General features: G+C 44.3%; 5 protein-coding genes across 6 annotated transcripts in view; 2 read left to right on the plus strand and 3 right to left on the minus strand.

Moving 5' to 3' along the window:
• Nucleotides 1-7,251: 7,251 nt before the first annotated feature.
• Nucleotides 7,252-8,837, plus strand: LOC126521385 (uncharacterized). Its single transcript, XM_050170074.3, has 3 exons — nt 7,252-7,500; nt 7,809-8,051; nt 8,351-8,837. Exons 2-3 carry the CDS (start codon nt 7,815-7,817, stop codon nt 8,753-8,755), a joined length of 642 nt encoding a protein of 213 aa, XP_050026031.1. The 5' UTR covers nt 7,252-7,500; nt 7,809-7,814; the 3' UTR covers nt 8,756-8,837.
• Nucleotides 8,838-11,753: 2,916 nt separating this feature from the next.
• Nucleotides 11,754-16,943, minus strand: Tcs1 (Threonyl-carbamoyl synthesis 1). Its single transcript, XM_050170073.3, has 5 exons — nt 16,728-16,943; nt 16,259-16,451; nt 15,784-16,018; nt 15,562-15,698; nt 11,754-11,918 (listed from the first exon to the last, which is right to left on the minus strand). Exons 1-5 carry the CDS (start codon nt 16,849-16,851, stop codon nt 11,864-11,866), a joined length of 744 nt encoding a protein of 247 aa, XP_050026030.1. The 5' UTR covers nt 16,852-16,943; the 3' UTR covers nt 11,754-11,863.
• A 167-nt stretch (nt 16,944-17,110) lies between these two features.
• LOC126521379 (probable ATP-dependent RNA helicase DDX10) lies at nt 17,111-32,428 on the plus strand. Its single transcript, XM_050170069.1, has 19 exons — nt 17,111-17,326; nt 17,575-17,635; nt 18,407-18,537; nt 19,132-19,290; nt 19,922-20,042; nt 20,892-21,006; nt 21,148-21,244; nt 21,685-21,789; nt 22,808-22,970; nt 24,178-24,262; nt 25,093-25,191; nt 25,497-25,584; nt 26,355-26,443; nt 27,425-27,695; nt 28,952-29,098; nt 29,825-29,989; nt 30,813-30,875; nt 31,671-31,816; nt 32,212-32,428. Exons 1-19 carry the CDS (start codon nt 17,126-17,128, stop codon nt 32,390-32,392), a joined length of 2,487 nt encoding a protein of 828 aa, XP_050026026.1. The 5' UTR covers nt 17,111-17,125; the 3' UTR covers nt 32,393-32,428.
• A 5,758-nt stretch (nt 32,429-38,186) lies between these two features.
• Nucleotides 38,187-71,450, minus strand: LOC126521382 (uncharacterized). Its single transcript, XM_050170072.3, has 12 exons — nt 70,833-71,450; nt 65,162-65,339; nt 60,288-60,443; nt 57,764-57,900; nt 57,339-57,484; nt 50,601-50,783; nt 49,020-49,109; nt 47,577-47,672; nt 44,477-44,599; nt 43,126-43,260; nt 42,367-42,483; nt 38,187-38,754 (listed from the first exon to the last, which is right to left on the minus strand). The coding sequence occupies exons 1-12, from the start codon at nt 70,840-70,842 to the stop codon at nt 38,641-38,643; spliced, it is 1,485 nt and encodes a 494-aa protein (XP_050026029.1). The 5' UTR covers nt 70,843-71,450; the 3' UTR covers nt 38,187-38,640.
• A 24,721-nt stretch (nt 71,451-96,171) lies between these two features.
• IleRS (Isoleucyl-tRNA synthetase) overlaps nt 96,172-144,179 on the minus strand; it is a 53,746-nt gene continuing 5,738 nt past the window's right edge. The window contains exons 6-31 of one of the 2 annotated variants that reach the window (XM_050170076.3): nt 144,102-144,179; nt 142,903-143,031; nt 141,047-141,134; nt 140,902-140,962; nt 135,383-135,478; nt 134,249-134,371; nt 133,857-134,047; nt 128,900-129,026; nt 126,088-126,161; nt 125,772-125,966; nt 124,589-124,675; nt 123,884-123,967; nt 122,819-122,963; nt 121,334-121,451; nt 118,950-119,041; nt 117,676-117,753; nt 116,898-117,016; nt 116,644-116,746; nt 115,579-115,662; nt 112,509-112,643; nt 110,685-110,843; nt 108,924-109,019; nt 102,878-103,054; nt 102,233-102,381; nt 99,182-99,299; nt 96,172-96,546 (exon numbers count right to left, since the gene is read on the minus strand). The exon at nt 144,102-144,179 is cut by the window's right edge and continues 7 nt beyond it. In XM_050170076.3, coding sequence (XP_050026033.1) covers nt 96,409-96,546; nt 99,182-99,299; nt 102,233-102,381; nt 102,878-103,054; nt 108,924-109,019; nt 110,685-110,843; nt 112,509-112,643; nt 115,579-115,662; nt 116,644-116,746; nt 116,898-117,016; nt 117,676-117,753; nt 118,950-119,041; nt 121,334-121,451; nt 122,819-122,963; nt 123,884-123,967; nt 124,589-124,675; nt 125,772-125,966; nt 126,088-126,161; nt 128,900-129,026; nt 133,857-134,047; nt 134,249-134,371; nt 135,383-135,478; nt 140,902-140,962; nt 141,047-141,134; nt 142,903-143,031; nt 144,102-144,179 — 3,044 coding nt within the window. In that variant the 3' untranslated portion in view covers nt 96,172-96,408. The remainder of the gene's footprint in view (nt 96,547-99,181; nt 99,300-102,232; nt 102,382-102,877; nt 103,055-108,923; nt 109,020-110,684; nt 110,844-112,508; nt 112,644-115,578; nt 115,663-116,643; nt 116,747-116,897; nt 117,017-117,675; nt 117,754-118,949; nt 119,042-121,333; nt 121,452-122,818; nt 122,964-123,883; nt 123,968-124,588; nt 124,676-125,771; nt 125,967-126,087; nt 126,162-128,899; nt 129,027-133,856; nt 134,048-134,248; nt 134,372-135,382; nt 135,479-140,901; nt 140,963-141,046; nt 141,135-142,902; nt 143,032-144,101) is intronic. The other variant, XM_055065942.2, reaches the window with a different exon arrangement.

The raw sequence follows: 144,179 nt of genomic DNA on the forward strand, positions 1-144,179 counted from the left end.
AAACAGTGTTTTATTCTTTTTTTTTACTATTTTCTTTTTTTCCATCGAAATAATCGAAGCAACTAAGGATGCTCTAATAACGCAGATTGCGAATAGAATATCAGTGTTTACTAAGAAAAGGAAATTCGAATATCGAACCGAAAGCCGATTACCTGTCCTCTTATATTCTACCACTATAAAAATAAACGTGCAAGGGGAAAGGTGGCAGAAGTAAAACTTATACTAACTTATACGCGCAAGGGAAATATATTTGGAAATCCGCGAACAGGGCAGCTTGTAAATAATGAGCATTCTCAGTTAAACGGTTGTTTGTTTGATGGGGTTTAACGTCCTTAAGCAACCCACAATCTACGAGAGGCGCCGTATTGAAAAAGACCACGGGTCATCTTTAACAACTCGGGGTTCTTTAGCGCGCATTCAACGCAGGGTACACGAGCGCTTTTGCCTTCCGTCCCCATCGCAATGCGGCCGCCGTGGCCGGGAATTCGAACCTGCGACCTCGTGCTCAGTAGGAGAACGCCGTGGCCGCTGAGCCATCGCGGCATTTCTTTCTTTATTGCATGAAAATGTCAAAAACGTGGGGCGAACACGTTACACACACGCACAAAAAACACACACTACAGCGATAATTAGGAATCCAGTGAAAGTTCAAAATTCGGGTGGGTGATGGTTGTCTATTATACAGCGGTCATCTGATCCCACCGATGGACCATGTGTACAGATCCTTTTCCCTAACATGCAGGACGAGATTATCGCAGTAATCTTGAATCCCTGTGCGTGAAGAAATTCGGAAATAAGGAAGACAGACATCGCAGTAATCCTGGATATATGCGGCCGTAAGCTGCATATTCGAAGAAATGGAGTAATGAACCGCCTAAATCGGTCATACTTCGATTGGAAACAGAAGTGCGCGGTTCGTATTTGAGACATTTTGACTGAACTTACGCTCGCCCACAGAAAGAAGTGAATGTTGACAAAGTAGCCGCGGCATTGCGTTGTTGAGGAGTGCTAATCCTGACCGAATGTTGTGATAAACACCGGTCTCGTGCACGAATGAGTACAGCAAACACGTACCCGCTACGATGTTAGCACATGCCCTTGCCGCTCAAGCGAGCGTGTATCGGGCAGGAGGGCGGCACGCCGAGCTGGAGAGCGTCTGATATCACGTGTCTGACTGATAACGACGCGCGTGTGCTTTTCATGGCCCGTGCGGGCAGCCGCGAGGCGCGTACGCTATTGGAACGCTGCTCTCTGACTGGAATGGATGAACAGATAGACTATTTTCAAAACAGACGGGCAATGGACGTATGTAATGGGCCTCGTATATACTACGTTCGGAGAAGGATTGGTTGGAAAAGCGGTTCCACCGGCATGTGCACAATCGCCTGGCACGCCTGCTTCCATTCGGGCGAACTCCAGGGAACGGAGAGCCCTCAATGTTTGTGGCACAGAGGGTAAGCGGAAGAAAGCAATAACGAACAGGAAAGAAACGTCACCTCTCGACTAATGTATGCGCGCGTTTCTCGGGAAATAAATTTTGTCACCAGTTGACGCTCTTTCTGCCCGTGTCCCTTCCTTATTCTGGTAACCTTTCGCGCCACAGAAATTGAGAGCTATGCACCAACCATGCAGCCCGGGATCGTACTTTTGCTCAACGGAGATCTCCTTATCGGTTGACATCGGCCTGACTCTTTGCGGCGACAGAACTGTTGTGGCGTTGTGGTGCTGTGTAAAAAAGAGGTCGCGGGTTCGGTTCCCGCACCCCAGTGACCACGTTCTCATCAAGGAGCAACGCAAGAACTGCCGTGCACTGATCTTTAGACGCCCGGTGAAGAGGCTGAGCTGCGAGGTCAACACGAATCCGCAGCTTTCCACCTCTCTGTTGCAATACCGCCAGCACGTTGCATCACACATATGTTGCCACCACAACTGGGAGGCGATACCCGATGAAATTAAGAGCTCGCATTGGGAACGCACCAAAAAGCTCGAGACAGTATATATGCGCGGTCCGACCTATAGCTGACTCACTGACGTGCGCAGTAACTGGTAAAACATGCGCGTGATTCGTCACAAGGCATGCAGTGAGACAACCCGTGCGATAACTGTGATGAGGCACAGACACGTAAACAGTTGCGTCACATGCTGAAACAGCGTGATAAATCGAGCGCTTGCCAAACTCGGGTCAGAGTGCGGGCACTCAAGACATTGCAGCAATATAGTTATCGCCTCGACGGTGGCCTTGATAGTGATCAGCGATTGTGTTGGCATACACGCTGTCGGCTAGCTTCCCTGTAATGACGTCGTACGGGGTCATTGTGTGCCGCGAGACCAAGACATTTTTCTAGCGTAAAGGTTGAAATGTTCATGAAGTGGAACCACCATATAGAAAGAAAGAAAAAAAAGACGACGAACTATGATGTCAGCATGCGTCGGTATATCGATAGACTTGACGATCGAGCTAGTTGCCGAACAGCTTGAATATATTGCGCGGCAAGGACTTTTAAGAGGGCAACCCACCGAGTAAAGAAACAGTATACGTGCAAGCGCTTGTGCTGTTTCTTTGCGAGTTTTCTTTGTCCCCGTCGCGCAACAATTTTTCAAGTTGGGTAAGTACGCTCAAACCCGATTTTAATAGCGAAGGCCATGTATTGTCTAGATTTGTTATTATTTTCTTGTTTCAGGTACGTTCTTCTGAGATGGTTAGCTTTTCGGCTTATATATCTTTCCAATGGTAATTATACGCCGGTGAAAACCGTTTTGTTTTAGGTTGGTTCAAATGATTAGCTGCGCGCACAACCAAAGAATTTTTGGTCCATCCTCCATTGGTTATGTGTCGTGTTTTGATCATCATCATCATCATCATTATCATCATCATCATCACATGCATATTGTAATAGCGGACTGGGAGAGGTGGGCCGTGCTCAGAGCCGTTAAGGAGCTGCGTGCCCTTGCCCAAAGCCAAGAATGAGTCGGTGCGATCTTAAAACGGTTTGGAAATTGAACCGTTCGCTTGTACTCGCGTGATTCGTCACAATCTTAGTTTCGACAGCGAACGCGCTGTTATTTACCTCAATGAATATTTACGGGAATCACATAGGGGAGGGGAGGCAACGCATAATCAGACAATACACCAAATAATATTCCCAGGTTACAAGACGTACAAGAAGAGAAAAGTACTTATTATGATAGAAAAGCTGAGAGATTGGCCTGATTCAATGTTCTGACCTGCTACTCGGCGTTGGGGAAAGGGGAAGGGTGTAGACAAAAAGAATAGAGAAGACGTTGATTATGAGGATGAAGATGGTGGTTAAAATTTTGCACGCTCCAAGACTCTTCAAAAGAGTAACAAGAAGGTCAATACAAACTACAGTACTGGCACACAATTATTGGTGAACACTTTAAATAAAAGAAGAAAAAAAAAAGAACAAGAAGGTAACAAGGAAACATTTGGCAACATAAATAGCGCACTTGCAAATATGAGACGGATAAATGGTGGCTATAGCAGCACACGTCAAAAAGAAGGCACGCAAAAACGAAGACGTACAAAAAAAAAAAAAACAATTTAGCGGATAGAACGCTGGAAGGTGTTTAAACACATGATAATGTAAAGAAAAAAAAAAGACAGTCGAAGAAATATAAAGAAATCGAAGAACAACGACTATAAAATTCCCATTTGTGACCGGCTAGAAAAAAGAAATGCGTCGGTGACCAAACACGCGAGGGCAAGCGAACGGTTCGCTTTCCGAACCATCATGAGATCGCACCCCAGAATGGCCCTGTCGAAATCCGCTGATCCAGTCATTGGACGAATGCATGCCTCGTAATACGACACTGGCGACGTCCCCATGTGGCAGTCGCGCTGCTGAGCGCAGCGCTGGTATATACTCCCCAAAACTATGGACCGCGGTCGGCCGCGTGGCCAGACCGCAAGCCCTAGGGCGGCTTGCACTAACACTGAATAACGAAAATAATAGCGAATTTAAGAACGCGTTGTTAAATGTTCCATAGACAACTACTAGCCCGCACTTGAACGAGTTCATAAATTCGGTATTATTTTCGTTATTAAATGTTCGTGCAAGCCGCCCCTGGTCCGCGCATGCTGATGAAGGGCCGGGTTCCTGCGACAGAATTGTCATCGTTGTTGTTACCTTTAATTAACCTAAACATGATACGTCAATCAGCGCTCTGTGTCGTTGTTTTATTTCTTCTTCGTGTAACGTGGAACGGAGGCCCTTGCTGTTCTTGTTATTTTAATGGCATCACACTAAAAAATGTCTTGTTACCTGCATGTACAGTGTTTTCGAATTGCAAACAGTCAGTATATGCGAGTCATGGGAAGAGTTTTTACTCATATAGAAACGGACACAACGTCCGTAGGGACACGCGCAAAATGTTTACGTAGTAATCGGTATCAAATCAGTGTCGTTGTTTATGCATGATAGTTCCCATGGAATAATAAAAACAGAAATAAAAAAGCCGGCATTCTGTGTTTGTTCGCAGTTAGTAACGGCGATATAGCTGTGAGGATATATACGAGTGGGGAACAGCTACGTCCTTGTCTTGTTATGATGTCCAGATATGACAGTTATGTCGCATGTAATATATATATATATATATCAAAAGAATTCTGTTCTTGCGTTGCGGGAATTTGTTCTTTTTTAATACTACGATACCCTCGCGGAGCCTAAAATTTAAGTGCAATGAAACGAGGCTAATTAGCTGCGCTACGGACAGCAGCATTGCTCGTGACTAATAAAGAATTAGTAAGCGTCGATTCGGCCAACGTATGCGGTTGTAATTTACGCGCTGCGAACTTCGCACGATTTTAAGTTATAATCACAAAAGTCATTGCACTGCTGACAGAAGACAGGGCGCAATCTTTCAGTGGCATCGTTGGTGACACGCTTGCCGATGACGCTGCCCGATGTGTCCACTAAGGAGCGCGCCGACACACCTTATACCACTATCGATAGTGGACACTGCAAGAGAGCTTGACCATCCTGCGGATCACTTTGCGTTGAGTCATTGGAATACTCCACAGAATTCGAATTGCCACTTAAACAGACTCGATTCGTCCTTACATTTGACCAACAAATCTCTCACGGTCTACATAGCGCAACACGGTTGTGTCGGCTGCATGTCGGTGTATAGCCTTCATTAGTTCATAGAGATATGACCTTGGAATGATTGACTCACTTGTGTGCGCCCAGCGCAGATGTGAAGAGAGGGAAAGAGAAAGCTCTTTATTGAGAAAGCACAGTGATTAGCCAGCGTATTGGTACTCAGCGTATGGTACTCTGCAGGGAATGGGATTCTTGCGGCTTCGACGAACAACGCCATACTCTTCAGCAGGTTACAGACGATCCGCTTTTTACGGAAGAGAAGGCCCAGGAAGCACACAGCCTCACAGCTCGTCAGCTCAGAAAGCCACACGAGCTCTTCTACAATACCTGAAGGCGACAGACTGTATACGCATACTACACGCGATTGTCCTGAACTACTGTCTTATTCTCTGTCACTTTCTTTCACTCCCCCATCTCTTTTCCCTACGTGTAGGATCGCAAGCCGGACGAAGTCTGTATGACTAACCTCTCTGCCTTCTAAGTATCACGTTATCATATAGCCTATAGAGAGTATAAAAAACTCAGTGCACTTTTACTCTGTGAAGAAGGATGACCAGCGAAGCTGTGTTTGTGAGTCCCTTAATGACGAATTGGCACCTCCGCCACGGGTCAGCCCGGCATATGCGCACTATTTTCGGGATCGGCCCACGTATGGGGAGTGCTTAACGCCTGTGCCACCTCCGCCGCGAGTCGGCCCAGCATTGCACTATCTTCGGGATTCTTTTCTACACGCGGACACGATAGTGGAGACGGTAGCCCTTAACAGCTTCGCTGTAAAAAGAGATGCTTTTGGACGAAAAGTGGTTTTGGCACGTAAATCCCCATAATTTTTGGACGAGCAGTGAAGAGGTTTCCCTAGCGGCTGGCCTAGCACGTTACCTATATATACTCAATATGAAAGCAGTGACGTACGAAATTACGCTTGCACGCAAATCACCCACCGCTCTCGCTCAATTACCATACATATGCACAAACGTACGCTCGATCCCAAAGCCGATTACGATATAACGCCCAGGCCATTGTCCCGCATCAAAGTTTGACTATGATGTTATACGTCATTATAACTAACGCTATAAAATTAAGCGCTTTAGCAGCCGAACGCATGTTGTGTTGACAACCGTTGGTTATTGTTGTAGAGCTTCTTAACCTTAAAGGTGCTAAAAGAGGTGGAACGGCCAAACCTTCTGCTTGGAAAGATATCTTGAAGCGAAAGCTTGAGCACACGTAAAAAAGTGAGGCAACAGAAAACAGCCAGGCCATCGCTTCACTCACAACTAAGCTTTTTATTTGACACACAGACAATAGAAGTCTTGCAACAATCTTGCAAGCACCCCAAGGAAGGGGGCGGCGGCCCTCTCGGACCCGCGGAAGTAGCGAGGAACCAAGACCTCGAGGAGCACAATGCACGAGACTGACGTAGTGGCCGGGTCGCGGTAAAAGCTTGTCCTCCCTGCGTGGAGGGAGCCTAACCGACTCTAAACGCATTCACTAAAGTTGTTCTCTCTCTCACACACACACAAATTTAACCGCATTAACGCATTCCACCGCTCTGTGTAGCCACATCGAATGAATATACGCGTGTGCGCGCATTTGCGAGCACAGGCCCAGGAATTATGCGGTACAGAACGGATATAGTGGATGCGAATGTCACCTATAGGCGTTATTATGGAAGCACACAATTGTCACAACACCATACCTGGAATAAATTAATTGGCAACTGCCAAAGCAGGTATAGATGAAATTAGAAAGAAAGAGAGGAATGCGTTAGTAAATGCATCTCTCCTCGTGATGACCCATGTGAGACCGAAGCGGACTTTCATTCCACATGAAAGTTTTTCGGTGGGCGGCTGAAAGGTGCGAATCTCAGACAGCCAAGCAGATCAAGGTAAACTTCACATATGTCAGTGTTTCAACGCTGCGCATCATTCTTTTTTTTTTTTTTTCAGCGCACACCGAAAATTACCGCGCCACGTAAATTCTTGTTGCGAGTACATCTAATTCTGTCTCTTAGGCATGCAGTCGCGAGCCATGTTGGTTGGCCCAATTACAATGGTCGCTTCGGGTCAAGTTGACTGTGTCATTCCGTGCCGATAGGCGTGCCCGATAGTGCGGCACCGGCGTCCCTCGCCGCCGTCACGATAGCGGCCGGCCGCCGGTCGGGGGCGGTGCTGCAGTAAGCGGACGGACGCATGTGCAAAACAGTGGCGCTCAGCCGGCCGCAGCAGAGCCTATAAAACAACCCCGCCCTCTCCACGGAGCTGTCAGAGCGCTTGTGAACTGCGGCTCGCATCCACGAAAGAACACTTCCGCGACATCCCAGGCCGTACTGCTTCCTGCAGCCGCTGTTTCTTACAAGTGGGATACGCACAGACGAAAGGTGAGCGAAACGTGTTTATTCGCTTCTTGACGAATGTGTTTAGGGGAATTTCGTCGTTCTAAGGATCAAGTGAGAAAATCGGCAAGGCGTGTGACTTGCTGCCAAACAGCCTCCACTATAGCATTATCTCGCTAGGATTCCAAATAACTCGCGCTGAAAAACTTGTGTACACTTTCAGCGCTCGCTTAGCTTATTGTATGCTGAGTAACGTTATCATACGCGCCAGAGAAGGGCGTTTTTGTAGTGTACGTCTGCCATTTCCCGCGGCGCTCCTATCGTACTCTGCGTGACCATTGCTCTTACTCCAGGCAGCAATGGCGACGGAAGCTTCTACCGGGCCCGAGGCAGTCGTGGAGTCTCCTACGGTCACCGAACATCTCGTGGTATCCGAAGACAAGCCAGCGGCTGTGGAGCAGCACGCGTCCTCGGAAGCGAAAACTGAGGAGCCAGCTGCTAGTCCTGCAGAGTCTGTGCAGGACGCACCCGTTTCTGAGCCCACGAAGGACTCGGACTCTTCTGCTACGACTGAATCGCAGGAGGAAGACAAACAGGTTCGTTACCAGATTATCATGTTGTGCAGTGAAGTGTCGAGGCAGTTCCTTCTGGACCACATGGCGCCGCGTCATTTTCTTTTTCGGTCCTTTCCCCTTTGTCAAACCAAATCCGGCTACGTTTATTACCACGACCCTGTGTATGTCCATCGGACACTGCAGCTAGTTGGCGCAGGAAAGCGGCACACGCATTCCTCTTCGCGTGTTCCCAAGAGCCCCTAGATCCGAGAGCGCCATTCATTCTCATTCCACCGTGGTTGCTGCTTTAACGCGATTTCGCGTCGCGTTTGCCTTTCCAGAGCGACAAGCCGGAAAGTCAGCAGACACAACCCGCCGCGCCAGAACCTTCCAAGGCGGACGCTCCCGGCAGCGAACCCTCACCTGCTGTGAATACGGCACCTGCTGCTGAAGTGACGGCTCCCACCACGGGCCCCGCAGACACAAGCAAGTCCGAAGCCAAGGCTGAGGACGCGAAGGCGGACACCACCGTTGACCAGGTCGCCGACCAGCTGACGGGCCTTGCCGTGAAGGACGAGAGCGACCCGAAGAAGGCTGACGAGACCAAGCCAACAGAGTCCGATGACAAGCCCGCGTCTTCGGAGGCCGCCGCGGAAGGCGACGTCTCGTCAAAGGCGCCTGAAGCAGACAAGCCCGCCGCCGAAGGCGAAGAAAAGGGAAAGAAGCGGCGTTGCGTCATAGTTTAGTTTAATATAGGTTAGGTATTCACTATTTATATGAACATCCTTTTTACAAAGTGTTCTTTAATAAACCTTTTTACACTCCGCTTCCTGGCCTGCTCGCTTATCCAGCCACGTATTGCTTTTCACTGTGCGTGATTTTTTTTTTTTTTTTTTGCCGGCACAAGTTTAGTCTACGGTTAAAACACGTTGGCGGGCTAGTTGGTTAGAATCCATGGTAGTTGGTTAGTCCATGGTAGTCTACGGTCATTATAAATGGTTACCGACTTTAAAGATGGTGCCCAAGTGATTTGTCGCACCTGCTGTCCCTTAACCGCTTGTACACTGCTACGTTCCTGCTCCTTTACATTTTCGCTCGCGTGGTCTTTGTCCCTTTTCTATGCCAGCGGAAGCGTATTAACCTATCAATTCATTCCAGCCACCATCACATGCGTAAAGTTATAGGCTCGACATGTCCACACCTATATTTTTCTTTTAGACTACCGCGACGCCGATAGCGTGAAGAACGCCCAGCGACTTTGACCTGCAACACTTGGTTGAAATGTTTAGACACGCCGTCCACGACAGCAACAGGTCCTGCGCAGACGTACAAGTATCAACGTGACCTAATATACACATCCTGTCTCGTTTCCGTCACCGTACGTGATGCGCGTGCGCCAGATGCACTCGAGCTCTCCCTTCTATTTTCAGTGGGAGGCGTGCAAATGCATTTGTTACGTAGACTAATCTTGTTGCTCTCGTCTTGTCCATTGTTCTAGACGCAAGGAGGGGTGTATACCCCCTCTAGTTCGCTATCGTACACTGCCTGGATCGATAACCGATTCGGATGCCTTTAGCGAGGGCGACGTCTGCCGTAGGATGATAGCTAGGTGCCAACTGGCACGTAAGCTTGCAGACATTGGTCGCAACTTCCTCGGTCTCGTGTATATATGCGGAGGACGTCGTGATAAACGGGCTCGAATCGGTCAACTGCTGTCGTGTACGCAGATCACGCAATTTCCCGTATAGCGATGTCGAGAAAATTCTGTTTTTATATATACGTGCATTACTTGAGTGCTAAATGACTTGGAGGCACACATCGCATCGTGCATGGTTTACAGAACATCCCCCCCCCCCCCCCCCTGTTTTTCTTTCTGAGGGCTGGTGAGGGGGGTGTAGAGTGGATGAAAGTGATAACTCCCTAAAGACTGCGCGAAGGTGAGGCTTTCGGTATTCTCTTGAGGCCCATCTTTTCGCTTTCTATCTAAACACGCAGATGCCAGTCCAGCACGCTGAGTTCATTGTGAATAAGTGACCTTTCAAATCAGAAGCCAAACTACGCTGTAGGTTTGTGCCGGACAGCTCAGCGCCGACGAACAGGAATTGACACGCTCCGGAGACCGAGCGGCGGCCTGCACTTTTCTGCGGCAAACTGTACGTACAGCGAATCGACAAGCTTAACAGCTGAATATTAAGCCCGTGTACCCGACACCCGGTGCAGATGCTAAGTCCCGTTGCAAGCCTGTTATCTCTCTAGTTATCCCGTGCGTACATAAAATAGCAAGCAAAGCCACTTAGAGTGGCAAAGGCTCTCGAGGATAAAAACGACGAGGCTGGACATCTCGACGTTGTCTCGTGCACAGGGCTTACTTCGTCCCCTCGCGAATCGTAATACTCGCAGTTGAACAAACTGAGATACGCACGAGGTGTGTCTGCGACGATTGCCTCTAATTATTGCAGTATTTCAGCACATACACGTCGGGATACTGCTTCACCGAAACTTCGCGCGTGCGGTAGACCTTCGGGCATGCGCAGGAACGGCATCACGATGTGTGTGATCTACATATGACTTTTGCCAGCCTAAACCAGCAGTCGCAGCGTCCATGTTTGCGATAATCGCCAATAGGCTCCTTGGTTACTAAAATTTATTAACCTGAGCGCACATACTGAAATGGCGGAAGTCGGCCAGGCCTCAAAGTATTTTAAATATTGTACAGGCTCTCTGATAACAGCGCCAGTTTTGAGATAGTCGTCCAGAAAACCAGTCCAGAACTGCATCTCAAAAACTGGTACTAGTCTCGGGATTATACTTTGTGAATATGGCTCGAGCACCGACGGCGGCTTCTGGGCTTGAGATAGCGGGCACCTAACTGCAAGCTGCAGTTAGGTGCGGATGTTTAACAGTCTCGGAAGGGAACAGCAGTTTACGATAGGTAGCGAGGCACTGGAAGTGGTAAGGAAATACATCTACTTAGGACAGGTAGTGACTACTTATCCGGATCATGAGGGTGAAATAATCAGAAGAATAAGAATGGGCTGCGTTTGCCAGGCATTCGCAGATCATGAACAGCAGGTTGCCATTATCCTTCAAGAGAAAAGTGTATAACAGCTGTGTCTTAGCAGTACTCACGTACGGGGCAGAAACCTGGAGGCTTACGAAAAGGGTTCTACTTAAATTGAGGACGACGCAACGAGCTATGGAAAGAAGAATGATAGGTGTAACGTTAAGGGATAAGAAAAGAGCAGATTGGGTGAGGGAACAAACGCGCTTTAATGACATCTTAATTGAAATCAAGAAAAGGAAATGCGCATGGGCAGGACATGTAATGAGGAGGGAAGATAACCGATGGTCATTAAGGGTTACGGACTGGATTCCGAGGGAAGGGAAGCGTAGCAGGGGGCGACAGAAAGTTAGGTGGGCAGATGAGATTAGGAAGTTTAGAGGATCAACATGGCCACAATTAGTACAAGACCGGGGCAGTTGGAGAAGTATGGGAGAGGCCTTTGCCCTGCAGTGGGCGTAACCAGGCTGATGATGATGAACTGCAAGCGCGGCCCCGCAAAGTGCAAGGCCACGCACGTTGTTTTTCGCGAGTGGTGATGCCCGATTAGTGCCTTTTGGCCACAGCAGAGGGTTCGCGTGCTTTACACAACGGCGAATGGGTCTGTATACCTTTTCACCGGTTCTCATATACTCAAGAACAGTAAACAAGATAACGGCTACTGATAACAATATAAGTTGCTATTGAATTGATGACAAACTATTTTTATTTGGAGATGTCTTATGTACAGGTTATGAGGAACACTTGCGCATTCACTACCAGATGACTCAATAGTTGATGCATACTACAGGTGCTACACTTCTTTCAGGTGAGACTCCTGCAGCAGCCTTCTGCACAGGTGTGGCACACTGCAAAGAAAATAAATGATAGTTCAATTTAAACTGACGGTACGTACCAAAAACCCAGCTAAGCACTTTTGGAATCATTTCGAGCTTTACAATATACTCTCGAGCGTGCGCACATCTGATGTGAGTGCTACTTGAATCAACTGATTTGGATGTTTTTTTAAGAGGCCTGAAATGGGTTTCTATATGCTGAATAGTGAACAGGCGCAACATGCACGCAGCACGCATTCTTAAAATGTCCCGAATATCGCCAGACTGAACATTTCGGGAACCCTGCAATAAAGAAAACGTGCAATGAACCCAACGGAATTATTCTCCACCGCTTGAAGTGGCGCCTGCTGGCAGTTTCGTGACGGCTCAGTCCTCCCAGAGCCGATCGGTCGGGGAGCTTCGTTCAGCAAAACCTCTAAGTGAGGCATACATCTTTCGGCGTCTTCCTTTTAGTACCGGGAGTTAAGCATAAAAACTATAAAAATGCACCTTTTCCCTGGTTGACGGAGTTGCAAACCAAGCCTCGTAAACACCCTCGGCAAGCACACACGCGCAGTGCCTACTATTTTCTTGGAGTGGAAAGACACTTGTACATGCTGAGTACGTTTTGAACAAGTCATATTAAGAGGAGTCTAGTTCAGAGCCAACTACGACTTTCCTATTCAAGTACACGCGAAACGCAGAAATGCTCTAGCTAAACAAAGTGTAGGAAGCAGAATTTTGATTTTTGGCCTCACGGTTTTATTGTGACACCAGGACACTTAGGGCGAATTTTCGCCGTCGCCGTATAGGTTCCGTTGTAAAGTCCAAATGCGACAAGGTCGCGCTCCGCATGCTGTCGGTGCGAGGGAAAGCCAAGAGGGTTGGCGACTTGATGCCCATTATAATATATAAAGACGACAAATAAACGAAAACACACAAGAGATGAGAACGGGACAGGGCGCCACTCGCAACTGAGTGGCGCCCTGTCCCCTTCTTTTCTCTTGTGTGTGTCCGTTTATTTGGTGTCTTTATATTTCATAATGAACAGCTACGAACTAGCCCAACAAGAAGTTCTTTTAAGACTTGATGCCTGTCGTCATGCCACGCGCCCACTGTTCGCGGTCACGTGATCAAGCATGCGCAACGGGGGGGGGGGGGGGGAAATGAGCGGGCGTCTCCTCCTCTGGCCAAACCGTGGCTGCGCATGGCTGTACGCTCGCCCTATCTTGGAGGTAATCCGCGACGGGTGCAAATGAAAGGCGCTGGGCGATCAGACATGGCTGGTCGCTTTATGTGCGCAGTCTTCCCGCGCCTATAGTGTTGGCAGTCGCATAATCTCAAGTTTCGGAGACGCGTTAGAACGTGAAACACCATTAAGCGTTCGTTCCCAGAGGTGTTCGCAGTCATCTAGTGACATTGCTGAAGTTTTTAAGGACATGCGAATTGTGCGACCGCCTTTGAATGTTGTAGCTCGTAGTTTCGCGATACTGTGTGAATTTTCTGGTTTCCATTTTTTTCCTCTTCTTCTTCTTTGTCCTTTTATTCCCTTTACCCCCTTCCCAAGCACAGGGTAGCCAGCCAGTACTTACACTGGCTAACCTCCCTGTCTTTCCTCCCCTTTGTCTCCTCCTCTCCTAGTGACATCTCCTCGTGTTTGCTTGTGCGCACGTGACCCCATGTTTGTTAATTTAATTAGTAAGCGAATGTTTACTGCAATTTACACAACCGATACAAGTACGAACCTCCGTGTAGTCGTTTATGCTATCTAAGCTTCACATATCGCGGGAAACTAACTTTTCTTACAAGTACTGCGGAAAATCTAAGTTTAAAACAATTGAAGCACAAATAATACAAGTCCGCAACTATGCACTAAAACCCTATATCTCAGTGTTACAAAGTGCATTTGTGACAGCATCATAAGCATACAAATGCGATATCTGAATTTACAGCTTATTATTATTATTATATTATTATTATTACAACTCAGATTATTATTTACAGCTTAGTGGACACGGCGGCACGGCCGTGACACTGTTCGATTCTCGATAACGTCCACGTGACTTCCCCGATAATCTCCGCATTTTAAATATTAACGTCAGAAGTTTAGTCAACAAGTTTCCTGATTTCTTGTCATTAACTTTGTCCTACTTCCCCCATATATTTGGAGTCACGAAAACGTGGTTTCATAGTGAAATCTGCAATGCCCAAGTATCGCTACCAGGCTTTAATGTTATAAGAACTGATAGAACAGAGGGTAGAGGCAGCGGCGTTGCCTTATATTTACACTCTGACTTAAAATTTTCTGTGCTTGATGCTCCTTTTCAAGCTGAGTCGGTCTGGTGCAAAGTTTATTTTCCCTTTATTAATTACTTCTCTCCACCTTGCGGGTTTCCGCAGAACTACTACGTCAATCACTTACAGGTATGCTTATAAATAATCCACGCAAATTTCGGAGCTCTGTTCTGCCAAAAGAATCTACCACTGATATTTTTGAAATAAGTAATTCAGTTACAAGTGACACTTATATGATTGCAAATGCATTTAATAGTTACTTTAAATATGTTTTTATACTGGATAACTCTGTTGCTTCTCCTTATATAGAGCAGATGCATAGTTCTATTAACGACATTGTTGTTTCAAACCAGGGTGTGCTGAATTTGATTTTAAAACTGGATCTGAAAAAGAAAGGTAGCCCCGACAATATAAACAATGCATTTCTCTCTAGATACTTCATATGTACTAGTCAATATTTAACTGTTGTTTTTCAGAAATCTCTCTCGACGTCTGTTGTGCCTTTTGCCTGGAAAACGGCTAAAATTCTTCCACTATTCAAATCTGGGAATAGGCAGTTCTTACTAAACTAGAGACCCATCTCTATCACATGTCATTCTATTAAAATACTTCAACACACAATTTACAAACATATCGATTTTCTAAAGTCATAATGTTTTATCTGATGCTCAACAAGGTTTTCAGCGCAGATTTAGCGCCACAACCCAACTTCACGCATGATTTCACGCATGATATCCTCCAGGCCCTCGATGCAAGTGATCAAATTGACGCTATATTTATTGAAGTTTGTTCTCTATTCCTAATTCAGACTTTGCCAGGCTCACACTTTATGAGGCACAAGATGTGTCATGTTACATCACAGCCAACATTACGCTATTACTATGTTTTCTTTGGTGTAAGCTTTTAAAAATGTAATTAAACTTAATTTGTCAAATTCAAGCAAGATGCACGAGTATGTGCTGCCCCAGAAAATTCGATAACATATGCGAGGAAATGCACACCACAGATAAGACATGCGAGCAGGAAGACAGCGGTAAGTGAAGGGCATAAAAAAGTGAAAAAAAAAGAAGGAAAACGGCACTGATCTATGCTTTCTTCATAACCTGTCTTTTGCACTGCTGAAGTCATGAACCAACCAGTCCAGATGGTAGTATGTTATAACAAATGGCTTGCTAAGTATGCATGTGTGCTTGCAAATAATGTACAAGCAAATAAAGAGGGCAGACTCATACCCTTCAGTACAACACAGCATGGCTGATGGTACATATTATGCTACTCGACAACTGTACTACAATGTTCAAGCAGACAGATGCAAAATATTTCTTAGTACGATTTTGGCAGAGGAGCTTAGCGCTTTCTGAAAACGTAGTGTTAAGCTTACCAGCCCTCTCGCAGAATCCTGAAACAGCCTGGCAATGAGAAGTCAATAACTGTGGACCCTTCCCTGTGGAAACCAGACACTGACAAGTCACCTCCATCGAACACAGCATCCAGGAATGGCCATAGGCTCTGGAATTCCTGTGGGCAGGTCAAGATGACGCATATATATGAATGCGTCAAACATTGACAAGCTAAAATGACAAAAAGGCTTGCGGTTCTTCACCTGTATGGTAAGAGTGCTCATCTCTGAGCTCACATTGGCACTTGTGAGTGCCAGTGGTCCACCACAGAGTTTTGTCGTCTGCCTGATAAAATTGCTGTCTGGAACTCGGACGCCGACGAGGTTTGTGAATGGATTCAGAGCTGGATTCAGGCGCGGCGTCCGGCAGAACACCGCTGTTACTGGTCCCGGGAAAAGCTGGTGCAGTAGGTTCTCAGGGATAGAAACTTCAGCCCACCTGGAACAGGCATGACGTAGTAAGTTCGTATATATCTAGACGATTAAGCGAAAACTCCTGAAATTGACAGAAACCTGCCAGTGCGCCAAATCTATCCATTGTTTGACCTGGCTGAAAAGTGCATAAGGCATACCATGTGCAATCTCGCGCGCAATACAATAATCAAGTGTACTCCACGCTAAACATAAAGTGAACCTGTGACATTACGATTGCTTTCACCGGAACAGCACAGCCACTTACTGCGATATGTCAGCAACGTCGTGCACGCAGATTGCGACAGGTTTTCCGGCATCTCTTCTTTTCAACTGGAATAGCCGCGCAACAGATTCTGAATGTTGCGCGAGTGCCGCAACGCCGTAGATCGTGTCTGTGGGCACTGCGATCACTCCACCCGCCTTCAATATAGATGCTGCTTCTTTGGCTGCATCAAGTCCTACAAAACCATAGACAAAAACCAAACAGTGACTAGCCAGGTAGTGTAGCGCACGAATGGTCTAGTCACCCTCTGGCACTGTACCACCGGAACGGGGCCACATAAACTAAGCCGCAAACAAATCCGAAAATGACATAGTTCCTCCAGCATTAATAGGCACATAGGAAATAGGAAGACTCATCACGTACGCAAACGCCGAGCACAGATCTGTCGGTCGCTGAGCGACTGACGTTACACGATTGCATCAGCTGCGAGCGCAGTATGAATGACACGTACCGCGGTTTAGAGGAGAGGCGACTGGTATAACCTTCGGTGTGCTGGACATTGTATCGCGTTCGTGTTTCCTGACTATAGCGGAACACAATCCTTGGAAGCGTGTCTTTGTTACACTGACGCGCATAATGCAGTTACAAGGAAAGCCAAACGACACATGACACGGCCGCAGCGGCGAAAACGTAAAAGCTGGGCAGCGCCATGTTTAAAGATCTGAGTTGCGGTAAAAGGCGAAGCAATATAAATATTTTGATTATATAACTTATAAACAAAAATCCTTATTTTATTTAAGATGTTTTGAATAATAAATTAGAAAATATTGCCTAGTTTAATATTTTATTTAAAACGGTTGGCTTACGTTTCTTGAGTTACTTAAGCTTCTCGTTTTGCCTAATCTCAATATGGCAGCGGCCACATGTGAAAACATGGAAGGCAAGCAGCATTCAGATAAACGCGCGTTTACGAAAAGAAAATGGAACAAGCCGTCAAAGAATTTCAGCCGACGTGGAGAAAGAGAGTCAATGAAAGTTTACAGAAAGAGACAGACCAAAGGTCTGACGGAGACAGAAGAAATCAGTAGGCTACGAGCTCTTTACGAAGACGTAAGTACGCTGCCAGCGCCTGATTTTGACAACATAAATTCGAGTCCGTACTGTAAAACACAGTATTCTAATCTAGAACATTACAGCTAAGGTGAATACGTGTCGCAAATTAGTTCGCCTCACCTTCTTGTTAATTGCGGTGACGGTACACGTATACTTTATTGCGAGACTGGGCGCACTGACAAGCATTTGATCAGCGCGGTGTTACGCGATTACGCTTCTAGGATCTGTCTTTCTTTTTCGTTTAGTTCGACTCCAAGACCGTCGAAACCTTCAAGGACTTTCCGCTGTCGACGAAGACACAGCTTGGTGAGTGTTTATGTTATACTAAGCTTGCCTCTTGTGAAACTCCATGCGTGTAATGGCCCACGTGAAGTGTCCGCTGAATTGTGCCTACAACCAGCTGCCGCAGAAATTTACCTTGCGTAGGCGCGATAATTGATCGCATGCCCGCACACCTTAGACAGCAATCAGTCACTGCCTTCAGCCCGTTGGCGGGCAGCGATGTAGCGATGCTTTAACGACAGAACGAAGCCGGTTGTGTGTATGGGACATTGCGAAATAACAGCGTGCAACTCAGTGCTGTGTCACTGATTACATGTCTCAGCCCTATACGCGTGTACTGCTTTCCACAACAAGCCCGTTCATGCTTGTAACATTTGACATGCATGGTATACGAGCCTCAATGCTGTCGTTTGTCTTTTTGCATCATTTGCGCCCTTTCATGTTTCACTTTGCCATACAGTGCGAAAAATCTAGGTTACTCGCAAAACAGCGTCACACTTTCGTGTTCGTATTATTTAAATGCTACTTCGAAAACAAATGGTTAGATGTAAGCAGCAAATAAATTTAGAGTAGACAGGCTACAGCATGCAGTTATTAAAAAATTAAATTATGTAGTCTTACATGCCAAAACCACGATATAATTATGGGGGACGCCGTAGTGGGAGACTCTGGATTAATTTCGACCACCTGGAGTTGTTTAACGTGCATCTAAATCTAAGTGAACCAATATGCAAGGTTGTGAGATGTAATTGTCGTTTGGTAATTGCACCAATATTAATATGACGTTTTCTACAGGGCTTCAAGAGGCTGGCTATGTAACACCAACTGAAATTCAGCGAGAGGCCATTGGACTTGCATTGAGAGGTCTTGACATCCTTGGAGCTGCCAAGACTGGCTCTGGCAAGACACTTGCATTTCTAATACCGGTAAGAAATGACTTCATCAGATACATTAAATCACTGTTTACTCTGTTCTGCACACGTGTTTATAAGCCATCGACATTCTCTTTCTTAAAAACTGACAGCTGTTTAGAAATATGGATGTTGTAATGGGAACCGTTATATACTTCACTCATGCCCAACATGTGTTAGGAGGATAAGAAAAAAAAGTATTCTATTTTTTTTGTTTACTCTGGAGGAGTGGCTTGACATTTTCAGAGTTGTCTTCTGCACATGCTATATTGTAGAGGCACTATAGTTGTCAAAAACTGTTCGTTTTTGTCAATCAACCAGTAAATTGTATTGTGCCAAATGGATCATGAACAGGCATATAAATGTGGGATAGCAGAACCATAAAATTGTAGGAGGGGTCTTTGTACTAAACATATGCCTGTATTGTTCACATGCATGAACCTAAACAAGTGTATTATTAAGGAAAAAATGCTAAATAATACATAATAATAAATGATGATGATGAACACGTCGTGAACCTAAAGAACATTAATGAAAGTGCAGAATGTGAACATGAAGCACCATATTGAAGGCTTTAGGCATTTCTGATTGCTGTTTTTCTTCTTGAAGGTACTGGAAAAGCTGTACTGTGAAATGTGGGCCCGCAACTATGGCATTGGCGCCCTCATTATAACGCCAACACGGGAGCTGGCTTACCAGATTTTCGAAGTGCTCAAGAAGATTGGCGTGCACCATGACTTCTCAGCTGGTCTTGTAATAGGAGGAAAGGTAAAATGCAAGAAGGCTAGACATAAATTGCCAGTAATTTCGTTGTTCCTATGCATTCGAAGAAAAGTTATTGAACCTGTTGCTGAAAATGTGGTTTCCTCACAATGTGTCCATATTTTGTGTAACTGAAGGGTGTAGTGTTGCACTTCTCTGAATGGGGGACGATCATGCAGCATGCCCGAGTTGCTAGGAAGCGTATTTCTTTTCCTGTCTTGTATCTCCTGAAAGCTTTTTGAATTACTAGATGCCTGCAGCTTTCCTTCCAATAACTGAAAGTTTCATATCTATTCCACTTGCTTATTCTCAAACAGGCAGAGCTTGCATTTATATTGCATTGTCACAACCACTTATCTGCTTGGTTGCTGGCGTTCCTGGCTTAATGGTGTTTGTTATTTATTACTACAAGGCTAACTCACAGTCCTTGGGCCGGAGTGGGCTATAAGTAAATTTCAGTCCAAGCAAGTTTCTGCAGAATGAATTATTGTAAGGGAAGGCAGGATTTTTCTACAGCACGCTGGCACACAGAACAGCAAGAACAGCACAGACACCATTTGATGTCCCAGCTAAATGTTTTGCTGCTGCCTGGTATTGAGTAGTGTGACATAAATATTTTGGATTTCCTCTTCTTTAGGACTTGAAGTTTGAGAGCAAGCGAATGGACTCGTGCAACATTGTCATTTGCACACCAGGTCGCCTGCTGCAACACATGGATGAGAATCCATTGTTTGATGCCACCCAGCTACAGATTCTTGGTGAGTAATCTGCAACATTCAATGCGTGTGTACAGAACTAACCATTTTGAAGTGTCGTTATAGACACCCTGTGCCAAAGCTTTCCACGGTTGATAGCAGTGCCAGAACACACAGCCAAGCGAGGGGAGGAAGCAAAACTGGCAAGACACTATTCAGAGTTGTGATAACACTTTGGAATATCTATTGCGAGGCATGAGCGCTCGAGATAGGCAAATATTAACGTATGTTCAACATGTAATGTTAAGACAAGTGATGAAGCATGGGTGCATCTCTTGGCATTTAAGTAATTTAATTTTCTCCAAAGTCCCAGTGGTTGGTGTCGGGAGCACTGGTGTGATAAATTAGTTGCAGCACCCTCTGGCCAGTGCAGTGTGCCTATAGTAAATCACGTCCTGGATATACTATGCTAAACATTTTGTGTAGTGCAATTACAACAAAATAAAATGAATAAAAAACAGCCTTATTCGCTAGTGTTCTTCAGAACTGTGTAATGGTCTGGATAGCTTGCCAGCAGAATGCAAGTGTTGTGGTGTGTTCACATTCCAATACCACAACTTTGTGTTTTGCTTTGTTTTTAGCATTTTAAAACATCTTGTTTACTGCATAAGATGCTAATTGCAATGCTACTGTGTGTGACTTACCAGTACGTGCAGCAAAAATGCATGTAAAAACTGTTCTGTGTATTTTGGCAGCATCATACTAGCAATTGCTTGTTTTTGAAAGAGTGTGCAATTTGTGTTAAATTTTTGGCACCAAAATGTCAGCTGCACTTTTTCATTTATTTGGTTCTTCCAGACAAAATTCACGCTTGTGTTTTTAACACTAGTAATAACGTGTTCTGACTTTCAGTACTGGATGAAGCAGATCGCATTCTAGACCTGGGTTTTCAGCAGACGGTCAATGCAATTATTGAAAACATTCCACTCGAACGTCAGACATTGCTTTTTTCTGCAACACAAACCAAGTAAGTGAAATACTTGTTGCCATTATATTAGCGGGTGTTACTGGGTAGATTTAAAGCCTGTTTTTCCATTTTCTCATGGCTTACATAAGGCAAAGTACTTTTTTAGCTGTGTGCTATTCAACAATTAATTTTATTCCTTAGGTCAGTCAAAGACTTGGCAAGGCTGAGTTTGAAGGACCCAGCTTATGTGTCAGTTCATGAGCATGCCAAGTTTACAACACCTGAAGGCCTCAGACAGGTATTTTGGTCAATTTGGTCATTACAAGTGCTTTTTCATATCATACTTTCGGCGTTGTTGTTTGGGTGCTTAAGCAAGTTAACCTGTATACTGTACTTTCAAGTAGTACATATTTCTATGGTGTCCTATTTCTTCTTGTTTTGAAGATGTAATGGGTGGCCAGTGTTACAGATCTTATCAACTTCTTTTAAACTTTCCTTGTGTTAGATCACTTTTTCTTGTGTATTTGGCAGGGATACATATTTTGTAAAATAATGCGAGAGGAGATAGTAGGTTACAATGTAGAATGTTAAAGGAGCAAGGCTCATTTGTTTTAGTTTTGGTACTTGTACAAACTTGCATCTTTGTTCTTACTTAGATTAAGTACAATTTAGGGCTTGCCTTCTGTTTAATGTATATGTAAAATCTGTGATGTGAATCCTGTTTTGTCTTTCCTGCAGAGCTATGTTGTATGTGAGCTTCATAACAAGCTGAATCTACTCTGGTCATTTATACGAAACCACCTCAAGCAGAAGATTCTTGTCTTCCTGTCCAGCTGCAAACAGGTATTTAGCAGCTTGCATTTGTTTGTTTCATTTTCACATTCTCTTTTTGCCTGTTGCGTGGCTATAGTAGTTCCATGCATTCATTGCTACACTAGGGTAGTGTAACAGGTAAAAATGCAATTTTACTCTGCACACTGCAGTTACAGCTGACTTGTTCTAAAAATCTCTAGGTTTATCAGATGACGAAGTCATGACAAGCATTATTCTAACCGTGCGAATAGTAATTAAGGCAAGCCTTTTGTGCTGAGCCAGTTCTCACATGTTTCTCTTCAGTAATGTGTGCAATAGTCCTTTAATGCTTGTGAGACAAGTTTAATGAATGATTATTTGATTAGTCTAGCTTCAAAGCTTTAGGCATGCCGTCTTCTTTGGACAGGATTGAAGATTCACCACACGAGAAGTGATACGCAATTGCGTAGCCACTCCAAAATGTTCTTAAGCCACCACATCTTTGACCAGAGCTGCTGCTGAGTTTTGTGGCAGTGCCCCTACAGAATTCTTGCCATTTTAATGCATGGACAATGAGCAAAATAGTTCTCCTCAGTGTCTAGAGTTTTGAACATCTGGGATTTAATGGAGGCTGCATAGCAATTTCCAGTACCGCCTCTTGTCCTGCACTCATTTGTTGTGGAACTTTTGAAGAGGGTTTTGCGTGTGTTTGCCAAGTTTTTCATGCATTTAATACCAGGTGCTCTAGCACAAACAGGGAAGTTTGTATCAATAAAAACACAATGAGTCAGTCCTATATAATGTTCATGTGTGTGTGCCATTTGGGCCTGATGACCTGCTATGTTCTTACGAAGCGATTAGCCCAGGAGGATATCTTGTCAAGCTGCCTGCTATAATTTTCTTGTGTAGTAGCTCATTGTATCACTGTTCTGCACTGTCCTTATCCTTCGTTCTGCTCTGCTAAAGCACTAAGGCAAATTTCTGCTTAAATCTGCCTCTTCCCATTATACAGCGAGCTAGGAATTGACCACTTGCACTATTTTTTTTTTTTGTCTTTGCTGCTACTCAGGTCAAGTATGTGTACCGAGCCTTCTGCCGTATGAGACCCGGCATGACCATCCTGGAACTCCATGGCAATATGTTCCAAATGAAGCGCATGGCCGTGTATGATGAGTTCTGCCGCAAACAGAGTGCTGTTCTGATCGCCACTGACATTGCAGCACGGGGCCTGGGTAAGAGGTTGCAGGTGTTGAGCCCTGCCTGGCTGGGTTGTGCAGTGAAGGGCTCATTGTATAGTATTCCACCTACCAGTTCATCATATTACTTAATTCTTTCCTCATTTCTATCCCTAATAGCTAATGTACCTTGTTAGGCTGAATGTATGCAACCTTCAGCTATAGTCGGATACAACTTATGTCTGTAGTGAAGCCTTGCCCACGCCCTCATAACCGCCAGCCACTGTTTCTCCGTGAGGCTACAAATAGTTTGTACTTCAAACTTTCCCTGTTACCTAAATAAGGTGGTAACCACAAAAATAACATTAAAAGCGCCTAATTTTATACGTTTTCACTTGTCTATTATAGTGGTATAGTGAAAGCCTCATTCTTTATTGAACTGAAGTAAAACGCATACTTTGCTGGAACTATTTATTGTCAAGTTTCACTTCTGTTGGCAGTGAAGTTTCATGAGTAAAACGGGGTCAGCAGCGAAATGAACTGTACCGCGGACTTTTGGAGAGTGAAATGCTCAGACTCCATACACTTCGTCCATGTCTGTTGCACACGTCATCACTTCCACCAATGAAGACTTTTCAAGAATAGCAGATGCTCCAGAGGTGTCAAGTACGGCACCATTTTGAAATCGTCGCATGGCGACATTTTTGTTTACTTCTGTGATTGGCTGGCGGAGTAACAACCCTGCGCTGTCCATGTGCATTGGTTGCCAACTGCTGTTTTATTTAAAAGTTGTATCCTACTATAGACTGAAATGACATAGTACCTGACCCCAGATATAGTCAGGGGTGTGCGGATGTAATAATTGTTCGAAAGGGTGAATTAACTTTATAGCTCAAGGCACTTAGTGAAAGTTTTAACTTGACTGCACTAATCACAGCAGCCTATTGTCTATTTAAAATGTGCTTGATTGGTGGTGCTGACTCACTGATTTTACTAAATGTGGTATACTATTTTGTGCACATTGAATTGTGTTTAGCTAGGCCCATGCGACATTGGGTATACCAGAAAATTTATTGTGTGTTTGTTGTGTACCATTTGCTCTGAGGTGTGCAATAGTGCCTACTCTGTAATTACAGTACTGCACTGTGCAAAATTTCTTGTCATGTTATTTTCTCTCATTCTTATAGCATTTAGGTTGCATGAAAATTGTTTCATCTTTTGCATACCTTTAAGTCAAACTAGTTGTTATGTTTGCCCTCTTCAGATTTTCCAGCCATCAACTGGGTGGTCCAGTTTGACTGTCCTGAAGATGTCAGCACTTACATTCATAGAGCCGGAAGAACAGCCAGGTTTGTGCTAGTTGATTAACTTGATTAACTCATTGAATGAATGGTGGTGAAATTTTAAATTCAAAGGAGATACCTCTCATCGGTTAGTTGAATAAATTAAGGAATTAAAGCTGCAATTTTATATCTCAAAGAAAGACCTGGGACATTAGTGATGCCAAGGGCTATAGAATCATTTTAACTATGTGGAATGATTTAATACACACTGGAACTTCAGCACACATGAATATTTGAATTCCAATTTAAGATCTGATTGCTGCAAGCAGGAATTAAATTTACAAGCTTGTGTTTGGCAGCATGGTTCCACAGCCACTAAACCACGTCTCCATGCCAGCTACGAATTGTCGCTGTATAACAGTGCTACCACATTTGAAGCCTTTTCTATTTATCTTGCTTTCTTTTCTACCATTTTCTTTTCTTGCCCCATCTGCTGTACTGACTCCAATACTTACACATTTTTTAGGTGCAAGTTAACCGCTCTTTTCTGTGAATACCACCTTTACTTGTGGCCATTGCAGCACAGCTGTGAAAAGGATTTTTCACTGCCCCTCGGACATTTTTCGCCTGCTTTTATTTTTGTAGCTTTTTGTAGTTGTATTTCTTTGTATGTGAAATGTCTTTAAGGAAGCCCGAAGGGGGCTACTTGCTGAAACCGATGTAGGAAAAACATGTTACAGCTTTAATTGTCTATATCCTTGCAATCATACTACCCACTCACTTCTTTTTCTTTTTTTTTTTGAGAAAGGAATTGAACTGATTTGCTGATTTTACATAGCACAGTTGATTTTTTGTAGCCTGAACGTATTTAACATGTTTTGTTGGTGTGCCTGTAGGTTCGAGAAAGATGGTGAAGCATTACTGATCTTGCTTCCATCAGAAGAGCCAATGGCGGAGCAACTGACACAGAACAAAATACCAATATCAAAAATACAGTGAGTACGATGAGCTTAAATTTTCTAATGGTAATTGTTTTCGGGACAAAAGGATTACGTTGTGCACTTTGCTGTGATGAAATGTTACTGTAGTCATTGAAAAAAAAAAAGCAATATGTCTCAAAAATTGCTGTCTCCATGACTTTCATCATACTACTTTGTAAAGTAGAAAACTTCTAAAGATTTTTCTTGTGGTTACTGCCAGGTGCTTGCACTGTTTGACCAAAAAAATATTCATAGAGGGATAAAGGTGGTTTACTAGAAGATATCGATAAACTTGTGCACTGCGCTGTTCTTCTGTTCAGAGTCAATCCCAAGATGTTTGTGAACGTACAGAAAAAGCTGGAATCCATGTGTGCCAGAGACGTTGCACTAAAGGAGTGTGCACAGAGGGTGAGTACATCTATATGTACGCATATTTCTTAAGTTTATGATGCCTTTTGAAGAATAACTTGATTTCTGTGAGAGATTTGTTTCATCTGTTTCATTGTTTACAAATTTTCTTTTGCAAATGGTTTTGTGGTGTACTATGAATTATACAGATGTTATTAGATATACATAATAGATTAAATATTCTTTTTTTATTATATTGACGCGTGGACTTGTTTATCTTTTATGGGTGAGCGGTTTTCACCGTCCAACGAATGTTATCGCTCAGTGCAGGACGTGCCCGCATGTATCGGAAGTTTCTCGAATGTTATCGATGGTACTGTTGTCACCGAAGCTTGTGTAATCTGATTGCATGTGTGACACAAATTGTGTATAACTTTCAGGAAGACACGCGGGCACCATCGATTACTCTGGAACCTTCGTTGAATCGCATATAAAAGCCGATGCGCTTGACCGGCTGATCAGATTCTCGGCAGTCGCCAACTGTGTTCACCGTTGTTGCCATTCTTTGAGCGTAGCCTGTTTTTAAGGGCACAAGTTGGCCAATAAAACACTAGTTTCGTGATTCCCAGGTTTGCTGCTTTCTTCACCGTCACTATTATGTGGCAGTATAATAACATATTTTCTAGCATATTCAGGCTAAATATTTGTGTTCACATTGTGACAGGGCATCAAGGGCAATCTGTGTCCCACAAAAATATAATTTTTTGTAACTTCTCTCTGTGAGGTTTGTAACTGCCTTGTCTTCTTTTTTCTCTCTCCCACCATTACAGTGCTTTACAGCTTACTTGAAAAGTGTATTTCTCATGAAAGATAAGACTGTGTTTGACGTCACCAAGCTTGACCTGGATGCATTCGCAAGGTGAGACTGGCAGTTCATGAGGTGGCAAAGTGTTTGCAGTTGAAAAGCTTCAAAGAGGCTGACAGCGGGGAGGGGGGGGGGGATGCTTTACATTTAGTTCTCTGAAATTTGCGAGCTGATAGACTGTCAACATTTACAAATGTTATTAAAACTGTTGTTTCCTCATTTTCTCAATGTAAACTATCTACATACATTTTACATTGCTTGCAGATCATGTATATAACCTGCTGAACCTAGATATGTAGCTCTGAATGCTTGCAACTTGTCTGATGTCTTACATGCTTAATTGAATGTTGCATCTTCCCAAGCCTCTATAATATCCTTTTGTTTCATCAGAATGCACTGTAGCTGGCATCTTGTTTAATCAGTGATGCTGTTACGTATTTGTTTTTGCTTGTGTTCTCAGTTCACTCCTGTTTGCTCAAGTTTTATGTATATTTTTTGTGCTGTACAATCATTTTCAAGCTAGTCTATGATATTGATTAATAAAATTCCATATGGTAATATGTACCATACATTATAGTAATATTTACTTTATATGTAGTAACAAGAAGTCATTGTTGTCTCGTGCTATTTATTTACAAATTCATTACGCTGCTTGAATATTATGACATCATGATTGCTATGCGAGCTTCTTCTAGCATGCCATACTCACTTGCAAAATATGACATGAAAGTTGCATTAGCACAGTGCCTGTGCTCCTTGCTGATAAAGCTCACATTCTTTTATGGCCACACAAACTTTAATCTGAAATGTATAATTTTTACAGCAGCTTACATTTATAGTTGCCATGTATGTGTAACATACATTATTGCAGAACCTTTTTTGAATCGGCAATCTCCTTCTGGTCCCTATCTTTTGCATTTCAGTTTTGTGCATTGCATCAGGAAATACTGTCTGGCCCGGCAGCCCCCACTGTTCAACTATTGATAGCAGTCTGTTTAATTTGCTGACATTAGTATTTCTGTTTTCATGTTTCAGGTCCTTAGGGTTGGCCATGGCACCCAGAGTACGCTTTCTTCAGAAGCACCTGAGAGAACTCGAGGCAAAGGAAGCCAAGCAAAAGAAAATCATGGAAGAAAAGGCAGCAAAGGCAAAGAACACAAACAACATTCAGGCAGGACAAGATGTCTCCACAAAACCTGTCTCACCCATCAAAGGCCCTGACACTGAGCCATTCCAGTTTGACATGACAGATGAAAGTGAAGACGACATTTTCACAGTCAAGAGGAGAGTGACATACGAATCTAATGTAAGCAATGTGAATCTTGTTGTGCTTGGTAACTTTACTTTGGTATTTTTGAAACCAGACTGATGCAATGTTTACTGGCTGCATACTTATAATTAAGATCCACTCCACTAGCTCACAATGTTTATGCCATTCGACTAATAATATTAAAATATTAAGAGTGTTGTGTTCACTGCAGCTGGAAATCTCTGTACAGGAAATATAAGGGCGGAAAAGACCGAGCAGGTGAAAGGGAATGTTCCTTTCTTCTATTTGACCTTTTCTAATGCTTTTTGATAATTACACAAGACCAACTAACCTGGCAGTCAGCCCTCATCTTTACCACTAGAATAGGAGTAATTGTTAAATTATTATGTTAGTGCATTTGAGCTCATTTAATTCTAGTTTTTACTATTCTTTGTAGGAATTGTGAAGAGTGGCAATGAATTTCTAATGTGTGCTTGTGTCAGTACAAATTGTAAAGTCTGGATTTACTTTTTTGTTTCTTTGATTTTTGCAGGCAGCTCTGTAGTATTGCCTGCAGAGAGTGTGTGTGTCCCTTGCCACATGATTAACGGCATCTTTCCTTTATTTAAACATGCAGGAACATCAATTGAAATCTGCTCTGCAAAATTATATTAGCTGTTTCTGCATGGGGCTCTTGTATTGCTCATTCAGCATTCTTGTCCTGTAGTGGGTTGCTGTGGTAGTGAAGGAAAATCAAGCTAGGAGTGCTCATTTCTATATGTACTTGTGTCTACACAGAGGCTTGTGGTTTTTCATTCGATGTTGACTGTTTCACAGATTAAAAAAAAATACATAAAGGTTCTCTTATCAATGAAATTCTCTACATTGGAAGATGTTGACAAGTGTTCTACTATCCCAGTGAGATTGCACTTGTTGCTTGAATCTTTGCCTCGTCATGGTTGTTATGAAGCTGCTATGGCATTGTACTACTGGGAACAATGTAGCTTTGCTTCCCGTTCATACTGCTCCTGTCCTTATGAAGAAAAGAGAGCGAGAAAAGAAAAAAGCTCATATGCCAAGATTTTGGTGCTCTTCAAGGGAACTACAGGTGGTCAAAAACACTCTGGACTTTTCCTCCACAATATTATTCATAGGTCGGCCTTAGCTTTCAATTATTGTTTGATGTGTAAGCATAAAATAACAGCCACGAAGAGCAAAGAGCTGACTGACAGTAAGTAGCATGCGAGCACAACTTCTGATGCAATCACTCACAAGTTTTAAATCCTTGTTTCTTGTTCTTTTTTTTTTTGCAGGATGATGACAAGGATGTGGCTGCTGTGGTGTATGAAAAGGACACAAAGAAGAAGAAGAAAATTATAACCAAGGTTGCTCTGGCCAAAAAAGTGCTCAAGAAGAAAGTGGTGCCAAACACAAAAGTAATCTTTGATGATGAAGGCGAGGTAAGAATCCTGACAGCATTTCTTGCCGCTGTTTCTGTGGGGCCAGTGTTATGATCTCCCAAGAGAAGGCCATCTGCTTGTAGAGAATGTGAACACCTTCACTGATGCTACAAAAGTCTTAAGCGTTGCTGAATCTTCTGGATCAGTAGTTTGATAAAACTTGAATCTCTTTCATTTTCATGTTCATGATAAGCAAAGTTGGGGAAATGTGCCCAGAATGACAAGTGAGCCACTGTATTTTCACGAATGTAGTGTGAGATTTTCTTTCTTTGTTAAATTATTAGCTCAAGAAAGCACTTTTTGTTGTACTGCAAACCAAGCTTAGAGATTGAGCGACAAATCCCCCAGTTATTAAAGTCTAGCTCAATCATCACATGTCTGAGCTATGAAGGAAAGCCAACTTTTCAATTCTGCAAAGCAAACACTGAAGCATATGGTATGTGCCTGCTAGGAAGTGAACTTGGGCCTGCCTTTACAACATCAGGTACCTGCAAATGCAGCTACCCAGTGAGCACATTTCTGGACCCTTTTGGCATTGCATCATGGTCCTTCGGGAAACTTATAGTGCTGTGTTACTTAACTATGCAGCTCTCCTTGTTTTGCATTTTGTTGCATTAGTTCTATCAGCATTAAGTTTGTACCTGTTTTGCAGTGCTGCATTGATATGCTTCATTGATTGTGCAAGGTTTGTAACCTTGGTGACCTAAATAATGTGATCATCCGCAGGCTGTTGAAGGCATCAATGTCCAGAAGGCAGAAGTGGTCAAGAAATTGCTCGAGGAAGAAAAAGCGCCCTGTGGTATTGACCTAGAGATCTCAAAGAAGATTCTTGAGGAAGAGGACAAATTCGACAAGGAGCGCTACCGAGAGCGAATTAAGACAATGCACAGGGTATGGCTTGAGGTGTCACTACAGTTTTGATGCAAGTCCCTTATTTCATGGGCTTTCTTTATTTCGAACTTTGTTAAATTTGAAAATATTTTTGAGTCCCTTTGAGTTCAAATTAATGAGATTCGACTGTACTAGGTGTGATCTCGAGCGAGCTGTGAGTACCACATGATTTTGACCTGCCCAAGATTTGTGCAGCTCTTTACTGGGACTTCCAAGAGAAGGAAAGTGCAGATGAGGATGGCAGAGAACTAGGTAATGTGATGAGATGAGGAAGTTTGCAGGCATAAGATGGGGTCAGCTGGTTCAAGACAAGGTAATTGGTGATTGCTGGGAGTGGGTCTTCATCCTGTAGAGGACATAAATCGACTGCTGCTGCTGATAGTTACTGGGAATGCCACAAGTAAGCATAAGTTGAATGTGAGTCCTGGTGCATGAAACCTTTGGCAACTCCACTGCAGGTCACAGAGTAGCATGGATTTGGTTTCTAGGTGTTAAATTGGATATCTTAGCTGAAAAAGAGGACAAATGAGATGTAGGAGCTCAAACCAAATGTCTGAGTCCTTGGCTCCAGATGAATGCAATTTGTGATTACATGGTTATTTCTGCCTGATAACATCTTTTCTCCTAGTCATTGTTGGCAATTTGTTAGATGCAAAGCATGTCTGTTAAGACCAGTCTTGTTTGCAGTTGACATATCACTTTTGTGAAACTCTCTCTTACAGGACTGATTCATAACCAGCATGAAGGGCAGTTTTGTTGTCGTAATTCTTGGCTCTCTTTGGCTGCTTATTGCCCTTAACACTTTTTTCTTTTTTGGTTTCAGATAAAGCGATTGAAGATGCGACAAGAGCGCAAAGAGCAGAGCGGCGAGGCAGGGGCAGAATTGGTATGTGCCACCTTGTGTCTTCTTAAATACTGCAGTGAATGCTGATTAAAAAATATATAGTAGAACCTCATCGGTAGGTTTTTAACAGGACCAGGGGGGAAAATGTGCCAGCAAGGAAAATGTAACCGTTACGAAGGGCGCAGATTGCTACAGCACAACGTCAGAAACAGCCCGAGTGGCTGCCAGGGCAGTTATTAGTTGTCTCAGTGTTTGTACTGTGACTAGGAACCATGTGTGTGCATAATTAAAGGACACGCACAGTGGCCCGTGACAGTGAACCGCCAATTGTGAAATGCAAATAAGACCCTTGCAGGCCCCAAAGAAAATGTAGCCCTGTAATTGTTCCTGGTAGGTTTTAATAGATGCACACTTTTTAATATACTTTGCGAACTGCTCTGTGCATTATTTGTCCCAATGTCTGTGCATCGCCTGGCTTGTGCAACTTTTATAGTTTATTGCAAACTTTGGTCGCTTGTTGCAACGAATCGGTCGCTTGTTGCAACATGTGAGAGCCAATTTCTTCCTGCACCGTGACATTTACATGACAGCCACTTTCAAATGCAATATAATATGCAGGAACATTACAGAACGATCCTGTATCAAATGGGAACATAATAAATAAGAGTCAGTTGGATTTAGGCTGGAACCACGAAAACCTGATGTAGCAGCCAGGAAAATGCAACAGTGAGAAGTGTATCAATGACGTTCCACGCATTTGTGTGTTTGTGTGCATGTACACCATATTGTATAATGTTGGGAAAACCAAGCTACAAGGGTACTCTTTGTTCCTAACAGGATGCTGGCAGCGGAAGTGAACATGAGGGTGGAGAGCAAAGCGAAGGAGAAGAGGGTGAAGACGAGCAAGAAGCAGCATCTGATGCAACAGATGCAGAGGAAAATGAAGGCACAGAGCCTAGCTCTGAAGATGATTTGCCTCAAAGGTTTGTGCACTGTTTCTTCCTCGCATCTCTGTCCTCCGCGTGCGTGTTGCACAATGCATTGTTTTTACTTTCCTTGCTCTTGTTATTTCACTTTGCACCTGCAACAAAGTTTATCATGACATGTGTTCAAAATGAGGTATGGCCACCTTTTCTATGAATGGGGAAGCACTTGTTGATGTAATCATGCTGTTGGATAGGCATCCTTATTGCTTTGTTGCATGAGCAACAATCATGTGTTAAAAATATAGGTGGTAGGGAGTGGTGATGCTGTCTTTAAGTTCTAAATATCTTTCGTTCTCTGATATTTTCAACAAGTTTACTTCACATCTAATTCATTTGGGTCTAAATCTATACCTTTTTCTTTCATGATATCAACTTTATATTTTCACTTTTAGAGGAAAACGGAAGGCCAGCCAAGATGCCAAGAAGTTAGCACCTCAGAAGAAACTAGCAAGGAGACGGCCACAGTATGCAAGCAGTGGCAGTGAAGAGGATGATGACCTTGGTCCCATGGATACTGGTCTTGACTTGGAAGGGGATGAAGCATTGGCTCTGCATATGCTGTCTAACCGGTAATTTATGGATCTAAATAAATATTATTTCTAAGGTTTACACTGGGTAGTCTATGTATGAAACAAGACTGGCATCGCCGAACACTTTTCCTATTTGCACTGAAAGGCATGTGCCTTGTCTGATACCAACTTGCCCATGACAAGAGACATATTTAGGCTGAAGCAATGCTTTCTTTTCAACAAAGCTGCATGAACTCATATGATTCAAATGCTAATTAAATATTTGTTTCGCTGTGCAATTCCTATTTACAAAAGTAATCTCCTATCTTGATGCTGATAGTGAAAGTAAGTCTACAAGATGGTGCTCAACAGTTACTGAGAGTTTTACACCGAGTGCAACAATAATTTGTTTTTCTTGGCTTGTATCACTGAATTTATCACACCTGACCTCGGTAATTTATTTATCATAGTGTTCAATCTTTAGCCAATTCAGATGCATTGTCAGGATGCCCTCTGGCGTTTCATAATTTAGATACACTATACGATGTTGGCCTGTGATGGTCTGAAAGTAGCCCAAGTGGATGCCAACCGTGTCTAGTCCCTGTGATCAATAAAAACGGAAGTGACGCTGACCAAGTGAGCAAATAGACTTTATTTCGGAGACTAAGCTGTTGATGCCCGAAGGTGGGTGGCTACCCTACTCCAGGTAGCCATGGCCCTGTTCTGATAGCCTGAACCTGTTCATCAGCCGAAATGAAATTATTTTAAGATTAACATTTTGGCCTCCACATGACATTGTTCACAGTCAGTCCCTGTGACCTCGTTCTGTGAACCAATTTTCAAGATTGTTTCCAAGCATTCACTGAGTGGTATTGTATGCACTACAGAGAGAGAGAGAAATAGAAGACAGGAAAGGCAGGGAGGTTAACCAGACACACGTCTGGTTTGCTAGCCTGCACTGGGGGAGTATGCACTACAAGGTGGTAGAAAGAGATGGTGGTGCCCTGGTTCACAGTCACTGCTTTACTGGTCCTATATACCAGCTGCTGGTCATTGGTTCCCTTTATGCTGGCAGGAAGGCAAAAGGCACCTCTTTAGCGAGTAACATGGTGCCTCGCACCTGTCGCTAGCGGAGTCTCGTTAAATGTCCTATGAGATAGTATTTCCTTTGGGAAAAAGGAACAGTTCAAGCATGGGGATGAGTGCCATGAAGGCTGGGGGACGGTTATGTGATCCATTAGCAGATCTGCATTTGACATCAAGTCACTGAGCAAGTTGAGCTCAACACTAGTAGTTGCAAATGTTGTGTTCTCTCAAAGAAACCATTGGCTCCCACAAGCACCCAAAGGCTCTGTGCTTTGTTCTGTTGCGCATGGCTTTAGTTCGAGGTCTCTTATCTAAATACATGGGAAAGGAGAAATAGTTTTTCTCAGCTACCATCACTGCACCGTATTTCATGAGGTTTATTACATTTAAAAGAAAAAGTTAAAAACTAATAATTGTTGGGATGTAAGCTTTAATTTAGGCTGTCAATTTTTAATAAAGATTGCTATAAATTACAACATTTAGAAAAACTAACTATAAAATTTACAATTGTTGCTTAGCAATCGGAAAACGGTAAAAGTATTCTGAAAACTGCATTTATTAATACAGTACAGCTAAAGTGGATAAAATTGCCGTATTATACACCTCTGTGAAATATATTGCTATCTTGTGAAGAGGACTTTTTCAAAGCTCTTGTAAGCATTGTAACAAATCCATGTGGGCTGTAAGTTAATGTACTAAACTTGTCTGCTTTAGATGCGCTAAGAAATGCAGTTTACTGAACTGTGATATCTTTCATTTTTGGTGCAAAGCTAAGAATTGTAAGTTTGACGGTTCTATATTGCTTTCAAAGCTTACCAACTTTTAGATTTTTTTTTTTTGAAATTCAGACTGAATAGAAACATTCCTCTTGCTAAAGTCATTAGGTTCAAGAGGTTAGCTCAGAAAAGCATTTTGGCATTTTACATATATTTGAGTAGGTGGCATCGGATTTGGGACCAATCTAAAGCTCCATTATAAATACATGGGAATGGAAAATCGTTTTTCTAGGCAAGCACTGCACAGAATTTGATTAGGTTTATTTCATTTAAAATAAGTAAAAATCAGATGATTGTAACGAGGGAAACTTGTTATTCAGGCTGTCAATATGTTTATGAAGATTCTTAAAAATTGAAACATTTCAAAAACGAAACTGCAGTTTACAACTGTTATTCACCCACGAAATACGATATCACAATTATGTCGCACGTAATGTGCATCTAAAGCGGGCAAAATTAATGTACAGGGACGTGCATACCTTGCTTAAAATGTTTGAAAAAAAATGTGTGCTTACCGCTGCATTGTTCTTGCTCAAGTTTGCCGAGAGATCACCTTTTTTAATCTGCGTTGTTCAATGTAACACTTGACCAATTTTCGGTACGATTTTCGGTTTTTCAGAAAGATATGGAAAGTAGCCTTTGTTTATGGGAATGCAAGCTGCTTCCGGAGACGGGGCGCTAACATCACAGCCGTAGCTATAGCATAAACTTGTGTCGCCGCCATCTGGCAGCGGCAGAAAGCAGCCATTCAGGGAGGCTTAATGTACGCGGTACTTTTTGTGTTTTGGGGGCTTTCTTTCAGGCTTTGAAAAAACCTTTTATGTAGCATACATTGAAACAGAAAGATGGATCTGGAAATTTTCTGGACGGTCTACAGTTTTTTCATTGACTTCTTGCTGTAAATATAATATTTAATGGAGTTGATAAATTAACGACTAATTATGTAGTTTAGGCGAGCTACAAAAGACAGGATGACGTGCTCCAAGCGACAGCAAACAACATTACCTCGGTTCTGTTCAGCTACGTGCCACTTGCATATTCTTAAATTTTGGCACAAGTTACGTGGGACACATGGTATACGCGGGAGCGGCGCGCAAGACTACTGCAATTTGCGGACACACGTGGTCGCACTGAGCACTTCTAATTCGTGTTTTTGAGTACATATTGTAACATGTGACGAGGAATTAACTCTGAAGCTGTGCAAACTGGAGCCTCTTTCCGATTTAGCGGCGTCCTGCCTGGTCGACTTTTGTTGATGACGGATGTCGACATTGGCATTCATTTGTTGTCCAAGCCCGTCGATGTCGGCACGGTACAGTTTCAATTGTGGGGAGCACCCGCGCCCATTTCCTCCCACGTACTCGTGTTGTCCCGTTCGCTCGTTGCGGTCGTGTCGAGAGCCGGCGTAGACTACGCGCCCTCCCGTTCTCCTTCGCTCTCGCGACGCGCGTACCCTTCCCTTCACCCAAAGTAAAGGTATCCGACGGGCGAAGAGGACATTCCCATCGCAAAAGGTAAAAAAGGTATAAAAGCGCGCCACCGCGGGAGACCATCTGTCTCTGGCGCCCGACCTCTAGCTTGCCTGATTGCGATAATGTGCCTTTGCAACACGTGAGTGACCTCGTTTGCCTGTCTATCCCAAGCAACGAGGCAAGCCTATTTATTAGTACAGAGCGGACTTCCCTCTTCCAGTGTCCCTCATTGCTTGCAGCAATAAACGTTGTTAGAGTTGGCTCCGCTGGTTGCCTTATTCATTCGAACCCGACGTAACTGGCGTCGCAGCCAATGGGAATTTAGGTGCCGTTTCGCTGCTACAGACGCCACGGCTCCCTCGCTCAATGGGCCATTTGACGCCTTCACATCAAAAATGAGCTTTTGTGCCTCTAGTGCTTCGTTTGCGGGAAGACAGTTTATGGCACGCGGTGTTTAGAGCAGTAGTCGTGTGGCGCGAAAACAAAATTCTTTGTCTGTGTACCATCACGAGTTTCTAATGAAGAGCGATGGCTTTCGATATTACAGATTGCACGCTGCACCATAAATGACGGAGGCCACATGCAGACAAGGCGGCGTCAGTGGCGTAGTCAGAAATCATATTGCGGGTGGGAGGGGTGGGGGGGCACGTGCTCCGTTTGGTTACTCCCTCCTCTCTCCCCCACCCTGGGTCCACGGCCCTGGGCGGCGGTGCCGCTTTGGTTAGTGCCTCGCTCACGCACTGATACGTTCGGAGAGGTGGCCCTGACCCCCTTTTTCGAAGACATGCCGGCACTTAAGTGCTGACAGCATTGAGCGTGCAGCGAGACTCCCTCCTTACTTTTCCATTCTTTAATGAGCCCTTATAGTAAGTCTGTGTATAAGCACATCGATGGTAAAAGGGAGGGGAAAGTTTCTGTAAACACTGCTGTTGGACCTCCCCAAGGCCAGAAAGATTGAAAAACCCTGGTCTACAGGCTTACCTACAGGCTTAATATAGTGGCACCTACATACTTCCGCTATCTATGAAAGATGAGTCTAGCTTCACCTAAAGTGTTGAGCACCAGTTTTGTCTGCCTTGTGCGACCGAATTCATGCAGTACGAAAAGAGCAAGACACAGGCACATACCCAGGAAGGGGGGCAGGGGGTCCACGCCCCCCCCCCCCCCCCCCCCCTGCCCACGCCATCATGCACTCCTCACACGCATTCCTAAAGCGCCGCCAAGTCAATTTGGGGGCTTGACAGCAATTCGGCGGTTGCCATTTTGCTGCCTTTTTGAACTCCTTTTGGATGACGGTAGTTATTGGCTTCATCTGAGGTGTGAAGGTCAGTTTTCTGAACGATTCGATGCCCTCGCGATTAATTCGAGATGCGTTCAATGATCACCATCTATTTCAACGGTCACACGAATCCATGTTGCTTCGTTAGTTCAACCTTCTTTGTTTAGACTGATCCAGGGACAAGGAAAGGGAGTCGGTTCGTAGTGAGCTAGTCTATGCGGCCTGAGAAAACGCCACTTGCGTTTAACTTTTACTTTTGCTTCATTATTTCCTCGAATGACAGCTCGCCGCGACGCTGGCAGATCCTCGGGACCATATACCCGTGCTATAGGTTAGATTAGGTTGAAAATAAAATCACGTGAAACAGCGTTCATCAATTCCTGCAATAACCGTTAAGCCCATAAGCAACATGAATGTCACCCGTTACCTCATCTGGTTTCTCCCTAATTGTACAGCACTTTTCGTGCAAAATTTTATTTAAAAAGGGAGTAGAGAAAACGCCGTCGGAAGTGTAGAATGATTCCGTGTGTTGTGAATGACGCTTCTACAGTTATCAGTCGAGCCGCCTGGCGTTGCCACTTCTCTGCTGTGCTTATGTGGGTGTTTTTCTAACCTTCTGCGGTAGGCGCAGTAAGTCTAGAACCGCAGCGTCTTGCGCTCTACGCGATTGTACGGGACTGGCGGCCACGCATCGTTACGCAACTTCCCAAATAACAATGCAAGTCGGTTTTGGCACTTAACTTGGTAGAGCAGTAAACGAAGGATCTAAAAGAACTGTGATTGTTTCCAAAAAGAAGAATATATATATATATATATATATATATATATATATATATATATATATACCAGAGCTAATTAAAAAAAAACGCTATTGGAAACCTTTTACGCTTTCGCTTGTTCTTGGCAGTGCTCTTCCTGCGCGAGTCCATTTGATGTGGTTCCTTGTTTGTCAAGTAAAGGAGAGGTGTATCTCACAGGCGTACCTGAGAGATACACCTTATTTAATTTATATTTTGCGGGTTTACGTGTCTTTATGGCGAACGGTGGGCATTATTCACATTTGTACTAGTAAAGGTACCCCCCCCCCCTTCATTTGCATTGAAAAGTTACCTTGGTTTGCCGCCCCCCGATTAAGAGATTCTGGGTACGTGCCTGGCAAGACAAGTTGTTAAACCTAGCAAACAACGATGTCAAGTGCTTCATTTAACCATGAAGAAATAAAAATGAGCAAGCGATAACAAGATAGCAATAAGCCAAGGTCGTATTTTAATGTCAGATCACCGGAGAACAAAATTTTGGAGACGAAGCAGGAGGAGATACACGAAATGACTCGGAAATATGTTTATTACAATAACGTGCGTAGTTGAGCCGCCATGCGTGCGAAGCAATTAGTTGCGGCTTCACTGTGGCGTCAATCTCGGCTCTAAAACCTGGCATTGACAATGTGCAAGGGCGCCTTGCTGCCACTATACTTCAACAACTGTGGTGACTTGATGGCTGAGCGTGTAGGTGGGTTGGTAAATATTACATGAAGTGGTAGCGGGTGCCTCAAGAAGAATTTTCTTTTGTTTTCTCTTGGCCTGTGAGAGATCGACGTTCCGACAAAGATTCCTCAAATGAAGAAGACTGTTATTCTGGACCAGACTCTCGTCAGAAGCGGGAGGCCACGTGATTCTCTCGCTCTTCATAGAGGCACCTGCTACTTGCTCTTCTCAGCGTAGCAGGCACACCACGCCTGGTCTCCGTCGGCACCACGCTTGATCTTTGCCTCCCAACCCTGCTTCAAGTAGTTGAAGTCGTCGGCCGAGAATTCCTGTGGACATGGCCAAATTGAACCAAAGTTATTTGTCGCGCAGAGGTGCACAAAAGGCTTACATTCTCAGACGAACATCTGTGGTGACTTTTGACGAACGTTTGAGCGATAATTCACGTATTGCTCTTGGAGACAACTCTGGAGCTAAGCCATTCCCCGGATAAGCACTTTGTTGTTCTTGCAGCTCCGTTGCTTGTTTTAATATGTTTAGCGTCTCTGATTCTTGATGGCGACTCATTTTTCATTGTGAACTACAGCATTTTAAACTAGTTCGAAGCGTTTAGTTTATTTGTGCGCTCATTTTCTCCGCAAAAAACTACCGAAAATAAAATAAACCTCCGCGAGCGGAGATGTCGTAATTTCTTAAACTGCACCTGCTAGGGCATCTAAAAGCTGGCACATTTATTTTGATTAGCTTATAGTTTAGTCCACAGTCGCCACTTTTACGTTAGGTTTGCAAAAGCCCCATTTACAAATTAATGTTGAAAAAAAAAAAAAAAAACGTCAGCCACCCGAACGTAGCACGAAGCAGGAAAGGCAACCCATGCGTCTTCCACATAAAGAAAGCTTCGCACGTACTTGAAAAATTCATCCCGGTCCGGTACCCGGCGACATTGTGGATTTTTCTTTCTGGGAACCTTTATGGCTTTCCTTTGTAACTTCGTGGTACTTTCAGTTAGGTCCACAATTTTTTTTTTCATGAAACTTCCTCTGCCTTGTGAATCGCTACGTAGCAATATTTCAAAGCGATGCACCGTACCCCCGCAGAGTGGTGCCCTCCGTGCCACCAGTCATCGCGCCGAAATTTTATATCTGAGTCAAGTAGTGCGGCGCGACCACGGAGGAAGGAAAATTTGTGCTTCCTCCGTGGGCGCGACCCTCCGTCCTTTATCGCCGTATTATCGGTGCAGTAATAGAGAGTTTTAGTTTAGGGGACGCAAGCGGCTTGCGTACGCAAGAACTAGGGACGACCGTACTGCGCATGCGCAGACGCTGACGTAGGGGCCTGCGCATGCGCAGTACCGTCGCCCCTAGTTCTTGCGTACGCAAGCCGCTTGTGCCCCCTAAACTAAAACTCTCTAATATCGTTTTATGCTACCGGATGGCGCCGCCGCCCTTACACAAATTTTAGCTGATAATTAGCTTTTCACCATTACATTTTTCAGTATAATCTTCGAGGCTTGGCGGTCAAAACTGAGCTGCGCAGTGAGCCACTCTCACCACCCCCTACTCCTCGGTTCTGTTTCATTGATTTGTACAAACCACCCGTCATGCTTTTATGCTACTCGTGATCCGGTCATATTGTCGAATTCGCCATCTTGCCAGCTCTGATTGGCCCAGAGGGCTTCTACGGCCTCTCTGATTGGCTCAAAATTTCGCCATTACAGAATTTAATACGGCGGAATTAAACGAAGTCCAGAACAGCGCTCATGGCTGGGAGCACCAGTGGCCTATTGTTGTGACGTCGAAAGAAGTGTCTGCGATTGCGTAAGAGTTAAAAAAAAAGAAGGTTTGAAAAGTTTGGAATAGGGCAGGGTGGCTGGTGTACAGGAATACAGGTAAATAGCAAACTTATTTGAGAAGTCATTTAAACCGCCTTTAAAGGAGTACTGACATGGTATTAATGACCTTTTTTATGTCCTTTTCATCAAGTGAAGGTCCTGGACATCTAAATTCCAGAAAACATAAATACTGGCAAATACATCATGACGCGGAACGCGAGCACGTGGGAGCAGGACAGCGCGAGGTTTTGGCACTCATTCTGGCTTGCTCGGTGGTTTGTTATGCCTCGGGCCTCGCAGTGAAGCAGCATAGCAGACAACCGAGCGACTGGTTCGTAGGAAAGCTATTAGAGTAAGTTATTTATGGCGTTTTGAGCTTTCCAGTCTATTTCCTGGTGTTACGAGGTTGAAAACCGTTTTACCTAACACAAAGAAGAAACGAGAAGTCGGAAATGTCATGAGAGTATACGCCTCTAAGGGAAAGCTTTTGCTCGTTATTCCATTCAAATGTATGTGAATCGCTGAAACGATCTGCGATTTGGTGAATTTTGTTGCATTTTAGGGACAATCTAATTCTGCAGACAGTATAAAGCAGACTTTTTATTTGGGTCTCAGATTTACATTTGTACGAGAAAAATAAACTCGTAACGATAGCAGATAACTTAAGGACCAACTATTTGTTTATTTTAACTCCGCACCAAAACAGTGGTTAGTGTTTGTCGGAAAAAGAAAAGATACATTGGACTGCAGCCAATTTACGTGAAATGGTCGCATGGTTTACGTGAGCTTTCCATAAATGCTATTCACGAATTAGTGGCGTATTTAACTGTGCCTTATAACCAAACGAACTGTTTTTTACCGCACTCTGCATGGACGGTCTTAACGATGTAGTTCGCCATATTGTGTACCCTTTTTAGATACGGAATCGAATCTCGGCACATTTTGATGAAGGCGAACTGCTAGAACGCCCGTGTACAGTGCATTGGGTGCACTTTAAAGAACCCCAGGTAGCCTAAATAAATCCGGAGCCCCCCACAACGGCGTGCCTCATAATCATATCTTGGTTCTGGCTCGTGAAACTCCAGAATTAAGTTTTTCGATGTGGAGTTACAAAACTAAACTTGCACCATGACTTTTCTGAATTAGTAAAAATTTGCATATATATATATATATATATATATATATATATATATATATATATATATATATATATATATATATATATATATATATATAGAGAGAGAGAGAGAGAGAGAGAGAAGAGAGAGAAGAGCAGGCGCACGTAGAAAATTAGAAAAGCAAGAACAAACATTTATTTTCGCCGTTTCACCGGGGGTCCTGCCTTCATCAAGAGTCATCAAGATGAAGGCCGGAGTCCGTCCGAAACTTTTGTCACTCTTCAAATTTATTTCAAGTGAATACGTCTGTAAGCTCACCGGATACATTCGCAAATTACATTATGTGCCATAAAGTAATAATTTAAGAGTTAATTAGTAAATTTTTGTTAATTAGTTGAACATGTATTTAGATTTCTCGTGCTAGTAAATTCCGCCTCTTCGAGTAATTCAGCTCAAGAACAAGAATTATATCTGTGACAGGCGTGTTTTTTTTTTTTTTTTTAATTCAGTAAAACTTGAAAATGATCACCCCGTATATCAGTGTAGGATTCGATCACAGAATACGGTAGCAAAGCAGGCAAAAAAAAAAAAATGAAGCATGTATGAACGAAAATGGACTCAATACGGATGTCATACGGCGCACTTTTTATCGTTGTCGAGCCCGATTCGGATCGAATTTCTCGGTCGCGAATGGCTCCTTTGCGCAAGCTGCGGGAGGGAGCCAATCGCGGTCGAGAATATCGATCTGGATAGGGCTCGATCGCGATAAAAAGTGCGCCGTGTGACGCCGGTATTACTGACGTTCGGCCTCGGCCGCGGACCGACCTTTTCGGAGTTGGACCGGCCTTAGCGCCGAAACTCCGACGAAGGCCAGTCCCGCAGCCAGAACGCCAGTATGGGCCGTGAACCACTTCGAAATCGATTCACGGGATACCGAGCAAAGCGGTTCCTCCATCCCCATGCTTAGGTGGAGTGGATAGCTCGAGTGTTACCTTGAGGAAGTCGTCCTTGCTGCTCTCGAGCTTTTCCAGCTCCCGTCGGAGGTTCCCGACGGTCTCTTGGCTGATGTCCTCGGCCTGAACGTTCACGAAGCCCGCGTTTTCAAGGAGCTGCGCATAACAAGCGGTGCGGTCACGATAGTTCGGGGCCGCAAGCTCATCTAGAATGTGTGTACTCTTTCTGACCTATGACGTACGCACTACGCAGGCTACGCAGAGAAAATAACTTAAGAGCACTCTTGAAGATCTACCATCGTGCAAGTCTTGGGTGAAAGTAGAGCGAGGTCGTTTTGGAGAGACGTACAAAGTTTCAGCGTGCTATAACGAAAGAGAAATGTCTTCTTGATGATCAAGGTAATGCATTTAGTCTAGTAGATGGTATTTACGGTCACCGCGAGGAAAGGTGTGGGCGCGCTGGCCTCCGAGATCGCCTGATCTCAGAGACCATTATCTATCCACTTTGGTTGGACGCAATCGCTGCTGGTCTTTGCTTCTCCTCGGCGTGTTTCGGTATTCCGGCATACATTTACAGCAGCTATGCTAAAACACTTGTCTTGCGAATTTTTTCAAGTGTTAGTGGTCTCACCGGTTTATAGGGTACCTTTGAAACACCGCATTCTGTCCTGTTGGAAGCCTGTTCGATAGTTGCTATGCCTGCGGTTGTAACGTAAGTAGGGCTGGACAGGGATGCTCTAGCATAGCAGCGTGCAGGCTCGTGCAGACAGTTTCTGCAAGCATGCAACGTGCATATACCTTTCCGTATTCGGATACGGTGAGAAGGTTGTATTGCCGCTGGGCGACGTATGTCTTGAATTCTTCAGAGTAGTCTTCCTTGTCCCCACGGCAGTAGTCCGTGAAGAATATCCTACCTCCTGGTGCCAGCCATTTCTGCGTGTAGAGCAACAAAGCTGGAAAATTTCGATTTCGGAAAGTTCCGATCTGATTACACGGAAACGGAGAAATCGTATACTGCTCCTGGCCTGTCGCGGAATCGATTTTAGAGTACTTTAAATCTAGGCTTAAATTGCTGAAAATCGAAAAAGTAAGTAACGCAAGCGTCGTGTTTACAACTATAAATCGGCTGTAAAAACACAACGGGGTGGTTAAGCAAGGGATGTATTGTTGACATCTGACGTTTTCAGTTTGATAACGCACAAGGGTACATTCATCAGTATATTCTTGAATATCCTGCGAAGTGTATAGACCTTAAAGTTCTATGTTTAGACACACGGGACCTTAGAGACTTCCGGGTATGGGGATGTGAGTCCTAGACCACCATGCATATATATATTAAAAAAAGAAGAAAATCTGTAAAAGCTGCGTGTTTATTTCGAATGTGAGGTCCATTTATGTTTATTTCCTTGGTTCTAACTTAATGCAAGCTTCCTTGAATTATTTTCTCCAAAAATTTGCAAAATATCTGTTCCTCAGATTTCGCTAAATATGGTATCAACGACTTCTGTATTATTCAACGAATACCGCAAGACCAACCTTATCGCTCTGCCCACCTTAAAACAAGAGCTGAAAGTTAAGCACCATAACACTAGCTTTTTCGAGTTTCAACCTAAAAATCTCGTCACTCTTGGTCTGGAGTAGGCATGGCAATAATGTCGGTCATAGGCACTGACTACGGGGTGGGGTCTCCGGGGCCCGAGCCCCTTCCGAAGTTGGCCAGGGGGGGAGGGGGGTATGCTGCCGAAGGCTACCCCCTCACCCCTATAGTGTCATTATCAGAGTGCTGTTACCCATATTATTTGAGGTTTCTTTTGAGTTGCCCTTCCATTTCACTTAACATTTCATTATGGCTTTATAAAAAAGGGGTCCATATCTGGTGAAAATGTGCTCATATCTCTTCGCCTATCTAACGTGCCTTGCACTGCCGGATTCGTTTTCCCCACCAGACTATCATGTGCCTCACACTAGAGACTTCGCTCAAGCGCTCTTAGCATTCGTGTGAAAGACTCGTTATTCGAAGTTCAACCAGTTTGACCTGCTGCCTGCTTGAGGGGACAACTCAAGTAATCGCTACTGGTGGTGTCCACCCCCAAATTTACCGCCGAAATGCTCGTGGCACCGCGGAACGGCCGAACAATGCGTCACTCACATGGAAGAGCGCAAAAAGCGTGTCCTTGTCGGCGATGTGGAGAAGGGCGTCTCTGCTGTAGATGAGGTCGAAGCTGGCTTCGGGGAACTCCGCTTTCGTGACGTCGGACATCTTGAACTGGATCTGTTGTGCGATAGCAAGGAATCAGATTAAAAATAAGGCGTGGTCAAATGGGGCAAAATTACAAAATTAATCCCTTGGCAACTGGCAAGAAACGGAAGACGGCGTAGAATTTGCTGATCACACAGGTCAAATTTTTGTTTAGCTGCCGGTTAAAGATGCATGTATACGGTCCAAGACTGGTGTTTGGTACTTGCTTTGTCGAGGTCACTGCGTGTTCTTGAGATGTGCCTCTACGGAGATAAAAAAATAAGAGCTCGCTTAAACAAAGGCAACCATTTCCGCAGTGGCGAGAATATGACCACCGCGTGTGCTAAGAGTAGAGTGAGTTTTGTCACCAAAACGTCTGCTGCTGCTCACAACCGACTTTTTTATGAATATGACTGCTGAGTAGGTAGATAAATAAAGGTAAATTTAAAGACACAGACTAATATTAAAATTTTTCTAGTTCTTGCACGCCTTATTTTTTTTTTTTTTGGGGGGGGGGGGTAGGGGGTAGGAAGGGAGTGTCAACAAGGGAGTGTTGAGCTGCCATTTATAAGGGTCGATTAAATACGAATTCCGAATATCGAATTGAATACACAAAATGTTTCTGCTTCTGTAAACCTAAACAGAAACCTTGCAGATGAAAGGCGGTGCAAAATATTTCCTTCAATATACGCAACGTTATTTGGAAGTCTATTCGACTGAGAAGCTTTCAGCCGAGTGAAAGTGTGTGCGAATATACGGACTATCGAATAGTCTTTTACAGTTCGAAGGGTATTCGATTCGAGAACTCGATCCACATGAGAAACTTAGCATATTTGTCAAGGTCAAGCATAGTATGGGATACAAGTCGCGTCGGTGTAAGGTTGCCGAATACTCAGACTTGCTCACCCTGTTGTAATTCCACTGCAAGAATTGACCCGCAGGGTCCCACCATGTCTTGTCCACGTCTTTTGTTCCGCTCTTTTAATTTATTCCACAGCAGGAAGCATTGCTGCTTTCCCGACCATTACGTATCTTGCGAGCGCACGGAGAAACTATTGTGCACGATTGCTTGCTGCCATATAATTAAGAGTGCTTCGTGTTTGGGCAGCTTGTAGATTTATCAGTTTTCATGAAATTTGGTTTCGCTTTCAATATACATCGTTATGGTTGACCGCAGCGTCACAAGGTCACGCCACCGGCGTTGCTGGTTTCGGATACATCATCCGGTACTCCTATATAGGGTATTCCAGCTAACGTTAGCGAAGCTGTTAAAAGAGACAGAAAAAGAACGGTGCAAGATGTGGCTATAAGAGCTACGGTGTTCGCGGTCATCAGACCTCTGACGACCGCGAACACCGTAGGTCCAAATCTTATTATCGTATGTAGCACCGTGCTTTTTTCTTTAATGGCTTGGCTAACGTTAGCTAGGGTAGCTAATGTAATGCATCACAGGAAACATAAGCTGACCGGTAGTCGGCATGTGCTGATGCGACTATTCGCTTCAAAGGCCGAATCGAATAGGACACTATTCGATTCGGTCTTTGAAGCGAATAGTCGCTATTCGTAAATGAGAATATTTCTTTAATGCTCTTCGGATATTTCAAAACGTCAACTGCGACCAATTAAACATAAAATTGGGGCTAAAGTATGGTAAATGTTCATCCCCTGAGGGTAGTATAGACATAAAACATGAGAACTTGCGTAGTGGCGCGGGTTACGTTGCTTAATGTAGCCATAGTTTACAGGCTATACATAGGAAACTACAGAAACTACATAGGACACTATTCGACTCGTTATTCGAAAGTTTCTAATATTCGCACACCCCTAAGCGCTTGGTGTATTCAACACATAAGCCTCGAGCAAAACCTATAGTAAACAAGTCTATAATGTTGACGTCTACAAGGCGGCTAGCGTTTGATGCTTCCTAGACGTAAGACTAAAGACCTAGCCAAGACGTTTCAAGACTTGTACGCGATTACAGGACTGCCACGGCGTTTGATGTCACTTGGACGTAAGCTAATGAGGACGTATAGTCCAAGTTCAAAACGAACAATTGTCAAGGAGATTGATGTTAAAGTCGACAAGTGCCTGACAAGCCGCGATACCTTTCGGACCTTTGTCAAAGCGTTCGTTGCCATTTCACGCGTGATTTGATCTGCCTTAGTTGCACTGGACCCGTGTGGAACTTTCGCTGTTCGAAAGCCTGTGAATGCTCAAAGCAGCATCCGTTTACCAGAAACGCTAACAGTAGTAGCGGCTTGGAGATGTTCAAATCTGTCACGAGATGCTTTGGTGTTCCGAGTACGGCTGTGTCGTAAGGCATAAAGTAGGCTACCTGATATTTTTTTTCGTGATACACGAATACATCACGTTGCGAGGTTGAATATCTGAAAACTTAGAGAACAGTCTTCTGGCACATTAGTGTGCTGGAGAAATAAATAGTCTTCCTATTTTACCGCTCAGTTCTTCAACGAACACGCGCACACACGCACACACACACGCTGTGTTGGCATGTAAGACATGATTTCAATCTGTCACTATCATAAGGACATAACAGCTTATTAACAAAAATGCATCTGGATCTAGTTGGTGCATATTTGTTAACAGGATTTCGCGAAAGAAACCTAACCACAAGCTGACGGAACATGCGCTCGTCCTGTCAGTGTAACCGTGTTTCCTTTTTCTTTTTTTCATTTGTTTGCGCAGACAATCAAGCTAATGGATAATTCGCATGTAAGCGCGACAGGGTTTAAAAGTGTTGGCTAGCTGACAGACGGATTATAGTAATCTAAGTCTATTGTAAAGTTTGTTCAGAATCGCCAGCAAACCTAATGTTAACCTGAGCAAGCCGAAGACAACACCTCTATTCGATAAATACATGTTCCTCGGTATCTACGGTGTACTACATCTCCGCTTTGTTAAATCTTGTAATACGCACATCCATGATTTGCATAATGATGGAAAGCGAATGTCCTGCTGATTCATGGTAATGCATGCGATGAGCCCTTACCTTGTCTGCGAGGTGTGGCCTCTGGGCGAAGTGCTCGAGCGCTATAGACATCATGTTGACGGAAAGGTCCACTGCCACGACCCGCACGTCGTACTTCTGCATTAGTAAAAACGGCGGCGACAGACGAGGCTTCAGTAAAGTGAACAAACTAATTATTCGACTACAGTACACTCCGCTTAAACGAAACTCGAAGGGAAAGAAAAAAAAATGGTTCAGTTTATCAGAAGTTTCGTTTATGCGAAGGACGCAAAAATCACGAAAAATCGATTAAATTCAAAAGCGTCGAGTGTTTTAATTCCATTGAGGCCAAAAATATGTCATTGTACTATGCTTGGGACTAGCACATCTTCTGTGTCGCAGAAGGCATTTGTTCATGCGTTCTCGCTTTTTGAATGTCGCCATCACGATGCGCCAAGGGACGCGAAAAATAGCCAACGTGAACGCTGCAGATCAGCCGCTATTGCCACTATAGCGCAACTAGCTGATTGATTGGATTTTCTGGACTGTTGACGCGAAAGTGTCAAATGGTTCATGGAGCGAAAAAGCCGGCGTCTGTAGCAGCGAAACGGCAACTAAATTCCCATTGGCTACGACGCCACGTCACGCGCGCGCCTCGATGGAGCCGAGCGGGCGAAATGTAACACCTGCTGCCTCCGTAACTATAAAAGAAAAATGTTCGCTATTCGATATGGACATTTTACTACTCTAACAGCCGCTTTTCTCAGGTAGAACCATGAGTAAATCACAACGCATGCACATTTTAATCGCCTACACAAGCTTCAGCTGCAGCTTGACCAAGCTTTCATCGACAGCCACCCCCTTCTTGAAACGCCACGTTGCAGGCTGCGGCAAGCTTCCTGCGTTGCCATCTTTAAATGTTTTGCCCTTTTCACTCTTTTGCTTGCGCTATATTGTTGAATGCAATCATCAAATTTTATTGATATCGGTTTAGCCGTTGCCCAAGGAGAGAATTTCTTCGTTTCAGAGGTACTTGAATGCAGAAATCAGGGCCCGTATCTACAAAAAGTTCTTACGCTGTATATAGGATTGGTATTAAAATCAGTTGCCAGCCAATCCTGAAGCTGGACATGTCATTAGCGAAGGCGGCGGTCCAAAGGCAAACGTAACTTACAAACGAAAAGCTTTGTGAATTCGGCCCCAGAAGCCATACGAAAGCCAACGTGAAGAAAGGTGCACGAATATGGAAGCAGCCTTTGGGGGGCGTGAGATCTCGCTTTTCAATGCCACGAAGCATTATAATGCTCCGTAGCATTGTAAAATTCCATAGAAATAATAGTGCCATAATGAATGAAACACACCTCTACATAAATAAAGAACAAATCGGGTAGTCGGGCGATACGCAATATTGCATCATCAATTAACGATAACAAAGAAACGGTTGATCTAGGAAAGCGTATGGCGTGACATGTATCGGCCCCTTACCTCGGCCATGTAGAAGTCGTGGCCTCCGACGCCGCAGCCGACGTCCAAGATGCGGTCGCCATCCTTGACACCGGCTTTCTTCACGCCCCACTGAGAGAACATGAGAAAGTTTGATATCATGTATCTGAGAGCACCGGGCTCCGGCTTGTCTTTCTGGTTGCAGCTTACTATGTAAACATGCCGATTTTTCTTTCATGATTCTGCATTTAAGAACTGGAAAGATACAGTTTATCGAAAAACACACCAGAGTATGAGTTCGAAGCATTTGCACTTTCCTGTGAGCTGTTCCAGTGAGAACACCATAACGCACTACTTATTGCGTTACCGCGCAGCAGCCCGGTGTGGTGCCGCGTATATAGCCGTGGTACCACATGTGGGCCTGCATCATGGACCGTGTTGCTTGCGTAAACGAAGTTATAACGACGCTTCATTTTCTAGGACGCTTGTCTTTTGTCCTGCTATAAGCAGCCATGCTTTGTGCTTCGACAACATTTGAAAAGCTCGGTGCAGACGAACTGTAATGATGACAAAAAGAAAGAGGAAAGCTGCCTGACTGTCGTCGGTTTAGTGGCAGACGTTATCGTGGCAAAGAAATCCTAGAACTTCGGCTTCCAGCACACAAATTCCGGAGCAAGTGCCACGTGCACTTCACGAAAAGCACAGACCAGCGCTAATTGGTGGATCTAGGAACCTCGCAATTCCGCGCTCACAAATTTGAGTGAAGTGAACATCTCCCATTTCCCGCTCCTCCTTGGTTCTATTCAATGAAATCAAACCCGTGTCTTCAGCCCCGGGCAACACGTCGAATGATTTCTCGCCTTTCCTCTATAAGCTGTCGCCACCCTACTCTTCATCCGAAATTCCTGTCGCGGCCATAATACTTATCTCACCGTACTGTTAATCAGCATAAAGGTAGAACTTGTGCATGTAAGACGACATGTTCTTACGCTTATATTTGCCACGTACGTTGAAATAATGCAATGAACGTCCCTCTGATATCGTTTCCATTAATAACAATGAAAATTTTCGAGAAGCACTAGCTAATATGCTATATAATAGCAAGCATTCGTACGAACTAATGTTGGTTGCTTTTATGTTACTTATGTTATGCCATGCTGTATTACTGTATTTAACAAACTGTCAGCTAACATTGTACAATTTAAAAACATTGTGCATAAGCTCTTCATATATTTTCTCCCGATTTCTTGTGTAACCCACTCCCCTCTCTAATGCCTAAATGCCCTGAAGGTAAATAAACAAATATTTGTTTTGGTGCGGATCCCTTCACCCCTTTGATGCCACCTTGTGTCCGTCATGGAGAGCCTTCATTAGAGTCTAACCATGTCGAATGTACAAGGTGGTGAACAGGGGGATTGGCCAGGCTCATAACTCGACCGTTCTTATCTGCTGCAGTCTTTGTTGCCCTCAATATTCGCGTGTCCCTCCGCGTCAGAACACCGCCTGTTGTGTCAGTTGTTGGAGTTCCAGATCCCGCCCATAAGCTTCGGCTCCGAAGCCAGGTCATCGTGAAACGTAATGCGCATTTTCCAGCTGTACAAAGCCGAGCCGAGTCCACTTTACCTCAGTGGTGGATAGTCCGCCCGTGCTGACGAAGGTGTTCCCGAAAATCCACTCGTAGAGGCGCACTCCGTTGCGCGAGTACTGCCGCTGGTCCAGGAACTCCTGGAAGCTGTGGAAGTCCTTCACGGCGTCGGTGCGCATCTTCTTGGCCAGGAAGCACACCTGACACGGGTTCTGCTTGTGCTGCATGTACAAGGTACCAGGCGTACAGATAGGCTTCCACCGAGAGGTGGTACAGCGTGCATGATGCCTCAAGCATACCACTGCTACGGAAAAGCATGGCGGTTTCTAGGGGCGGAAGACCAGCGAAGAAGGATTCAGCACGGGGACAACTCTGATATTTTTTAAAATACAAGTATCCATTCAAAACGCACAGATATGCCATCATTGAGTAACCTCTGAAACGATTTGTATGAAATGTGTTGCACTTAGGAGAAAAAAGTTTAATTATGGTGATTGTTGGAAGCAGACTTATTAGTACTTCAATAATATTTTGCGGATATCGCGGAAAAGTACGTAAAAAAAGAAAAGCAGAAAGTAGCAAATTTATTCGCTTTGCGTTCAAAAAATATATATCGAACTTCTGTAAACTATATTCGTCCATAGCGGATGATTCCACAATGCATTAGCTTACAGTTTGCGTGAAATCGTTACTTTGCTTATGCGACTATTACAAAGGGTATAATATGCGCAAATTATTGGCACGTTTCAGAGCGATGAAGAATGTGTTGATCTTGTCCGTTTGTCACGTGCTAGTAAATGCAGTGCACAAAGTTGTGACCAGGAAAGCATAGAGCCTATAGGGCTTGTGTATCAAATGTCTGAAGTTTTTTTAATTATCGGCAAATAATATTTTTTTTACATACATCGATAAAAAATAAAAAGAAAACTGCATTACGCAGTCGGTAGAACCTCACTTTTTGTTTGAAATGCCGCAAATTCGTTCAAATCAGAACTTAGGTGGCCAAAGATAGCATTTCTGTGAGTCACATGTGTTTCATTTCATCTATTAAGTTCATAAAAACGGAGTAATAGTCTTATACCGGGGTCACACGGGGTACTTTCGGTCGCTATCGAGTCAGCGATTCGTAATAAATTTATTGAGCGCGATTGACTCCGAAGTGCAAGCACCGTATGGGAGCCAATCACGATCCAAAAATTCGATCCGGATCGGTCTTGATCGCGATTGAAAATGCTCGGTGTAACTGAAGTTCAGCATCCACTGAACTGATCGTCATGTGGATCGCCTCTTTTCTGAGAGAACACAAAAATCTACCGGCTACTGAGGGCATATTTCGACTTACACCAACGAATTCTGCTAAAGATAGGAAAATTAAAAAGAGAGAATTGAAGTATCATGTTTACAGTTTAGTTGTACATTTCATTAAAAAATGTCCCTGTTAGCGCGACATTTGCAACGCTCACCTGAACAATGTGAGGATCTTGCTTAAGCTGTAAACTAGTATAACACGGTTTCCCAGCTTTAGGCTCCTCGATACAGATACAGTTTACAAAATTTGTTTTTTTGTGCTGTGTTGCAAACTTGGTGTTTGTTACCGATTTTCGACAAGTCTAAAGAATTCGCAATTGCCCCCTAAAGGCGAAGCACCGATTGTGATAGCAAATTAGTAGATAGCTGTACGAACTAAGGATAGTAGTTTTATCGGCCGTATAAACTTGTAAACATTCGCTTACTAACTAAATTAACAATGATAGAATGTGTAAGAATGACTCAAAGAGGACGTAGAAAGAAACACACACAGAGACAGCGCTGCCTTTTTGTGTCTGCTTCTTTCTATGTCCTTATTCAGTCGCGCTTACACATTCTATCATGGATACAAACCAACTAGCCCGCCAACGTTTTTCAACTAAATTAATCAGCACGGTTTCACGCGCGCACAGGTAAACATGAACACATCTCGCTCGATGAGCGCTGAAACTCGCTGTCAGAATTCTGTAGTGAGGAATCGCGGGAGCAGCGAGCGAATTGACATTCATGTATCTTTCGCTTTAACGCGAACGAAACGTCGAAAGCACAGCGCATACGAAGCTACCGGCACTACGCGCGCTCTGCAAACATCGCAGATCGCTTTGAAGATGAGGCCCGCGCGGGCGTGCACTTTGGCCACGTCGCAGATTGCTTTCAAGACACGCGAGCGCCGGCAACGCGTCCCTACGGCGTCCGCGATTCGCGTGGCCAACGCCGTAGAAGACGCCGCGGTTGTCTCCACTCTGTACGGAGCGGCGGGCGAGGACGACATCGAGGCACCCTAGCAGCCGCCGGAGAAGAACGCCCCTCCTCCCTCGCCTGACCCCCCTGCCTCTCGCGCGATAGGAGAGGGCACGCATCCGGGCTGCGTTCCTCGCTCGCGCACGCGAGATTGAACCGCGTTCGCCGGCTCACCCTCACAAGCTTTCACTCATACGGAACGTTACGGCGACGGCGACGCTGACGGCAGAAATGCGCCTGGAGTGTCCATATAATTGCTATCGCATTAAAAGAAAAGAATGTGCACAAACAATCAATCATGATCGTCATTGTCAGAAATACTCTCATAAACGGTTGAGCTGATTTATACACCAAGTTTTTTTGCATTTAAGAGAACTTGGATTTCGATACCGACCGCAGGAAGCAGAATTTTGATTATGGCTTAGAATATTTCAGAACTACGCCGAATGTTAATAAGTTAGCAAAGAAACTGAAGCGCAAACATTACAAATCTGTAGACCTGTACCAAAAACAGACATTGAAGTTTTGAAAGCTGCATCTGTTACAGAATCTAAAACAAACAAATGTGCTTTTTAGGTTTACAGCTTACTCGAAATTGTTGTAATGTTTACAAGCAGTTTGCGAAAGCCTTAATCACAAATTAGCGGTACCTTTTAGAACGGTGTACGATACATTAATTTTGTCCGCTTAATATGTTTCAGTAGGTGGTGTTTACGGAATTGTGATTTCGTGTTTCTATTGCTTTGTTACATGTTTGGAAAGTCATTCTTCAGTTTATTTTCTTTTAATATTACGATTTTCAAATTTTTTTGTAAAATATACATGACCTCAACGATCGGCGCCCTGCAACAGGTAGATGTTGAATTTTCTTTTTATATAGATATGCAGCTAGCTTCATCAGTATCGGTGCAGTGGACGCCTACAAAAAACTGTTTCTTCGTCCGCGCGTATTCAGATAGGAGTGCCTGAAGTAAATTTGAGGTAATTAAGAGCGCTCTTGAGGTAATGGAAGGTACTCCTGTTTACACAGCCGCAAACACATAAGGTAGGTGATACGGCCACGCCGATTATTGCTTTTAAAAATAAGAAACTCTTCGACGTCGTACTGGCAGTAGGCGAAAATCAGCTCATAATCAGCTTACACGTTGTCCTTCAGATAAATTGACAAGAAAAATAAGCGATGTGAAGAGCGGTTGTGGTCGCCGTGGTCAAGAAAGGCGTCTATGCGGCCGCGATTGCGTAGCCTGCTCAAACAGTGGGCTTCACTACACAATTCCAGCAGTCTGCACTCGCGAATGCAAAACAATCATAACAGGAAAGGGCAGCAAACTAGAAATGTGCGCAACTGAGACCCGAGCAAAGCAAGCGTCAAGCGAATGAATCACCTTGACGACGCGCCGACGACGGTGCGACCAATGGCAGAGCGGAGCTTTCCAAAACTGGCTCGCCGTCCAGACGACGAGATAGGAGTGTTAGGTCGGCGGCGCCTGTGCGGTAGGTGAAAAGCGGCAGCGACGAGCAATTTCTCAACCTCCGGCCCGCAGAACAAACTTGGCAAGTTAGATCCGCAAGTACGAGGAGCTGCGATTGGCTGTGGGGAAGCCGCCGCTGTCAGCCCAGATAAACCAAGGCAGACAACTGGAGTATGAGGCAGGGAAGGCACAGCTGGTCCGCCAGGTTTCCAAAGCTTAGTCGCCCCTTTTCGTGCGCACACGACGCTGTGTGCGAGTTCATGGACAACTCCACCGCCCCCCTTGCTCTCGCCACGTCCTTTCTCCAAAGGCCAAAACAGGAAAAAAAAAAAAAAATCCGGACCATTGTTACAACCAACAAAGCACTACTCGGCAAAATGGATAAGCGAAGTGCAGCGTATTGTCGTTATCATATGTGGCCGGCGCAATCTTTTGGTCAAGCGAGGTGGTGACGGGATCCTTCGGAGCTATCTCCGGCGCTGACGATACCTATCTTAATCCACAAGCGTCAATACACATCGTGCAGTGACTCCTCGATCGAGAAGCTGAAGGTCACATACATGCGATCGCGCACTTTCTCAATCAACATGCCGATGTTATCTCGCCTTCCTTTTAAGAGTCTGATGGCGAGACGCCGTACGTGATACTTATCGACCGGCAGTTTCAAATCAGGTGACAGAAACCGGGCGGTCTTCGTCAGCACTACAGAAGTGGCAAAGATGTCACGCGTTCCTCTGCAGTGATAGACGATAACGCGACGGAAGAGCTCACGCGGTTCAGGAACCCCGGTGGTCAGAGTCGCACATTCCGTAAAATGCATTCCAGTAGCCCGAATGCGATATGAGATATGAGGTGCTCTCGCGAAAGCAACAATAATCACTTCTGAAATGCACCTTAGCTTTCGCAGCTGGCGCAGGAAAAAACACGATCGACAACATCTACGTTTGCCTGTCCTCGCTGCAGATTGGCCGAATTGTATCCTGATCCCATATTGCCAGTATATGCCGCCATAATGATCTTTCTAACCGCTGCTAAGCACGAGGTCGCGGGATCGAATCCCGGCCACGGCGGCCGCATTTCGATGGGGGCGAAATGCGAAAACACCCGTGTACTTAGATTTAGGTGCACGTTAAAGAACCCCAGGTGGTCGAAATTTCCGGAGTCCCCCACTACGGCGTGCCTCATAATCAGAAAGTGGTTTTGGCACGTAAAACCCCACAATTTAATTTTTTTTTTCTTTCTAACCGAATTGTTCTGTTCGAATAAAAGTTTAATGCAGACTGCTTCGCTCATTTCTGTGCCACACATGACGGATATCTTTCAAGCCCAAGGGGTTCGGAAGTTTTGACCGTTTTGATTAGGGGTGTCCGAAGATAAGAAATTTCTAATACGAATCATACAATCCCCTCTTTGGTTTGTGTTCACGAGATTTACAATAGTTGTCTGATATAATTTGAGGAATAACAAGAGTTATTGGAGTCTACAGAGAGAAAGACTGACTAAAGTAACGACTGTTTCGAATGATTCTGCTGCTCTATATAGAGCTGCGGTTGCCAAGGGGCGTCATGCCTTGAGCAAACGAGTGGAGGAGATGACTTCTGCTCAATAATTTCCTCTCGTGCAGTAAGAACACCTCACTTTGACGCCTGCTATACAAATTGCGCGTTTAGTTTAGCTTTCAGTACCGTGCTGTTCTTTTGTTTCATTACTATCATTGGTGCATCAGGTAGAATCACCTTTCTGCTGTGAAGGGCATTACACGTATCAAATGACGTAAATAAACTTTTACCCAATGGATTGCACGCGACTTTTATATTTTGCTTTGTTTAGGAATAAAAAAAGAACATCCGATATTCAAAGGGTTTTTTTCTCAAATATTTGTATTCGATTCTATTCGGAAATTTATCTTATCGGAGCATTCGAACACTTTTGACGCAGCGCAGTAGATATGTGCCGGTAGTTGGTAACTGCATTTCTAGCGCCAGACTTAGGTATGGGCACCACCCATGCTACCTTCCAAGTGCTTGGAAACGTACTACAGCTTTAATGCGTCTTTCATTTTCACGTATTTTCTTGTTTGTTTTACTACGCTTTTTTCCTGTTTGAGGGAATATTCGATGCAGACAGCCGTTCGTTAGTATTTTGTAATGTGCATTGTTTTAGCCTAAGGGGTGATGAAGTTCGGCTGCATTTTTAATTTTCATATCGGAAACATCCAGTTTTTTGTTAGAGGTTTGATGCAGGCCGATCCGCTCATTTTAGAAAAAAGTAGACGCGTGCGAACGCTGTCCAGTCAACGTGACACTTATTCGCCGTGAAAACCGACGTGTATATATATATATATATATTGAGTAGCGTATATTTGGGATTTCGTGATATATCCCGACCATAAAGGGGCCTAGTTTCCCATTATTCTACACTGAAAATAAATGAAAGAATATATCACGATTGTCTGGCATCTCTTCTTTATAACAATGCTAGCGTAACAACATTTTGTGTGTGTGTGTGTGTGTGTGTGTGTGTGTGTGTGTGTGTGTGTGTGTGTGTGTGTGTGTGTGTGTGTTCGGCCCATGTTCTTTATCGTACTTGGCATGCGCTTGTTCCGTAATATGGACCCTGAATGCCATAGCTGATAAAGCTACTGCACTGGCTTGCGCAAAAAAAAAAAAAAAAAGGCGCAAAAAAAAAAAAAAACTGCTGACGCAAAAACCGCAGCAGGAGGAGGCGGAGGCGCCGCCGCCGTATGCAAATTCCACTCAACGTACGCCGTGGCGTGTACTCCGGATGCTGCGTGTCTTGAGTGCCGTCAGTATACTTTCTTGTCCTTTCGCAGTTGACTTCCCCGACGATTGTATGTGTTTGATGCGGAAAACATTATTATTATTATTATTATTATTATTATTATTATTATTATTATTATTATTATTATTATTATTATTAGTTAACATTATGCCTTTTGCAGCGAGAGCCAGCGCGCCCTGCTCTGAACCGCTCTTGCACTACGCTCGAAAGGGAAGCGCACTTCGAGAGACGAACCTTGATGTATGCCTTAACATTGGCCACCTTCTCCACGACGAAGCACTCGATCGGATTGCCGACTGCATTGGGGACCTTCTTGATCATGTTGTAGTAGTCGGACAGCCTCCTGTAGAAAGTGGGATTGGTTCTCCGCTTCACGTCACCTTTAGGAAAGGAAACGAAGTCGCGCGAAATGTTTGGAACGCTTAAGAAATAACGCCACGTTATAATGTCACGACTTGGATGTAGTAATTGAAAGTTTACGTGCAATGTCTTCTAACGTTATGGATAAATAAATTATTAGCCGACATCTTATCTGCTTGTAAAGAACCAGTGGCGTAGCCAGAATTTTTTTTAGGGGGAGGGGGAGGGAAGGGGGATGAGAACGGATAGTTAGGTGGTTTTAACCTCTTCAGTTTTCTCTTGTTCTCTCCTAAACTTACCGGATGGCTTAAAGCATGATTCCCTGAGGAAGAGCAGACCGCCATCCCTGAGCCAGGAGATCTCTTTCTCGAGCAGTCGCAAGCATTCCTCGTCGCTCAGGTACATGTAAAGCCAGTTGCTGAACACCACGTCGAAACTGCATAAAAGACGGCGGCGTAGTGCGTTCAGAAAACCTATTTAGAGACCAGCTTCGCCAATCGCTCCAGTATTCGCGTTCTCCTGGTTGAAATACCACTTTGTGAAACAAGACCAGCTGACCGCCATTTTCAAGCGAAAGAGCGAACGAGAGATGAAGGCCAAATTTGTTCACCGAACTGACCAGTTGTCTACTGTGCACTAAGCGAAAGGGAAGCAGTACGCAAGAGTAGGTGAAGTCAAATAACCTGTCTGCGCAAACACGAGAAAGAATCCTGACGACGACTACGGTACTTCATACTGTCCCGATAACTTTAAAACATACACACTAATACTTTTGGAACTCGGGCTCTAGCTCGGGCTGACGTTCGAGTATTCTGCTTTCCGTAAGCCCACGATGGCCAAGCTTGTCGAGCGTGGAGCGGAGAGCTTTCCTTTGCGCGCGGAATTGAGTACAATCGCACGGAACGTGTGAAATCGTTCATTTGCGCCCACAGACGTCATATTCGAGATTTCTGGCCGTTCTTCGTGGGAACGTGAAGAGAGAAAGAAAAGAAAGAGGGAAGGCGGGGATGTTAACCAGAAAGCCGCCTGGTTGGCTACATTGCGCCGAGGAAGGGGAACAGGGAAATAGAGAGAAGAGAGAGGAAGGCGGTCGTTTTCAAAAAAAGTACACAATTACTTTCTTTGCCTTCTGAACCGATGATCTTGTAGTGTCTGTACTCTTAATGGACAATCATCCAATCGCCGCAGTGCACTGGACATTGATTGTCTTTGTACGGCGCCAAATAAATCATAAGGAAAATGAACTGTTTTAATGGGTATCACACATCCACCTCAATGACCATGAGTGGCACTGGCTAACACTTCCACGGCTTGGTTATAAATACATGTACGTGTATGCAGAAGAAAGGGAACAAAGCGAGAGCTGTCGCCGTAGCTTAATTGGTAGCGAATTACACGTGTCACGCAGATGTTGTGGGTTCACCCTCCACCTTAGGCAAAGTTGTCTTTCCTTCCACTTTCGTTACCCCTTTCCTGTATTACTAATATTAAGCTTATCGTAAATCTAACCATCGTGTGTTGTTGATTACGCAGCTAAATAACAGTTATTTCTGTTATGTTTACCTTGGCTTCATGTCACGACGCACATTATATATCACATGCAAAACCTTCCCGGAATCGGGTCCCTGCTGCTCTCACTGGCAAGGCTAGCTCAACACAGAGCGTCATCTGCGGAGTCGCTCCCACATTCAGCATACGCTACAGGACGTGTTTATTGCCTTTATAATCTGACTCCACTGCTGGAGCGAATAAATAGCTCCCCTGAAAGCTTATATGGCGCAGCCTTCTTGTGGACCACATAAGACTCTTGATCTGTACAACTCCACCAGTCTCCCCACTAGTCTCCCCGCCTGGAGAAAACAAACGTGTTTCCCTCTCTATATCTCCTTGGCTTCGCTGCGTGTTTGTTGCCTTCATGTAGTTGTTACTAAAAATCGAGCCCATCAGTTCAATTTATTGTTATCGCAAGACCGAACTGCATAAGTCAACGAACAATCGCGTCATCCTTGTGTAGAAGTTCGGTAGGCACGTAGATTTTACGTTTCACTTCAGTAGACCTTCAACTTATAAGACCGATTTCTTTAACTCTCTAGAAGTTTCTTCAAGCAGAGAGGCGTTTAATTGCACGGAAGTTCCTTTGTGGCTAAACATTTTCATTTGATTTTCCGATTTTCGTTTGGAATTAATGTGAACAGCGATTGTGCTTTCATCAGAAAAAGAAAGATATGCTGCGTTATCAGACGAGAAAGTGCACAAACAAAATGCATTAGTTCACGGTTTACGGGAAATAGTTGACTCGTCGATCTGAGTTCAAAACATTTCATGCTACCAAATTTTTGGTATATTCCCGAGATATGGCGTAATATAGAAATTTTGTACACTTTGGACGTCCTAGTTGATCTGATTCCCTGTACTGTGATATCCGCATTCATGGCAAAGTTAGAGCTCCAAGCTTGGTGCACAGTTCTTCCTTTAAGATTCTTTCTTTCTTTTTTTGATTTTCATTTATATTTCGTAAACGATTAGTGACTGAACTAGAAAACCTGCTGCTAATTCATAGTCGGAAAAGCTTAACTTTGTGTGACAAACTTACTTCATTCAAATCTGTCCAGCAGTTGGCGAGAGAATTACGTATTTTATGTGAAAGGCGCATTTGGCTTATTTGAGTTATTCCTGCATCCTCTGTATACGAAGTACTTCAAAGGCGAACATTGAGCACGCTGTGAGCAGTGTCAACGCACGGACAGTTCAACTGCATCACATGTAGTAAACATTAAGTTGCAACAGGACAATTCAGACGCGCCTTGATGCAGCTGGACTTACCTCTGAGCCGGTAGGTCAAGTTTCATGACGTCAAGCTGGACGAACGAGACATTGCCTAGGTGCCCGTTCCTCTGCCGGTTCGACTCCACATACGCAGGCATGAAGTCTACGGCCGTCACGTGACGTGCCAGGGCGGCCAACTTGCTGGTGAAGCGACTGCATATGTGTTGTGTCTTCATTAGGACTTCGAATGGAAATTAAAAATGAGCAGACTTCCGATTAATGCACCTCTGAACTCATTTACCGCGACAGCTGCAGACTTCTCCAATGGCCCAAACAATGTGCAAAGCTCATAAGTCGAGGTTGAAAAGCAGAACAGTTATTTGGACATACTATTACCAACAGCGTGAAAAGGAGACTAGGATAATATCTATGTTTTCGTCTTAATCAAGGATCAAGGCCGGTCCTCGGCAAAAACGTCAAAATAAATGTATTGTTCAGAGCGCAGCTCTTAGGCGCCCGTCTCTGCGTTGAGCGTCGGCGTCCACCGTAACCGAGCGAACGAGCACAATCAATCAACATTGAAGAAAGTCGCAGTTTCGCCCGAAAGACGAAGCATCGATTACGATAGCAAATTAGTAGACAGCTATACGAAGTAAGGATGGTAGTTTTATTGGCCGTATCAACTTGGAAACATTCGTTTACTAACCGAATTAACATACATATATTGTCGCTTTTGTTGCGTTTTTCTAACAAATTGTTATAAAAGTATGTTCGCGTGCCCCCTTCCCGCCCCATGTAATACCCTCTTCCAGAGGGCATTTAGGGATATTTTGAATAAAATAAATAAATAAACAAAATATGCCGCGTATTCATACAGGTCTTTGCCGGATACGGCTCGGTTTACAAGCGTGAAATATGGGAGTAACTGCGCGACTGTCGGACTTCCATTTGTTTTACAACTTGATCTGCCTTATAGCGCCTGTATTTTTTTTACTAGTATTTAATTATATTACATTGTTCTGTTCGCAGTGAACTCACAATCGACTGAACCATCAATCGACAAATGAATTTTCGTGCCCGCCTTCGGCCTGTTGCATGGATTGATTGATCTTTTATTGATTGGTTGAAGGATTCCATTTTTTCATGATCAACTAACTGTACGCGGGTCAAAACCCGCAAGATTCGTACTTTTAGGTTGCCTGCCAAGGAGTATGTCCAAACCGCCAAGTTGGCATTTTCTTCTTTCCTTTTCTAATCAGAGCTATACAGTTCTTCCTTTCATGTCACTTGTGCAATTACAACGAAGGAGGAGAAGGAGCCAGGTTGAGCTATCAGCACGACAGGGCAGCACGATTCGTCGGAGCTGCCTGTTACAACAACCATACCTGCCGAGGTGGCGTGATGCATGGAACAATGGCAGCCACGCCCTCTCCCTTTTTCTTGTTTCTTGTACAGTCGGACGATTGTAAGGATGGCGAACTTGATCATAAAGGATATCTGCCGTTTCACAATCGCCATTAAGACAACCGTGAAAACATCTGACGTGACACCAAACGAAGCGCGACAGCATGCTCTGCACAAGAAAATAAAGAAAACAGAAGTCGAGAAATGTGAACAAAAAGAGAAGTCGTGCATTGTTTAGTTTAAGTGTATTGACTATAGGCCCGAAAGCTCTCTTGTTGTCCCAAGGCGCCTCAAGCCCGGGGGCCCTGAAGAGGGAAAGGGGAATACGCATGTACCCGGCATAAACTAATCGCCTGAAAATATTCGCAGGCGTGCCTCTCCCCGGAAAAAGAAGAACGACTATAAAACGTATTCGACGTAAGAAAGAACCGCTCGTTATGTCACGTCAGCAAATGGCTCATCGGCTGAGTGAAAAGCAAGGGCATATGTGTTTTCATTAAATTCCTGACTGATATTAGTGCATGACATTGTATGAGAACTAGATCCTTTTTTCTGTCAAACGGGTTTTGCTTGTGGGGGTTCATATACGAATGCTCGCTTTCAAATAAACACTTGCAACTTGCAGAGAACGAGACGTATTATCGTGTTCAGTATTTCTGTCCTTCGTAATATTTATTTATTTATTTATTTATTTATTTATTTATTTATTTATTTATTTATTTATTTATTTATTTAATCAGATGCTCTCAAGGTCGTTAGGTGTTACGGAGAGGAGTGGTAGCGTGAACAAACATAGAATATGTATATGAGCAAACATAGCAAAGTACACATATAAGAGCAGATACACTTAATTATTAATTTTTCCTAATAACGTTTAGTACGGCAATTCGGCACCCGAACTTTGAGATGATGGTCAACACGCGATGATACTTAATGAGGGGCGGTGAGCAGAAGTTCTTCCAAGTTTTGATTGAAGTAAGAAATTTCGTGAAATACGCATAGTCGGGCTTGGCGGCGTCGTGCAGAAAGGTCAGGAAGATCTAAAGTTCACTTTCTTTTTCATCTGTCAAACATTAGAATGGCGCGAATAGTTGGAGAGAATGAAGCGTTCAGAAGGGTTTTGAAGTGATTCCAGGGACGTGATTAGTTATTTAGTTAGGGGTCCCAGACAGATGAGGCATATTCTACCTTGGATCGGACTAAGGTCTTGTATAGTAGCAATTTTAAGGATTCCGGGGCTTTGGAAAATTTCCTGCGAGGGAAACCAAGCATGCGACTGGCGTTATTAATAATGTATTCGACATGCACGTTCCACGAAAGATCATTAGTGATGTGAATGCATACGTACTTGTACGAAGTCACCGTAGTTAGAAGGGAACCATTAATAATATAAGATTTGGGACTAGAATCGATAGCAGATCATGTTATTCTCATTGATTTGCACTTATTAGTGTTAAGTTTCATTTGCCAAGTGTCGCACCAACGAGAAATGTCATTGAGATCAGATTGTAATATGCAGGCATCAGATAAGTTAGTAATTTTCCTGTAAAGTCATCATCAAATAATATTATATTAGAGAGAACTGATCTGGGGACACCGTTGATGTAAATGAGGAAAAGAAGGGGCCCGAGCGCGAAACTCTGAGGAACCCCTGACGCCACTGGACAATAATTGTGTGTACTGCTGACGTCCAAGACGAAGCTTTACCAACCAGTCAAAATGTCAGTTCTGCTAAGCATTTCTATGTTGCTAGCAGTAATGTGTACCTTGGCTAATCTAAGTATGAAAGACACAGAGGAGTTATCTTGTGCACGCAAGATTTAGGGCAGTAAGAGATACTGAACTTTCTACGAGAGTCGTGCTCCGTCCAGCCCAGCTTTATCTTTTTAATGGCCCCTCTTTAAACCGCGTCGGAAAGCTTGCTTACACACTAGAAGTTGTAAAGAACTTTTCAGGGATGGTTAATTTCGCTGCAAGGATTTTCAAAACGGGTTTAGCAGCGACCGAGATAGATGCAAATCAAATGTCAAAAACAATTGTACGAGCAGGCAAGCTACCATCCCGGCATACGAGGCTCCCGTTGCCTCGGCCAGCGCCCACAAGCGACATTCTTCTCCTCCCTTCTACCATTTTGTTTGACGAACGTTGTCAGTTGCTTCGTTCTTTTATTTTGTTTTAATGTTTTGTGACCCCTCCCCGCTTTGGCTGCCAGAAGGCGGCTGGTAGTATTACATAAATAAAAAGTCGTAATTTCGCCCGAAAGGCGACGCATCGATTTCGATAGGAAATTAGCAGACCACCATGCGAAGTAACGATAGTAGTTAATGGGTCGTATAAACTTGTTAAACACTCGCTTACTAACTTAATTAACAAGCATGGTCTCAGCGCGCACAGGTAGACATGTACACATCACACTCAACGACTGTGGACACTCGCTGTCAAAAAGTGCGCGTGAGGAAACGCGGCAGCAGCAGCGAGCTAAGAGACCTTCGTGCTGTCCATCGCTTCAATCGCACACTGAGTGGCGAGAACACAGCAGACGCGAAGCTTCCTCCGCGCGCGAGATAGAGGCGCGATCGTCGGCTCACCCTCGCACGCTTTCACTCGCACATGCAGCAATACGGCGCACGACAACGGTGTTATCACCCTTGGGCTTTATGCGGAACACGACGGCAACAGCAAAAATGCGCCTGGAGTGTCCATATAATTGCTATGGCAATAAAATATCGTGATCCAGGCGCCACTCCACTTTGGTTATTGTGCTGTGCAGTCCACTGTGCCTGCGTGCGTGTGCGTGAAAAGAGCGCGTTGGCTTTCGTTTCAATTTTGAGCTGTTTTCGCGGCGTATACTGTACTGAGCAATATTGTACTTAGAAGGGTGATGGTTTGGGCTAGTTGGTTTTCCATGAGACGGTGTGCATGGTGCAGCGTATGTGTCCTCTGTCCCGATTCGCGCTGCACCACACAAAATTATACCGTCCAGAGATACCGCGATAAAGCCGATTTTCTCCTTGAAATTATGGTTGACTCGCCTCGCTATAGCTCGGTGTGCTTTGTCTCGCGCTGCTAAGCTCAAAGCCGCGAATTAGATTTCTACAGCGGTGGCCGCATATCGATGGGGGCGAAATGCAAAATCTGTCGTGTACTTACATCTAAGAGAACCCCATGTGGCCAAAATAATTCCGGTATCCTCGTAATCGCAATCGTGCCTCGTAATCAGATCTTAGTTTTCGCACGTAAGACCGCAGAATTTAATTTTGAAATTGAATACTCTAGTCTAAACTTGACATTGCGAGCTTTCCAGTGAATCCGTCAATTTGAGTTTGTGCTTCTGAATTTCAAATGCATTCAGCTTTTTCGGCGAACCCGTAGCCCATATACATACTTGTGCTCATTGCGCTTGTTTGTTTTTGCTGTGCCAAAGTCATGGTGTGACGCCCGTATACTATACTGCGTCTTCGCGAAGTACAACGAGAACGCTTCGATGGATTTACCGAATGTTTTTTTCTTTTTTCTTCTATACTTACCCGATTCCGGAGCCCAGCTCGAGCACGTCCTTTCCCGAGATGTCGGGCAGGTGCGACAGGATCTCGGCGCTTTCCTCTACGTTGAGCAGCTGCGCACGGGCGTCCAGCATCATGCTCTCGAGGCTCGGATCGAAGTGCTCCCAGTAGCGGAGCATCGTGTCGCGAACGTCGCCGCCATCTGAGCACCCGAGTATAGAGGCACGAACATGCCGCCGCAGTGTCCCAATGATACGTAATAATAATAATAATAATAATAATAATAATAATAATAATAATAATAATAATAATAATAATAATAATAATAATATTTATTGCCACAAAATATACAAAATAACACAAGCAGGCCGGTCTAAGCCTCAGTTGGCTTGTAGGACCGTGCCTATGAATGTAATAGACAAAGCAAAAAAAATATATATATATACATAAATTGATGAGATGAATAAAAAAAATGAAAAAAAAAATGAAAGGCAAAAAATTTGAAAAGAACAAGATAACATTTGGTTATCTACATATAACAAAAGTTGAAGAGGTAAATATTGCGATGCAAAAAAAAAAAAAATGTACAAGAGGGTAATTTTACTATAGCTGCTTTAAGAAGTGTTTGAGCGTGCTTTTTGATGTCGCGTTAAATATTTCTTCGGGTAATTTGTTAAATATGTCAGGCACATAAGCGCGGCGTCTGGCCGCGCCATACCTTGTGGCTGACCGCGGAACTACATAACGGACATGTTTTCTAAGCTCCCTTGCGGCGGCACGTTTTTGTTTGAAAGCGGAATTCCAGAAATGTTTAACGACAACTGTTTCTATAAGTAATGAACGGAAGTTTGGTAGCCCAAGTTCACGGAAGATGTTTGCAGATGTTACTATTGGGGAATTGTACGCAACATTTTTAAGAATGTTTTTTATAATCCGGTCGACCCTGCATCTCCAACGATCTGAACAAAAGCCAAAGACTGTAATGCCATACCTCAACACACTGTAACCTAGTGCCTGTGCTATAATCTTTTTTACAGACAAGGGTGCAATACTTTTGATATTAAATAACAGCCAGGCTACTGACCTCAGTTTAGAACAAATAAGTGATAAGTGATGTTGCCACGATAAATTACTATCGAAATAGATTCCGAGATATTTCACACAATCCACGTATGGAATAGGCGCACATTTACAATGAACACAGTCTGACTCATGCAAATAGAGAGGCATGTTAATAACAGTAGTCTTAAGTGGGGAGCGAAAACAAACCAGTTTTGTTTTTTGGGTATTTACAACAATTCCATTATTAGAGAACCAAAGCATTGCCTTGTACACGTCATTTTGTAACATTTCAGTGGATGTTTTATAAGAAAGGTGTTTCGCTAATAATACAGTGTCGTCAGCATACTGGAATACTGAACATTTCGAAATTGCCAAAGGGAAGTCGTTAACAAAGATATTAAACAACAATGGCGACAAAATGGACCCCTGAGGAACTCCAGCTTTTACCGACAGCTTAGAACTAAATATGCCCTTATCATCGGTAGAGACCACCTGAAATCTGTTGCTCAAGTAATTTTCGAGAACTTTGTAGAAAGGCCCACGAAATCCCCAAAAATGCAGTTTACTTAACAAGATTTGATGATTCAGGGTGTCAAACGCTTTCGCTACATCTAAAAATAGCGCACATGTGAAAAGATTCTGATCAAATGCCGAGAACAGTTCATCTGAAAATTCCTCAAGCAGTGCCACAGTACCACGCCCGGAAACAAAGCCAAACTGTCGATCGGTCAGGATAGAAAATTTGTTAAGAAATGAAGACATAGTGAGGAAAAGAAATTTTTCTAAGACCTGAGCAATAATCGGCAATATAGAAATTGGCCGATAGTTTTCAATACTATCTTTCTTCCCTGACTTATGTAGTGGTACAATAACTGCAGTTTTTAAGCATTCTGGAATTTCGTCGCCTTCCAAAAAACCATTCAGTATATGCAGGATAATATCTGACAGCGCATTGAAATTCCTTCTGATGGTGTGTAAAGAAATTCCATCATATCCAGTGGGCTTGTTAGGACGGAAACTGAAAATAATTTCTTCCAGATCACCCTTCAAAATTTTCGGAAGAAAAGCCGACGCAGATACAGAATGCCCTAATGGCGTAGTGCTTGTATATAATAATAATAATAATAATAATAATAATAATAATAATAATAATAATAATAATAATAATAATAATAATAATAATAATAATAATCAATGTCATCCTATGTATGAAAATTGAGACATTGGAACTAGCGATAAAAAAATTGACGCAGGAATAGAACGAGAGAAAAGACAAAAGAGGCGATGATGTGTACTTAAGGAACTCTTTAATTCTCAGAAAACAGCATTCATACTATATATGCGCGCATACGTAACACTGATTTGTTATGACAGCGTGAGTATTTTAACACTTCCTCTCCGCGTCCCTTTTTCCCATTACAGAGGCAGAAACGTGGTCGGTGAAAGATTGTCATGAACGTTATAGTCTTAGCTAACGTCATTTATGCATTCTTTTTGTTCAATTGAAATGCGCGCTCGACCATCTTTTTGTAGATATGTTGCCTTTAGATGGTGTGCTGCTGTCCTACGCAGTGTGCTTTGGAGTAACGGTGGCGAGACGCGTTCCGGCGAAGAGGGAGCTGCGCGGAGGAAAAAATTCAATGCCCATTCCACTCTGTGAAGAAGGATGACCAGCGAAGCTGTGAATGTGGGCCTCTTAATGGCGAACTGCACCTCCGCCGCTTGTCGGTCCGGCATTGCCCCATCTTCGGGATCAGCCCACGTATGGGGAGTGCTTAACGCCTGCTTCGCCTCCACCGCGGGTCGGCCCGGCACTGCACTATCTTCGCTATCGGCCCACGTACGAAAAATTGTTGGTCTGTGTCCACGGAGACGAGATCCGCCAGAAGCTAGCCATAAACATCTTCGCTGTAAAAACGCTGTGCCACCATAAGTCGTGCAGCACTCCGCAAGCGGCAAATAGAGACGGGAAATATTTGGGCCAGGGCGCAAGCCCAGGCGGGCGGTTCGAACAGCGCCCATCGCCTGTGTAAGTTTTGGTGTGAGGGTGCACACTGGTCCCATGGTGTTGGGCGTGCGAACGTGCGCGGCGGAGCAGCTAGAGAACTGAGATTTCCAAAAAGTCTGCGCCCTTCAGCAGACGGTAGCACGTGCCTCTGTTGCATGAGAACCTCGGAGGACATCCGCACGCGTGTTTGCGAATGGCTGCATCATCCCGACAGGGGGTCGGTGACAGTTGCATGCGCGGCTACCTCTTTGTGCCGTCTACCGCATACGCGAGCTCAGCCGCCGGAGAGTTATCTATAGCTGAACCAACCAGCCCCATTGAACACACTGCCGGCCCTCCACTTTGCCGCCGACCGCCTCGCGGAGAAACAGCCCGAGACCCCAGTGGCGATCTTTTGCGATTCCAATGTGGCGCTCCTCGGCCAGCAGCGACCACAGGGAGAGCTATTGCGCGGGGGTTGCTCTCCTGTCGGTCCGGCTGGCTGCATTGCAAGAGGCGGGGTGCTCCTGCACCCCGCGCATGTACCGCGGGACACCAGGCAACGAGGAAGCAGGTGCCCTGCCGAAATATAGCCACGCCTCTATCTCCCGCCCTCACAGCGGCCGACTGCACCAGGCAGCGGCACCTCCAAGCCTGTTATACCGATAGGGACATGTCCCGGGAGAGAATGCTGCGCATGCGTGTTGGCTGTCGATGGACTGCGCGGCTCGGCGCTATACGATGGGTTGAGTCTCCGACTTGTGCTTACTGCGGCGACACCGAAACCCTGGAACACCTGCTTCTCGCGTGCTCAGCACACGGGCAACAACGCAGCCTGCTCCTTCAGGAGTTCCGGCAACTGGGCCTTCCGACCCGATAAGAGGGCCACCCGTGCCGAACGCAGGGTCCTGCTCTTCGTAGCCTTATCGAATTCCTGGACTCGACGGGGTTTCTCCTGCCTCGTCGTGTCTTCCCCAAGCGAACACGTTAGCCATACTGCATCGCCCAGCTGCTCGCCATGGAGGCGGCTCAACCTGTCCACCTGATGCTTGCCATCAAATGCCGAATCTACCGGACGACCCCTTCCCGGGCTCTTGCCAACCGGCCTGCTGTCTCCCTGCGATCTCTCTTCCTCCCTGTCCTGCCTGTCCTATTTCTACCCCCTTTCCCCCTTCCTCTTCTCCGTTGGCGCTGAGCTGGCTGAGCCGTGCCCCCGAAAGGGCTGCAGAAGGCTTCGACTTTACCACATTCCCCCCGAACCGCCTTATATAGGTACAGCTGTTAGATACTTCAGAGACAGCGGACAGTTTCCCGAGTTCTCTATTGCTGCGGCGGTTTGCCCCGAGGTCTTTGCTCAGCCGGCTCAGCCGCTTTCATTTTTGTATTAGCTTTCTTTGTTTGTTGACTACCCGCAGTGTAACATCCAGTGCCTCTGTTTACAATTAAGCTGTTTAAATTATTCTCGTGCAAGATCATCGAAGATTCTTCAGCCAAACTCGACAGGAGCCAACAATAAATAATAATAATAATAATAATAATAATAATAATAATAATAATAATAATAATAATAATAATAATAATAATACAAAAAGAACACTACGTTCGAGAAAGGACAGCACCCGAGCGGAAGAAAAACCCTGTCGGTGAGTACTCCTCGCGATATTCGACACCAGTTCTTTTTTTTTTTCGAATATTCCTATTTTATTCGAAAATTTCCTTAAGCGCCCTTGAATGCGAAATTAACTGAGTGCAAAATTCGATGATAAATATATCGGGGACAGAAGCGCCTCAGGAGAACCAAAGGGAATTTCTTTTCACGTGGGATTGTTTTAACGCTTCCGATATAAACATATGCATAATATGCCAATGTGCATAAACTGCCCGTAAAAGCAGATTTTGCGCAGCTACCGTATCGTTTTCATTGAAGTTACCTTTAGTTTAATTTTGAAGGCCCTGTATGCGGCCATGCCTGCTTATCGTGAGCGCAACGCAAACTACAATATCTTAAAAAAATATTGCAGTTTTATTACTTAGGCGAAAACAATACCGTGCAAGAAAAAGACGTAGAGCCACGTGATGTCTGATCTTGGAAACGCATAGCCACCGAACAAAGTGCTGTCCCTTCATTCAACCCGGTTCACGAAGATAAGGATGGATATATCCGTCATATGCAACAATTTTTTGTTTATTTTGGCGTCCTAAGGTCTCGTATGTGCGTGAAGTCGAAGAAACATGAAAAAAATAAAAGAAAGTTGCTGGACAACCAGTGACCCGTTATATATATATATATATATATATATATATATATATATATATACTGTGCAAATCTAAACGTACGTCCTACTCTCTTCTATTTTTTTTCATTTTACTACCGGGGCCAGCGTGATTTATATGTTTACCCAACGCTACCAGCTTATATCTTTGTGCAGTGTGAGGTTCAAATAAAATCGGGACCGCAAGAAAAAGAAAGAAAAAGAAAGAAAAGGAATGATTAAAAAACCTGTAAGGTTGGATTCAGTTTCCGCAAAAGACAGGCGCCAAACTTGTTCGCATTATCGACAACCGGCCGATAGCTGACCGGTGGATTCCTGAAGCAAACTGTAAAGGCTACACAGAAGAGGGACGAAGAGGTTGTCGACCAATTACCTTGGTTCATGGCGACTTCCAGTGAGAGCGACAGGGCTGCCCAGATAAGAGAGAAACGAGATTCCCGATCGAGCTGTCAGGCACCAGCAGTCTGCTGGCCGTTGAGAAGCCAGTGCCGTTATATATACAACAAACGGAGATTCCGATCTGCTCCGCGAAGCGGTCGATAACTGGATGCACTCCTGAAGAGGACCGAGCAAATAGTCCGACCGTGAACGCCGACCGTTATCTCGACTCGCTTTTGCTGCTGTCCCTGTTACCGCCACTACCGCGAGGTTGTTCGATCGGGCATTGTTCTCGCATCATTGATGATGATGCTCGCCTGCACAATGGCATAAATCTACTGTGGGGGATAAGGCACGAGGATATGAAAAAAAAAAAAACGATCGTCGGCTTTGCTCTCGTTCACCTGAAATTCCCTACTTCATGCTTCGTGCTGATAGCTATAGGTTTCAATGTCGAGGTGGAACGTGCCGGAACTGCACCCTTGCAAAACTACGTCTGTCTTCACGCTTATCCGATAACTTCTACTGGCGGAGCTACTAATTCATGCGCAGCTATATACGACGTTGTGGATTTATATGTACATAGATAAAATGAAGACAAAGTCGACGTGCATGGCCGTTTAAATGATTCAATGACTATATGTTGATTCTATATCTCTATTTTGTCTTTTTTACAGCGAAGATATTTATGGTTAGTGTTTCGTGAATTTTTTTGTGTCCGTCAACAAATCTGCGTGTGCAAAAACTCAGCTGCCAAATTTGATGCAAAATCGCTTTATTCTATGCAATATCTTATACCTCCCATCACTTGGATATCCATTTTCAGTAGATTAGTTATCAATAGGCGCCATTTTCAAGATCAATAGACTCTGAGGACAGACAGACTGACAGACAAAGAACTTTATTGATGTCCTGAGGAACCAGCCGGCAGAGACCCGTTGGGGGCCCCGGCTCGCCGCTGGCTGCTCCCATGTCGGAATCGGGAGGCCAAGCCTCTCCGCTCTTTCACGGGCCCTCTGGACGGCCGTGGACTGGATGTTGAGTTCGGTACTTGAGATGGCCTCGTCCTAGTCCTGTTCGCTGGTGAGTGTCGTATCCCGTAAAGCAGGACACTGCCAGAGCATACGAGCTAGAGTGCTAAACTTGTCCCCACTCTCAGGAGGAGGAGGAGGAATAAACTTTTATTTTGGAAACAGTATTCCGGGGTAAGCCCCGGTTCTACTCTCGGTGGGAGGTCTCCTCATTCCAGGAACCCTCTGGCTTTCGCTGCCTCCTTGGCCCTGGCGACGTCGTTGTTGTTCCAGGTCCTCGGAGACGAGCTTGGCCTCCCACGTTTCTATGAGGTCTTCGCTTTGTCTGGCGTTGCAACAGTCTCTCGGTGAAGGCAATGCGTCTTTGTCTAGATGCCATGGACATTCGATGATCAGGTGCGCTAAGGTGTCCGGTACGCCGCACATTGGGCAGTGGTATCCTTGTAGCGTTGGGTACAGTCTATGCATGATGATTCCGTGGATGTAAGTATTACTTTGCAGTCTTCTGAGTGTAGTGCTTTCTTCTTTGTTGAGCTTTGAGTGAGGTGGTGGATACACCCTGCGTTCCAGCCTGTGATGTTAAAGGATCCTTGAGTACGTGATGGGTACGGTCTCTGCCTCCGCTGACGCAGACCGGGCGTCTCGAGAGTAGGAAGGGTTGGCCCGGCAGGTGTGACCTCGGGCCGCGGCATGTGCCGCTTCGTTCCCCTCTAGCCCCTCGTGCCCAGGAACCCATGTCACGCAGGTGTAGGGGATCGGAGTACTGCGGTGCTTCAATATCTTCAGTGCTTCTGTCGACACGCGACCCTTAGCGTAGTTTCTGACGGCTGCTTGAGAATCGGAGAACATGACAGCTGCGTCCATGCACGTGGTAGTTGCTAGGGCGATCGCCGTCTCTTCTGCAGTCTCGGGGTTTTGTGCACGGACTGTGGCAGACGCTAGCTCTCTACCCTGAGAATCTACGACGCTCAGGGCGTAAGCATTTCTTTGCGGGTATTTGGCTGCGTCGGTGTATCTGGCGTCCGGATCTTGCCTGTGTCTTCGTCGTAAAACATCCACTCGGGCTTGTCTTCTTTCCTTGTGGTACGTGGGGTGCATGTTGCGTGGAATTGGGGCTATGCACAGGGATTCGCGGAGGTTTGAAGGAATTCTTTCTTTTCGGTCCGTGGTGGCTATAAAGGTTTCACCGTAGCTCAGCCGTTGCAACACTGATCTTCCGGTGGGCGTGAGCTTCAGTCGTTCTGATTGACTGGCTTTGTGAGCTTCAGCTAGTTCTTGCCAGGTGTTGTGTACGCCCATCTTGAGAAGTCTCGTAGTCGAAGCCGTAGATGGTAGGCCCAGGGCGATTTTGATGGCTTTCCGTATTTGAATGTTAATTTTTTCTACCTCTACATTCTTCAGCGCGAGGTAGGGCGTGCCTTATGTTATTCGACTGGGGAGGAGTGCTTGCATCACGCGTAGCATGTCTTGTTCTTTAAGTCCGCTTCTATGGCTTGCAACTCTCCTGACGAGATGCGTGAGCTGTGATAGCGTTCGCTGTAGTAGCGGGAGGGTATCCGCCCCGGATCCGTCTTTGTGTATGTGTAGCCCTAGAACTCATAGGGTTTCCACTTTTGGAATGGGCGTTCCATTGAGGGTGACGTTAGGGTCGGGTTCATCGTAGCCGGGTAGTCTGCCTCTCGTTTTTGACTTGAGGACGAGGTGTTCGGACTTCTCGGGAGCACAGCGGAGGCCGCATTTGTGCAAGTAGCTCTCGATGGTATCTACTGCTTCCTGTAGGCGTGTTTCTTGTGTTTCAGTGTTTGAGGCCCTTGTCCATAACGTGATATCATCTGCATAGAAAGCGTGTCTTACGTGTGGTATAGCGTCGAGGAGGCTGGGTAGTTTGATCATTGCGACGTTGAAGAGCAACGGCCATATGACCGAACCCTGCGGGGTGCCTTTGCTCGGTAGTCGGAAGCTGTCGCTGCGCAGGTTGTATATTCCAACTGTGGCCGTGCGGCCCGCGAGGAAATTCCTGACATAGTCGTATGTCCGAGAACCGCAGCCCAGGTCTTCGAGGTTGCAGAGGATAGCTTCGTGAGTGACGTTGTCAAAAGCTCCCATTACGTCGATGGCTAAAATCGATTATTTGCTTCTGGTACTCAGGTGGTCAATGAGGTCTTCTTTGAGTAGAATGAAGACATCTTGCGTTGACAGGTTCTGTCTGAAACCGAACAGTGTTTGGAAAATATCCGTTGTCTTCGAGGTACGAGGTTAGCCGTTTGTGAATCATATGCTCGAAAAGTTTCCCTACGCACGAGGTAAGGGAAATTGGACGCAAATTCTCGATGCTGAGCTGTTTATTTGGTTTGGGGATAATGCTAATCTCCGAGTGCTTCCAAGCAGCCGGTAGCTTTCCTTTCTCCCAGCATGCATTGAAGTACTGGAGCAGGGCTATGGTAGCCTGCAGCGGAAGGTTCCGAAGATGCTTGTTATGATCCGATCTTTGCCCAGGCTAGTGTTTCTGGTGAGCGTCGATAGTGCTGCAGAGAGTCAGCATGCGTGAAGGGTTGGTCAAGGTCGGGATTTGGTTTCCCACCGTAAACTTTGCGCTTATACGTTTAAATATCGCGTAAATCGGCGTCAGTATGTGCGTGGGGAGCGATGTATGCAATAAGCAGTGCTTTGAAGAGAATTTCTGGGCCTGGCTGAGGCGATATATTTTCCTGGGCTATAGGCATAGCGTTTTTTCATTTTTTCGGTAAAATTAATCTGCGCTTATACGTTTAAATATCGCGTAAATCGGCGTCAGTACGTGCGTGGGGAGCCATGTATGCAATAAGCAGTGCTTTAAAGAGAACTTTTTGGGCCTGGCTGAGGCGGTATATTTTCCTGGGCTATAGGCTTAGCGTTTTTTTCATTTTTTCGGTAAAATTAATCTGCGCTTATTTGTTTAAATATCGCGTAAATCGGCGTCAGTACGTGCGTGGGGAGCGATGTTTGCAATAAGCAGTGCGTTGAAGAGAACTTTTTGGGGCTGGCTGAGGCGATATATTTTCCTGGGCTATAGGCTTACCGTTTTTTCATTTTTTCGGTAAAATTAATCTGCGGTTATACGTTTAATTATGGCGTAAATCGGCGTCAGTACATGCGTGGGGAGCGATGTATACAATAAGCAGCGCTTCGGAGAGAACTTTTTGGGCCTGGCTGAGGCGATATATTTTCCTGCGCTATAGGCTTAGCGTTTTTTGATTTTTTCGGTAAAATTAATCTGCGCTTATACGTTTAAATATCGCGTAAATCGACGTAAGTACGTGCGTGGGGAGCGATGTATGCAATAAGCAGCGCTTTGGAGATAACTTTTTGGGCCTGGCTGAGGCGATATATTTTCGTGGGCTATAGGCTTAGCGTTTTTTCATTTTTTAGGTAAAATTAATCTGCGCTTATACGTTTAAATATCGCGTAAATCGACGTCAGTACTTGCGTGGGGAGCAATGTATGCAAGAAGCAGCGCTTTGGAGAAAACGTTTTGGGTCTGGCTGAGGCGACATATTTTCCTGGGCTATAGGCTTACCGTATTTTCATTTTTTCGGCCAAATTAATCTGCGGTTATACGTTTAAATATCGCGTAAATCGGCGTCAGTACGTGCGTGGGGAGCGATGTATGCAATAAGCAGTGCTTTGAAGAGAACTTTTTGGGCCTGGCTGAGGCGATATATTTTCCTGGGCTATAGGCTTACCGTTTTGTCATTTTTTCGGTAAAATTAATCTGCGCTTATACGTTTAAATATCGCGTAAATCGGCGTCAGTACGTGCGTGGGGAGCGATGTATGCAATAAGCAGTGCTTTGAAGAGAACTTTTTGGGCCTGGCTGAGGCGATATATTTTCCTGGGCTATAGGCTTACCGTTTTTTCATTTTTTCGGTAAAATTAATCTGCGCTTATATGTTTAAATATCGTGTAAATCGGCGTCAGTACGTGCGTGGGGAGCGATGTATGCAATAAGCAGTGCTTTGAAGAGAACTTTTTGGGCCTGGCTGAGGTGATATATTTTCGTGGGCTATAGGCTTACCGTTTTTTCATTTTTTCGGTAAAATTAATCTGCGCTTATATGTTTAAATATCGCGTAAATCGGCGTCAGTACGTGCGTGGGGAGCGATGTATGCAATAAGCAGTGCTTTGAAGAGAACTTTTTGGGCCTGGCTGAGGCGATATATTTTCCTGGGCTATAGGCTTACCGTTTTTTCATTTTTTCGGTAAAATTAATCTGCGCTTATGCGTTTAATTATCGCGTAAATCGGCGTCAGTACGTGTGTGGGGAGCGATGTATGCAATAAGCAGTGCTTTGAAAAGAACTTTTTGGGCCTGGCTGAGGCGATATATTTTCGTGGGCTATAGGCTTACCGTTTTTTCATTTTTTCGGTAAAATTAATCTGCGCTTATACGTTTAAATATCGCGTAAATCGGCATCAGTAGGTGCGTGGGGAGCGATGTATGCAATAAGCAGTGCTTTGAAGAGAACTTTTTGGGCCTGGCTGAGGCGATATATTTTCGTGGGCTATAGGCTTACCGTTTTTTCATTTTTTCGGTAAAATTAATCCGCGCTTATATGTTTAAATATCGCGTAAATCGGCGTCAGTACGTGTGTGGGGAGGGATGTATGCAATAAGCAGTGCTTTGAAAAGAACTTTTTGGGCCTGGCTGAGGCGATATATTTTCGTGGCTATAGGCTTACCGTTTTTTCATTTTTTGGGTAAAATAATCTGCGCTTATGCGTTTAATTATCGCGTAAATCGGCGTCAGTACGTGCGTGGGGAGCGATGTATGCAATAAGCAGTGCTTTGAAGAGAACTTTTTGGGCCTGGCTGAGGCGATATATTTTCCTGGGCAATAGGCTTACCGTTTTTTCATTTTTTCGGTAAAATTAATCTGCGCTTATATGTTTAAATATCGCGTAAATCGGCGTCAGTACGTGCGTGGGGAGCGATGTATGCAATAAGCAGTGCTTTGAAGAGAACTTTTTGGGCCTGGCTGAGGCGATATATTTTCCTGGGCTATAGGCTTACCATTTTTTCATTTTTTCGGTAAAATTAATCTGCGCTTATGTGTTTAAATATCGCGTAAATCGGCGTCAGTACGTGCGTGGGGAGCGATGTATGCAATAAGCAGTGCTTTGAAGGGAACTTTTTGGGCATGAGGCGATATATTTTCGTGGGCTATAGGCTTACCGTTTTTTCATTTTTTCGGTAAAATTAATCTGCGCTTATACGTTTAAATATCGCGTAAATCGGCGTCAGTACGTGCGTGGGGAGCGATGTATGCAATAAGCAGTGCTTTGAAGAGAACTTTTTGGGCCTGGCTGAGGCGATATATTTTCGTGGGCTATGGGCTTACCGTTTTTTCATTTTTTCCGTAAAATTAATCTGCGCTTATACGTTTAAATATCGCGTAAATCGGCGTCAGTACGTGCGTGGGGAGCGATGTATGCAATAAGCAGTGCTTTGAAGAGAACTTTTTGGGCCTGGCTGAGGCGATATATTTTCGTGGGCTATAGGCTTACCGTTTTTTCATTTTTTCGGTAAAATTAATCTGCAGTTATATGTTTAAATATCGCGTAAATCGGCGTCAGTACGTGCGTGGGGAGCGATGTATGCAATAAGCAGTGCTTTGAAGAGAACTTTTTGGGCCTGGCTGAGGCGATATATTTTCGTGGGCTATAGGCTTACCGTTTTTTCATTTTTTCGGTAAAATTAATCTGCAGTTATATGTTTAAATATCGCGTAAATCGGCGTCAGTACGTGCGTGGGGAGCGATGTATGCAATAAGCAGTGCTTTGAAGAGAACTTTTTGGGCCTGGCTGAGGCGATATATTTTCGTGGGCTATAGACCGTTTCATCGGGCGAGGAGGATAGGGCGCGGGGAGAGCCTTTCCTCCTCTCTGGCTTGGGCGATCCGGCTCGGCGCTCCTTGAAAGTATTGCTGTCGCGTGCTGCGGAACGATTTTGAGATGTTTTAGATGGTACTTTGTGAAATTTACACCATGTCCGTTCATATAAGGTCGTCAGGGAAGCCTTTCGGTGCATCGGTAACTACAGTAGGCGGAAATATCTTTTGGGGGCGCAAAAATGTGACGCGTTTTATCAGCCGCGGTGTGCGCACATTATCAGTCGCGGTGTGTGTATGTGTTGTGAACTATTTTGCTTATATCGGTTTTAATTCAACAAAGAAAACCGGTGTCTCTGTATTAGCAGCATGAAATGGTAAATCTGCTCAATATCTGATCGCTTGGCGTAGGGAGTAAAACAAAGTATAAGAGCGCATGCTCGTGCACGGCCAACTTAAGGATACCACGAAACATCTAAGCGGCAGGCTCAATCAAATATTTGTGATGCACCGGCATCGTTCTCGCGCATTTCAAGTCTAGTAGGCTTCAAATTACCATATGTCTACGGTAGCCTTCCTGCATGAGACCGATGGCGCTGCTGAACACAGCGATCACTGCGGTTGGTGAACCAGCACGGTATATGCGTAAGCTGTGCACTTCGGCATTGCCTTTTTTGCCTGCATACAGCCATAATATATGAGGGATCGCATAAAAAGAATACGATGCCTATTTTCGAGGACAAAATTTCCGTAATACGTATGAGTGCGTCGTAGAGAACGGAACGAACACAACCGAAAAAGAAATTCCGTTATCATCCTCTTTCTCGAAAAAGCAAGAGAAAACGGGCTAACGCCGCAATAGGGCCTCGCATGGTCACGCCGCACAACGTTTATAAATATATAACCGCTGATGCGGTATGCTTGGACCATGCGGCATATATAGAACAAACATATATATAATCCAGCACCTACCACTGCTTAGGACGCTCGCGCAGTTCGTAAACAGTCCCTTTGCTGGACAAGCGTAATTCAGACTGTAAGGTATGCTGCTATCACTTGCCAAAACTATTTTATTCAGGGGCGGAAACCTCATCCATCGAACCAAGTAGTCACGCGATGTAACCTGCAGCGAACAGTTTGAACGCTTGTCAAAGTATAACATCACAGCTCCTATCGTAGCAGAACGTTACCCACACTCAGGCTGTTACGATCGTCGCGTATGTTTCATGGCTCCTAAATCACAGCTCAGAAATAGAGGATAATACTGCAATCAGGACACATTAGTGATTGGAACATTCAGAAATACACAATTGATCTCCGAGGCTGATTGCAGACTCGAATATGCGCGCACACCATCGCGCTGCGTGTTCCGTCCACCTCAACGCCAGCAGAAATTCCGGCCATGACGCCTTAAACCACTTCAGCACGTCTCACAGAACCGTTTACCACGTAGAAGACGCACGTCATACTTAACAGACCGCACGACTGCGAAAACAAACGCCAGAACCTGCCGCCTAGCGTATACCTGCCATGCAAAAGACCGCTTTCACCCAAGCCAGTATGGCGCTGCTCATAGGCGGCGCCACTGCGTTCACAATATGGCGGCGCCTACGAAAAAACGGTCTATAGGCTTACCGTTTTTTCATTTTTTCGGTAAAATTAATCTGCGCTTATACGTTTAAATATCGCGTAAATCGGCGTCAGTACGTGCGTGGGGAGCGATGTATGCAATAAGCAGTGCTTTGAAGATAACTTTTTGGGCCTGGCTGAGGCGATATATTTTCCTGGGCTATAGGCTTACCGTTTTTTCATTCTTTCGGTAAAATTAATCTGCGCTTATTTGTTTAAATATCGCGTAAATCGGCGTCAGTACGTGCGTGGGGAGCGATGTTTGCAATAAGCAGTGCGTTGAAGAGAACTTTTTGGGGCTGGCTGAGGCGATATATTTTCCTGGGCTATAGGCTTACCGTTTTTTCATTCTTTCGGTAAAATTAATCTGCGCTTATATGTTTAAATATCGCTGAAATCGGCGTCAGTACGTGCGTGGGGAGCGATGTATGCAATAAGCAGTGCTTTGAAGAGAACTTTTTGGGCCTGGCTGACTCGATATATTTTCGTGGGCTAGAGGCTTACCGTTTTTTCATTTTTTCGGTAAAATTAATCTGCGCTTATACGCTTAAATATCGCGTAAATCGGCGTCAGTACGTGCGTGGGGAGCCATGTATGCAATAAGCAGTGCTTTAAAGAGAACTTTTTGGGCCTGGCTGAGGCGGTATATTTTCCTGGGCTATAGGCTTAGCGTTTTTTTCATTTTTTCGGTAAAATTAATCTGCGCTTATTTGTTTAAATATCGCGTAAATCGGCGTCAGTACGTGCGTGGGGAGCGATGTTTGCAATAAGCAGTGCGTTGAAGAGAACTTTTTGGGGCTGGCTGAGGCGATATATTTTCCTGGGCTATAGGCTTACCGTTTTTTCATTTTTTCGGTAAAATTAATCTGCGGTTATACGTTTAATTATGGCGTAAATCGGCGTCAGTACATGCGTGGGGAGCGATGTATACAATAAGCAGCGCTTCGGAGAGAACTTTTTGGGCCTGGCTGAGGCGATATATTTTCCTGCGCTATAGGCTTAGCGTTTTTTGATTTTTTCGGTAAAATTAATCTGCGCTTATACGTTTAAATATCGCGTAAATCGACGTAAGTACGTGCGTGGGGAGCGATGTATGCAATAAGCAGCGCTTTGGAGATAACTTTTTGGGCCTGGCTGAGGCGATATATTTTCGTGGGCTATAGGCTTAGCGTTTTTTCATTTTTTAGGTAAAATTAATCTGCGCTTATACGTTTAAATATCGCGTAAATCGACGTCAGTACTTGCGTGGGGAGCAATGTATGCAAGAAGCAGCGCTTTGGAGAAAACGTTTTGGGTCTGGCTGAGGCGATATATTTTCCTGGGCTATAGGCTTACCGTATTTTCATTTTTTCGGCCAAATTAATCTGCGGTTATACGTTTAAATATCGCGTAAATCGGCGTCAGTACGTGCGTGGGGAGCGATGTATGCAATAAGCAGTGCTTTGAAGAGAACTTTTTGGGCCTGGCTGAGGCGATATATTTTCCTGGGCTATAGGCTTACCGTTTTGTCATTTTTTCGGTAAAATTAATCTGCGCTTATACGTTTAAATATCGCGTAAATCGGCGTCAGTACGTGCGTGGGGAGCGATGTATGCAATAAGCAGTGCTTTGAAGAGAACTTTTTGGGCCTGGCTGAGGCGATATATTTTCCTGGGCTATAGGCTTACCGTTTTTTCATTTTTTCGGTAAAATTAATCTGCGCTTATATGTTTAAATATCGTGTAAATCGGCGTCAGTACGTGCGTGGGGAGCGATGTATGCAATAAGCAGTGCTTTGAAGAGAACTTTTTGGGCCTGGCTGAGGCGATATATTTTCCTGGGCTATAGGCTTACCGTTTTTTTCATTTTTTCGGTAAAATTAATCTGCGCTTATATGTTTAAATATCGCGTAAATCGGCGTCAGTACGTGCGTGGGGAGCGATGTATGCAATAAGCAGTGCTTTGAAAAGAACTTTTTGGGCCTGGCTGAGGCGATATATTTTCGTGGGCTATAGGCTTACCGTTTTTTCATTTTTTCGGTAAAATTAATCTGCGCTTATACGTTTAAATATCGCGTAAATCGGCATCAGTAGGTGCGTGGGGAGCGATGTATGCAATAAGCAGTGCTTTGAAGAGAACTTTTTGGGCCTGGCTGAGGCGATATATTTTCGTGGGCTATAGGCTTACCGTTTTTTCATTTTTTCGGCAAAATTAATCTGCGCTTATATGTTTAAATATCGCGTAAATCGGCGTCAGTACGTGCGTGGGGAGCGATGTATGCAATAAGCAGTGCTTTGAGAAGAACTTTTTGGGCCTGGCTGAGGCGATATATTTTCGTGGGCTATATATCGGCTTACCGTTTTTTCATTTTTTCGGTAAAATTAATCTGCGCTTATGCGTTTAATTATCGCGTAAATCGGCGTGAGTACGTGCGTGCGGAGCGATGTATGCAATAAGCAGTGCTTTGAAAAGAACTTTTTGGGCCTGGCTGAGGCGATATATTTTCGTGGGCTATAGGCTTACCGTTTTTTCATTTTTTCGGTAAAACTAATCTGCGCTTATACGTTTAAATATCGCGTAAATCGGCGTCAGTACGTGCGTGGGGAGCGATGTATGCAATAAGCAGTGCTTTGAAGAGAACCTTTTGGGCCTGGCTGAGGCGATATATTTTCGTGGGCTATAGGCTTACCGTTTTTTCATTTTTTCGGTAAAATTAATCTGCGCTTATTCGTTTAAATATCGCGTAAATCGGCGTCAGTACGTGCGTGGGGAGCGATGTATGCAATAAGCAGTGCTTTGAAAAGAACCTTTTTGGGCCTGGCTGAGGCGATATATTTTCGTGGGCTATAGGCTTACCGTTTTTTCATTTTTTCGATAAAATTAATCTGCGCTTATGCGTTTAATTATCGCGTAAATCGGGGTCAGTACGTGCGTGCGGAGCGATGTATGCAATAAGCAGTGCTTTGAAAACAACCTTTTTGGCCTGGCTGAGGCGATATGTTTTCGTGGGCTATAGGCTTACCGTTTTTTCATTTTTTCGGTAAAATTAATCTGCGCTTATATGTTTAAATATCGCGTAAATCGGCGTCAGTACGTGCGTGCGGAGCGATGTATGCAATAAGCAGTGCTTTGAAAAGAACTTTTTGGGCCTGGCTGAGGCGATATATTTTCGTGGGCTATAGGCTTACCGTTTTTTTCATTTTTTCGGTAAAATTAATCTGCGCTTATATGTTTAAATATCGCGTAAATCGGCGTCAGTACGTGCGTGGGGAGCGATGTATGCAATAAGCAGTGCTTTGAAAAGAACTTTTTGGGCCTGGCTGAGGCGATATATTTTCGTGGGCTATAGGCTTACCGTTTTTTCATTTTTTCGGTAAAATTAATCTGCGCTTATATGTTTAAATATCGCGTAAATCGGCGTCAGTACGTGCGTGGGGAGCGATGTATGCAATAAGCAGTGCTTTGAAAAGAACTTTTTGGGCCTGGCTGAGGCGATATATTTTCGTGGGCTATAGGCTTACCGTTTTTTCATTTTTTCGGTAAAATTAATCTGCGCTTATATGTTTAAATATCGCGTAAATCGGCGTCAGTACGTGCGTGGGGAGCGATGTATGCAATAAGCAGTGCTTTGAGAAGAACTTTTTGGGCCTGGCTGAGGCGATATATTTTCGTGGGCTATATATCGGCTTACCGTTTTTTCATTTTTTCGGTAAAATTAATCTGCGCTTATGCGTTTAATTATCGCGTAAATCGGCGTGAGTACGTGCGTGCGGAGCGATGTATGCAATAAGCAGTGCTTTGAAAAGAACTTTTTGGGCCTGGCTGAGGCGATATATTTTCGTGGGCTATAGGCTTACCGTTTTTTCATTTTTTCGGTAAAATTAATCTGCGCTTATATGTTTAAATATCGCGTAAATCGGCGTCAGTACGTGCGTGGGGAGCGATGTATGCAATAAGCAGTGCTTTGAAAAGAACTTTTTGGGCCTGGCTGAGGCGATATATTTTCGTGGGCTATAGGCTTACCGTTTTTTCATTTTTTCGGTAAAATTAATCTGCGCTTATATGTTTAAATATCGCGTAAATCGGCGTCAGTACGTGCGTGGGGAGCGATGTATGCAATAAGCAGTGCTTTGAAAAGAACTTTTTGGGCCTGGCTGAGGCGATATATTTTCGTGGGCTATAGGCTTACCGTTTGTTCATTTTTTCGGTAAAATTAATCTGCGCTTATGCGTTTAATTATCGCGTAAATTGGCGTCAGTACGTGCGCGGGGAGCGATGTATCCAAAAAAGCAGCGCTTTCGAGATAATGTTTTGGACCTGGTTGAGGCAAGATGTTTTTTATGGGCTACAGGTTGTTGGGACTCGGGGTAACGTTTAGGCCAGGGATCCTCCATGCCATAGGGATGAGTATACGGCCGGGATTTGGAATGAAAGATAAAGGCGTTTATTTTACATTATTTACATATTGAAGCAAGCAGCCACATTGTAGTCGGAACAGATATGTCTGAAGACGTCAGGACACCTCAGCATCAATGGTGTCCGCTTGTAAAACAGTCTTCGTCACTAGGAGACTAGACTAGGTAATCTGATGACTGCATTTCGTCCAATCAAAATCCTCATATCGGTCGCAATATCCCTCCCATGATGTCGCCCCGCTCCGCCGGGCTCCGCCTCCTGTGTTGCGCCTTCGCCCCCGCATGTGACACAAGCGTGTAGTAATCTGGGAAACGCAGTCGACACTGTTCTCACGGCAGATTTCGATGTTGACCCCATTCATCAATTTGTTCAGCTTGTCAGGGTCAAGTTGAGGTAGAGTGATTTTCGCGGTAGTTGTCTTCTCGAAGTGAGCTTTTCTGTTACCGCGTCACAGTCTATGTCGGATCCCGGCATTGTCTGGACGCGCGCTGATGAAAGGACAGCCTCGTGGGAAATGTCCAAGGAATGCTCATCGCCGTATTGAGACGTAACACAGTCCTCCGCCCCTGGGAGAATCGACCTGAAGGCTGACAGGTTGCCCGAAGCGTCGGTGTTCGGTCGCGACCTCGGGGATTGCTCTGTAGAAGTGATGGCTGATGACGCATTACAGTTTGGAGTCCCAGCATTCGTTTTGTTATGGCCTTCTCGCTGCGAACACGCAAGCACACACACGACCACCGGGCACAGGAAAGCGCTGTGCTCGCCCCGAGAGCCATCAGGTCTAGCGAACATAGCAAAGCACCTGCCCTATCTAATAAAAGCATAATAGCAGCCATCAAATTACTAAAACCTTCGCGGAAGCCCACAATTTTGAGATTAGATCAGGTTTAGATCCTCGCAACGTCTGATACGGAAGAGTCATTCCCAGCTACAAAGCACCAGGTGGCGCGCAAGCGCCCGAAATCCGCTGAAATTCACCAGGCTTCGCTTGACCCAACAATTTGGACCCAAAACCTTGTGCCATCAAAACGAGCTCTCGTGTCTCTCTGAGCTCAAGTAAGCCAGACAGTCACATCGCACGGGACCAAAGATACACAAGGATGCCCCAAATAAATTATAATTGAAATGTAACACGCAGCACAAACACCATGGACAGTCTCCTCGTACTCATCCGCTATTAACGCACGTACTAGTGCCGCTGAGAGACTCGTCCACTTCACGGATGTACGATCAGAATCGCTCTAACTTTGCGGACAAATCTCACATTTAGTACGTGCGGTTCACGGATTGGCCTTTAATTTCTTTAGTCCATACAGGACACGCTCAAAAAAAAAAAATCTAGCATAAAGCGCTCAACACTACAAGAAGATTCGCGCTTACTTCTCAATACTTTCGCGCACGTTCTAAACGAAACTCAAAATGCTGCCGTCTTCTAAATACACGTGCGAGACACGCGCCAATGCTTTGCTTCTTCGTGTCTGCGCAAGACACGCTTTAAAGGAACGGTACAAACACTTTCTAAAATTGTGCAGTTAAACAACGGCTTCTTTACATAATGCTTTTTACTTTCAAAAAAAAAAAAATCTCGCGAACATTTCCGAAAAGTGAACTGATATTCAAGCGCGCCACTACATGTTTCGAAAAAGTAACCTGGACTTGACGTTACAAGCATATCTCACAAAAAGCATATCTGTTTAAAAAAAAGAGAACGACGCATTGAAAAAACTGTTTAAATTATTTATGCGCGCGTAAACCATCACTCCTAGAATATCATGAGCTTCTAAAGCAAACAATCTAAACAAAGCTCGAAACTTGCTTATCGAAACGATCGCTAGTCTAGGAGATCTCAAAACGTCTAACAAACAACAAAAATGAAGAAATCGAAGTGATTGTACTGGCGGCGCCGACACTGTAACATGTCACAGCCTTACCTCTTTTTTTTTGCCGGGACTAGCAATCTACGGATATCCCTTTATTCATCGCGTAAATCGGTGTCAGCATGTGCATTAGCATTAGTGATGCGTGCGCCGAACCAACGCTTTTCATAGAAATCATCGGACGTAACTTGGGCGACAGTGCAATTCCATAGCGTCATCTGTCGTATCCGAACCCAAACGCTGGGGTAATGGACTCACCTTTTCTATTTTTTTTTTCGGAACACCCAGTCTATATGCATATTCGTTTATTCATCGCGCAACTGGACGTAAGCACGTGCATTAGCATGGGGAGTGAAGTAGTGGACCTGGTTGTGCCGGCAGTGTAATGGGTTAGAGGCTTACTTCTTTTTTTTTCCGGGAAGCGAATCTTCTCGTATTCGTTCATCATGAACTGATGTCCGCCAGTGCATTAGGATAGGGGGTGATGTGCACGCAGAGCCAACGCTTTTCAGACAAGTGGTTGGACCTGGATTCGCCGACACTGTAACAAGCTACAGGCTTACCTTTTTTTTTCCCCCGAGAAATAGTCTGCGCATATCCGTTTATTCCATGACGATGTAACCAGCGCAAGAAGGGACACAGAACACGAGAAAGGCGACAAGGACAAGCGCGTTTTTTCACCGCGTAAATCGGTGTCGGCGCTTGCGCATTAGCATGGGAAGTGACGTGTGCGCCGAACCAACGCCTTACATATACGCGATTGGACCAGGTTTTAACTGCCGACATTTCAACGTGCTATAATAGGCTTATAGGATCTTTTTGCGGGGAATTCCAATCTGCGCATATCCGTTTATTCATCGCATAAATCGGCGTCAGAACGTGTATGGGGAGTGATGTATGCGCCAAACCAACTCTTTCCAGAGAAGTGATTGGACCTGGAGGGCCGACATTGTAACAGGCTACTTTCATACATGTTCTTTTCCCGAGAAAGCCACGGAATCTGCGCATATACGTTTATTCATAGCGATTACTGGGCATCAGCACGTGCTTTAGCGTGAGGAGTGATGCATGCGCCGAAGAAACGCCTTTTCAGAGAAGTGATTGAACCTGACTGTGCCGACACTGTAACGGGCTATACGCTTATAGGACCTTACAGCGAAGCTGTATATGGCTTGGGTTCCGTGAATTTTTGTTCCCCGCGAACAGTAACTGTCACCATCAATGGCTCATACCCGTTATTATAATTCTTATTATAATTCTTATAAGAATTCATGCTCCCGAAAGCAAGCAAAATATGCAATGTGCATAGCCCCATAAGGCAGAGGCTACAAGCACTCGGCAAAGTGTAGCGAACAGTGCTTAAGTTCTTTCTAATCACGCATACAACATACAGAACAGCATGTCGAAAACTGTCATCAATGGCTCATACCCGCGTGAGCAAGCAAAAAATGCAACGTCTCATAGTTCCGTAAGGTTCATGGCTGCTCACCTTGCGTGAATTAGCTACGATGACACTACCCCTGTTGTCATTGTCGGTAATTTCAATGTTGATGTGTCCGTACCGCAAAGGGAGCGGTTTACGCGTTCCTTGTTGCAGACATATCCCTTGCGATGCCACACGGTTCCGGCCCAACCGACCACCCAGCAGCGTACGTGCATCGACTTGACATGGTCAAAGAATGTGATTGCAGTTGCGAGTGAAATAATGACCACCGATCAAGACAATAAACGAGTGTGCGTACCTTTCGCCACGATGGCTACCCGTCAAGACAATAAATAAGTTCGTACCTTTGTTCAATATTATGTGTCAGCTCCGTGTCGTGTGCTAAACAGCTTCGCTGGTCAACCACCTTCACAGAGTGGAATGGCTCATGTTTTTTCTTTCTCTTTTTTGGGGGGAACGCCAATCTGCGCACATCTATTTATGTATCGCGTGAATTGACATCAGCACGTGCATTAACAGTGGGAGTGATGTATGCGCTGAACCAGCGCTTCAGGGGTTTCGGAAGAGAAGGGAGGGGGGGGGGGGTCAGCAAGGCTTCAGCACCTCCCTCCTACCCCCGTTTTTTCCGATCCTTCAGCTTCCGTTATCGTTATGCAGGACGCCAACTGTGTGATAAGATTCATACATTGGGTTGTGCATGAAACACACGGACAAAGGGAAGTACCATACGACACGAGAGCAACATGTCCTCTATCATACGCTTGTGTCATTTAGTCGCTTCCTAACGCGAAGAATAAACGGTTATGCGGAGATTTTTTTTTTCGGCAAAAAAGGTAAGCCTGTCACAATGTAAGCGCAGACAGCTAGGTCCAACCACTTTTGTGAAAATCACTGGTTGAGAGCAATCATCACTTCCCCTGCTAATGCACATGCTGTCGCCAATTTATGCAATGGATAGACGGATACACTGACAGGGAGATAGACGCCGGGAAGTACGTGAAATCTCTTATGAATGCTAATGGCATGAAAAGATGAGGAGGCGCTATTCCCATCGTCCTTTAGAGCACAGCTCTTTGGCGCCCATTCCCGCGTTTCGCGTCGCCGTCGGCCTCGCCGTAACCAAGGTCATCATCCGCGCACTGCTCTGGCTGCGCTAAAGTCCCTAGATAATTTTAAAGTACCGCCACACTTTTAACTATGCCGCAGCCGCACCACCTCCTCGCCTCCTCCTCCCCCTTCTGCGTCCCCCGCGCGGCAACCAGTTTTGCCCCCGTTTTTCAGCACAACGACTGGTCTCCCTACCGTTGCCCTTGGAAACGTTTTTTTTCGTTTTGCTTGTGTTTTTCTTTTTCGTTCTCGCCATTTTTCTCAGCTCACCTGGCTCGGCGCTTTAGCTCGGCGTAGCATACGCTGTACGCTGTGTTTCCTTCTCTATGTGGTAGCGCTATGCCGTCCTATTGCGCATATAACTGCAGCAGAAAGCCTGAAGATGGTTATGCCGTTTTCATGATACCACAAGGAAAGCGTGACGGCTTGCGCAGGAAGCACTGGCTGCATAACATTGGCCGAAAGAACTGTGTTCCGACAAAGAGCGTTGTTGTTCGCGAGGTGAGGCGTCTTTCTTATTGCTTGTAGCAAAGCATCCTGTAATACTGCATTCTTTTCATTCTCCCGGCCTGCTCACCAGCGTTTTTGTAGCGGCAATTTGTACGTTGCATAAAAATCCAGTTGTCCTCAGTATGCTTAATATTCCGCGGCGGCTCCATCACGTCGCAAGTCGCCAACTGTTGTTATTCAGTCGGAAACGCAGCGCTATAGATTCTGCTTTCCGCTGTGAACAATTATGTGCGAAGATACAGCCTCTCGATCGCACTTTTCGCGATTGTTAGGACCGTTGCGTGTTTTACTGAAAATAGAAATAGCGGCTTGTAGAGGAGCTATCATTTCTAGCTTACGTCGATTTGTGCGTCAGTCAGATACAGTGAATACAAGCCCTGAAAAAATTGGTGGCAAGTATAGCCGTGGTATTGCAGGTGATGAGCGCTAGCTAGTCCACATTGCGTATTTTATTAAAGTTTTAAGCCGAAAGCCTTTAGATCTGTGTGTTTCAAAGTCGCGTTGTGCACAGAAAATATCACGTGACCCACGAAAGGCCAGAGGCGACCCAAAGCATGTCCACCCCTGTATAAGAGAATGATTAGCCAATTAACGATACATTAGTGATTGAATTAAGGTGGATTAGGGAGTATTTGAGTGTATTAAGCGGATTAGGGTGGATTAAGGTGGATTAGGGTTGATGAAGGAGTAATAAGACCGATTATGGTGGATTAGGGTGCATGAACAAGGATTAGGGAGGATTAAGGTCGATTATGGTAGATTAAAGTAAATTAGGGTTTATAAAGGAGGATTAAGACCAATTAGAATGGATTAGGGTTGGTGTAAGTTGGTTGGAGATAAGCAGGATTAAGGTGCATGAATGAGGATTAAGGTGTATGAAAGAGGATTAAGGTGGATGAAGGAGCATTAAAGTGAATAAAGGTGAATTAGGGTTGATAAAGGAGTATTAAGACCTATTCCACTTTCATCGACCTTATTCCACCTTAGTCCTCTTTAATCCACCTGAATCCTCCTTAATCCACCGTAATCGTTCATTCACTGTAATACACCCTAATACACCATATTCCTCCCTTATGCACTTTAATCCACCTTCATTCACCCTAATCAACTTTCATCGACTTTAATCCACCTTAATTCTTTATGCGCCTTAATCCAATAACTAATCAAGCATTACTTAACTCTGCTAATCAGTAATCATCTCTTATACACGGCTGCACATGCTTTGGTTCGCTTCCTGCCTTCCTTCGGACTCGTGACATTTTCTGTAGCTCACAACGGGACCTTGAAACAAGTCTAAGGCTTTCACTTAATAAGTCGCACGCAAAGGGATATGCCACAGGCAATACTAGATCAGACGCACAAGGTAAAGCATACCATTTGGCAGAAAGAGTGTCTGCAGTATAGAAATCGCCTCAAAGCTCCTTTTACATCAGTATGCATCTTTCATACGGTTTTAAGAAAAAACCAACCGCTCATAAACGTTGCCTTCACCATTATCGATGCTGTTATGAGCATTTCTCGAAATTTTCAACACCACTTGGGCGCACAACTGACCCAAAATAACACGCCTCCATAGAATGCTGCCACCCGTCCGCAGAAGCCCAGGAGAAAAAGCGTGCCGTGCGCAGTCGGCGGGCGAGGAGAATCTAGGAGGAGAGTTCCCTCTCCTCCTCGCGGCGCTTTTCGCGGCGCCCTATTGGCGGCAAGAGTGGAGGCGCGACCACTGGAAAAGCTGGCGCCACCGTCGGCGTGACGTGGTATGAGGGATCACGTGGACACGGCGGCCGCGTCGGCTGCTTCGGAAGCGCCGAAGCAAGCTGAAAACGAAAGTTTAAAGTCCCACCTGCGTTGCGGTTCAGATTAAGTGGTGAGGCTTTCCCGTCTTGGGTGCCCGCTTGACAACAGTTGAAAACACTATAATAGGCAGCGACTGCCTTTGGAGGCGTGCAGCAAGGTGCTGCAGTACCGGACATATGCAACGGAGCCCAGTGTCAGCCTTATTCGCACGTAGCCGCAGGACAACAAGCTGCGTGAAACTTGGCTCGCGAAACTTAGAACTGCCAAACAGCCATTGGTTACAACTCGGGTATGCAGCAAGCACAGACGCGAGGGAGGTGTCTGCTACGGCGCCGAGTCTGCGATGTTCGGCGAGTAGCAGAAAACGCGCACTGAGACGCTCGCCCGCGCCCGCTGCCCGGCTAATGTCATGACGGTTTGGTCCATAAACTTGTTGATGCTAGATACTGGCAAGTTCACTGGAATGGAAAGAGAGCGACAAGAAGCATATTAAAGAAAGGCATGGCATATGGTCACGCTTGTGTTATGAATTGGTGCACTGGATTACGAGAAAGAAGCAGCGGGAAATCGCACTCTGAGAAGACCGATAAACTGACAGTGCGAGACAACTTGAAATATTGAAACGTCCAAGAATATAGAAAAAAAAAAAGATTGAATCTTCGCGACGGCACATCACAGTCGCTGTAGGCGCCGAGGCCGGTCGCTATAACGAAATTATTTTTGAACAGTTCTGATAGCGTACACGCAACAATGGTTGCTTGTGTACTGGCAAATGCTCATATTCGCATATTCTGCGGCCTAAAGCTCACGGCAAGGTGCGGAAACGCGCAGGCAGCGAAAGCGAAACATTGGGCGCGGACATGCACGCAGACGCGCAGTCGGTCGCTGCGAACCCGTGCGATATCGCTGCATTGAGGCTTCATTCTGTTATGCTGCATTTGGTTCTACAGACACTATAAGGACATACTTCACATAGTTTTCTCTCAGCGTTTGCCTACCTCAGCGTCTGTAAACGATTCTGCGCGTTAAGTTTGTCCAAGAGTATTATTTCGACAGTGAAAAACTTACCTAGTTTTGAGAGTACTTACAGAAATGTCCAGGTGGGCTGCCGCGTGGTGTTTCTATTGAGCGCCGTAAGCCAAATCGGTGAGGAGCTCGCACATAGGTATCATAGGCAACGAGAGGGTGGACAGCCTCGCCCATAGAATCCATTGAAAAAGGTGCCTTGAGAGGACAAGAGACTCTTCAGAGAAGCGGTTGTTGTGCCACTTCAGTTCTTTGTGGAGCTCACCTCACAAGCCATGTGTGACCAAGGGTCTCAAAAGAAACCAAGCCACTTTACTGCTCCGCATTCGCACAGGCTCTGCTTGTACCCCTGCGTGGATGTATAAGACGGGCCTGGCGTTGTCTCCATTATGTTCAACGTGTAGTGTGTGCGGTGACATAGAACATTACCTTATGTATAACGCGGAAAGGAGCGTGTTATTCGGGTCCCTCAAAAAGACAGGAATTCCTCACATTTCTCTTCAGGACATTGTTTTCCCGCGCGGGAACCAGTTGTGTAGGAAGGAGGTTTCTCGCCTTCTTTTACATTACCTGCAGGACACGAATTTGGCCTCCACATGGTGACCTTAGGAGTGACTGTGTAGTGGTGAAGTGTGTGTCTGATTTATGTATATTAAGTGTCGCTACGGTGGAGCAATTGCCGGCAGCAACTGCAAGGCTAATCCCACCAGTAGCCTACAAGCACTCAATTCAACAACAAGCGCGCCGCGTGATCCCTCGTACTACGCAAGGGAGGCGCTTCCGACAGATGGCGACTCCGTAAGTCCTCGCCCCCAATACCTCCCCTTACCTGGCGCAGTGCCGTTGCGGTGACTCGAAAGACAGTTGTAGCGTTTCGTCCCCTTGCTTCTACTTCCCACCCCAACCTTGTGCGGCCACATTGAGGCCTGTCTGTGAGTGAATGAGTTTGTGACCTCTACTCAATATCCATGTTCTCCACCCGTTTCCTCATTCCACCTCAGAAGAAACATTAAATAATAATTTCTAATCTCCCCCCTCCTCCTCTCTACGGCGGTGACCTACTATAACATGGCGCGTCGCCGGAGCGCCGGCTCGATAGCGGCGGATCGCGTTGTGCTGCCCAATCCGAAACGCATAACCGCCTCCGTTCGGTACTGCGTGTTCTGTACGCGGTTGCCTGTTGTTGAAATGAGGCAGCAGCTGCGCCCAAAGATCACATTACCAAGAAGCGTAATAGTCGGCCGATTTTTTTTTTTCTCGTGTGTAAGGTCTCCGGTTAAATGCTGTTCGTAAAATATGCATAACCAACTCGCCCAAATTAACACCTTACAATACAGAACATAACGCTACGCAAATATACACACCGTTGTGCAGCTAAATAAAATAATGCTACACATTCACTGCCGTTCAAAGACATTCAACGATCGCACTATTGACGATGCAGTCTGCTGAAGTGGTGAAATCAAGCGTCCTACTTTTAAAGCGATCGATTTCGTTAGCTACTTCTCCCACTTTGTATGGACGTCGGCCGATCTCGGTATGTGCTGGCTGCCGTATATTTTTTTTTCGAGGTAACAGGGGCCACTGGCCTCTGGGTATGGTCCCGAACAGAAAACTTCGGCACGGCCTATGTGACAATGGTATGTGCTCATATTTGACCAGTTCTCCGGGAGAGCAGGGCACCCGACTGATAGGCGCTGATGACGTCACGCACTAGGAGAGTGAGGAGGACGCGCGGGAGTAGCACGCTCCAGCTGCGAGGGTCGTGCGAGCGCCCTATCTGCAACAGACACCCCCGCGCATCGAGCGCGCACACTTGGACAGCCATTGCAACGAAGCTGCAGTTGGGATTCTAAGGATAGTGGGGGTCACTACGGGGTTTCAACTGGAGTGTTGTTTACAAGAGAGGCTGTGTTCTGGTATCTTTTGGCGTTGTGGATGACAGCGAGATTACTACTTCGTGTCTGCGGATGTGCCCTTTAGGTTTCTTTCTCGATTTACGGATGGCATGGATATCCAGCAGGTTGCACAAGAAAGCTACCGCCGACTTTGACAATCATCTTCGATGATTTCTGCCACAGTTATTAATGCGATAGCAATTATATGGACCCTCCAGGCGGATTTCTGCCGTCGACGTCGCTTCTCCCTCGCCTCAACCCCCTGCCTCACGCACCACAGGAGAGGGCACGCATCCGGGCCGCGTTCCTCGCTCGCGCACGAGTGATTGAACCGCGCTCGCCAACACACCCTCGCACGCTTTCACTCATACGGAACCTCACGGCGACGACGACGGCAGAAATGCGCCTGGAGTGTCCATATAATTGGTATCGCAACAAAAATTTCATCTCGCTAGCTGGCTTATACTGCCCCTGACCAAAGTGTTAATTAAGCAAAAGCAGCGAGGAAACATGCCAAGCTGATCTAGGTGAAAAGTAAGCTGCACGAAAGGTTAAGACAGGAAGAAACACACACTTAGACACGCAGCTTCTGCGATTCGCCGCATACGTTTCTTCCATTCGTACAGTTTACCCTTCTTTCAGTACGGACCAACTAGCCCGATAAATCTTGTTGCTGTAGGTGGATACCGCTTTCGCATGGTATCACTAATTTGGACAAGGGAGAACACCAGCGAGCATGAAACGCGCAGGCTGCCTGCCGGCACGAGCTCAAGCCTGCGGCGAGGCGTCCGCAGTGCAGCTTGATGGAACAGTGCGGCCATCTCACGGCTGTCAAAGGAGTGGCGACAGCGGCGGTAAACGCACGGGCGGCAAATTTGACAACTGAAGCTAGTCTAGTAACGTTGCGCTGGACTGACAGCCACAGAACACGTGACAGCCACATGCGTGAAGCAGAATTTGGCTTAGCGGGCGATCAACCGGAAACTATCGCGAACGCCTTCTCATGTGCGCTAGATAGAATGACGTAAGTTTGCGTATGGCCATTAAGCTCCACAGTGACGTTCGCGTAGTAAAGGTCGCATGAGGTGCCCTTGCTGCTCGCTTGTTACTACAAAGTGTTGCGACGCGGCACTGGTAACTTTGGCAGCCAAAGTCTGTCTCCGCTCGCTGCGATCGGGACAATGGATAGCGTGGTGTGCAATGTGTAGACCTTGGCATATGTTTCGGCACGGCGAACGTTCCCGGTTTCCGTGGTGGTTTCGGTTGTTCTAGTATGAGACATATGTAAGCACTGCGCAGTCGTGTCCATCAGGAATGCACTGCCATTTTTTTTCAATATTGTAGCTGAATCAGAGTGGCAAGTACCATGGCCTGGTGCTTAGGTTGTGTCCAAAACACAGCGGCCACGACAAGCTCCTAAAATCGATTGAAGCGTATAAGTCCAGCAAGAACATAACCTTTGATATCCGTTTCTGTTATCAGAACAAGCCGCCACTGCCGGGACCATAAATTTGGACACTACCTGAGCGTGCCTCCGGGATCGAGAGTCCTGTTGCTGCAGTCAAGTTTGCTAACTAATTGGGAAGGTGCAGACTGGCTGCACGAATTATCTGGCCAAACATGGAAAATTTTGGGGCCATGGAAATTCCTACAAGTTATCTGGTATTTCCAATTAATCGAGCTTAAATTACCAAGAGTTTACCATGATCCGATATGAAACTCACCTTTACATGCATGTTTGAAAATTGCAATGGCTTTGAAAGTCTGCGCTCAACTTCCGCAGTGACAGCAAATCCCCAGCAAGGCAAGATGTTTAGTGTTGATGAAAAAAAGAAAAAATTGTTTTCTTTCTCTGTCACTGCCACATAAAAGCAACACTGCATGTGAAAATAACTGAAACCGATCCAGGAAAATGTTCTCCATAGGTACTCCCATCACTTTTGCAATAGCTGTTCCACCTTGCAGTTGGTGGCACCACCATTTATTTTACTGAGAAAAACTTTCTTGCGTGGGGATAGCCCCACATACAACGAAATAATTCCAATTCATTCTAATGTTTATACAAGTAAGCTTTGCAGTTGTTATGAAGCCTAACCCTCATTTGCTTGCCTCTTTGCAGGATATGAGTGAAAATGAACAGAGTTTGCTGACAAAACTATCTAGAATGTTCCTGATGGATGTAATATTCGGACCAAGGAAAGAGCATTGCAGAGAAAGCAAGGGAAAAAATTTTAGTGTTTTTAGATATTCCACTCCACAGAAAATTAAAACAATTCCTTCAGCTTAACTTCTGACCATGGAGAGTACATTTGCACCAAACACAATGGAATATTATTTCAGTTATAAATTGTTAGTACAGAAATTAATTAATCAGAAACTTCATTGCAGAGCTATCAAAAATAACACGTTAAGACATTCTGAGGTCAAGGTCAAACAGCGCCCTCTTGGATTTTTTTTATAATTTAAGCCTAGCTTTTCCGCAAGGCAGTTGGACAAACTAATGGCAGCATAGCATAAGAGTTTTTACAAACAGTGGGAACAAGCAGTTTGCTTGCCCTATGACATGGAGAATCTAGACATGGCTCTCATGATAGAACCATGTGCAAAGGACAAGCACCAGCATGTGCACTTCAGTCTTCTTTAACCTTTAACCGGTTTCTTTGTGTATGGCACAAAGAAACCGCACAAGGTAAACAGGAACTTAACCTTTAATCACTGCTTCTAACCTTGTCTATCATAAAGAAACCACACAAAGTAAAGAGGAAGACAACATTTACTAGAATGAATTCTGATGTTTCACATCAAAAGAAATGGGATGCGTGAAATAATAACAACAAAAGAAAGTGGTTTGAGTGGGAGGAGGCTGTTATAGAGCAGCTTGACAGCATGTTTGTTTCGTGATAACAATTTTATACAGTCCAAGCACCAGAGAAACTCAGGAATAAGTTACTACGACTACCATGTGCATGATAAATTAGGAAGCGAAACAGTCTCAGCGAAGATAGGCATACAGTGTCTGTCCATGCAGTGCCTTCACATCATCTGGGGTTATGTGCGTCAGCTTTCCAGATTTGTCTCGAGATCTGTAGATTTCCAATGTCTTTCCTGAAGTGTTGAAAACTACTGAAACCTGAAAGTAAAAACAACAAAATGCTAGAATTAAGCACCGCATATTTAAAGTGCACAGTGCAGTACAGTACACTACAATACAGTACAACAAATGGTGCCATGCAAGTGAGGTCCCCTGTGAAAAAGGTCCCCAGTAAATCTAGGTGCCCAGTGGCACTAACCTTCCGTTGGGTACCCCTTTGAATGCACAGTCAACTACAAATGTTTACGGACCATGGGATCGCAGAAAATGTGGAATTTCCGAGCAGCCTGTAACAGTGGCCAGTAAAACAGTACATCACAACGCTGCTTGCATATATTAGTAGAAGAGGCTGAAAGTGCAAATATAAGGCTGCATCGTGCAACTGTGGAGATATTCAGCCTTTTCTCAGATCCCGTGGTCCACAACATTTTGTGTTCGGCTGTACCTGTTAAGCAGTTTTACTTGTGACAAGCAAAAGAGGCTCTTATTTGACTTTCAAAAAGACAAAGCAGGATTGTTGGTAATTGACAGATTATTTAAGCAACATGGATAAAACACTGAAGGAACACAAGTAGAGGAACCAAGGTTACGTCTGCTACAACAATGTGCAAGTCAGCGAGCGAAAAGCCTGAGAACCATTTGGATCGATCGCAGGAGCCGAAGAAGCTCCTTTTTTTCTTCTTGTCATCTCGCATCACGAGGCACGAGACACATGCGCCGAAGTGCGCCATACATAAAAGGTAGCCGAGGAGGATGACAATGGCTGCCAGAGGGCTAGTTGGTCCAACTTTGGGCCGAACTGGCCAACTTTGGGCCAGTTGGTCCAACATGTTTAAAGATGAAAAGAACCACGACTTCAGACGGGACGTTAGATGAAGCAGTGGACAGGATGAGCAGTAACTAGCAACTGGGGTTTATTACAATGAAACACTCATTACGCTCATTACTGCTCGTCCTGTCCACTCCTTCATCTTACGGCTAGTCTGAAGTTGTGGTTCTTTTCCTCTTTAAAGTTGTCAATTATGCTAAAGGAGTTGAGCACTTTATTCCTGTCTCTTGAGGAAAAAAGGTACTGTATTTACTTGCATACTGAAGGCACTTCCTGAAAAATTTACACATGCATTAGAGGGTGTGTTCCTTATGCTGGGTAAAATTTTGAGTGTTTCATTTTTCCACAGCCATCTCTAATAAATGAGAGACATGGTATGATTTGGCATCTGATACGGCGCCTGACGTGCCGGAACGAGAGCCAGATGTGAAGTGTTTAGCCGTGCCATAGTGCCAAATTGGACGCCTGGCGTGCACGCCTCGGATCCAGCTGCCGTTCCGGCACGTTGGACACTGAATCATACTGCATGCCTTCTACTTTTGTCGCACGGCAGGCCTCTGATCTGGTACCATGACACAGTAAAAGGCCTCGTATCCAGCTGCTGTTTCAGTGCGATAGACGTGGTATCAGATGCCAAATCGTACCGTGTGTCTCCTACTTCAGAAAAGCAAGTTCGGCGTGCAATCGTTATGCGCAGAAAAGAAAAAACATACTTTTTGGTTGGAAAAGTAGGGGGGGGGGGGGTGTTTATTATGCAACTAAATACAGCACTCGCAAGAGAGAACAGAGCACTGGACAGAGGGCATATCCAACATGCAGAAGGGCATCAGTGGTGGTCACTTGGGTGTTCACTGTCCTACTCTGGCTGTGCATCAAAATTTACTAGTAGCACAGTTCTAAGTTGGTGTTCTCAGAAGTTCGTACATAGGGCTACCGAGGATGCAGAGATAGCTAGGTGTAACAACCAGAGTAAATTTTCACTGGAGCAGAAAGAATTATAGCTTCTTAGATTGGGTCCTGGATAGAGTGGTTAGTAGTACTCTTGAACATGACAGGATTAGAAAGCCATGCACTCATGCTTGTCTGTCTTGTAATAGTTGTCTCTCATGAAAATCATGATTACCTTACTGTACAAGCATGCCTTACTTCTGCAATCAATTTTATTGAAATTTAGTGTTCTTTGTTGCTTTCTTCTTTTTGTGTATTTTGCCTGTGCTGTTGAACAATCACTCATGCAGTTGTGCATGTGGCCACTGATTAAGCATGCACATAGGGTGAGAGCAGATGCATTTTCTGTGGGAATTCAGCGCTGCGAGCAAGCCATCACCGTTCCTCCCTTTAGACCTTTGTTAAAATGATGGGCTTATCTCTCTTGCTGTAAGAATTGCAAATCTGTCATAGAGAAACTGTAGTTAAGCGAGACAATGAAAAATATACATACAATCGAACCTCATTAAAACGAACTCACACAGGACACGAAAGTACTACCTTTTTTACATGCAATATTTGTTATGCTCTGTCACCCAGAAAATCATTATATTTTCTTCATTATATCTGACAATTTTTTATATCAAGGTTAGTAAAAAAAAAATTATGGGGTTTTACGTGCCAAAACCACTTTCTGATTACGAGGCACACCGTAGTGGAGGACTCCGGAAATTTCGACCACCTGGGGTTCTTTAATGTGCATCTAAATCTAAGCACACAGGTCTTTTCGCATTTTGCCCCCATCGAAATGCGGCCGCCGTGCTCAGCAGCCCAACACCATAGCCACTGAGCAACCACGGCGGGTGTCAAGGTTAGTAGTAGCAGGCTGCAATTCAAGCAGGTGTTAATTGTGCTTACCAGCTGTTCAAGTCTAGGCACATCAACCAAATTATGGCCAATGGGATTTTCCAACAACACTGTTGCCTTGAGTCCATTGGTCTGGCTGGCAGCACCACACAGCTCAACATTCACGTATCTGGAACATTATCAGAGCGTGCTTCCTTGCAAATTTTATATGTGCCAGACACTAATAATCCTTCAAAGCTCATTACACAGGAACTATTTCACACTGTCATCCACAAATTTTACAGCATTATCGGCCATTGATAGGTGTATAGGTGTCACCGAAAACAGACAGAAGGCTAAGTTTGTTTCAAAATCTAACAGAAATCTTATAAAGTGCAACCTGTTATGCTTGAATCATTTACAGTATTACTCTGGTTTTAAGGTCAAAATTGATGCCATTTTTTTTAAATGCATTTATTGTGCTAAACAATAATACCAGACAAATTTGCTTTGATAAACGACAGAGATCCAGGCACGCTGTCATGGGGGAAGAAACGTGTCCCCTCAGAGCAATCATTGAATTGATAAATGTGGTCAGAGCTATATATATGTGGCCTAACTGTGGAGGAATTTTTCTGACGAGTCTTCAGCACAACTGTTATTAACATCTAGTTTCCAGTTTATAAACTTTCTAGGCCTCTGAATGTGGCAGTGCGGAATAACAAATGCGAATGGCATCAGTTTTTTCAGAGTTATACACCAGTTTTCTACATCCATGCAGTTCACAGATGGCCTTATAGTAATACTACATCTTTCCATTAGTAGCAAAGCAATATTTTTGAAAGAGTAAGGCTTTGTTGTAAGTCGACTAGCCCTTTTAGGAGCATTTGTTTAGCTCAGTCCTAAATGGATCCATGATAAGAGTATCCCCTATACATATAACATCCAAATTTCATATGACCCTTAGTCAAATGAGAAAAGGTAAGGCAGCTGTTAGGGCATTAAAGTGATATGTTTCGAGTACTTTGTTGAACTAACAGCAAGGAATGTTGCGTTACTGTTTGGTGAGAGAAACCTTTAAAAAGAGCTAACTTTCTAAGGAGTTTCAATGTAGTGGATGCTGATTATACGAGGGTGAATGAGAAAGTCTTTGCCCCTATATTTTTTTAGCCAAACCGCGGCTGTAAATGGGAAGTCAACATATCCATTTCTAGCAGTGGACCTTTTTTGAACCGGCCTAGCCTTATCTGCCGGTAGCTTCACAGCATGGCGGTGCTGTCAGTTGTTGAAGATGATGAGTATGCTTCACATGTCCACGGAGTACAAGCAACGAAGCGTGGTTCATTTTCTATGGAGCAAGGGAAGAACACCCATCAAAATCCACAGGGAAATGCAGCCCACGTATGGGGAAAGGTGTCTTGCTTTCAGCAATGCGAGGTGGTGGTGTTGCGAGTTCGCAAAAGGCCGTGAAGACTTGCATGACAGTGAGCGTTCGGGGAGGCTGCATGCGTCACTGACTGACGACAGGGGCATATCAAATTTAGTGCTGCAATGGGACAAATGTCTGAACTGGTGTGGGGACCATGTGGAAAAATAGTGTAAGGTATATAGAATAGTACGTATATTTGTAGTTACCTGTAAGTATCTCATTTTGGCTAATAAAAAATAAGGACAAAGACTTTCTGATTCGCCCTAGTATCACACATCATGAAAGTTTTGCCTTTTTGTCACTGAGCTCAACTGATATACCGTATTTATATTCGAATCTAGGCCGATAGTTCTTTTTCTAATAATCATATACCAAACTCTAGGATCGGCTTAGATGTAAAGTTTTTAAGAAACGCTTCAGTTTTTAATTGAAATTGATAAACATGGTGCGTAGCTAGAGGCATCTAGAAAAGTCGGTATCGTAGCTGCTACTAGCCGCGGCAGTACACAACTGAAGTACACGAGCAACGTCGCCATTTTGACCTGTGCCGTACTGGAGCCTCGGAGCTGGTTCTTTTTTCTATGGTATCGGTGTGCGGTATGGCGTTATCATAATGGCACCAAACAGGCGATGCCACTATAGTGCCACTTTCAAACGGAAAAGTTGTGCAAGCTGCAGAGGCATCGTTAAATTTCAAATGTTCAAGTCAAACGTTCAAGCTGGGTGGGACTTCGGCATTAATCAGAAAAACGTCCGTCATTGGAAGGGGCAATGGGAGATGATTTCTGTGTGCACCACAACGAGGATGACATTTACTGTTGGAAGATAGTGCACTATTTGAAGATGACAGCGATAAAGAAGATAGTGACAAAGCAAGCAGCGATGATAACGTAGAATGAGCTCGGCAAGTTCATTATTCAATAAATGCTGTTTTCATTTTGTCGATGCTGTCCTCGCTTTTTTCGTTCAGCCTACATTCGAGGAAAGTTTCTTTTTTTTCTCTGGCTTCGGACTTTCAGGGGTCAGCTTAGAATCGGGGCCAGTCTAGATAAGAGTAAACATGGTAGTATTAGCAAAAGTGCATTTTTATTTTGAAAATTGCATGAGAGTTCCTCCAACATGTGCCTCATGCAGCTCAGCCCTTTCTGCATGCAATGACTCAGCAAGCATGCATGAAAGCAGAGCTAGCACACAAAACCAAGACTGCATTTACAACATTTTAAACTATTGTCAGGGCTGACATCATCCCCCCTGTCAGTCATACGATGGTGACAGAACACATTTCTCTGTAGGTTGACGAAGACAAACTGCCGCTTTCATTATGAAAGTTCACTCAAACCTTTCCAGTTTCTGATCATAAAAGGAAGGTGAACATTATCGTTATTTTATGAAGCTGGGGTGCATGCTAGATTTTCATGCACATTATTTCCTTAGTTTGAACAGTCAGAATTCGAGTGCATGGTAGATTTGGAGGCATGCAGATTTGGAGGCACGTAATAATCGGGTAAATATGGCACAACATTATTAGCCGTACCACTTAACAACAATTGCTCCGATGCAAACTACAACATATACGTAACAAATGTAGTCTACAGGAAATTTACCTTAGTTTGTTTTGATTAACACTGAATCGTTAACCGTTTAACACATGTTGGCTTTATATGGTATAGCAGGAACACAAGAAAAGTGCTTACCTGCAGTAAGGAGTTTCACTCGAACCTGATGCTTTGTTGACATGTGCATCCACTTGCTTGCCTGTGGCTCTAGGCAGGGCATCTTTGCTCGCAGGTGATGTGCTGCCACTTGGCTTAGTGATCACTATCTTCATTTGGGAGCCCTTGAGCTAGATGAACAGGACAAAATAAGGGATGGAGACAGTGCAATAATTACTGCTTTTGCATACTGGTTTGCATGACAGCTGAGCACCTGCATAGCTCTCTAAAGGCCTCGTAGTCAAATAAAGATGCCACTGATAACCACAACTGTGGATCAAACTTGCAGCAATTGTGCATCATGACACCTCATTTAAGATGTTTTTCTTAAGAAATAATTCTGTAAGCATTTCTAACAATCACAACGAACAAGAGTCACTAGTAGTATTTTTAGCAGAAAGTTTACCAGCATCGTAGCTTTCGCACCACTGCAAGCACATTTAGCACAGCCATGAACATACCACCAAAATCTGAATTTTGCACGTTTACCTAAAAACAAGCTGAATGTATAATTCATCGCTGCCACAAGGCTACATTTACGGACCATAGTGAGATTTCAACAAAATATTTCTCCTTGGCAGAGATAGCCAGACCTTGACTTCATACAAGCAGTAAAGTGCCACCAACCTCATGGTCTTCCTCAATGATGACTTCTTCACCGGCAGATGTGCTGCCCATCTTGAGGGGTACCTTTAGTGTACCCTCTATTAGAGAATGGTGAGAGGTGATCACTGTGGCAATGGGGTGATGCACAGGTGATACTTCCAAGTACACAGCCACTTCATCAGTTGGCACCAGGTGGGCCTGTAGTCACCACAGCATGCATAGAATGAAAACGGACGTCAGCACAAGCACATGCAACATTGCTGTATCCTTATCCTATGTCAAACTAGGTGTGACAGCATCATCTATTTACTTTCTGTATAGAGTGATGATCAACACTTTGCTTCGGTTAATAATTTAGTTTAGTAGTTTAGCGAAAATCATCCCTCATATTTTTACTTGGAAATGACAACTGCAGACAAGTAATGATGAACTGAAGAAACTCTTTTTTGGGCAAAGTTGTAACTGCCTGAGAAAAACAACCTCGGGGCAGTGATGGCAACAGCACTGACTTACAAAGTAAATTTACAGATATGTGTTACAATCAGCCTATTTACAATGCATGAGAAAGCATTCTAGGTCAGTCATGGCAGTTGTGATCGCGATTCTGGAACTTGCTGCTCGCATCACTTGACAGTCTGTCCTTCCGGAAAGAGCTTGTTAATGTTTTTAACATAAAAAAGAAAAACATGAACATACCTTGCACAAGAAAAAAACAACAACATAACACTGGATGACACTCAATAGACAAAAGTGCAAAGAATGGTCAAAAGCGATGGCAATGTTGGTGCCCTAAGACCGTTGCAATAAGTTTGGAGATGATGAGCTAGCTCCCTCAGGGCCTCATCAAAATATTGTCACAGCTAAAGGCTAGCAAGAGAACAGAAGAAAACGAACTGAGGGACACGAGCAGCAACCATGCTCCCTTTGAAAGAAGACGAAGTTGGCACATTTGCTCTTGTGGTCTATGAATACAGAGCTGGTTTTTGTTTCTAGCATCCTGTTCCTGCGTCATGTTTTTCTTTGATGTCGTGATACTGGTAGAGGTGCTGGGTAGTAGGGCGGCGTTTTCACGGGCGCACAGAGGGTTAACAACTTGTTCTAAGGACGAGGCAGGGATGACGAGCTGTGTGGCGCTGGGGTTGGATGATGGACGGCTGAAGCATGGTTTATAGACCGCTGGTCTGGTAATGATTCGGGCATAGAAAACGCTTGCCTGATTTCCTGCCATGCAACCTCTACGACAGAAGGCACCACAGGTTCTTGCAGAGTCACCACAAGACATTTTCAACCAACTCATTGACACACATACCTACAAGGCAGCCCAATATCTAGCACCAGTATCCAGACTGCACATGACCCATCATAGGGGCACAGTGATATTTTAAACTAAGAATGCTATGCTTCTTGCACATCCATCACACCGTGTTACGTTGTCACCACAAGACAGTGCCATGTATAAAAACAAGATTATCTAAAGCAGAGTTCACATTTAATGCATTTTTCTTCTCAGTGGTTCTTCAGTTACATGCTCATATTAACGCAGCAAACAGGTGGAAAGCTGGGCTGTTGGAATTGATGCATTCTTTGGATCAGCGAGGGAAATGACGGCAACACAAAAAGGGAACAAAACATGATGAGTGCTGTCTAACTGAAGTTTATTAAGAAAAACGCAAAAAAAAGGAAGACACCATCTGCGAGCGCTCACAATCTAACAAAGAGATAGACGGCTCCGAAACACAATCATTGGGCACCTTTTGTATATGAAAGGAGTCTGTAAGTTCATGAGCAAAAATGTCTTTGTGCTTGATGATTTTAGTTCTATCGAAGAAAGGCCTACAACCACATGCTTTGCAGTCTGCAGAAAGATGGGAGGCAGGCCAGGCACGTACCCAGGGGGGGGGGGGCCCAGGCTCCCCTACGAAATTAAGCAACATACCCCCCGCCCAGGCCACCACTCCTCGCACACATTCCTAAAGCGCCGACAAATCAATCTACTCGGCGGTCAACATTTTGCTGCCTTTTACAGCAAAAGCACTATAAACGAACTTCCGTAGCTTTTTTGGCGTCCGTTAACAGAAAAAAATCATCATGTGGGTCGATCCTGGTGATAGTGCAAAAAGGGTCCAAGATCAATGGCACATACCCCTGTGGACTCTGGAACCTATAACGTGCCCTTCGGAATCTTCGGGATGGGCCCATGTATGGGGAGCGCTTAACGCCTGCTTCACCTCCGCCACAGGTGAGCCCGGTACTACACTACCTTTGGGACCGGTCCACGGATGGGGAGTGCTTAACGCCTGCTTCACCTCCACCGCGGGTCGGCCTGGCATTGCACTACCTTCGGAAAGGACCCACGTATGGGGAGCGCTTAACGTCTGCTTCAGATCCGCCGAGGGTGAGCCCGGTGTGGTACTAGTATCTTCGGGAGTGGCCCACGTATGGGGAGTGCTTAACGCCTGCTTCACCTCCACCGCAGGTCGGCCCGATATTGCACTATCTTCAGGCCGACCCGCAGCGGAGGTGAAACACTTCGCTTTTCGTTTGAGAGCTCTTACTGTTGTCGGCTTTCGCTGCTATTCCATTTTCACAGAGTGGAATGGTTGTCAATTTTTTCACTCCTTTTGAATGGCAGTGGTTATCGGCATCTCCTGGGTTGTGGAGGCCAGTTTTCTCATCATTTCGGTGCCCGCGCGAATAACTGAAGGTGAGTTCAGTTGTCACCATCTATTGCAGCAGGCAAGGCATAGTTTGTTTTAATTATAATATTTTATTTTATTTATAATGCCCAACGAAATTTTTATGTCAGCATCTATTCAATGATCACGTGCATCGCTGTTGCCTCGTTAGTTCAACCTTCTTTTTTCAGATTGATCTAGGGGCCATAAAAGGGATTCGGTTGATAGTCAGTTGGTCTATGCTTGCGGAATGAGTTGCAGCCGGAGAAAATGCCAGTTGCGTTTAACTTTTCCTTTTGCTTCATTATTTCCTTGAGTGATGACTCGCGGCGACGCTGGCAGGTCCTCGGTACCATATACCCGCGATATGGGTTCGATAAGGTAGAAAATAAAATAATGCGAAACAGCGTCCATCATCAGACCCTGCAATAACCGTTAAACCCATAAGCAATATGACTGTTACCCGTTACCTCATTTGTCATTTCCCAAATTGTGCAGCACTTTTCGTGCAAAATTGGCAACTGGAAACAAAAGGCGGAAGGAAATGAAAAATTAAGCGATCTACTAAGGGAGAGAGCCAAGGCAACAGCCAAACAGGGAGGAAAAGCGAAAATTGTTTGGGAAGATATTTATGGGTTAACATCTTTTTATTTAAAAAGGAAGAGAAAACGCCGCCGGAAGTGGACAATAATTCTGTGTGTTTTGAATGACACTTCTACAGTTATCAATAGAGCCGCCTGATGTAGCTACTTCTCTGCTGTGCTAATGGGGGTGTTTTTCTAACCTTCCACGCTGGGCGCAGTACGTCTAGAACCGCAGCGTCCTGCGCTCTACGCGATTGTACAGGACTGGTGACCACGCATCGTTACGCAACTTCCCAAATACCAACACGAGTCAGTTTTGGCACTTGATAGAGCAGTAAATGAGGGATCCAAAAGAAATGTGATTGTTCCGCAAATATACATTTCTCTATAATTCTTGCACAGCTAATTCAAAAAAACACTAGTAGAAATCTTTATTTTGCACTTTCGCTTGTGAACTTGTCTTTGGCAAGGTTCTTCCTGCACATCTTTCATGCGCGAGTCCATTGGACGTGGTTCTTTGTTTGCCAAGTAAAGGAAAGGTGTATCTCACAGGCATACCTGTGAGATACACGTTATTTCAATTCTCTTTTGCGGATTTACGCGTCTTTGTGGCGAATGGTGGGCATTATTCACATTTGTACTAGTAAAAGTACCCTCCCCCCAGTCATTCGCATAGAAAAGTAACCTTGGCTTGCCCCTCCTCCCCCCCCCCCTGAAAAAAAAAAAGAAAAAGAAAGAAATCCTGCGTATGTGCCTGAAGCAGGCGTTCACTTCAAAGTATCTTTGTGCTGGCGCAGGCACTCGTTCACACAGTTGCCAGTCCACTCAATGTAGGCTTTTCCACAAAACAGTGGAGTTTTGAACACAATGTCAACGGCACAAGAGACAAAGGGGTTTCCATGCTTTACAGAGCAACCAGTGGTAGTTAACCTACCATATTTACTTGCATAATGATTGCACTCATGTAATGATTCCACCTCTAAGTTTTGTCATCAAAATTCAATGTTTTTTTCTTTCCCACGTAACGATCGCATCCCCAACTTGCCGCAGCGACATGTCGTATGCCAAGTCTAGCTGATGATGATCGTGCTAACCATAGGTCAAATGCTGTCGAATGCTACGCGAACGATTCTTCAAGACTCACCAAGCAGTCTGCACGCACCAAACAGATCCTTAAGCAGATGCCCCATTTCACTCCTTTCATCACTTTCCACACTTCTAAGGAAAAAAAAAAAAAAATATCTACAGCCAAACTTGCCTTGGCTTTATTATTTATAGGCTTTATAATGGTTGTGGTGAACAACAACTTAAAAAAAAAGAAAGAAGGCACCGTTCAATTCCTTTTGTCTGCACTCGTGGGCATGCAACAAATCGCGAGCGGCAATGACAGTAGCACCACGTTTACATTGATACGTTAAGTGTGCCCTATTCATACGCAGTCGCTTGTAACACAGCTAAGACATTCACCCACCCTTAGCAGAAATGTGCTGTATTAGGATTGTAGTGAAGACAAATGCCGTAGTTTTTGCAGCATGCCCACCATCTGTTTCTATGTCACCGGCAACTAAGTGCGCCCATATCTGTTTCCGTCCCCTCAAAGTGGACATGGTTACGTTATTGCTGCAAATTTGCTGATATTAACGATATTGTTCATTACTGATACGAAAGAAACTGTTTCAATGCACATAATGTACTCACAAGAAGAAAAAAAAATTGCGTTTGGCACGTTCGGCTTGCTCCACCAGCCACTATTTTTGTTTTGATGTCCTGCACTGTTACAGCAACAGCTGCCTGTTTGCAGACCTGCTGTCATCCCGCAGCAAACGCGAGAGGAAAAAAAAAGATTTTTTTTTCGTGGGAAGTTTACTTCGCGAAATGATCGTAACCCTGAACTTGCATCAATTTTTTTAAAAAGAAAAAAGTGCATTCATTACACGAGTAAATTATGTAGGCACCTTCCTCTCCATCGCTGTGCAAGCATTTTTAACATTTAACATGGCAGAAAAAACTACATTTACATTAAAACTTTAGGCACTATATTTCTAAAGCCATGAGATAGTCCGTGGATGTATGGCATGACTTCAGCTTTACTGTGCTTATTATTTTGACCAATTATGTCAGTTTCTCTTGAGAGGAAAGTACGCAGGTTAACTACTGCTGGTTGCTCTATAAAGAATAGGAACCTTGTGCCATTGGTGTCGTGTTCAAAATTCCACTGTCTTGTGGTAAAGCCTACAGTGGGCAGACTGGCAATTGCATGAATGAGCACCTGCGTCAGCATAAAAATACTTGAAAGGAAATGACTCCTCCTGTTTCTGCACTCTGTAAAGCAGGCGGTTGTAAGCCTTTCTTCGATAGAACTAAGATCATTGTCGGGCACAAAGACAAAAAATGCTTTAGAACTTGCAGAAGGCTTTTACATACAAAAGCTGCATGATGATTGTGTTTTGAAGCTGTCTATCTTTTTGCTAGATAGTGAAACACAAATGCTTGGCGATTCATTCCGCATGACCTAATGACATGCTTACGCGGATGGTGTCTTTCTTTTCCTTGCGTTTTTCTTAGTAAACTTCAGTTGCTAGACAGCGCGCATCCCGTTTTTTTTTTTTCCCTTTTTGCATTACTGTCATTTTCCGCACTAATGGTGCAGCAAAAAGTAAAAGAAGTGCTTACTGCCTCAGAAGTGAAGCATTTACAAGTTGTGGCCTTATTCTAGAGTTTTACTACAAGCATTAGCACATGAGAACACTTTATGGCAACATATGAGACATCAAATGCTGTGCTGCACAAACGCAGGAAGCAGCTGACCTTTTTCCGCAGCTTCTGGACCCGATTTATGACCTCCCTGGCAAAGCCCTCATCCATCATCGACTGATCTGGTGAGATGTCCAACAAAATGAGAACCTAGAAAAAAAATAGAAACCCAACAGCTTCTTATTTAATATCAGGCTGCTCTAAGTGCTTAAACTATTGGCTTCAAATAACAGTTCCTTACTTGTAGTTATGCAATATGCAAAGTGTAGCTTGAAGAAAATACTGCCCATGGTAATATGCAGCTCGCGCACATTTACAAAAACTTTTAACTATGATCAGTGTGACCTCCTATGAAGTATACATGCTTGCTCAACCACAACTCCTTTACTTGCCATGTACAGTTTGTTACATGCTACACTAGCAAACTGTGAGCAGTTAAAATCTGAGCAAAACAGATGTATCGCAGAAAGATGAAGACGAAGTGACTGGCAGAGGGTGAATAAAGTAAGCCTCACCTAATGTTGAAACACTGGTTCCAAGCTAATCAATGCAGAACAACTTTGTTCATTTGGATTTAATGACACACACAAAAAAAAGAAATATGGCCAAATTAACTGAATATAGAATCATTGAAGGTATAAAGACAATAAATAAGTGCTTGCTATGCCAATCCGGCTTTATTTACTGAATAAACTGGAAATCCTTGCTTCCATTTCTCACAATGTCAGTGCAGAAGCAGCAATTCTCGTCATCGCGTGACTGATTAGTGCTCGCAACGGCGGGCGACTTTTGAATTTACTTTGTAGTGTAGCCTGTTTGGCCATGGCACTAGCCCTGTGCCTACATTTGAGCAGACAGACGTGTCACTACCAGTAAGCTGGTCGTAAGCTGGTCTACGTGTCAGTAAGCTGGTCAGCAACAGATCGTCCGTCCATCACGATATTGTCACGGGCTTGATGCCAGTGTGCGGGCAGCGGTAGAATCGGTCTTCGTTATGAATAACACCCACTGTGTTTCTGACATTGTGCACACATTGCATGGAGTCAAAATGGAACTACTACTCACCTCAACTGCTGTATCGAAACTATGCTCGTTATCGACATGATCATGAATGGTGAGCGTGAAGTTCTGAACGGACACGCATCGAGTCAAAACAAAACTACTGTTTGCCGCAACCGCTGTGAACAAAACCGTGATCGCTATCAATGTGATCACGGATCGTGACTGCAGTTCTGAAAGCATATGCGGCCACCGCATTGTCAGATGCAGCGATAAACGCACAAATGCACAATAGATACAAAGTGTTCGGCATTTCTGTCGTCCCTATTCAGTTTCCGCTGATGACTATGGCGATGTAGACTCTGCTGCTTCATTTCAATTGGCCGCTAGCACTGCTGTTGCTCTTTTGCATTGCACATTTTAGCATTCTACACTCGCCATGCTTCAAGGGTTGTCAGATTTAACTGGTGTACGGCCAAGTATGTCCAAATTAACAAGAATTTGATGCCATTAAATAATGCATACGCCTGCCGGGACCAAAGACATGTCCAAATTATCCGATTTTCTGAATTGATGAGGGTTGAACCAATGAGATTTTGTTGTACGAGCTGTTCTGAAGCACGCAGCATGCATTCATTGCTGAGCAGACTCCTGCACTTTCCAATGTCATTTGTTATTTGTGCACAGGGCTTCAAATGCAGAAGAGTGATGAAAGAAAATACAGACTTGACATAACAAAATTGACAACTTAATCAACATGCAAGAGTGCAAAAGGGAGAAGGGGAAATAGGAAGGGCCGAGACAAGATGCACTCACATCACCCTCAGCATGGGCTTCATACTGCTTAGACAGCTCCTCAGCGTGAGCTCCGGAGAAGCTGTACTGGACACGGATGTCACCAGCTTCTAGCCGGTGCCCACAGACGGTGGGCATTTCACCTTTGAGATATGCCTGGATGGTAGCATCCTTCAGAGCCTGTCATAAAGAAGACAAGGTGAGTCATTGAAATGTGCCCCATGCCAACAATTTCTCGTTGATGCTTTCACGCCCAGCATAAAATACTGAAAACAATGCAGCAAAAGTTGCAGAAAAGTCCACGAGTGTTTTATAACCGTTGTCGGAGAGCACTCTCTCATCAATCACTACAGTTCACAATTTTAAGTTGATGCTGGGCGAAGTACAGTTCAGTACTGCAATAATGAAATGTTACGCCACTATATGTGCATTCACACCTGTCTAGATGTTGTCAAGTGTTTAACCTGACTTGATTGCAATCTGCCCCCTATATCTGAAGCATGTTTTGTTAACTATTGCCTTTAAGGCCGGGATACGTGGAGTGTTTGTCTCGAACAATTTCGCACAGCAGAAAACGCCGCTGTGGCGTGACACCCAACTTCCGCGGGCTGGTGATACATGGAGCGAATAAGCGGCGGGTGCCGCCTCAGTGTGGCCAGACAAGGCAAGTTGGCAGAAGGCTGCATGACTTCTGGAAGCTCATGCAACCATCATCTGCGGGAGGGCATTCCGCGCACCATTGCCCCACCTTGTGATGTCTCCAAGCGTAGCTTTCTTTAGACAACTCGTTCGATGGCCGTATGGCTAGCTACCTTGCACTGAGCGTTCTTTTTTTAAAAAGAGGAATTGGTTTTGCTTTGATTTTGATAGAATTAGTTATGACCGTAACATGCCTGCAAATTTGAATGCACCTTTTATTCAGAAAAGGTGCGCATAAGAATTGTGCAGATACCATATACAGTTGCCGACAGATTTTTTGGACTCCGAAAATTTGGACTTGATGGATATTCCCGACTTATAAATGCACCATCAGAGTTCCCATTGAGATAATGCATTTGTACGACCGATTTTTTGGACGAAATTAGGCCCTAAAGTTAGCACCATCAGGGTTCCTATAGAGATAATGCATTTGCGCGACCAATCTTTTGGATGAAATTAGGCCTTAAAGTTACATTTTCCGGACTAAATTGCTCGTTCTGAACCACACTACCTGATCTTGGAGGCCACCATGTTGGATATCCCACTGGCTTTGCCGGGCTTGGCTTCCAATGGCCCGCTTTATAGCCTCAGAGATTAGGAGGCATACACATTATCTTCCAGTCTCAGAGGACATGCCTGCTCTTCCTTGGTTGACAAAATGCTCCAGGAGACGAGTTTCTTTTTTTTTCTGTCAGCACTATCGTAATAATCACTCAGCGCAAAATATATTTAGCTTTGGTCGCCATATTGCATGTGGTGTGTCCACAGAAGCAAGTGTACCTTTGAGACTTGGTCGCATCTTTGTGGCTCGTTTTTGCTATCTCCATGCCAACCTCCATTGGCGAAGATTGCCAACATGGTGGCTATATCGGCAACTGTATCCGAAGACCACGGAGACAACGTCACTGTAGCGCAAATCCAAGCAAATCTGATCGCCACAAAGCGTAGTAATAGGCAGGACATTATAAATTTTTTTTAGCCACTCTAAACCTTACACATTTTATTTTTTTAGCTGAACTACCTTTTCTAGATATTTTCCTGTCCCCGCGAGATCCGGAAGATCGGTCGGTGACGGTACAGCACATAGATGTCCTCTTAAAATAAATCACATAATGACGCCATGCAACAGTGCAGCAGGCAGCATACCCGAATCTCTTGAGACACGGCCTTAGACTCGCCCCTGAGGCGCAATCCAAGAGCCTTGATGTCCGGCTCTGCTTTCATCAGGACGCCATATTTCTCTTTTTCCACTGTTACAGTCAACTTCCTGATGTTCAGCTCCTACAAGACAGCAACAAGAATGAGCAAGAACAAAAATGAGTGGGCAGGCTTCTATGCGGAGATAAAGCTGCAGTTTTACACTGTAATAAACTTCAATCAAGCACATGCAACTTTGACTTCCTTCATTATTCGTATATGCATGCATACGCTTAAATAGCTCAAGAGTGGTAAGGAGTTCGACAGGTTTGTGCTTTATTTCTTGTTAAGTCAGGTGCACTTTGAATGTTGCACGCCCACTGTATCTAAAATTAGGCTCAGAACAGACTCTGGAGAAACCGAGTAAACTACAATTCTTTGAGAAATAACTTCAAATTCATGTAGCTGTTGAACACACCATATTTTGGCTCGTATAACCTGCATCAAAAATTTTAAAAATTTAACAGTAATGCTGAGGTATGGATTATGTGAATTTTGTGTTGAGGTGTGACTCCGCAGCAATGCGGTTCATGCTGCTATGAAGCCACAACTTAAGGCAAGGCTTTCCACTATTCAAAGTTTCGTTACTTCCTAGAAAACACTACCCTCTCCCCCTCCCTGCATGTTGAAGCTCCTTTCTGCACTTCTTTATGGTCGCGCATTTACCTTCTGTTTACAAGTCAACACTTTTATGTTAAGTAGCTAGCGAATAGTGCACGCGGCACCGCAAACTAGAACTTGGATCACAATAAGCTGCACTCAATGGCTATACTTAGCAGCATAAGCTGAAGCTAAAGTTGTATGCACGCAAGGGAGCAAACTGCGATTTGAGCTTGCGGACTGCATATCATGTGGTCGTAATACGTAACCCTGCACTCAATGGCTATCCTTAGCAGCATAAGCTGAAGCTAAAGCTGTATGCACGTAAGGGAGCAAACTGCGATTTGAGCTTGCGGACTGCATATCATGTGATCATAATACGTAACCCATTCCCACAGAGATCGCTCGGTCCACTTGAAGCGCTTCGGGATACGGCAGAGAGTGATATTACTATTGGGATTTTCGGCTCAGTCGCATTTGTTCCGTTGCTGTTGCCCATGCAAAGGCTGCACCGCCTGTGCTGTCGTCCTCTGTGTGAATGCTAGCTGAAAAGTGGTCCGATTCATGTTACATGACAGGTCACCGATTTGTCTGTGTTCACGTCCATCACATGAATCCAGCTATCAGCATCGCCGAAGAGAAGGGAAACCTAGCTGTTGCCTGAAGATACGACATGGTCGAGTCGTGTATCCATAAATGGAGAGTGTTCTGCAAATAATTGAGTGTTGTTGCATGCAGTTACCTCAGCATTCTTTTCCCGGCATGTTGCACTTGGGTGGGCAGGTAATGCACGGAAAAATACAACGGTTAAATTCCAGTGTACTTTGAGGCCACATTGTCCGACTAACCACTTTCAGGAGTATCGGCTGTTTTCAGCAGGCCACTTTCAATGATACCAGCTTGCACTGCTTCAACCGCTTGGCACACAAGTTCCTGCTTAATTATCCGAACCAGCAGGAGCCGATGTCTAGAAAATTCTGAACGGGTATGCTTGTTAGCATTATTTTTAATTGCACCTTTACCGAGTGCTTCTATAGGGAAAGGCAATGAACCTGTAACACTAGCAAATTCATCGGTTCTCAAAGTGGGCACCGCAGGCCCCGCCTTGGGGTTCCGCAAGCCCCTGATAAACTTTCCCTGGTTCCGCACCCGCCAAGCTGCTAAGACGGCGAACCCAAAGTGCGCTCGATCCAAGGAGCCTCCCATTACCCAAGCCCGAGTGTCAAAAAGCACATCACAGTGCATAACAGAAACGCATGGGCTATGCAACAAATCGGCCAGCAGCTTGGAGCCACCCAGTCTATGAAAACAGGCAGCCCGCCTAGGCATTTGCACTTGAGCCTCTGAGGCCGTAACTTACTTCCATGCACATTTCTCCTGTTTGCAGATAGCATGCGCCGCTAGCATGCATGCTGACGTATACGCCAGAGAATGAAAAAAAAAGAAAGAAAAATGCATGGAGCAGCGCAACAGTTCATTCTAGTACGGTAGCTTGCCGAGCGCTTAACGTCGCAATTGTGCGATGCAAAAGAGCAAGAACGGCCCTAGTGTCCGACCGAAACAAAGCTGCTGGGTCTGCATTGCCGTAGTCATCAGCGGAAATTGTACGTAATACATGACTGACAGCAATGCCAGAACGTTTTGTGCCTAACTGTGCTTTAAAGCCTTTATTCTTGCATTTATCACCGCGCATAACACCACGTTGGTGGCTGGCCGCGTGCCCTCATAACTGCTAGCCACGATCCATGATCGCGTCAATAGCCACCACGGGTTTCGTCCACAGCGCTTGCGCCAAACAGTACTTTCGATTTGACTCAGTGCGAAGCTGTCGAGGATGAAGAGCACCGGCTACGTTGTGATACACGAACGAGTTGTTGGCAACCAACTCATTTGTGAAAAATATATTGCGATGCAAGCTCGGTAGTGAAAAGCGCGTCTCAGATGAAGACCCACGATGCGGCTGCACTGTGAAGGAAGTTGCGAGGTTTTTGCCGCTACGAGAGCTAATCAGTTACAAGATGACGAGAATTGAGCAGCTGCACCGTTTTTGTGCAAAATAGAAACAGGATTTGCCGATTCATTCAGTAAATGAGAGCTTGTTGATATAGTAAGCATCTGTTTGTTTTCTACGACATTCAATTAATTTGGACATGTTCTTTGGCCTTGTGAAATCTGAATTGACAAGGTTTTACTGTGCTGAAAGCAGGGTCAACACTAATTCAAGGAGCACTGAAATCTGTCATTCTTTCTCGGCATGCCTTGGGGAAGTTCCTTGGCACTTAATGGTGCTTAGCAGGGTCCCTGGGGCCAACATGCTTGACAACCCCTGGTCTATCTCACTGGATGGTCACTGCTAAAATTTTCTTCGATTTTGTCAACACTGCAGCAAGCTGGCATATGCCAAATGAAACCAGCGTACCTCAAGAATATACTGCTTCAGCGACGCCACGTCGTCCAGATACTGTTGGTCTTTGTGGATGACCACCACCTCTCGTAGTGGGTACTGAAAAGTAAAAAGACAAACGGAAGTGTGAGAACTGTTTGCATTGTGACCCCCTGCATTGTGAATAAAAAATGTGAGAAAAAATCTTTCCATTTGGGAAAATTTTACATTAATCTTTTAACTGTTGAGCCCTTCTAGAAACACAAGAACCCTTAGCGTGGAAGCTTGGGCTTGTTGGCAATTCATTGGAAAAAGGACACAGTGCAAAAAAAGACAAAGACACGAGAGAGCGACAAGAACACGGCGCTGCGTGCAAGCCGCTCTCTCGTGTCGTTGTCTTCTTTTTGCGCTGTGTCCTTTTTACAAGAGCCCTACAGTCACACAGGGGATAAATAAAATTTACGTGCCTTACAGGGAGTTCTACACATCAGAATAATATGCAACTGTTGTGCTAACGTGCCCCAGTGGCTATGGCATGTTGCTGCTGATGAATCTTGCTACGGCCACAGGTTTGATTCTTAACAGTGGTGGCTGCATTCTGACAGTCGAAATATGAAAACATCCAAGCACTGTGCTTTGGGTGCATGCTACAGAGCCCCTGCTTACTCCATCCTGCTTTCTTGTTTGTTGCATTGTTACAATTGTTTCCATCATACTGTCATATGTTTTCTTCTAAAAATGTGCCAGCTGCTAGCGAGCATCTGTGTTGTTCTCCGTCTTGTTCGTGTCTTTCTTGGTGCACTTTCAATTTACCAGGAACCACAAGTGCGCATAATTAATCTGGAGCCCCTCACTACAATGCCTCTTATTGCCTACAGATTGCTTTGAAGCATTAAATTGAATAATTCAATGAATCAATGAATGAATCAATCAATCAATCAACTAAGAAAATACTAATTAACAATTGTACGCTGAAAGATCTGCAAGACAGTGAAGCTTTGTATTAAGTTGCCCTCAATATAGTGCTGCTGAGACTGCGACTAAAGCACAAAAACTTTAAAAACGAAAAAGAAAGAAAGAATGAATGAAGGAGTCAGTCACCTTAAGAGGAAGTGTCTTGCGATCCCGGACAATGCGCCCTAGCTCAATCACAGTTTGCATCCGGCTGACACTTCGCTCCACAACCTCTTCTATGAGCTCATTCCTGCAGGTGTAAAAGCATAAACTAAATTGTGAATGGTGCCAGCATGTTGGTCCGGAATTGCAGAAGGCTAAAACACGTAGACTAAATGTAAAAAATAAATATGAATGAAGGAAAATAAAAGAAAAAGTTATCAGGAACATTAAATCCTTGCCTAGGCTCCGGCAACATGAGATAGTGTATGCTGCGTGCATCTTCCTTGCATGAGAGTTCAGAGAATAGGTGCCGCAAGTTCTGGTACATGAGCTCCGTCAGGAAAGGCGTGAAAGGGGCCTGCCAAGCAGAGAGGGAACACAGCACAAGCACCATGTAGCAATCGCATGACGCACCCATACACACACACGCACACCATTAAAATGAACGGATGCACAAGAACACCAAGTAATTTTAAGGATGTTAGATTATTCTTTCAGAACACTACATTTTTTGACGTAACAAATCAAAACAAGATGTTCTTTCTGGTAAACATAAGTAACCAGGACAAGTAATAGCTTTAGCTGACTGTCCATGCATGCCTAGTCTCACAAAGCCCATTCGCATTTGGAAATGAGTTTCCAGGTAAACTGTCTTTGCCGACACCCTATGTGAACTTACTCGAGCTGTCCTACATATACATGCCAGGCGATTCAGTAATGTGAGTGCCTGTCGGGTTCTGCATGCCAAAAGCCTCCCGGGGAATTAAATTTGGGTCTCGCTAGATTGTGAGAGGCAAGTCGTACGATAGTGAGACACAAGACTGAAATACGTTTCGAAAGTATACTCTAAATCTTGGGTGTGAAAGTGGTAACAACGCTGCTGATTAAAGTATAAGAAACTTACAGAGACACAAAAGCATGGTTTTCAATAATGCTCTCTCGCTAGCCTCTCGGCACCATCCTTTTGCTATAATGCTGCCGGCAGCTGATATGAGCATGGTAGCCTATGGTGATTACCATTAGTCGGATCATGGTGTAGAGAACACTGCACAGAGTGTCGAGAGAATGCTTGCAGTCCTCCTTTCCACCTTCACCCTGCAAAAACGGCGATAGGTCAGGTGTGTTTCACAAAAAACACTACACTGAAGTTTTAGTATAACATCTGTGTTTCGATGCAAGCACTGCCTGCTAACAAATAAACAAATGACAAATAAGATGACGCTTTAGTAGTAGGATGTTTTTAATCACTCTTTTGCATCTGTTTTGGCAGAAACAAAACTAAGCAAAGCCTGTAGAACTTGGGGCAATCAGTAGTATACACAGCCAACTGTTGCTTTTAACAACTCTTGAGCAGTGAGTTTTCCAATACTTCAACCTGACAAGGTAGTATGCTGTCATGCTAGTGACTGTATTAAGGGGGACGAAACACTTTAAAAGTTTTTATTTTTTTATTTTTTATACAATTTGAAGCACCAAGTTTACAAATTAATAGCTCTGCATCAAGAACAGACATCATGGTTCTGAATACTGCGCCCATTAGATCATTCAAAGCAGACAAATTCGATAAGTCAATTTACATCTTTAAAAAAAAAATTATGGGGTTTTACGTGCCAAAACCACTTTCTGATTATGAGGCACGCCGTAGTGGAGGACTCCGGAAATTTCGACCGCCTGGGGTTCTTTAACGTGCACCTAAATCTAAGTACACGGGTGTTTTCGCATTTCGCCCCCATTGAAATGTGGCCGCCGTGGCCGGGATTTGATCCCGCAACCTCGTGCTCAGCAGCCCAACACCATAGCCACTGAGTAACCACGGCGGGTAATTTATATCTTACGTTAATTCGTTACATTGTGTACAAGGGTTCTGCAAGATCTGTTATTACTAGATTTCTCGAGATTCATGTGTAACATATCAATTTTATCCGCATTATATCTACTATTAGATTCCATTCACAGAATTGTGATATTTTTCATTGCCGAGTTACCAGAGTTGTAAATTTGACAGTTTCGTTGCTCAAGTTTTTTATTTTTTCGTTTTTCGTTTGTATGACTGGTGTCGGCGTGGCGGCGTGGTGGTGTTTGCTTTGTGTGCCGTGTCAAGGTTGTGGTGATCCAACGCGGCATATGGAATTGAGATGATTTAAAAACATGAAATCAAAACTGAGCATAACTTTCAAAAATATGTAAATTACGACATCAAATAAAAACACAAAACAGTTTCAAATACATAAAGGCAGAATACCAGCCAGAACATCCAAAACTGATTAAAAAGGAAAGAGCTGAAGACGTACCTTGAGCCGTTTACGATTCATCCGGACGTACCAGTTGGTCAGGTGGTCGACAAACTTGACCAGGCGTGGCACAACAGTGTAGAGGCGATACTCTAAAAAAGATTAGGCAAAAAAAAAAGAAAAAAAAGGAAAAAACGAAATGTGCTTACTTGTAGTCACGGTAAACATTAGATTGAGCATATACTGTATTTATTAAAATCTAGGCTGAGTTTTTTTCAAATACTCTTCATATGCCAAACTCTAGGGTCGGCTTTAATTCGACGATGTTAAAAAACATGCCACATTGTAATTTATTATGATAAATACGATGCATAGCTGGCGCCACCTAGCAAATTCAGCATCACAGCCACTATTAGCCGTGCCAGTAGCCAATCGAAGTTCATGAGCGACGTCGCTATTTTTACCCCTGTCGTATCAGCATGTGGCTTGGCCCATCACGTGGCGTTATCGCAATGGCACCAAACAGGCGATACCACTACCGTGCCGCTTTCAAACGAAAAGTTGTGCTAGCTGTAGAGACATCGTCAAATGTTTAAGCCGGGCAGGACTTTAGCGTCAAATGTGCTTTGTTGGAGGGGGCAACGGGGGATGCTTTTTGCGTGTGCCACAACGAGGAGATGACAGTGATAAGGAAAATAAGCGTGCGATAACAGAGGAGCTGTTCACTGAGATCGCGCCACGTTTCTATGTGTGTGAGCCGTGCCGCACCGTCTGCGCATGCATGGGAGCACGGAGATGAGCTTGCGCACATCCGCAAGTGTGCGTGTGGTCTGGGCTATAGTGACAAGGCTAGGAGCGATGATAAGGTAGAGTGAGCTCGGCATGGTCATATTAAATAAATGCTGTTTTCATTCTGTGAATGCTGACCTCACTTTTTTGTTCGGATTACATTCGAAGTAAGCTTTTTATTTTATCTGGCTTCAGACATTTGGGGGTCGGCTTAGAATCGGGGCCGGCCTAGATTTGAGTACCAAGTACGGCAGAGGAGTACCTCGCGTCATACATAACTGTTTCATTGAGTCAATTTAAAAAGAATAAAGAGAAATAACAGAACAATTTGGGAAAACTGGGCAGTGAATTCACTTGCCAAAGTATAAACTCCAGCTATCAAAACAAAGGTTTTATTCACTAACTTGCAGCACGAAAATTGAAGGTAATGTTAATGCTATAATTCTCTTGAAAGACGTTTAGGGTTAATAGTTTCCCATTACCACCAAAAGCAAAAATCCCAAATACACGCAAAGGCTTTTCTAAATTATCACTGTATTACTCGTACATTAGGTTAAATATTTGCGTGCCTTCACACACAAGTAATTGAAATACCAAACATTACAAAAAGAATGAATGAAAAAACAGCCTGGACCTTCTTATGTCTAAAATACACAGCTAGAAGTTGAGAAAAAGGTAGTGCCCATTCACATTGATAGACCCTTTCCCTAATTTGCAAATGTGCTTCTCTGCACTGCACATTTGCCAAACTACTGCCTCTTAGGAAAGAACATTTATGAACAAGGTATATAGCTCACTGCATCTACCATTTCTTGTTGCATGTTCATACCACACAGAAGCTCAGATTTTTGATAGCTTTCGCTTTGCAACATCCAAGAGGCAGACATCCAAGTGACAACCTCAGACCAGAATGCGCGTAGTGGGTGCTTTTTTTTTTTTTTAATCATAGAGAGCTTTTAAAGATCATCTGATACAGATAGCATTATTGTAGCCACTGAACTAGATTAATCAAAGATGTGCACATTACTTGCATAGGGAATAGAATTGCATAACCAGCTAAGCAAAAAGAAATTCTGATTAACTTTGTTCATAACCTTAAGGCACACATATTGCAATTTACAAATTGCAGCCGGTGAGTCGGCAAGGCAATCTACATGGAACGAATTTTCAAGATGACACCAATTTTGAGGCATTCATTCCCAAGGTGTGTGACGGAATACCCAGACATTCCAGTTACTCTTGCGCATCAGTGCATGAAACGGCAGTTTGCTAAAAACGAAAGTATGCATATCTGGTTACCTGTGCAACCCTCTGAATCCATTCCAAGTGGACATGCCTTCAAGCTCACCGGCTGCAATTAATAAATTGCAATATGGGCTCCAAAGTAATTAATTTAAAAGTTAGACAGTGAATTATCGTCCATTAGTTCATTATGCATTTTGATTTCTCATGCAAGTAATGTCCGGTGCATTAAGTAATCCAGCTCAAAGACCATTATTATGGCATCTGCCACATGTGACTTTTAAAAAAAATTTCAGCCTGATCTTTAAAAAAGAAAACCATCCTATAAAACAGACCCTGAGGTAACTAGCCCTGCAGCGTAAAGATATCATAATGCTTTGGCAGGAACAGAACTGATCTCAATCAGCACCAACCTTTCATTTCTGCCTTGACAAAGAGTACCAAGCTCTGGGTGTAAGAGAGAATCCAGCGGTCCATGTAGTTTACAGAGCCTGCCTTCGATTCGCTGTACACATACTTCTCTTCGTGTGCCTGCAAAGAATGCCACAGTCAGATGATAGCTATCTTGGCATACACTACAGCATCACAAAAAGGAAAGCACATCAATTATGCATCAATCACACCATTTACAAACTATTGTCATCTGTAACTGTGTCAAGCACATGAATGGCTATCCCGGCACAAAATACAGCAACTGAAAATAAAGAAGCTGATAAAAACATCTAAAAGTGCATCGAGCCCATCTGAAAGTGCATCAAGTACATATATAAAGGATTTTCTTTCTATTCGCTCTTTGTTTAATGCAATTATTAGCTTGAGAAAGAACCTAGACCCTACTCTGATTATAAAGTGAGATCTTTACTTATTTTTTAATATCAACCTTGCAACATCAAAATACAGTGAGCTCCACTACAAGGCAACTGAGTTGAAGAGAACTCAAATTAAATGCAAATTATAGGGCTTAATGCCCTGAAATTGTACAGTGGGTAATGAAGGACGCTGTAGTGGAGGGCTCCAGGCTAATTTTTACCACAGAGGTGTCTTGATTGTGCAGCCAACGAATGGCACACGAGTGATTTTGCATTTGGTCCCTATTGAAATGCAACCACCGTGACTGGAAATGAAACTCGCATTATCACACTCCGCAGCAGTACGCCACAGTCAGTGAGCTACTGTACTACATGTAGTAGGTAAGCTTTACGAAAGCTCAATCTCTCAATGTTCTTAGGACATTAAGAGATTGAGATTTTCGTCACTTCACGACGGAAATGGTCACTGCAGTCACACTGTAGTCTCATTTGAACATAATGAACCTGCTGTGGTCACCCAGAGGCTGCATCGTTTCATGGTTGTGGTATTGTTTTTGTTTCATGGTTGTATATTGTATTTCACGGTTGTGGAATGCAAGAACGCTGTGCATTGAGCATTGGGTGTAGGTTTAAGAAAACCAAGTGATAAAAATATCTCGAAGCTATCCTCTGTGACATCTCTCAAAGCCCCTATGTTGCTTTGGGAAGTTAAATCTAATTAATCAATCAATCAATTTAGAATACTGCAATCCAGATCCAGTACTGTAATCTGTGTACACACAGGCCCTGGACTATGGACAAGTGGGCATCCACAGGTTACGTGGCTGCATTGCACAGAGTTACATGAAGTGGGTGCCACATTTGTAAATAATTTCTTAATGTCAGAGCCATCAGAAGCCTCCCCCCCTTCTGTTATGTCTGTGAAGAGATGGAGATTCCTCCATAAAAAGAAGTGCAATGGCAAAAACAAAGTAAAGCTCAGGCCTCAGGCAATGGAATGATCTGCTGGTATAAGACTAGACAACAATTCCTTTCTCCCAACACGTTTTGAACTAGCCCCCATTGAGCAGTCAGAAAATCCCTGCGCACCTTCTCAAAAAGCACAATGTTCTGGACCAGGAATCGGTAGGCATTGTACCAAGGCAAGAACACATCCTTCAGTATGTCTCGAACACCTTCCTCACGGAACCTCAGGTTTTCTGCCCTCACCACAGGAGAGTTTATGAGGTACAACCTGGAAGAAAACAATTATTAAACCATGTATTGACAGCACAATGAACTCCTTTTGAAGTGAACTTTCAGGCACCCTGGAAACCTGCTCATCCCGCCACACTAAACCAGAGAGCACAATAAGCCAAAGAGCACTCAACCTACAGAATGTGAACAAAGGTGCTGAAAATGTTAAACTCACGAAAGGATTTATGTTAACAGATTTCAGCTCAGAGGCACTCTACTGCATTCACAAGAAAAAGGCCAGGTCATGGCCAACCATACAGATCCAGATCCAGCACCTAGATCCACCTAGATCCAGATCCACCTAGCGATGGGCGAATAGTAATTTTTGACACTGAATCGAATAGTACCACAAGCAAATCGAAACAAATATTGAATGAACAGCCGTCATCACAATTCATATAAAACAATGTTCACATCCTAGCATAGTAAAACTTCGTTAATTCAACTCTCTTTAATTTGAAAAATCAGATCACTCGGACTCGTCCTTTGGTCCCGGCAGGCGTATGCATTGTATAATGCCATAAAGGTCTCGTTGATTCGGACTGCGCATCGGTTAATTCAGACAAGTCTCAGTTTACATCGGAATGGGTGGCTACCTGGCGACAGTTGCAAAAAATAATCTGCATGTGCGCTTGCTTGGTAACGAAAAGTGTGTCTCAGATGAATATGCGCGCCGTGGCCTCGCTGTGAAGGAAGTCACGAGGGCTGCGCTGTTGCGAGCACTAATCAGTCAAGAGATGACGAGAATTACAGCTTCTGCACTGCTTTTGTGCAAAATAGAAACAGGATTTGCCAATTCATTCAGTAAATAAAAGCGTTCGAAGTAGTGTTCAAGGTAAGCTTGAGGCACTGAAATGTGGCAAGTGATGGCACTGAGAGAGAATATCAACATGTGTTTTTCTTTTTTTAAGTTCGTACCTCAGAGCATCTGCACCATACTTCTTTACGACATCCATTGGGTCAGGGTAGTTCTTCTTTCTTTTGCTCATCTTCTGGCCATCACTGAAATGCAAGGCACGACCAGAACAGCAGGAAGTCAATACAAGATGAACAACATGTACTGAAGCTAATTAAAACAAAGCATCTGACTTCAACCAGCCTATCAAAGGCAGCTAGTGAACCTTTCATGCAAATTTCTTTTTTTCTTTTGCCGTCATCCCAAATGACGTAAGTGGTAATGGGCTATTGAGTAAAACCTTTAGCCATCTAAAACGGTAACACTACTCATTTGCAAGAATGGCTCGGCACATGCGCACACAAAAGTTTGCAGTTACACATGCATGCATATTACCTAAGCACTGCTACACGTTAAAAGTAAAATGTGCTACTGCACACTATTAATGCATAAGAACAATAACAATTCTCAGTACAGTTCAGTTCCAATAAAACTGCGAATGTATATTTATTTTTGCCAGTGGCCCAAGGCTCAATATTATCTAAATTGCAGACAACTTGCAACAAAAGCATGTTAGCTTGACGTTAATACCATGATGCTTCATCATGGTTAACATGGATATGCAATGTTACCATGATACCAAGATGTAGCTCTTGCCAGTTCGTTGGCTCAGCACATGGAAGACATGCTGTTGGTAGCACAGATGATATTACTCCAGTTTAGCTCACCTGGCAAGCACCATGCCGTTGGCAATGAGATTCTTGAATGGTGCCTTGCCAAAAAGGGCCGTTGAAAGGACCAGCAACGTGTAGAACCTGCATACATTTTTTTTTACAAAGGATGACGATGCAGTGGCAAATGTAGCATTGCGCATTGAAATAAAGAAAAAGGCCATGCAAGCCAATTAAATTCCCTGGATAAAATAAGGTATACACTAAGAAATTTGAAGTTCATTTATTTACAGTGGACAAAAGAATTCTAGCACACTGCTCCAGAGTTCAACAGAATTTTTTTTATCTACAGCTGTGATCAAATTATGACAACCAGAAGTTCAGTGAAAAAGATAAAAAAATAAAAAGAACTTCCTTGAAAAAGGTTGCCTTAGCATGCAACCTGAAATTGAAGATTGCAGCTCATGTTTGGCATAGCAAGCATCACAGTGCATTCATCAGTTTATGTTGCCAGTATAAATTGCCAAAATTGTTTTGTTCAGTACAGAGTACCTTTGGTATGTGTACTTTTGATGAAGGTTGCACAAGCAAACAAATAAATACAAGAAAGATGCAGACTGATGAGCAAAGACTTTTGAAAGACTAAGGTTACAGATAGCGCAAGATAAGTAAAGAAGCCAGACTGAGACTTGATGTAACTTTGAAAATCTATTATTCTCATCAATGTGATATTTCTTCAGAGAAAAGAACACAAAGGTTCTTAATATCTCTGCTACCGATAAACCATAAACGAGAAGAAAGAGGGTTAACCAAGGGGCCCAATATTTATTAATCATAGCATAACAAGCCAACAAACAAAGACACCGAGGACATCACATATTCGTGACACCTGCGGCAGAAAAGGTGTTCTACATCCGCCGCTAAGGTTTGTGAGTGGTGGCGCTGGCTAACACTCCCAGGGTTAGTTCTAGTAGTAAACATAAATACCCTGGAAAGTGGATGGGAGAAACGCGCCGCGGTAGCTCAAGTGGTAGAGCATTGCATACATAATGTGAAAATGTGGGATCATTCCCCACCTGCGGCAAGTTGTTTTTTCATCCACTTTCATTTCGATTAATTTACCATTTCTTTACTTCAATTAGTAAGTACAAGTAATTTCCCCTGTGTTGTCATTGGTATCTTTGTTTGTGGGCTTCTTATGCCATGATAAACCATATATATATAGAAAATTGTGCCTCACCAGCCGCGTGTTTGGTCCACACCTTCCGCAATGAAGTCTGCTGGGAAGCAGTTGTGAAACTCCTTGAAGTTCTCAAAAGGGTAATGAACTTGTGCATATGGCATGCTCCCACTTTCAAACCAGCAGTCAAACACTTCAGATATGCGCTTCAGGACACCCTTGCCATTTGCAGACGGAATCACAAGCTTGTCTACCCTGAAGGAAGAAGTAAAATGAATGTGCATATTTTGCGGCCACTGTTCAAAGTCACACTCACGCTGTCTCATAACAAAATTGATTGGATGTAATAACAGGCTGGCATCAAGATGACACTTACGTCTCTCGGTGCAAGTCAGTGATCTGCTCGCCTGTCAGTTCTTCAAGTTCCTTGATAGAGCCCACACAGACAACCTGAAAGAAATCGAACAATAAGATAGATGCCACTGGTGGCCCAGTGGGATAAGGAAGCTTTCAAGTAAACACACGACTAGGAGAAATCACTAATGCCAGGAGTTCAGAATCTGGAAAGCTAGTTACTGTACCTGCACGGGCACACGGGCACACAAGCAAAGTCAGAGGACTAAATTCCTATAATGTGTACTAGATGATTTTACAGAGGCACAGGTGAGCAATGATCTTTAGCTGTTAATGCAGGTTTTCAACCACACTGCTCAATGCCTATGTTGTAGCCAATCTGCAATTGCAAAGTAGTCGTGCAGACATGTTCTACTTTGAGAAGCATGGAATAAACTTGGTTCCACCAAAAGTTGGTTTCGCAAAGTATAATGAGAAATACCATTGCATCGACAATTACCATAATCACTTGATCATAATGCGAATTCTGTTTTCACAATTTTTATACCTTGAACTCGACCCTCATGTTACATTCAAATAATGGCAAAGTTGACCATCTTAAATCAAATATTCTAAATCCCGCAGTTTATAGCATCACGGCAACCTGCGTTACATCTCGGCATCTGTATTACATCTCGATCCAATCCATAGACAAGTCAACCAAAGTCGAAATGTGTTTTTCATTCGAATCGGTGCCATTTTCGCTGTGCTTGTGACTGGTGTTACGGCTACGATGCTGCAGTACCCTGCAGCCTTTCATCCTTCAACTCTGTTCATTTGCGACGTTATGACGACAAAGCGTGTTTGGTATGACATCCGCTTTGAGAGATGTGCAATTCTGATGGCCGAAGAGCTGGGAAGCTCTACTGCAGCTCAGCAGCTTGACCAGCAGGAGGCCTTCTTTAGATGTGAGGCCAGTCAGAAGGGTTCTGTGGACCTTGTAGTGGCCTGCTACTGCCCCCGAATCAAATGGTTGCACTTAAGATTAAGCACCTAATCATAAACGAGCTTGATGGTACGGAAAATGACTTGATTTTTAGGCAATCACTTCGGAGATAGTTTTGTTATCGCGACACTCAGCTCATCCAGGCACCCAACTTCGCAAGGTATACAGCTGACAGCGCTCTTGGCCCTGTGTGAAGATAGCAAGATTGGCACAGTGTTAGGAATACTTGGCGGGAATGTGCTCAGTGCCGAATCCCGTGAAATTTAGTTGAAGTGAAACCATCTCCGAAAATGATCACCTGAGAATACCACCTAACGAAAACTCTGCCTCCTCCTCAGACAACAATCATGAATGAAAATAACTTGTTTCCCAATTGTGGTTCCTTGAATAAAGGTACCATTTACTTTTCCGTTCGCCTTGCACTACATTCGCCGTTTCTTTCCTTATTTTTTTTTTTTTTTTCAATTTCACATGACTAGAAAGTCGAACCACGCATTACAATTGTGGTCGCGTTGCATTTGAGTAAATACGGTACATATTTTTAAGATGGCAATGGTCAAGTCCATCAAGTGAAACAAAGATGGTTTACAGCAGCCCTACAAACGCACTCACAACAACGTTCTGCATACCAGAGAACATAATTTTGATATCCAAGGACTGTGTTTCGTAGAGAAGACAAATAAATTTGAACCCACTTATAACGATACCACTCTTAACAATATATCAGTCATAAGAATGAAGTCTGGCTGCTGGGTGTCCGTGCAAGAAATTTGAGCCGCTGAACAATTGCCCACTGCCCCAACAGCCGCCGGGCGCTCATTTTCCAGCCTTATCCGCACGCCTCTCTCTCGTCGCCCTTCCACCCCTCCGAACAAGAATGGGCTGCAACCATAGCCCTACGCCGCGCCACCCTCTGAAACACGAATGGACCGCACCAACTGCGCTGCTCCCAGTTTGCTCACTGTCTCCTCATTCAGCACAGTTCTGCAAACAGCTTAATAGCTCGCTTCGTCTGCGCCGAAATCGTTCCTGGCAACGTGGTTTGTCAGCCTCATTTGACTCGCCGCCGAAATGGAAGATGGCTGATCCGCCGGCTGATCATCAGCAATGCACAATGTTGCCAGTGAAAAGAAAGAACACGGCTATAGATTTGGAAACTAACTGCTTCTAACCGATGAGGTTATCATCACGAACGTTCTTGCATCGGATAGCGACGGCGACGACAGCAGTGACAACGCAGTAGGGCAAGCTGCCTCGGCCGATAATTCAGTACCTCCAGTGATTCGTATTCAAGAGGAAGCTTCCACTACAATACGTGGAGCACCTGGATACCTTGGAGAAGGATGTCGGGAAGCTTCGCATAAAGCATGCCAGGCTGACGGACATAGCGTTTCCTTGTGCAAGCGAGTGAGAAGTATGTGATGAGATGCTTGTGGCGACCTCGCCTCTGCTAGAGGTGAGATTGGGGGGGGCACCAAAGCAATCCCTCGGCGGAGCTCGCAAATCGCTCGCCACCTGTGGGTCCTCTTTGCAGTTGTTATAGCAGTGCCATTCTTTAACGCTGACAGCCTCGGCTTGCTACACGCAATCGGAGCGCCCAGGAAGCAGTTAAACAAGTGGATGGAGGAAGGTGGTGGGGAGGGGCACTGGCCTCCTCACCGTTATAGTTTTCTCACAACAGCTCTGCCATCCCCTATTTTGATTTTTTTCATGCAACCCTGTTATAACAATTATCGGTTATAACAATGGAATTTTCGTGGCACTTAAATATTGTTATAAGTGGGTTCATCTGTAATAAATTCCCACAAGAGCTTCTCATGAAGCACAAAAAAGGCAGAATGATACCTACTTCTTCGCCGTCATCGCTGACCCATATGGGAATTGGTGTGCCCCAGTATCGATTCCTGGATATGGCCCAGTCGTGGGCATCTCGGAGCCAGTTGCCAAAACGCTTCTCCTTGATGAAATCAGGGACCCTGTTATAAACCGCAAACAACACTTAGCACGGACCACTGAAGACAAAAAAGATCAAACTCTAGTAACTCTGATTGCCTTAACTAAATTACTGGTAGATGTGCAACTTAACTACTGAATACGTTTAAGAATCCCATGTGACCAAATTTTTAGAAGGAACCCCCAGTACTCCTGGAAAACAGTGAGCCAGCCTGCCCACCACCCCCTAGTGTCACTGAAAGAATGAAAAAAAGCTTCTGGGCAACACCATGAGGCTACCCCTGCAATCTAAAGAGCAACAAATGCACCATTCATTCGCTGCACATTCATCCACAGATGCACCAGCAACAGCACTATTCATTTGCAAGCAGGACATGCGAGGCATGCCTTACTGAGTACCATCCAATTCGTGGTCAAACCATGGCAGTGGGTATGTGTGACTCCTAGAGAGAAATCAACTCAAATGTGGCAGTTCATTTATACTAGGCATTCTTGGAATGACAGTGTAACTGCACTGTGCAACCATGCCTAGGCAGACACTCAAAAGTCCCCGATGCATTGCTTCTTTGAAATTTGTGTGCAGCAGAACCCACTTATAACGATACCGGCTTTAACACTATATAGGGTATAACAATGAGCAGCCAATGCACTTCCACCTTTTGTATGTGTTCTATGGTAAAAGAAACTGCTGACTACGATGCTCCCATGCCATATTATCGGTTAAAGCAATTAAATCTGGCTACGGAGAGTGTGCTTCGAAAGGAAAAATAATGCAAAATCCTCGAAAAAAATAAAGCAAGCCCCTTTCTCACACCTGCCTTACTGCAATGCAACCCCCAACTACCGTGCAAGTCACGCCTTCCTCTCATTCCCTTGCATAAAACAAAAACAAGAGTAATTTTGCCACACTCTCCTTTGAGTCACGCACCTAGCATGCGCACTCTGCACATGACACGACACACCTTCCTGGCGCTCCTCTCCCATCTCCCTTCCACTTTCTCGCTGACATCTGAAGCGTGAAAGGGAGACAAAGGGAGACTGGAGAGGGACGACTGTTGCCACGTGGGTGCACAACACAAATTAAGGGGTGCCCGGCACAAAGGTGGGGATTTTCAACCCAGATACCCAGTAGCCAAATTAAATTGTTATGGCCAATAATGTGGCAGGGGAACATCGTAGTAAGTGGTTTATTTTACCATAGAACACAAACAAAAATTCAGGGTGGGGCAGCTGCTCATTGTAACATTCAAGTATTGTTAAAATCGGTAATGCTATATAGGCGGTTTCAACTGTGCTTCTGTCTGTCTAAATAAAATGTTTGTATGTTTGTCCCCTCTGTTTCTTTTGTGCAACCTAGTTGTAACAATTGTTATAACAATGTGAATTTGGGCACTTGAATATTGTTAATAATTAGTGGGCTTGACTGTACTGTACTTACATGAAACTAACGCACATCTTTTTTTGGCAAAAGAAAAGAAGAGAAGAAAAAAGGCCCTATAATTTGCCTGAGCGTTACAATCAGATATGAAACAACAGTGATTGCAGTGTTGGGAACAGCCTACTGTTAGAGCAGTCAGATGCAGCGCCATCGTCATCCCGAGATGGTGGCAGAAAAAGTTCTTTTTTTTTTTCAAGAGTGCTGTGGGTTCATTTTGCGCTCGACTACAATCACTTTAGCAGATACTATCCCTTACATGAGATTTCGTGCCACTCAGCACCAGATGCATCGGCATATATGCCACCAGCATTTCTGGCATGCTGCCAAGTTTGCTATCTGTGCAGAGTGCCAGGAATGCTCTCGGCCACATATTACAGCGCAAGCTGTTATGGGCACATTCCAATAACTGTTTCAGTTGGCAATGTTGTTTACCACCACCGCTGGTGTCCATCACAGCTATTGCCAGGAATGAGAAAAAAAAAGAACGGAGTTCTTGCCGGGATCAGGATCACCAGGAGTCAACTACAGTCGATGACCGATAATTCGGACTCCACGGGGAACGTAAAGAAGTCCTAACAATCAAATGTCGGAAAAAACGAATGTATTAAAGAAAGATCATCTTTTTTAAAGTTTCAAGGCCCCTGTGCAAGGAATAAGTGACCAATTCGCTGCCGCACTCATTTCCGCTTACGTGCAACAAAGTGTGCCTGTATTTCTGCCAGTTTTGTGCTGTATGCTGATGCAAGGACTGCAAAGGCTCGAGTCAGATTGCATTTGCAGTTAAATCTCCGAGTTGTAGAGGTGCGACCGAGGCAAGGCCACAGAGATTACCATCTAACGTGCAATCTCTGAGGCCATACTTGATGTCTAGTCGGGGTTGCCAGAGGAGGTAATGGCGGCGGAGTCTGCATGCGCTACAGCCGTGAAGTCCGGATAATCGAATGTAGAGTTGGCAGCTGTTTAAAATATCGATCGCCTTTACATATTAAGTCTATAGGCCATTGGCGGTGCCGCGAAGCTGTCCAAATTACCGAGCATGTCCAGATTATCGGTGTCTGATTTATTGGTCGTGCTGCACTCTACCACTGTGTCAAACGCCAGCACTTGCAGCTGTAGGAACATGCCCTACACATGCGTCCTAGCACGCAAGGAGTCACGCAATTTGATATGCATGCCGTGTAGTGTCTATAAATGCACACTTTACATTTCAGTTGCATATTATACCACCAGGTGGCATGCCATGTAGCAGTTGTATAGCTAGCAATACAAGGTAGACAGAGAAGTTTTGAGGAAGAAAAAGAAGATTAAGGAGATGTATACAAAAATGACAGAATGGAAAACATGTAGAGAATACCTGATCAAATCAAGCAGGCTAGGTGACTATTTCTCACCATCCCATTTCAAAGGGTATGCCAATAAATCACCATGATAACCACCACCACCAGCAGAGAAGCACTGTATCGTGCCACTTGTCACGCAATGGGAGATGCGCGTCATGTAGCATCGATACGTGCAAACTTTGCATTAAAGTTGCACTGTATTGCACCAGGCGTTATGACATAGAGCAGTTCCATAGGTAGTGCTACAAGGTAATTCAGCTCGTTCTCATGAAAACGACTCAGAGACTTTGCCATAAAAACCCTCCAGTGTGTGCTGCTGAAAATAGAGCTCCGATGAAGCCACTCCTACAGCATATGCTGCAACTGCACTGTGTGTGCCTAACAGGCCTGCAACTTTTTTTTGACATGTATAATGCAGTCAAGTAAAATCTAAGTGCAGATGGCAACGACGACCCACCCCTTTCATTACGAAAGCTCATATATGTACAAAAATTGCAGATGTTTCCCCCTGACTAGCTGTTCTGATAACGCTGTTGCATACTGTATACTAGTGCAGAGTGATAAATGCTCTTTTTGTTTTTGAATTCCCTTTGTTGGAAGTTCTACTTATGCACCTGTTGCTCACTTCTGTGAGGATCTGCTAATGCTCACAGTATGAATTACCATATAGAATAGTATGGGTTGCACTTTTTTTTTCACAATTTTGACAAGGTGGAGCCCTTACATGGGGCCAAGCCTTTTGATCAAATGGTGCCGGTGCAGCCAGTGGCTTGTGCACACCCCGGATCCACAGATGTACAGGTGCCACAGAAAGTAAACGGTGCACGAGAGCGCTGGCCGATCTGCATCTCCTGGTGGTAGCAGCTGTATCACAAGCTACTTAGCATGCGCAAAGAAAATCTGCAGTACCTTTCAATGTGCTTTTAAATCCTGATGAATTACCGGCTCAGGCGAAGAAACGCTAGTTCCAGCGGTTGACGCTAGGGGAACCTTTATGCGTTTGCAGAAACCATTTATTTCCGTGCCGTTGACGGAAACACTGTAGTTGCTGTGCCATAATTTGGTGATTCTTATTTAACTTCCCCACAAAGAAGTAGAGATAAAATAAATAAAGTCCACAAATCGACTGCCTTCACACCCTTTCTATGCAGTATGTGGGCTACCTGGCTGCAAAAGAGAAATAAATATAACGGCAATAACAGCGGACAGCGACAGGCGCCGTGCGTTTATCAAGCAAACGGTTCTGGCGTGAGCTGCTTGCCACTGACGAATAGCTGTGCCAAACTCAGCAAACTCCCCTAGCGTCGACCATTGGAAGAAGCACTTCTTCGCTAGAGCCGCCGATGAAACAGCGGTCAAAAACATATCGCATGACCTCCGCAAATTACCTTCGTGCCATGCTATGTAGTATGCACTGCTGCCGCTAGTACACGGAGATGTGGTTCGGCCACCGCTCACATGCTCCGTTTACTTTCTGGGGCACCAGTACCGTTGCATTAAAGGTCAATCTGCAGCTCCTGCCGCCTACTAGCAGCACGCAGAAGTTTGCAGCGCGTGAAAATTCGACGATGTGCATGCGTGGCACCGGGGCACCAAATACAAGTGCTTCTCCAATGGAAATTTTTTTTTCTCAAATTCTGGGATTCCAAGTTGGGGGTGCAGCCCTTACACGAGTCTAAACGGTAAGTAAAAATAACATGCACACACAGTCCCCAGCACATCGCTTGGCGCCAGTTGTCACTCATGCAAAATAAGCAAGACAGAAAAATTTTGGAATTTCTCAGTGTGCAACACAAGCATTATCTGCTTGCATGCATAAAGTAGCCATGACATAATGGTTAGAATGCTCAGCTCTAAAACACAATGTCACTGGCAAGATCCCAGAATGGATATCATTCTTACATTACGTTGTGCCATGTATAAAGCAAAGTGTGATCAAAATTAACATGACCTGCCTACTTAGCAGATAAATGCTGTTCACAGCAAAATCCCCAGCCCGACTGATGCTGAGTAGTGCTGACAAGTTATCCCAACACAATAATTTGGCAAGATTATTCAAGGTGTGCTGTGCTCACCAGTATGTCTCGGAGTTGGCCTTGAGCAGATCCTCCTGCATGTGTTCGACTCTGACAAACCAGGAAGGCACTGCACGGTAGATCAACGGTGTGTCTGAGCGCCAGCAGAATGGATAGCTGTGCTTGGATGTGCTGTGGTTTACCAGACGACCACGGTTCTTGAGGTTCTTGATGATCTCTTTGTCAGCATCCTACATGAGCAGACAGAAACCAATGATTGTTTCTTAACAAGAAAGCAATACGAGAGCTTGCCAGGCATCGCAAGGTGTCCATAGTCAAACAAGTCCTGCTCATAGCACTGCTGGGATACCTTACATGCTTACTTTATTGGCAAGTTTTCTCTGTTAATCAACGGAGAATAAGAGTGTAAGAAGACACCGAAGGGCACTTGCCTTGACGTATAGTCCGAGAAAGTCCTTCACAGGTGCAACAAACTTGCCACTTGCATCCACAGGACAGACAATTTCCTGTTCTTTTGTGATGGCCCCATGAGAGAGGCATACTCTGTAATCGTCCTAGTATGTGATGCAGAAAGAAAACAGTGGCAGTCATTGAGAAGTCAGGTATACGTCATGAGATGTTGATTGTATGTACGGTACACCAACTACTAAGGGAACATCAAATCAGAATACCCACACCGATCACTACTTAGGTTAGGCAGCAAGCTGTCTGCCGTCACCTTTCATCAATTTATTATACCTAATGCATCATGTCAGCTGCTGATTTCCTTTTAAATGCAATGTAGACTTCCTGAAGTTATGTAAGACTGATGGCGTTCCCTTTTAGAGTGGACCTTACTGTACGTAAGTCGCACAAAGTCCCCAAACCTTCTATCAATAGAGCCGTGGCTCTGTGTTATACTTCAGGCTGGTTTGATTATATTTCTAGGTGCTCGTCTTTATAAATTAGTTGTATATGAACTAGTTGCATCAAGTCATAATTTAGCTGCTAAATCCCAATAATTGAGGTGAACAATGAGTAGAAAAAGAAAAGTAGTAAGGCATATGGTTTCACAATCACGTGGCCAACTTCAGAAACTTATTTAATAAATATCCTGGAAGTGGCTTTGAGAAGGGTCCAGTGCTGACCAAAAGTACGTGCAAAAGTTTCCACGCACGACTGGATCCTCACAATGCTAATGGAAAGCACAAACGAAATACAGTTACTAAAAAGTACGCCATCTCAAGCTAAGACTGGACAGTCTGAAGAGCAGAAGCGAAGCACCATATTTCTGCGCTTATAACCTGCCCCTGCACTTCCTACACCCTGCATTTAAATCTGTGCAACTTCAGAGCAATGTGCAGTAGAGTGGCATGAAGCAGAATCTGAAGGCTAATTCTGTGCACAGCCCACCTATACTTTTTTAATTTTAGTGCCAATTGTACGCAAGAGGAGTATGTTAGCTAAACTATAACAGCTGACCTTTGCTGTGCTATTCGTGCTAGTGCTGCTGCAGCTGCGATCAAGGCGAGGCAAGAAAGAAAATAAAGGGGGTGAAAAGGGTGTTGCAATCTGGGTGAACGTACCTCACCAAAATATGGTGCTTGGTGAACGACTCCTGTTCCGCTCTCAGCAGTGACGTAGTTGTCACAGAAAACTCTAAATGCACCTCTGGATTTGTACTGGAAGACACAAGATGAAAATGACAATTCACAGCATCTAAGAAAATTAAAGAAAGTAAGAAAAGGCACAACTCATAGTATATTACCAACATTGCAGTAGAAATTAAATGCCCGACTGCTGTAATACACCATTAAACCTCGATATAACGAACTTCAGTATAAAATTCTCGATATAGCAAGGTAACTGTTTATAAAAATAGAAACTTCTGCGTACGCAGATGATCAAATGTTTGAATTACTCAGGGTGTCTACCAAGTTGAAATTTCCAAATTTCCTGAGTTTTCCAAGCTTTGCACGAGTGCTTTTGCAAAATTCCCCCAGTGACACAGAACTTCGTTTTATGTCAAAATGGGCTGACACCATGCCACCCGATGCTGTCACTCTCTAGTAAGCATGCTAAAATATAAAACAATGACTTAATTCAGTTTGAATAGTAAGAAGTGTTGTTTATTTTATTCAAAAAGAAAACCAAAGGAAAATGTTAGTAAAATGCGCAAGAAATAAAATATATTCGGGGAATAAAAAAAGGGTAAAGCCCATTCCAAATCAAGTCAAACATTTTCAAATATAAATAAAAAGAAGATGCATACAAAAGCAAATAATTTCGAATATGAGCAATTTCTATCAGCTGAGCAAGCTCATTGGTACGAGGCCCAAATTTTGTCACAAGTGAGATTCTCTCTTAGCAGCTGGCAAGTCAACCGCAACTGTCCTGACATACTCTCAACCTGTGCACGACGCCTCAATTTTCCTGCTGTCAAGTTTATTTTGGTTCGGATAAGGAATACCTGCATCTCGGCATGAGCCAACACTGTTCTTTGAGCTCAAGCTCCTTCAAAGAAGCAGCGGCAAGCTTCCTTTTCCATTCATTCCTCCATGCCTCAGTCCTTTCTGTTCTAGTCGTCCTTCTGCCGTACATTCACCGCATGGATTATTTGAAGCATCCTCCTGGTCAGTTGTACAGTCAACGTCCGATTTTTCGGACCCCCTCAGGGCCACAAAAACGTCCGAAAAAATGATTGCATGCCTTTTACTGCCCCCAAGGCCTCAAATTGCCACAGGCATGTCTGAAAGAGTTCTGAAGGCCTGCTAGTACACTTACTAGGCATATCGGTGCTCGTACTGAGACAGGAGACGGCAGGTGCACGTGTGTATAATTAAGGAATACGCACTGTGTCCCATGCTTATGCTTCACTGCGTAACATTGCCGTATCGAGGCGAAGCGGACTTTCGGGAACTGGCATTATGCAACGCATTCTGCTTTCCGAGCTTTGAAGCCAATCGTGGGAACAACAAAGGCGGAGTCGGAGCCATTGCTGACAGCGGTGAATTCTTTCAATGAAAAACGCAGCACTGAATGGCAAGAAACTTAATAGCGAACGTCGAAGCAGCTAGGACTAGCGTTGCCGCAGTGGTGGCTACGGCTGCCAGCGGATCTGCGTGCAAGAGCAGCGGTTCAAGGCAGCGAGATAATAAAAATGCCGGCAATGGTGGCTTTGATTAATGTCGTTTTGGCTCTGTGGTCATGGCAAAAGGTCCAGAAAATCAGACAGCGAAGGGCTCTTGCGTACGAAATTTCAGACGTTCTCAAACATTGACTCTATGGGGTACGTAGTGGTGCCGTGAAGCCATCGAATCATCAGGCGTGTTCGAAAAATCGGGCATCCAGAAAATCAGGCGTCCGGGAAGTTGGTCATTGACTGTATGCTGGCAACTCATCCAGCCGACGACATGGCATCGAAGACAATTTGTTATGATTCCTCTGTTACTCGAGCCAGCAATACTGCAACTTTTGTTCCCTTCCAATAAAATTACAACTAATTTTCCCGGATAAAAGCAATAATTCCCCGAGTTCTCCCCAAGTATTTCCAGACTATTCAAAGTGCCTGAGAATACCCGGTCTTCCTCTTTGGTAAACACCCCGAAATTTACATGCAGCTGCTTGCGAACGCACCTCTCAAATTGCACGCCGTACGACACCTGAAGCAGAGCAGCGTCATGTTCCATATAAAGTCCTAGTAGGATAAGACCTTATCGCCGTATAAGACCGTATGCTATCGGTGTGAGTGAAAACATGCAAGAGTGAGCCGACAAGATTGGTGGTTAGATGAATGCAGACTTCCCGCACGAGCAAGGGGAAAGGGTAGCAAGCTCGCTGAAATGCAACCGATGGGGGTAGGGGCAGGCTGGCACGAGTCTCCTTTTTTTTTTAGCGCGGTCATGGCAACTTATGGATGTCAGCGCAGCTGAGCGCATACACAGCCTATGTGTCGTTTTATATGTAATCTGAGATGGCACAGCATCCCGTGCACAGTCTTCCCCCACAGTTAGTTCTGGAGATAGCGTAATCTTAAGTTTAGGAAACTGAAGCAAGAGGCAGACCAAGCATTCACTCCCTGCTACCAGCACTTTTCATGATAGTGTCGTCCCAATGTGGAAGACACTATCAGCTGTGGGAGCAGAGAGGATGCAAAAGCAGAGTTAGCTTTGCTTCGTACCGCCGCTGTGAAAACCATTTTTCATCACTGATTTACAAATTCAACAAAACTAATTCTCATTAAAATTTGCTTTTTCCGATTGCCCAATAATATGGAAAGTTATGCAGCCTCCACCACATTAGAAAAATACACAGGTGACTACTTATTTACATAAAGGGTCCATATAAATTTCAATATAAGAATATTTCAATATAAAGAAGCAAATTTCTGATTCTATCAACTTTGTTATATCAAGGTTTAACCCTTTGAGGGTCAAAGACAAATATACGGCGCCACAAACAAGTCCCAAATGGTCGATGCCATATATTAACAGCACCGTCTGTATGTTCTAGAAACGTGCCAATTATTCAACTCTTTGTTGCCCAGCAAGTGCTCCCACTCCCTGTGGATACAAGGAACTTTTTTTTTTCCCCTTCTGTAGTCTCAGTTTTCATTCCACAGTTTCTTTAGGGTGGCAATGCAGCGACTGCTCACACATCTGCGCGTGCTTAACCTCTTGAGGGTCGATTTTTTTTCGCCATATGAGACTGCCCAGGGTCGATTTTTTTATTGCAGATTCCAATTCTTCTTAGGGACTTATTTCGAAAAAATTTTACCGTAATTGTTCTAGGGTGACCGTGAAGTGAGACAAAAATATTTTGCGTTGGTATATATGCACTCTTTATTCATGAATAACAACAATAAAAAAGGAAACCAACCTATCAGAATTAAAAATTTGATGCATTTTTATGCACATAGTTCAAGGCTTTGAAAATCCGCACACGAGAATATTTTGCAAGTCTCAAATGTTCCTGCTCTTACACTAATATGTACGTCCATAGCGTAATCGAACTGCTTAGGTGCGCGCACTCAAGAAAACTGTTTGGTTGTGTGCCCGTCAAAAGAAGCAACACGTGTGACAAACTTTCACTAATCTTCATCTTATCTCCAACCAGCTAGGGCCAATAGTTATCGCGAATCTTTAAAAAAAAAAAAAAAAAAAAAAAAAAAAAAAAAGAAGAGAAACGGAAACGCATGCATGGTGGCATCCTTCCTATGCGCACCCCATTGAGCACTAAACGAGCGAGAAACAAGCGGTCGCCCTTTGAGCGATTAGTAACGATAGCCATCACTTTCGCAAGTGCAAGAAGCTGAAACCGCCTGCGAAACAAAATCCAAACAGCCGCCCGCTCGCCAAAAAAGCGCGAGCGGCAGTATATAGACGCGCGGGAGCAAACTAGCACTAAAACAAACCATGCAACGAAAACCGAGAGAGGGAGGTGCGCGAAAAAAGTTCCCTGTATCCCCACATAGTGGCAGCACATGACAGAAAAGAAAAAGTTAGGAAATTGGCACGCTTTTTAAACGTACAGATGGCACCGTAAATATACGGCATCGACCATTTTCAGACTTGTTCGCGGCGCCATATATTTACGTCATTGAACGTCAAAGGGTTAAGTGCATGGCGGTTAGTTTGCGTTTTGTCTCGGGAGCAGCTTCCGCTCACTGAACTAATAAAAACTGATCTCTATCTGGTTTCTAAGCTCTCAAAGGGTTACCACTAGATGCTGGCTTGTTTATTGTTCACATGAGTGCGATTACACCTATTCACAGGCCGGCCCTGGTGTATACAAATGATGTCACCATATGCCAACGATGCTGACACGCCTGCATTTCTTTTCTCAAGCTTTTTAACTAATTGCTCCTCAGTGACGATGGGACAAAGGATTACTGCAAGTTTCTAACTCATTTCATTTTTCTGACGGGCAGACAACCATAGAGTTTTGTTGTGCGCGCTCACGCACACGGTTTGATTATGCTATGCTATGGGTGTGTGCATTGGTTGCTCTGCTGCAAGGGTGTGGAGCGGTGATTCCTCCGATGCAGACTACTGCCAAAGTGCCAAATCAGAATTTATCAATTTCAATGTATCTACATTTTTATTCTTACTAGAAATATTTATGCAAGCCCATTTGTATTTATGAGTGAACAATGTATATTCACCTAAGGAAAATATTTTTTTGTCACTTTATGGTCACTCTAAAGAAATTGTGGTAAATATTTTTTGGAATAGGTCAGTCTGAAGATTTTAAATCTGCAATAAAATCGTTTGACCCTGGGAGGTCACATTTGGCGAAAAAAAATAAAAAAGGACTTCGAAGGGTCCACTGTATATCACAAATCAGTTCTGCAGAATCAGTTCTGCGTAAGGTGGAGGAAGTGTGATGAAAGGGAAGATTGTCATCATGCTACATTCGTGTGGATGCACATTTTTCCCTTTCATGTACATTCCTCCACCTTGTGTGTTTCTGCAGAACTGACTTGTCATAATCAGTGCCTCTGTGCTTTGAGTTGACAATTATTTAGCCCTGGCGCTGCGATATGCTAGCCTCCTGGTTAGCTCAGATGGTAGAGCAACCACGCCAGAAAGGCATCAGTCCCAGGTTCGAATCCAGGACCAGGACCAATTTTCCTCAACTGCGAAGCTTTCTTACCTGAGAAACCTGTATGGGTTTCCTTTGTAGCTTCATGCTACATTCGGGAAGATGATAATTTTCCCTTTCATGACCGCTGTGATATATCTTGAGCAACATCAGATGACGGGCACAATGAATGTTGCACTAAACTTTACTCCTAAGGGCGGTAATACTATCTCGTCATTTCTACAAAGAAAACACCCCAATGTGCTGTATTTATGGAGTATATTCTCTGTGCATCTACTGCAGAGTATTTCAAAAATGGGTACTTTCAGCACATCATTTCAGAACAAGGCTGCAAAACACTGACATTCCTTGGAGTAGCCAGCAATCCAACCTCACATGTCTGACATGAATATCGGAGACCAATCTGACTGAATCAAGCACGACAAGCAGTACACAACACAAATCATTATTTTTGAAGACATCATTGTGTTAAAATAAACAAAAACCTTCACTGAAAACATACCTGTTGAAAGTACGGGAAGATTGGCTCATACTTCTTGCCAACAAGTGTGCGGCCTTTGAACCTGTGTAGGTATAGGGAAATTAAATATTATGAAAAGCGTTTATAACACACAAATGTGAGCATGATGTCATAAATATAAACTTGCCTTTCTAAGATGGCGTACTCTTCTGGTTTCTTGTATAGGATGTCTAGCCGTGCTTCCATCATTATATAAACTTTCCCAGTGCTGTTGTCTGAGTAAAAGATAAATGCATTGGTTGAGAGTAGCAGTTAAACATCATGTCACTGCTTTTATGACCCATGTAATGCAGCTACTTAAAGAAAACATTAACATAGTTCCGTGAGATTTATAAAACTGTCTTGCACAACAAACTCGTGGATGTTCAGGTTGAGTTATAAGACTAATTCGCAAGCCAAATACTGTATTTACTCGCATAATGATCGCACTTTTTTGTCAAAAAAATTGACGCAAATTCAAGGGCGAGATCATTACGCAGGTAAAATTTCCCGCGAGAAGAAAAACAAATTTTTTCATCCCGCGTTTGCTGCGGGATGACCACAGGTCAACAAATAGGCGGCTGCCGCTGTATGTAGTGCGGGACACCAAAACAAATATGGCGGCCGGCGGAGCAAACCGAATGTGCCGAACCAGATTTTTTTTCTTCTCGTGAGTACATTACGTGCATTGAAACAGTTTCTTCTGTATCAGTAATGAATAATATTGTTAATATCAGCAAGTTTGCGGCAATAACGTAGCCATGTCCACTTTGAGGGGACAGAAACAAATGGGCGCGCTTAGCTGCCAGTGACATAGAAACACGGCCGGCATGCTGCGGAAACTGCGGCATCTGTATTCACTACTATCCTAATACGACACGTTTCCGCTAAGGGTGGGCAAATATCTTAGGTGTGTTACAAGCGTCGGCGTATGAATAGGGTACACTTCTAATGTATCAGTATAAACGTGGCTACTATCGTTGCCACTCGCGAGTTGTTGCGTGTCCACGAGTGCAGATAAGAAGAATCGAAAGGCATCTTTTTTGTTGTTGTTGATCACAACCATTATAAAGCCTAAACATAAGAAAGGCAAGTTTGGTTGTACCTCTTTTTGTCATGGAAGTGCGGAAAGCTTAGAGGGCAAGTATGAAAGCCAAGAACCTGTGCAAGGACTGTTTAAGAGATAAGGTTAAGGGGAAGATCCCCATTTCACATAGCTTTAAGAGGCACCAGATACAATAGACTTCCGTTAATTTGACTCCAGTTAATCACATTTTTCAGTAATTTCGATACTGACCAAAGTTCCCAGCTAGTGCTCACGCATTTCTATGGGCCGAAACTTATTTTGATCCTAAAATTGTTTTTCAACAAATAACTTGAACTTGACCAGTCAGCATGCACGCACCTGACCTCTATGGTGACCCCAATAGCAACCCTGTTACTAGCAGTGTCCGTCTCGTCGGAACTTAGGAAACAGTGATTGCGTTGAACACACATCGCCTCCCATCAAAAAGGCCCATTTTCAGCCAGTGTAAAGAGGATTTCCCGCAATAACAGTGGCTCACAATGTCTGATTATGGCATTCCCCCAAGCCTAACCCACATTTTTTTTTCTCTGAGACATTGGGCCACAGGTTGCGTGCACGTTGCAATCAGACACGAAACTTAAAGCCCCCTTTGCGAAATTCCTACACTTCATCACATAATATGCATATATTGTGACGAAGCTGACTTTAGGAAAGTGGCCACCATTGTGCAACACAAGTTGGACACTCAGCCATTTTCTTGCTAAAAAATCAGGTGTGTGTTAGATTTCTACTTTGTTTAGGAACTTAAATCTCATTTCTATGGTAGTTTAAGTGGATGCTCCTTTGATTCAGAGGTGTTCTGGCATTTTTACAAAGCTTGCTTAATTCAACCTGCCAGATAATTCGATCAACTTCAATGGTCCCATCAGGGTTGAATTAATGGACGTGGACTGTATATTTAGCCACAGGTTACTAACCTTTCAGCTTGACGTAGATCATTTCTGGGTTGACACACAAAGCCAGATTGCTGGGAAGTGTCCAGGGTGTTGTTGTCCACGCAATCATGGAAACATTGGGCTCATCATCGAGTGGAAAATTGACGATCACTAAAAAAGCACAGCGGGTAAGAAATAAACAAAACTCAAAAGATACTTTAATGGTCTGGCAATTAAGTGTCTGCAAATACCGTGCAAACTGTTGCATTCACATAGAATTGAAACACCGTGCCCAAGTAAAACAGTGCAGCAGTAAAAGCTTCGAAATGCAACCCCATTTCAATTTACTGAGAAGACTAACTTGGGGTTTAATGCGCCAAAGTAGCACTGGGACTACACAAGATGCTGTAGTGGAGGACTACAGATTATAATTTCAATCACCTGCGTTAGTTATTGTGCACCAAATACTATAACAAGAGAAGAAGGGGATCCGCGCGGCTCGATTTTGTTAATCGTCACCACATAAAGCCAACAGACAACGAAGCCAAGGAAAGCATGAGGGAAATAAGCTGTGGTTGAAATTGTAATGTAGAAAATAATGAAGAAAAGGGAAATAAAAGTGGACGAAAAGATAAAACTTGTCACCAATGAAAGCCAAACCCACAACCTCCACATTACATGTGCGTTGCACTCCTAGGGCTAAATCTAGTAAACATAAATACCCAAATTAGTGGACGAATTGATAGCCATCGCCGTAGCACGATTTGTAGTGCAACGCATGCTTAATGCGGAGGTTGCAGGTTTCGCCCCCACCAGCAACAAGTCATCTTTTCGTCCACTGTCATTTCCCATTTCTTCATTTTTTTTCTACATTCCAATTTCAACCACTGTTAATTACTCCAATACTTTCCTTGGCTTCATTGTCAGTTGGCTTTATGTGGTTTATAAGTAAACAAGTGCTTGCATTTTGCCCCCACGGAAATGCAGTAACCACGACTGGCATTTGAACCTGTGACTTGATACTCAATAGTAGAATGCCAGAGCCACTGCGCATTTCATATCTTTTTTTATGTCTTCTTTTGAATCGTTTGATCCAATCCACTGCCCCTATACAGAGTAGCATGCCAGTGGTTGTATACACACCAGCAAAAATTCGTTTTTCTTATAAAGAGCCTCTCTCTCTCTCTCTCTGCAAGCTGTTGCTCAAAAAAACATAACCACACAAAACAGTTCAAGCATACCTGCAGGATCCACAACTTCTTTGTAGTTTTGGCCTGACTCAAAGTTGGATAGGGGTGTGTTGCAGGCTGTTGAGTAAG

This window comes from Dermacentor andersoni, chromosome 6, assembly GCF_023375885.2.
Source record: "Dermacentor andersoni chromosome 6, qqDerAnde1_hic_scaffold, whole genome shotgun sequence".
NCBI classification, from domain to species: domain Eukaryota; kingdom Metazoa; phylum Arthropoda; class Arachnida; order Ixodida; family Ixodidae; genus Dermacentor; species Dermacentor andersoni.

Excerpts from the sequence above, each read along its gene's own strand:
- LOC126521385 (XM_050170074.3), top strand. The coding sequence starts at position 7,815 with ATGGCGACGGAAGCTTCTACCGGGCCCGAGGCAGTCGTGGAGTCTCCT. Across the intron at positions 8,052-8,350 it reads CGCAGGAGGAAGACAAACAG|AGCGACAAGCCGGAAAGTCA; the intron begins GTTCGTTACCAG and ends TTGCCTTTCCAG.
- Tcs1 (XM_050170073.3), bottom strand. The coding sequence starts at position 16,851 with ATGCGCGTCAGTGTAACAAAGACACGCTTCCAAGGATTGTGTTCCGCT. Across the intron at positions 16,452-16,727 it reads CGCCTCTCCTCTAAACCGCG|GACTTGATGCAGCCAAAGAA; the intron begins GTACGTGTCATT and ends ATGGTTTTGTAG. Across the intron at positions 16,019-16,258 it reads GACGTTGCTGACATATCGCA|GTGGGCTGAAGTTTCTATCC; the intron begins GTAAGTGGCTGT and ends TGCCTGTTCCAG.
- LOC126521379 (XM_050170069.1), top strand. The coding sequence starts at position 17,126 with ATGGCAGCGGCCACATGTGAAAACATGGAAGGCAAGCAGCATTCAGAT. Across the intron at positions 29,990-30,812 it reads GAATTAAGACAATGCACAGG|ATAAAGCGATTGAAGATGCG; the intron begins GTATGGCTTGAG and ends TTTTGGTTTCAG. Across the intron at positions 31,817-32,211 it reads GAAGATGATTTGCCTCAAAG|AGGAAAACGGAAGGCCAGCC; the intron begins GTTTGTGCACTG and ends TTTCACTTTTAG.
- LOC126521382 (XM_050170072.3), bottom strand. Across the intron at positions 49,110-50,600 it reads GCGGACTATCCACCACTGAG|TGGGGCGTGAAGAAAGCCGG; the intron begins GTAAAGTGGACT and ends ATGTTCTCTCAG. Across the intron at positions 43,261-44,476 it reads CGCTTTTTGCGCTCTTCCAT|AAATGGCTGGCACCAGGAGG; the intron begins GTGAGTGACGCA and ends CTCTACACGCAG.